The 144,179-nt window shown below is 40.6% G+C and overlaps 2 protein-coding genes across 7 annotated transcripts; one reads left to right on the forward strand and one right to left on the reverse strand.

Moving 5' to 3' along the window:
* Positions 1-15,104: 15,104 nt before the first annotated feature.
* Serbp1 (SERPINE1 mRNA binding protein 1) lies at positions 15,105-29,287 on the forward strand. Of its 5 annotated transcripts, none has more exons than XM_020182437.2 (8): positions 15,105-15,536; positions 18,893-19,043; positions 19,590-19,730; positions 19,830-19,919; positions 20,448-20,567; positions 25,650-25,827; positions 27,770-27,943; positions 28,875-29,287. In XM_020182437.2, the coding sequence occupies exons 1-8, from the start codon at positions 15,224-15,226 to the stop codon at positions 28,929-28,931; spliced, it is 1,224 nt and encodes a 407-aa protein (XP_020038026.1). In that variant the 5' UTR covers positions 15,105-15,223; the 3' UTR covers positions 28,932-29,287. The 5 variants fall into 5 exon arrangements, with proteins under 5 accessions (XP_020038026.1, XP_020038028.1, XP_020038027.1 ...); XM_020182439.2 differs by having other exon boundaries at positions 20,493-20,567; XM_020182438.2 differs by having other exon boundaries at positions 19,848-19,919.
* Positions 29,288-38,404: 9,117 nt separating this feature from the next.
* Il12rb2 (interleukin 12 receptor subunit beta 2) lies at positions 38,405-121,333 on the reverse strand. 2 transcript variants are annotated; one of them, XM_020182443.2, is made up of 16 exons: positions 120,669-121,333; positions 109,821-109,932; positions 107,840-108,127; positions 102,398-102,512; positions 101,320-101,504; positions 100,114-100,256; positions 98,300-98,450; positions 89,266-89,345; positions 77,701-77,920; positions 63,497-63,697; positions 58,449-58,547; positions 58,202-58,360; positions 53,116-53,253; positions 50,155-50,245; positions 47,352-47,451; positions 38,405-42,360 (listed from the first exon to the last, which is right to left on the reverse strand). In XM_020182443.2, exons 2-16 carry the CDS (start codon positions 109,894-109,896, stop codon positions 41,818-41,820), a joined length of 2,589 nt encoding a protein of 862 aa, XP_020038032.2. In that variant the 5' UTR covers positions 109,897-109,932; positions 120,669-121,333; the 3' UTR covers positions 38,405-41,817. The 2 variants fall into 2 exon arrangements, with proteins under 2 accessions (XP_020038032.2, XP_073935899.1); XM_074079798.1 differs by lacking the exons at positions 58,202-58,360; positions 58,449-58,547.
* Positions 121,334-144,179: the final 22,846 nt, after the last annotated feature.

The raw sequence follows: 144,179 nt of genomic DNA on the forward strand, positions 1-144,179 counted from the left end.
GGTTTTACACACCTGTAATCCCAGTACTCACAAGGCTGAGGCAGGAGAAATATGAGTTTGAAAACAGCTTTGTCTACATAGTGAGGAGGAGAAGGAAAAGGGGTAGAAGAAGAAAAGAAGGGGAAGAAGAAGAGGAAGAGGAAAAGGAAAAGGAAGAGGAAGAAGAAAGAAACAGAACAATTAAAGAAGAAAAAGAAATTCACAGAGCAAGCATTTCTTGAATATCTATTTCTTGAATATCTGTGTCTACTATGATTTAGTCCTGATGAATCACTGTGAGATCCCAGTGACCAATTCCTCCTCCTTCAGTAATTCACAAACTATTCCTTTAGGGTGCCATTCCAGAATCTAGACCCAATGTTCTGAAATAACTCAGTTGTGGTTTGTAGAATCCAACTTCTGTACCTGGGGTTTGAACTTGAGGCTTTGTGCTTACTAAGTAGGTGCTCTACCACTTGAACCACACCTCCAGCCCTTTGACGTCTGTAACTTTGAGAAAATAAGACTACAAATTGTATGCCTCTCCTGAACCTTTCTCCTTTTGCCCTTTTGTCTCCTTTTGAGACAACCCACGTGGCCCACTCATTCATTTTTACCTTTTTCTATTGCTCCAATAAATTAAGTGCAGAGTCTAACTTTGTTTATACTTTGTTTGATTTTATTTTGGTAACGTCTCTTCCTGCAGCTATGTCTGAGGACTGCCCTCTGCCTGCCTTCTTACAGAATCTGCCCATGTGAGAATGGAAGCCTCCTGGGAGCCTTACTTCCGATCCTGGCTTTGTGTGCTCCGTTGTGTACAATGAACCTCCTTGTGTACATGTGAGCAGAGGGTCCTTTTCACAGACTGGTTCAGACTGCAGCAAGTTTGTAGGAATGTTCCGGTTATCTATTGCTGCATAGCAAACCAACCCGAAACTAAGTGAAGTAAGCTAAGTTTCATGGTTCCGTAGGTTCACCGTGAAGGTCTTTCGTGTCTTTGTAGTCAGTCTACTCAAGCCAGGGCTGGCTTCATGCCATGTGGCTTATGTAGTCACACAGGGCTCACAAGAACTTCATACATGGCTCAGTGTTCTGTTGTTGCTGTCTTAAATCTCCTCAAGATTTTGACTGCAGAGCCCCCAGTTGTTGCTTTGTGAATTATGGTGCTAATCCTGGCTGAGGCTGCTTTCCTCTGAAGGCCCAATGAGGCTAGATGTCAGGACACCTCACTCACAAGGCTGGCAGTTGAGGCTAGCTGTTGACTGGGAGTTCCACAATGGTTGTCACCTTACTTCTCTAGGTGGCTTGGGTTTCTCAGAGAGAGAGTATCTCAAGAGTGACTGGTCCAAGAGAGCCAAGCAGAAGTAGACCCCACCTCAGAAGACCCAGAATGTTACTTGCAACATTCTGTTGATCACGCAAGTCATGAAGACCAAACCAGATTCAAGGATAAGAAAAGTAGACTCCACCTTCTTCTCTTAATTAACAAATAAAATTTGTAGCATTTGTTGGGTAAAATATGTTGTTTTGAAATAGATAAACATTGGGGTGTGGCTAAATTCAGCTAACTAACCTATGTATTACCTCACTTATTTATAGACTCCACCTCTTGATGAGGGACTTGCAAGATCACATTGCAGAAGAGCGTGTGGGATGAGCATTACTGTTTTCATCTTTGGAAAACGCTTTCTGTCACAGGGCTATTTGGAGTACATCCTTGCTTTGATTGGATGCTGTGGGCCTTACAGACCTCTGTACAAGCTCTGCCCAATCAGAAGGAATTCATTACCATATGCGGATAGATAAGACAGCTTTAAGGCATTAGCCTTGTCTATTGGCTTCTTTCTGGTATGATTAAAAATAAGTCTCACTCAGAATCTCTTCAAATCAAGTATGTGCCTATAAGAAATGTGCTTCAGAAGGACTCTGGTTTCCAGGTGGAGTTACAGGCCACTGAGAGAAATTACTTTTTGGGCTCTCTGCCACAGGTTCATGTTGAGAAAAAAAATTTCCAAGATTTTATCTCCAAAACTCCGAGAGAAGAAGGTTTGGAGTTTGATAATCCTAGGAATAAGTCCCACCTGCACTACTTCCTGAGTAGGTTAGGTTCTGAGAGCCACAGTCTCTTTATTGATAAAATAGGAATAATGCTAGTTCTTTAGAGGCTACGGTGATGATTAAGTGGGATAATGTATTAGGCACTCAGAAGATGATAGGCACTTTATTAATAGCACCATCTTCAATTTAGTTATTTGCTGTTAAGGAGTGACTTTTCCTTTCCCCTGAAAACCTACCCACATTCCCTGGGGTGGCTTACTGTTGTAGACATAATGGAAACAACCTCATCATAGTCCAGAAACTTTTGTACTAGAAACAATAGGAGGCTCAAGTGGTAGATCACCTGCTTAGCAAGGTGAGGCCCTGAGTTCAAAGCCCAGTACAGCCAAAAAGAGAGAGAGAGAGAGAGAGAGAAACTATAGGAGAAGTTGCTGGCTTTTGCCTAAAGATTTTGAGGGCCGACAACACTAGTAGTAGTGGAAACTAACATTTATTGAGCAGGGTACTCATCATGTTAGGAGCCTTTTTTTTTCTTTTCTGAACATCAAATCCAGAATGTTTGTGCATGACAGGCAAGTGCTCTATCACTGAGCTACACCCTAGCCAAGGAAATTTTAGTTGTCAACACAACCCTGTGTATGAGGTGGGGACTGTTTTAAAGTTCCCTTTTAAAGTAAAAAACTATGGGCTAGGGATGAGGCTCAGTGGTAGAACATTTGCCTGACTGCAAAATAAATAATTAAAGACAAGAAATAGTAGTTTGGTAGGGCTGGGGGTGTGGCTCAAGTGGCCTGCCTAGTAAGTGTGGGGCCCCAAGCTCAACCCCCACTATTGAAAGAAAGGAAGGAAGGAGGAAGGAAGGAAGGAAGGAAGGAAGGAAGGAAGGAAGGAAGGAAGGAAGGGAGGGAGGGAGGGAGGGAGGGAGGGAGGAAGGATGGAAGGAAGAAAGGAAGAAAGAAAGGAAGGAAAACAGTAGCTTGGTGAGTATAAGAAATGTGTGTAAAATCACCAAGGTGATAAGTAGACTAGAATCCAAACTGAGATCTGTCTGGCTCAAGGGCCTGTACTTAATATAGCCTCTCAGACAGATGAAAGCATTCATATTTCTGAGTCCTTTGCATGTGACCTGAGACTGTAGGCTCTTAAGTGGCTGATTTGAACCTTAAGGCCCTAATATTTGACAAAAAGTCTGCTTGAAGGACCTTGTTGGGGAGGATAAAGCCATCCTATTTTCAGGCGGTTGTGCCCGCAGGGTTGTGTTGTGGTGGCCAGTCCTTCCAGCATGTGGCTGGGTAGTTTTCAGTAAGGCCTCTGACATTTGGCATTTTTCCTGGCTGGCAGCCAAGAGGACTGAGTATTTCTCTGTTTTCTTTTACTTTCATTCTTAGCCATTTCCTCCCAAAATAAACAAAAAGGAACTCAGGGACTTTACTAGTGCATTTTAGAAAGTTGTTTGTGGGGGAAAGTTTATAGCTGGAGGGGAAAGAGAGAAAAAAGAAGGGAGCAACCAAGGCCCTTAAAATTATTCACAGAATTCAGAATGCCCTTGAGCTAGAAAGGTTCTAATTTTAAAAGCTATTTAAATTCTTCAAAAAAGAGGTATTCTAGAAGCAAAACTATATGGTCAGGAGCCTTTTAATGATCTGTGGAGAATTCCTAAGGCAGTTGGTTGTTTGTGTGGCGTTTCCAACATTTCCTTTTACTGTTTCCTAACTGAATTCCCAAGCTTGCTGAAAAATAGCAGGAGTGGCTTAAGCTTGCCTTCCATTATTCATTTGGAAAAGGTCCTGGCAGATATTTACAAACCACTGATATGATCTATTGGTTGTGGTACTCTCCACCCCCCCACCCCGGCCCCCGCCCCCGACCAAGAGAAAAACATTTTCCTTCTTTTTTTTTTTTGAACACTTAACTACATGCTCTGCACTATTATAAGTTATAAATGTGTTAACTTATTGAAAACTTATGGCCCTAATAATTACAGATAAGGAAACCAAGGCTTAGAGACATTCAGATCTATATCCCTGGTCACATGGTTCTGAAGTGATGGTTTGATTGGAAAGTCTTTACCCCTTAGCAGCTCAGGACAGCCAAGTTTGCACAGCCTCTGTATGCAGACCAGACTCTGCCACCTCCCAGAACAATCAGCTAACTCCATAATTCCTACACTGTAAAATCACCCAAGGTCTCATAATATCTTAACCATTTCCAAGGAAACCTATCACATCTTTCCTATGAGATATCAAGTACACTGCAGTTCCAAATGCATCTTCTGTCCTTCTTTAAATAGGCTCAGGGGTTCTACTCCTATAGAAATTGCACAGATTTCTATTTATTAATTCCCTCATTTGACAGGCACCACGGTATTGTGGTAGGAGTATTAAGAACCAGAATTTTGAATTGTGGCTTTGACACAGTCACTTGTTCAAGGTCATACAACTGATTACTTAACCTTTCTGTGTCTCAGGCTCCATATGTAAAATGGGTTAATATTAACACTCATATAGTTATTATGAGGTTTGTGGGTTTTTGAGGTTTTTTTGTGGGGAGCAGCATTGGGGTTTGAATTCGGAGCCTCACACTTGCAAGGCAGGTGCTCTTACCACTTGAGCCACTCTGCCAGCCCTTTTGTATGTGTGAAATGAGTTTTTTTCAAGATAGAGTTCAGAAACTATTTGCCTGGGGCTGATGTCAAACCTTGATCCTCCTGTTCTCTGCCTTTTGAGTAGCTAGGATTACAGGTGTGAGCCACAAGGACCCAGCTGTTATGAATTTTATATCCATATGAAATACTTAAAATAGTGCCTGGCATGGAGTAAATGCTGAGGTATCATCAAACAGATATTTAGGAAAAAGAACTATACCAGGCCCTGGAAGAAAAGGACTTTCATAGTCTAGTGAGAAATACAAGGCACCTTCATTTTTTCAACAGATATTTTCATGTGCTAAGGCACTGGGAGTATAACAGCTAAACAAAACACTCCCACTGCAAATATTTACAAACTTCTAGAAGAGATGGAGAGAAAAATAATGACAATGCAGTCTGGTAAGTATTACAGCTGGGAACACATCATAAAAGTGAACTCAAGGTGAGGCCTACTAGAGAAGGAATTTGCAAATGAATTTCTAGAACAGAAAATGTTGTAAGGTATGTAACAGGCCTGGGACCTGGGCATGGGTTACATGCAGAAGGAGGAAGGGGAAGAGTGGCTTGGATGACTTGAGGGACAGGGTATATGAGGCACAGGTAGAAAGAAAATGAGGAAGTTGGAAAGAAAATAGCACCAGTCATCACAGGCCTTCAGGTACTTGGCAAAAGATTTTGGAGTTTATCCTTCCTTATACGTAATAGGACCCATGCAAAGCTTTACCTCTAGGAATGATGTGATCACAGAAGCCCAGCCAGATGAGACCTGAAGGCAGGGTTCCAGTTACAGCAATACTCCTGGTGAGAAATGAAGGCCTGAGTTAGAGTGCAAAGATGGAGCACAGGAGATATTTGGGAGATAAGACAAAGAAGAATTATTGGAATGCAATTGAGGCAGGCTAGACCTAGGGAAAGTTCAGGGCTCTTAGAACATATGTGACTTAATATTGTATTTCAGGTTGAACATTCTTCTCTTTCTCTTAACCTGCTTTCCAATTGCAAATGTGTGTAGGTTATTCACACTCTGGCCTGGGGACAACTCAAACCACCTCCACCTGGCCCAGGGACCACCCATGCCCCTCTCTACTCATCGATTATTGCTGGTTAGGAATCACCAGTTTCTGCCCTTCCCATAGGTTAGCATAGTGTTTTTAAAAGCAGTTGGAAAGAAAAAGACCCTCTCTCTGCTTTTGGCTCCCACTTGGTTCACCATGGCCTTTTGTAACGCCTCTCCATTACCTTCCCTACTACACCTGCATGTCCTGCCTGGATGCTTCCCCATGGGACATAAAGAATTTGGAAATCCGTGGTTAGAGCAGGATGAAAGGACAATGATAACCTATATTGTTTTCAAAAGTTGTATCCTTCTAGCCATTAGGAATATTTTGATAGAACAATGTCAAAAGTATGACAATCCTCCCTGATCAAGGAACATACCTTCCAAGACCCTCAGTGGATAACTGAAACCTTAAACAGTACTAAACCCTACATACAGTCATTGCAGTACTGCAATAGTTGATCTGATAGCTAAGAGAACTGCTAAGCAACCAACAGACAGGTAGCATATACAGCATGGATACCCTGAATAAAGGGATGATTTATATCTTGAGTGGGACAAAGCAAGATGGCAGGAGATTTTATCATATTAGTCAAGACAGCATGTAATTTAAAACTTATGGGGGCTGGGAATGTAGCTCAGTGGCAGAGTGCTTGCCTACTATGAACAAAGTCCTGGGTTCAATTTCCAGCACTACAAAACAGAAAGAGAGAGAGAGAGAGAGAGAAATTTAAAAAAAAGAAAAAAATAAAATTTCTGGACTCTGTGTGTGTGTGTGTGTGTGTGTGTGTGTGTGAAGGCCTCAGATCTGGTAGGTAAACACTCTACCGCTCGAGTCATAGCCCCAATTATTTGTTTGTTCAGATAGGGCCTCACACTTTCGCCTGGGACAGCCTAGACCTTGATCCTCTGACTTTGGCCTCCTGAGTAGCTAGGATTACAGACCTGCCCATCATGCCTCACTTGCTTTCGTTTTGAGATGAGGTCATACTGACTTTTGCCTGGGCTGGCCTTGAACCTCAAATCTTCTACCTCTGCCTCCTAAGTGGCTGAGACTACATGTGTGAACACCATGCCCAATCTACTTCTGGAATGCTCCATTTAATATTTTCAGACTGAAACTGCAGAAGTGAAACCATAGAACCAAGGGCCCCCATAGCTAAACAGAGTGGATGGGCATTGGGGGGGGATCTGCCATATTAACAGTACAATTGAAAGAATGGAGTTATTGGGGCTCGGTGCAATTGACTTCAAATCCAGTCTCTATCATTTGTTGGTGTTATACTTAGTGTGGACAATAGTCCTCTTTCAGTTATGGTTAATTCTATATATATAGTACATAATGTAGAGCCTGACACATAGGAAGTATTAGGAGATTAGACAATAAGATATGATCAGAGATTCATGCCAGATAGCAGGTGGTTCTTAGTTTTTCTGAATGTATTAGGTGCTTTTGTTTAAAAAAATGTTTTTTATCAAGACAGAATTCACATGCCACACAACTCACACATTAGAGTTGCAATTCAATATTTTTATGCATTCAGAGTTGTGCAACTATCACCATGACCTAATTTTAGAACATTTTCATCACCTCTAAAAGAAACCAGATACCCATTAGCAGTCATTGGCCATGCTTCTCCACTGCCCCTCCCCAGCCCTAGACAAACACTAATCTACTTTTGTTGTTGCTCTTGTTTTGAGACAGGGTTCCCCTATTTAGCCCAGGCTGGCCTTAAACTCATGATCCTTCTCCCTCAGCCTCCAAGTGCTGGGATTATAGGCATGCATCATCACACCTGTCTTAACCTACTTTCTCTCCCTGTAGATTTGCTCTTAAGATTCTTCTGATGAGCTGGTAACAGTAATTGTCACCCTGGAAATGTGCACAAATTTGGCATGTAATTTCTATGAAAAAAGGGTTAAAATTTACAAAGGACTACCCTTAATAAACTTAAATCTGGTTTCTACAGAATTGGCTCCCAAGGGAGAGACTCCTAGTGTTGGTGGTGGGCAGTGAGCCCTTATAACCCTCACTTCTGTACCTCTACTCTGCCTGAGAGCTCTGCCCACACATGATTTGCTCCTATGCTTCCACAGTTAATCTCCAGTCTGAAAGATAGTCATGAAGTCTCTATCTCATTTACCCTTACCTTTTGTTTTCTCTGAAAGCAGAGAAATCTAAGAGATTCTAGCCAGCGATTGAGATAACAGCTACCATTTATAAGGTGCTTACTATGACTGTATTGTGCTTAAAATTGACTATTGCTCTCAATTTGTCAGTTCTAGGGACATCACCTGGACCTGCTCTCAATGGCATCAGCATTCAAATGGTTTCTGTGAGTTTTTGTTTAGTGTCATTGCTTCTAATTCACTTCACAGATGCCAAAAAAAGGGTATGGAGAGAGAACTCCCACCTTAGATAGTTAAAAACAAAACAATCTTTGAGCTCCCATTGGGTGAGGTAGGAATGACTTTGCCCTCCTATTACTTAAGATCTCAGATTAGAGCTTCAAGAACTTATCGATCTGGCCTTTTAAAATAATAAATGAATATTTGGATTACATTATAGTTTCCTGGTTTAAATTTAAAACTTTATTATGTTAGCTAAAGGATTCTTCTTTAAAAGTAAATCTAGAAGCAACGTGAAAGCACACACAGACTCAAGTACCTCCGTGTTCACCACAGGATCTGACTTCCGGCTCACCTCCCCTCCCCCCACTCCAGCCTCATCATGATCACCTGGATAGAGACATGAAGAGATTTCTGGTTTTTATCTTGGAACTTGTAAGCTTCATCCTATTTCATGCTCTCTTGCTTACTGCTTTTATTTTGTTTTGTTTCTTTGGGGTTTTTGGTGTTGTTTGGGTTTGTCTTTTTTTTTTCCCCTGCTTTTTCTTCAAATCTTTGCAAGGCTGGTTTCTTCTGCTTCAGGCCTGGCTGGTTTCTTCTGCTTCAGGCCTCAGCTCAGAGGGCTTTCTGGCCAAATTGTCTAAAACCTTTGCTCCTCACATTACAACTGCATAATACTTACCACTCTGGGAAAAAGATCTTACTGATGTATTTAGTTACTTATTTACACCTTGTTTCTTTCTGCCAGCATGTGAACTCCATGAAAGCAAGGGCCTTACTTGTTCACAAGCAGAATCTGCAGAGGTCAGAACAATGATCAGCACACAGTACATGTTCAATAAATAGCTGTTGAGTGAAACAACTATCAGAATGGGTAAACAGCAGTGTGACTATATTACCTATTTTCAAAGTGGTTTATATTTATACACTCAGAATGCCATTGAATATATTTAAAATAAAAAACTTGACATTTATTATAATGTCCATATTAAACTATTTTTAAAAGAACAAGATGAATAATATCTTTTTATTTCTCTCCTAAAGTCTTTCTTTTGGGTTTCACATACCTGAAATTAACTTAAAGAAGAATCACTGAACACAAAAATGAATTTAAAATAGATTATAGTCTTAACTATAACACCTACAACTATAAAAAAGCATGTAAATTTTTTGTTTTGTTTTGGGTTTTTGTTTTTTTTTTTTTTTTGCAGTGCTGGGAATCAAACTCAAGGCCTTCCACGTGTTAGGCAAGCACTCTACTACTGAACTACATCTCTACCCCTTGGCTTTTTGAGACAGGGTCTCATTCACTGTATAGCCCAAGCTGGACTGCATCTCAATCTTCTTGCATTCACCTCCTGAGTGCTGGGATTGCAGATACGCAACACCACCCTGTGACATAAAATTTTAGAGCAAAACATAGAAGTAAATCTTAGTAAACCTGGGCTAGTCCAAGGCTTTTAAGATATGATAGCAGAAGCACAAGTGAGGAAAGAGATAAATAATACTTCATCATAAAGATCACATCAAGTTAAAAATTTTATGCTGAAAGGATACCATTAAAAAATGAAAAGACAGCACATTTACTAAAAGAGGAATTAATGCAGAGTTTAGCATGGCCCCTGTACAAGGATGACACACAAATTCATGAAGTGTCCCGTAAGATGTAAGAATAGAATTCTAAATACTTAAAATATTCAGTTTTCATACAGAATGTAGTCTACAGATAAGGGATTTTATAAGTGATCTTATTTTTTGTGAATCATCTTTTCTTTTCTTTTTTTTTTTTTTTTTGGTGGGACTGGGGTTTGAACTCAGGACTTCATGCTTGCAAAGCAGGTACTCTACTACTTGAGGCACACCTCCAGTCCATTTTTCCCTGGTTATTTTGGAGATGGGGGGGGGGTCTCTTGAACTACTTCCCTGGCCTGGCCTTGAACTGTGATCTTCCTGATCTCAGTCTCCCACGTAGTTAGGATTACAGGTGTAAGCCACCAGAGCCCACCTGAGTGAATCATCTTTTGGTGGTATTGGAGTTTGAACTCAGAGCCTTGCACTTGCTAGACATGTGCTCTACGACTTGAGCCATGCCCCCAGCCCTTATCTTTTAATAAAAGAAAACTTTATGTAAAAGAAACAATAAGAGAAAAGTAAGTGAAAAGTCAACTCATAGAATGGGAGGAAATATTTGTAAATCATAAATCTGATAAGAGACATATATCTAGAATATATGAAGCACTCTTAAAACACAATAATAAAAAAAGAGAAAAATAGCAGTTTAAGAAGGCTAAGAATCTGAATAGACATTTCTTCAAAGAACATGTCAAAGGGGCAAATAGTACATGAAAAGATGCTCAATATAATTAGCCGTTAGGGAAATGAAAATCCAAACCACAATGAGGTACCACTTCACACCTATCTGGATGGCTGGAATGAAAAAGAAAGAGAAGCTGAGTGCCAGTGGCTCACACCTATAACCTAGCTACTCAGGAGGCAGAGATCAGGAGGATCACCATTCAAAGCCTCCCCAGGCAAATAGTTCGCAAGACCCTATCCCGAAAAACCCTTCACAAAAGTAGGGCTGGTGGAGTGGCTCAAGGTGAAGGCCCTGTGTTCAAGCCCCAATACCACAAAAAAAAAAAAAAAAAAGACAGAGACTAAGAAGTAATGGCAAGGATAGGAAAAAATAAGAACCTTTAAAATTGTTGGTGGGATTGTCAAATGGTGTGGCTTTTTTGGAAAATAGTTTGGCAGTTCCTCAAAATGTGAAACATAGAGTTAACATAGGACCCAGCAATTCCATTCCCAATATATATCAAAGAGAACTGAATACATATATTCACACAAAACCTGTAAACCTATATTCATCACAGCATTATTCATAACAGACAAAAAGGGTAAATACCCAAATTTCCATCAACTGATGAATGGATAAATAAAATGTAGTCTGTTCATGCAATGAAATAGCATTCAGTCATAAGAAGAAATAAAATACTGATTTATGCTATATTCATGAACCTTGAAAACATTATAACAGAAAGAAGTCAGCCACAACAGGCCACACATTGCATGATTCTATTTATATGAAACCTGCAGAATAGACAAATACATGAAAAAGTAAGTACATTAGTGGTTGCCTAAGGCTGGGGGTGGAGGGAATGAGGAATGACTGCTAATGGATATGGATTTTTGGGGGGATGATAAAAATGTTCTAAGATTAGATAGTTGTGACGGTTGTACAACTCTGTGAATATACTAAAAACTACTGAACAGTACACATTAGATGAATTTTACCTCAATAAAGCTGCTTTTCTATTTTTTTTGTTTTTGTCTTTGAAAAGGGCATGATGTTGGGGGTGGGGGGAAAGGAACAAGTTTAAAATCAAGCTTACCCTTCAAAGTAAATTTGAGGTAGTGCAATAGGGCATGAAATATTTCTATTTTTAGCACTGATGTTCTAACTTTAGCAAGAGCCCAGTCCTGCAATATTATACATAGCATTCCAACCTCAGGCAGAGAGGATTTGCCCTTTCCAAGAACCATTTTTATTGTTTTTATAAGTGCCTTATATGTTAAGAACACCTCCAAATATCAGAGTCTTTTTTATTTTTGTGTGATGCCTGCCTCTAATACCCCCAAAGTGTTTTAAAAGAATAACAGTTTTATTTTGCTATGTGAAATGGCATTTAGGATGAAAGGCTTTTTCTGTACTGTGTACAGTAGTTGGGTGCCCAGGCCGTAAGATCAGACTGCCCAAATTCTCATCCAATATGAATTTGTTTGTCAGTTTCTCTATCTGTAACATGCAGGTAACGGTGTTAGTGCTATTATTTTCATAATGCAGGTCTGAGAATTCAGGAAATAAGGCATGTGAGATCCTTAGCACAGTGTCCAGAACACAGCAAATGCTGAGACTGTAACTATTGTTAGTTATTACTTCTAGTAACATTTAACCAGGTATTGGAATTAAGAAATGGGTGAACAAGATTGTGCAATGTAACTGAGAACTGAGTATTACTGTCCTAATACTAAACTGAAAGGAGATATAATATTCTGCTTCTTAGTTTTGCTAACATTAATTATACTGGATACCTAGTCACGGTATTTGGGTAGTTTTGGCATTTATTGCTGGAATACTCTTTAGATAGGCTTGCTACAGATTAAGACGGAAGTTTTCATTAGTATTTTTCAAAGAACACATGTGATTCAAGTATTGCTACAGAGCTGATATTTTAGGCTTATAACAAACTTGTTGCTTTACAAATCATGTCTTGAATTTGAATAAGACTTCAGAACTTGAATGAGAGAAGTCTCCTCTTCTCCTCATGTGAGGATTAGTCCACCAATTATTTTCCTATTGGGAAAAGACTATATTTGGGCTGGGGGTGTGGCTCAAGTGGCAGAGCACTTACCTAGCAGGTGCAAGTCCTGAGTTCAAACCCCAATATAGTCCCCCCTCCAAAAAGAAGGGCATAATTGTGTGTGTAATGCTGTGCCTTGAACACACAACCTCTTGCATACTAAGCAAGTATTCTACCACTGAGCTACCTTCCCAGCCCCAGAGACTTTTAATTTCTTAAATAAATGTTAGTGAGAATAGTTACAAAATAGTAATACCTCAATCACTGAGTGAAAGATGTAAAAGGCTCACCATCTTGAACTTTTATTTGTATATTTTAAAAATAGGCTTTAAAACTTTTCTGGATTGGAGGGAGTAAATCCAACTAAGATATATTTTAAGCACATATATAAATATCACAATGTATCCCCCTGTATAACTATTATATGCTAACAAAATCATAAAAAATAAAGAAGAGTACAAATTAAAAGGAAAAAAAAAAACAAAAAATACTTCTGGATTAACCAGATTTCTAGACGTGAAGGAAAGGAGAGAAGGAATTTGAAAGTTCTTATAAGACTCTTCCCTTTTCCCAAATGTTTATTTCTAACATTTTAAAATTGTCTTAGCAGATAAATTCTCTGAAGATTATAAGTCAATTTCATAAATTCCTGGTCATTCAGTTCCTGAATATGTGGTTTATCTTCACAGTTTCTTACTGTAACAATCTGTGGTGGTTGTGATGTTTGGGAAAATAGTGATTGCACCAGAGGAGAAAAATGACTATGGAAAGGCTCTCTCCACTCCCCAGTGTGGTCTGGGCAAGTAAATTCCTCAATTTTCTTGTGCTTCAATTTCTCTACCTTAACACAGGAATATTTTTCTTACAAAGTTGATGTCAGGATTAAATGAGATCACACATATAAAGTGTACTAACCATGTAGTAAAGTATTAACTACTAATATTGTTATTGTGACAGTGATCAAAAAGAGGTAAAAATGTCTCAGAGCTGCAGATAGTAACAACCCTTGGTAAAGAGAAAGGCTTTGTTGAAAGTGTGACCTTCCAAAGTGTACCTGAGCTATTTCCAAAGTGTGGGGAGAGCATGGGAAAGAGGTCCTTGTCTCTTGTCTTGTTAGTAGCCACAAGAGCCAGGGCCCAGGGTAAGATGGAGGGGGCGTTGGTGGGACAATGTGGGGAGGATGGAGACAAGAGGGAAGTCAGTGACTTTGAGGAGTTGGGCAGGTCTGAAAAACAAGAAAATCAGGATGCTTGCTGCTACATTCCTACAATATAATTGCTTGCTATTTTCCTTACTAAGACAAAAAATATGCTCAGTACTTGATGTTACCTTCACCCACATTATACGCCCTAATGGACACGCAGCAATGTAAAATCTTACTGGCTATTGGAAATTAAATAGCTGTCCAACTTCTATCAGGGCAGACATTGGATTACAGAGATGATGTCCACAATCTCATAGTGGTGTTAGATTTAATTCCTGACACTAGCACTTAACAGAAGTGTGAACTTGGTAAGTCACCTCACCTTTGCAATGGTTCCATCACCTGCGAAAAGGGGAAACTATTTACCTAACAAAACGCTGAGATTAAAGTATTCCTAGCATCTGCCACTTGAGGGATGCACTTTCTATTGTATTTTGTGACGATGGAAAAACGGTTAAAAGATTGTACGTAAACAGCGTTATCAAATGTGCTTGAAGATGCGTTGACACTGTACAGACTTAATGGGATTTACAGTCTCAACGATGATGTTTTTATTAAATTAATTCCCGGTGCACTTTCCTCCCCTCACACATCAGCTCAAGAAACTTTAAAATACTATTTCTGGGGCACATCTTACCGACAGCACAGCCATCTGAGCTTTGGCTAGCCGGATACCGAAGGATAATTAATTGGATTGATTCTGGAAGGCGTTTCTAGGAACGCCGACTTTTGGAGGTTCGCCCGGCGTCTAGTGCCGCCGTCAGGAGTAAACAGCTCTTAACGGCGCGGGAAGCGATGCCCGGGAAAGCCCGTGACCCTCCATGTGACAGTTCCACTGGTCGTCCCCCTTACTTCTGCCACCAGGTTCACGTCCCCGCCACAGGGCGCCTCGTGTTCCGCCTCGCAGACAGAAGAGGCTGGGCACGTTATGGAGGGCCACCCCGTTCCCGCCCGAGCAGCTCAGGACTGGCAAGCCGGCGGCCGCAGCCCACGGGAGGCCGGTGCGGCACCTCACCCCCACCCCCCGGAAGTTTAAAGTCTCCACTAGCGAGGTCTGGGAGTCACCTTGACTCTCCCCGAGAGGGGGGAGAAAGTTAGCCCTGCGCCGGAGGCGGGGTGAGTGAAACCAAAGACACAGAGCACTTTCGTGAGCTAAAGATGCCGTCACGTTTTCCTGTTTTCAGGGTAGCGAAAGACCTAGCTAGCTTAAGGGTGACAAGAGCAGGTGGCAGGACTCCGCCCACCACCACGCTTCCCCTCCTTCAGCCTGCACGCTTCAAGCGATCCCTGAGATCCCGCCTCTCGGGCGCGCGCGAAGAGTTGTCGCGAGGTGCGTTGTGGAAATTGTAGTCCTACCGCGGAGAATCGCCTCCGGACGAACGGCTCTAGCCTACAGACCCCATGATGCTGTGCGGCGCCGGCCGCTCCCGGATGTGTGCTTGGCGCCGGAAGAGAAGACGGCCCCCCTCTCTCGGCCCGGCCATCTTGTGGGAAGAGCTGAAGCAGGCGCTCTTGGCTCGGCGCGGCCCGCTGCAATCCGTGGAGGAACGCGCCGCCGAGCCACCATCATGCCTGGGCACCTACAGGAAGGCTTCGGCTGCGTAGTCACCAACCGATTCGACCAGTTATTTGACGACGAATCGGACCCCTTTGAGGTGCTGAAGGCAGCGGAGAACAAGAAAAAAGAAGCCGGCGGGGGCGGCGTTGGGGGGCCTGGGGCCAAGAGCGCAGCTCAAGCCGCGGCCCAAACCAACTCCAGCGCGGCAGGCAAACAGCTGCGTAAAGAGTCCCAGAAAGACCGCAAGAACCCACTGCCCCCCAGTGTTGGCGTGGCTGACAAGAAAGAGGAGACACAGCCGCCCGTGGCGCTCAAGAAAGAAGGTAGAGCCGGGCTCGAAGGCGGGGAAGACCGGGGATGGCGGGAGGGGCGAGGGGAGTTCCGAGGGTCGGCGGGGAACTTTGCCCGATCTCCTCTCACGTTGTCCCCACGCGACAAAAGCCGGGTCCCGCGAAGGCGCGGGGTGCGCGGAGCCTGCCCTTCCCGCCGGACCCGCGGCGGCGCCGCCTTGTGCAGCTTCCCGGGGTGGCGGAGGGCCCCGGGCCCCCAGCTTCTTCCCGGCCGAGCTGTTGTCGCTGCGGGCTCGGGCTCTGCCATCTTGTCCCACGATGGCGCGGGGCGCCCTAGCGAGAAGCGGGGCTCGGAGTTTGCACTTGAGCTGCTTCTGAGTGCCGGGCGCCCCGGGGTGGAGAGAGCGTCTGCTCGGGACGCCACATGTGTCCTCATTGTCCCCGCGACCCCCGACTCGTGGGTGTTGGGGCAAACTCGCCGGCCCCAAGGGGCGGAGGATTCGGCTTGGGACGGACGCGGGAGTGGCGAGCCAGGGCCGGTGTGGCAGCTCACTCCGTGTCGCCGTCCCGTCCTGCCCTAGACCCTCGATGGCGTGTGGCCTCGTGGGTGCGCTGAGTGCGAGGCTGTCACCGCTCGCGTCCCCACCATGTGCGTGAAGCATGGCAGTTAGGAGTTCCTCCCCGGGCAGGCAGCTCGCACGGCTGCGTTCTGACTCTTCCCTAGTTTGCCGTGGGTGAAAAAAAAGCCAGAACAACTGGGAATGTGAACGCGCGCGTTGGTCAACAGTGAGGAATTGCGGGACCTCAAGCTTTAAGATTGCCATTGGAGGTTGAAAGTTGAAATTAGTTCTACAGCCACGTGCTCCAGAAAGGAGTTAGTTTGTGCTAGGTTTTGGTGTAAGGATTTTTTTTTTTGTTTCGTTTTTTAGATATCTTTTGTGAGAATTGGAATGAAAATCCCAGAACTAGGTGGTAAATAAAACACGAATTCTTGTGTTAACACATAGCTTCGGAGGGGAGAGCATAGCTGGAGTGTTAGAAAGCATGCATGCATCACGTAGGCCAAGTATCTATTCAGTCAGTTTAGCTTTATGGCAATCCGCCGCGATTGAATGCAAATACTCCTGTGTTAAGGAACACTGCCTGGTGCACTTATTTAAACTAGAGGACAGAAATTTACCTCCTTGATTGCACGAATTCCAAGAAAGCGGGTAAGCTGAGTCTAAAGAACAAATCTAAGATCTACGAGCTGGATGTGTTCACTCGTTTTAAATATTTAAAGCATGGGCCATGGTTTAAACACTTCAGTTGTTTTCATCATGAAGCCCATCAATGAAATACTCTAAACTGGAAGTTAGCACTGTTAAGTTATAAATACAGGGAGTTATTTCATAAATTTATAAGTAGGATTTAAATTTGTCATTTACTTAGTCGTTGATTGCTTGGGAAAACTGTCTCACCACTTTCTTTAGTATCATAGAACTTCTGGGGAATTGAACCCAGGTCCTTGCACATGCTAGGCAAACGCTCTACCTCTCAGCTATATCCCCAGTCCTTAAAATACAAGCTTATAAGTACAGGAGAAATGTTAAATGAAAAATACCCATTTTCAAATCCTACTACCTGTCAGTCACTGTTAAATGTTTTGGGAGGTAATACATTTATAAACAAAAGTCCCTACCCTTTATAGAGAGCAGGATTGTTACCCTAATGATGTGTTCTGTGCTTTTGATAACAGTTCCTGGCACAGTGCTAGACATGCTCTAGATGTTAAATACTGTCTTAAGAATTTTGTAGCTTGTCTCTGGCCATTTGAAGAACTTGAGAGTTGACTGAGTGTAAAACAGATTACACTCAGATAAAATCTAGAATCTGGCGTAATTAGCTTGCATATACAGGTAAGTACATCAAAAGAACCTTGCATTTTAAAAAATATCAATGGTTTTCATTAGACAAGTTTATATTTTGTGGTTCTGATGTGGAACCAAGCATCCTGCATGCTAGCCAAGTGCTCTACCACCCCAGCTCCATGATGAGTATAATAAGTTTTTACATTCTGTAGGCCTAATGTTAAATATTGAGTGGGGAAGCAAGCCATTGTTCATTGGGTGTGTTTGGCTTGGATGTCATAAAGACTGGTCACGTGGCTCCACCTCAATACACTACCTCTGATGAAGTTTATTTAAATGCCTTGATGTATTTGTGGTCTGTCCTGAGATTTTACAGGGAATAAAACCTTAAGGTTTCATTAAAGAGATTCATATTTACTGTTTTAGCTGCAATTAATAGGCATCTGAACAATTGGGTGTGTCTTGATGGTGTTCCATCTTTTTTAGAAACAGTGAAATATGTAAGATCTTATAAAACCAATTTCTCAGCTGCACATTGCTTTGTAAAGAAACTGGTTTGGGAATTCCAGTATACCTGAAATCTTATTCATGTGTTTAACTATCAATCTGTCCTTAAGGCTAATAGTAATTCATATTAATTCTCTTTTGGGATCTCTTCATTATCAGGAAAAAAGTAATAAAGGTGTGAAAATCAGTAAATACTTTACCTGTCACTTAGTGCCACTACTGTCTTCTCTGTGTTGGTGTTCAACCTAGGGCCTTGTGCCTGCTAACACGTAACTGACTCTGAGCTACACCTGTATCCTCCTTATTGCATGCTGCTAAAAGAGGGTCTTTTTGTGTCTGTGGTTTTTAAAAATTCTTTGAAAACAAGATACATGGTAAGGGCAAGACCCTCTTCATACTAATAACTGTTTTCTAATGACTATATAATGCTATTTTTTGAAAATTGTGGGAGTGCATATAGATGTGTACAATATGTAGTTTATTACATATAAGAGGAAGATAGTACTTCTACAGCTTTTCTTTTTCCTTTTTTTTTTGTAGAGACAATCTGTCTGGCCTCAAGTTCCTTCTAGTTAGTCTCCCAAGTGTGGGGATTATAGGCATGGGCTACCACACCCTGCTTAAGTAGCTATTTTAAACAGTGTGGTCTCTAATAGTCCTAAATTAAATACTTTTTTTTCCCTTTCAGATTGGTGATTTCATAGAATTAGGAGTCTCTTCAAGAAATTTTTTTCTTCAGATTTTGTACAGTAACATAGCATGACCCTCACCTGTCTAGAGGGTCCATAAAGACACTGTGACATCTTGAAATCTAACAGGAATAATGGCTGTCCAAATGTCCACACCTGGGGACACATGGGGATGGGTAACTTGGCAAAATAAGTAGAAGTTTCGAACAAATTTGCTGTTGAATAAGAATTTGCCTTTTTTTTTTAAATATATTAGAGATGACCAGTGTTTGCCTTTTAATTAGTCTAGGCCAAAACCTTGTATTATAAAAGTGATGTGTTATCCTGGCTTATTCATTCTTAGGAATAAGGCGTGTTGGAAGAAGACCTGATCAACAACTTCAGGGTGAAGGGAAAATAATTGATAGAAGACCAGAAAGGCGACCACCTCGTGAAAGAAGATTTGAAAAGCCACTTGAAGAAAAGGGTGAAGGAGGCGAATTTTCAGTTGATAAGTAAGTTCTAAAAAGGTTTCTTCATGTTTTGTCTTCATGTTTGCAGCTTTGTAGTTGCATCTTAACATGAAGCTGTAAGTTGGGTATAATTGCCAAGTGGCAATGTGGCTGAATACTAGAAACGGTGAGTGTGCATTGTTACATCTTTTGTAATGTACACTTCAGTTGAATTGATAGCCTATTTCTTTTCCTTGCTCTCCCCAGATGTTCAGTTAAAAGGACAATACTACTGGTTAATTGCTTGTAGCAAGCTACTCTCCGTGTAGGCTAGATGTGTTTATTTAAATTTTAAGTGTTTTGATAAACAGCAGTATTATTGGACAATAGTGATGAAAAAGTATATGCATTGGTGGTAATGTTGCAAAGAATGCCAAGATAATTTGTTTCGGAGAGGTGGGTTAATTCCTATAGACTTGAATTTTCTAAAACACGTATTTAGCCATAGGGTTATAAGCCAGAACATGTTCTATATTTTCAAGTCTTTGAATGGATTTCACCTATTTTTCTGTAAGCCTTGGAGGTAAAATTTTTAAATTTGTATTGTAGACCAATTATTGACCGACCTATTCGAGGCCGTGGTGGTCTTGGAAGGGGTCGAGGAGGCCGTGGACGTGGAATGGGCCGAGGAGATGGATTTGATTCTCGTGGCAAACGTGAATTTGACAGGCATAGTGGAAGTGATAGATCGTAAGTCTTAATATTGGTTATTTTACTTTTAGATTTTTATGTTTAATAAAATTTGAAAATCTAGAACTAAAGAGTATTATGTTAACTCAGTTTTGTTAGTTCTTTTTCACATTACAGCGGCCTGAAGCATGAAGACAAACGTGGAGGTAGCGGATCCCACAACTGGGGAACTGTCAAAGATGAATTAACGTTGGTATTCTGATTTTTTTTAAGTTAATTACTTTGGATAAAATTGCGTCTATAACTTATTTAGAGGCTTACCCGTTCTTAAGTTTTGTCCTGAGACAATAATAGATGCTCTCATTGCAGAGATATTTTATAAGATAGTATTTTATGGGATAGGTTTGGGTGATCATGTATCAAATGACCAGTTTTTCTATAGTTAAGGACATGTGTTATTTTTGTCATACGGATAAATACAGCTTTTCCTGAGACTCCACATTGAATTTATTTGGATATTCTGATTTGTGTCTTCAATAAACCTATTCTAGCTATTGCATTGTAGTCCCTATAAAATTTGGTAAGCCAATGAAATTTTGTTTTAAAAGTATATGAACTAACTTAAACCATAATTTATTTTGTTTTCTCTTAGAGATCTAGTGGGGAGTAAATTTAGTAGAAATGTTTAAAGAACATGAAATTTTTATTTTTATATGAGGAACACTTCAGCTACATGTAAATGGACCTAGATGCCTTTCTTTTTCTTTCTTTCCTTAGAGAGTCCCCAAAATACATTCAGAAACAAATATCTTATAATTGCAGTGACTTGGATCAATCAAATGTGACTGAGGAAACACCTGAAGGTGAAGAACATCCTGTGGCAGATACTGAAAATAAGTAAGTGGCATATATGAGGAGTATTGTTCCAACATTGAAATCAGTTTGGGTTTTTACCAATAAGATAATAGATTCAGTGCTGTTACTTAACGGCTCTTTGACAGGAGAGAGTTTTTTGTTTTGTTTGAGGCAGGCTTGCTGCGTAGCTGAGGCTGACCTCAGATACAAAGTCTTCTTGCCTCAGTCTCCTGAGTGCTGGGATTACAGGCATGTACCACCATCCCTGACATATTAGAAATACATATTAAGAAATACAGATACTTTAGTAAAACCTGTTAAGCCTAATTACAAAAGTGGCTTGCTGTAACCTCAGGATGGAGAATAGGAGTAAGGTGCCATAGATTTGACCTAACTAATTCAAGTTGATACAAAGGTTGTAGCGAGTAATTCCAGTAAGCTGTTCACAGTTGTGCAAGATTGCCCACACTTCTAATCCCAGCTCTCGAGGCTGAAGCAGGAGATTTGAGAGTTCCAGGCCACTGTGGGCTGAACAGTGAGTTCCTGTCTCAAAAAGCAACTAACCAAAAAAGGCTGTTAAGTCCTGAGATATTGAATAGGTGGAAACTAGAAGGTGAAGTTGGAGGTTCTAAAAATGAGACCAAATTGTTGGCATAAAAGATATTTGTTGTATTCAGAACTCATAGCCCAAAGTAGTTTTGTGTTTTACAATTATATTGATTAAAACTAGAGCCATGCCCCCAGCTCTAGGACACAACTTAAAATTAGTTCCATCTCTTAAGTTTTTATCCTTTAACGTATAACTTGGAATAGCGTTATTGTCTTGTTTTGAATGAGGAGAGCAAGATAATATTATTCAGTAGCTTTCTTAATGTTTATTTTGTCAGTCTAGGTCAAGGGCTTGGTTTTGAAGTTTTCAGTTTTTGAAAGGTGAGAGTTTTAACTTAAACTTAGGATGGTAGAAATAATTTAATGCATACTTGAAGTTTGTATGCACGAAAGCAAAAGTGTTAACGCCTGTCAGACCAGGTATGGTGGTTCAAACCTGTAATCCTAGCTACTTACAAAGTCGGGAGGATTATCATTGAAGACTAGCCTGAGCAAAAAGCTCAGTAGACCCCATCTCAATTAGTGGGGCATGGTGGCACACATGTTACCTGTTATATAGCTGCAGGGACAAGGCACAAATAGGATTTCGGTCCAGGCTAATTTGGTGTAAAACAAGACCCTATCAAAAATAGTCAGTGAAAAAAGGGTTGGCAGAGTGACTCAAGTGGTAAACACCTGCCTAGCAAGCAAAAGGTCCTGAATTCAACCCCCAGTACTACAAAAAATAAAGTATGTGTCAGTCAGTTTATAGTTAAGTTCTTGGATTAGATATTATTTAGGGCTGTGATCTTTTTTAATTGATAGATAATAATTGTACATATTTATGGGATGCTGTAGTATTTCTATATATGTATATAATGTAGTGATTAGATCAGGATAATATATCTATTACCTGAAACATTCACCATTTCTTTGTAGTGGGAAGATTCAAAATTCTCTGTACCAGCTATTTTGAAGTACATAATTAACTCTTGTCTTTCCTAGTTACCTTATTGTGCTATCAAACATTAAAAGTTATTCCTTCCATTCAATTACACCTGTAAGCCATCCCCTCTCCATCTCTCTGGATCCCCACACACTTTCAAGACTTTTTTCTTTATGCGGTGCTGGGGTTTGAACTCATGGCCTCATCCTTGCTAGCTAGGCAGGTGCTCTTAACCACTTGAGCTATTTTCCCAGCCCCTTTCTATACTTACAACCATTATTCTACTCTATGAGATCAACTTTTAACTTTTGCTTAGAGACATAAAAGTGAGAACCATGCGGTAATTTGTTTTTCTGAGCATGTTTTTTTGTTGTATGTGGGGGATTCATTTTGACAGTTCCAAATAGGCTTACATTGTACATTGGTTAGCTTGCCCCACCATCTTTCCCACCTCACTTAAAGCAATTGCGAGAGGTTTCTTTGATTTTTTTTGTATAAGTAAATGAACCCTATCAACCATATGGCCTCACCTTGATCTCTTTTATTCACTCTGCCCCTCCCACAAGTCCGTACCCCCCCCATCCCTGCGCCCACACACTATACCTATTTTATAGTCCTGTCTCTTGTTATTAATACCTGAGTTGATGTTCAAAGGGGTTTCTCAGTGTATCCCTGCTGTGAGTATACTTTACTTTGTCAGTTCAACCCCTTATCCCTTTATCTCCATCCCCCCATTTTTCAAATAGCTTTTAGTACATAGTCTTACATCCTCTATCTTCACAGATATAATGTTTTATGATTTCTGATTTGTTACATAATATCCTCCACTTCCATCAAATCCACTTCCATCAAAGTTGTTGCTGGAAAAAAAATCCCCAGAATTTCATTCTCTTTATGTCTGACTAATACTCCAGTGTGTGTGTATACTACATTTTCTTTATCCATCTGGTTGATGGACACATTGGTTGATTCTATATCTTGCGTTATTGTGACTAGTCCTGCAGTAAATATAGGGGTGCATGTATTCCATTAAAATACTGATTTAATTTCCTTTTGCTATATGCCTCAGTAGCGGGATTGCTGGATCCTGTCGTAGTTCTATTTCTAGGGTTTTTTGTTGTTTGCTTTTGAGGAACTTCCATACTCTTTTTCATTGTGGTGGTACTAATTTATTTACATTCTAATTTATTTACAGTAGTGTATGAGAGCTCTACCTTCTCTGCATCACCACCAGCATTTATTATTTTCTGTCTTTTTGATAGTAGCCATTCTGACTAGGGCGAGATGATAACCTCCTCGTTGTGGGTTTTTTGTGATACTGAACTTTTTTTTTTTTTTTTACACACTTTTTGGCTTGCATGTCTTTGAGAAATGTGTGTTTGGATCATTTACCTCTTTTAATCAGAGCATTTGGATTTTTTGCTGTTGAGCTGTTTATGAGTTCCTTATATTCTCTATTGTCAGATGAATGGTTTGCAAACATTTTCTCGTTTTGTAGGCTGTCTCTTGACTGTTGTTTTCCTTTGCTGTGCAGGAGCTTTTTAGTTGTAATCCCTTTATCAATTTTTGCTTCTGTGCCTTTGCTTTTGGGGTTATATCCCAAAAAGCTCTGTCTAGACCAATTCCCTAAAGCATTTTTTCCATTGGTTCTTTGATCCATAATGAGTTGATTTTTCTATGCAGTGAAAGATACGGATCTAGTTTTATTCTCTTGCATAGGAATATCCAGTATTCCCAGCACTATTGCAGAGACTACCCTTTACCCAATGTATGTTCTTGGTGTCTTTGTCAAATCAGTTAGCTGTGAAATACATGGATTTATTTCTGGGTTTTCTGTCCTATTCCATAAGTCCACGTGTCTTTTTATAAAGGACAGTGATTCTCAACTAGACCACCTATGAATTAATTGGAGAGGGGTATCCTCTTTCTAAACTTACCCTTTTCTCCAGGAAGAATTTTTCTTACAGTGAACTACTATTAATGATGAGAGAGCGTATCATATTCCCTGGGCTTGTTGGCATAAGGGAAGATGATTTGCTGTTGGAGGGAATAGATGAGAGTACATGGTGTTAGATGATGATTTGTATTTGGGATAATAGAAACATTTATATGAAACTGTGGAGTTAAAATTTTGTGTAGTAAACAATAAAAGTGTGATTGAATTAAATCAAGTTTAATTAAATGAAGTTTAACCCCCACAGTGCTCAGCACAACTGTTCCTTTATTAAAGGACCTGTGTTTGAATCTTTCAGAGTGATCTGCAAAAATTACAATTGTTTACCAAAAGGAAATGATACACTGACAGAATACTGGAGGCACATCCTCAACTCAGGACCAAGGAATAAAATTGGGGATAATGGGTAATGATATCATGTCAGAGCAGCCTCTACTCTTACTCTTTAGTAGAGGAGGCATAGTATTTTAGCTTGTATGTGGAAGTATAAATTTTAAGAAGCACAGCTTAGTTTCCAGAGCTTCAATATAGTTTCTTATTTAACCTTTAAAGCAGTCTTAAAAATGGGTGTCTTGGCTTCCTGATGTGATCAAAGGTATTAGTGCTAATCTTGGCTGTGTCATAATTGATAAGTCACTAGGGCTGTTTTTAGATCCTTAGTTTTCTTATCTGTAAGCTGACAAAGTTAGACTCAATACCCAGTGTAAACTTGCTCTTGGAAGTTTTAAGGTAGGATTGGAGATACTTGAACACTGAGGCTAACTAAATGGTTTGCTATCTTTGGAAAGAAGCAGTACTCCCAAAATAGCAAATGACATGTTTGGTGACAATTGGAAATTGAGATTAGACTAAAACAATGGATTCCTAGGCCTGTGGTTTATTTCTGTAAAAGGGGGGCAAGTGTAACTAAAGTAGTTACAATCTGAGAATTACATTTGGAAATACTGTTTTGGTTAGTGAAACAGTGTGTTAGTAGGGAAACTATGGCCCATACAGGTTGACCTGAAAGTTGGAGTATATAGATTTTAGGATTTGTGGAAATTTAGCTTGTTTAAATTTTTTTACTTTGTCTTAATATGCTAGTTGATGAAGTTCAAGGGTTGTTCTTTTATGTTGTACCCTATGAAACCTGGTGGCTCACCAGGCATCCTGTCTAGGCCATGGGCCTTCATATATGTTATGAGTTATATGCTATGAGAGAATTACAGAAAATAAAAGTGTATTTTAGGAGAAGATAGTCTGAGGATGTTAATCACATGAGAGTTTAGAGTCCCTGAGTTCAAACCCTAGTACCACCAGAAAAAGACAAAACAAACTAAAGTATCGTTTCAAAGAAATATATAAAGGATTAGTAAGGCCAGTTCAAAATCTTGTTAATGATGAGTGATTGTCTGAGAAGGTAAATTGTCTATTCCTAGGTTATCCTTTTTCTCACTGATGAATAGCACTGAACTCCTGAACTCTACCATATTGCATGTTAGCATTGGGTTATACAGAAAACTAGGATACTACTGTCTTTGGGTAATCTTTCTAAAAGATTACTGATCAGGCAGGATTAGTTTCCTTGTAAGTTTGAAATATTTTCATATAAATTAATGCTAGACATTTAGTATAAAATTTAAACATCTTTTCACAGGGAGAATGAAGTTGAAGAGGTTAAGGAAGAGGGTCCAAAAGAGATGACTTTGGATGAGTGGAAGGCTATTCAAAATAAAGACCGGGCAAAAGTGGAATTTAATATCAGAAAACCAAATGAAGGTGCTGATGGGCAGTGGAAGAAGGGATTTGTTCTTCATAAATCAAAGAGCGAAGAGGTAAAGTTAAGATACGTGGTATTTGAATGTGTTCAGATCTGACTTGAATCGTGCTTACGATTTTTGCTTAGATTTTATGGATAATACTCTATGAAACAAAACCTTTTTATTTGTGGCAACTAACTTGCTCTAAAAGGAAAACTAATTGCATTTTTCTTTTTTGAAGTTAAAGTTTTTTGAAATCTTACCTAACTGGGAATCATTAGAAGACTGCTGTATTAAGTTGAAATGTGGCATTTTCATATTTTAGCCTAAAAACAAGGAACTTTATATAGTAGTCACCTTTTAATACTGTCTGCCTACACCATATGTATTGGTAGGGACTTCACTAAGTGTTAGTATTCTTTACTGAAGAATATTGCCTTATAAAGACCAAATGACAAAACTTTCCTTTATTTGGGAAACCTGGAAATTAATGAAAATACCACAGAAAGGCACATTGGTGGCTTCTACTTAAGCCTTGTGGCATCTTCTTAAAGGAATGTCCCAATGTTGTATCCTGTTAAGGTTTGTGCAGTAGGAGAGCTTAGCCAAATCGAACTACATTATTTCCTGTGCTAAATTCTTTTCTACCACCTTCTTTTGACCTTCTGAGTATACATCTATTCATGTCATGAATAGGTCTGTGGCAGAAATTCAGGGTATAAATCCTACTATGCTAAGGTAAAGTTAAGTTAAATGTTAGGAAGGCATTCTGTAATAAATAGATTCAGTAAGATGTTACTTACTTTGGTGCTGAGATTGAAGTTGGTGTCAAGCATGCTAAGCATGTGTTCTGCCACTGAGTTCTACCTACATCCCAACCCTCAGTAAGAACACTGCATTTTAGTTTACTAAACATAAAAGTGCCTGAGACAAATGTGGGAGATGTTATAAAACAGAGGATGATTTTTCTACATTCAGAGAAGAAATGAGTTTGAGGGTGGGGGATAGAGTATTTGGGTTTGAACTCGGGGCCTCAGGCTTGCCAGGCAGGCACTCTACCACTTGTGCCACACCCTCAGCACAAGTTATTTTTCAAGTAGAGTTGTGAGTTTTTGCCTGGGGCTGGTTTCAGAAGGGGATCACCCTACCTATAGCTTCCTTCATAGCTGGAATTATGGGCATTACCACTACAACTGACTTATGGTTGAGATGGGGTCTTTCAAGTTTGTTGTGTGGGCTGTCCTCAAACTGCAGTCCTTCTGAGTAGCTGGAATTATAAGAGTTAGTCACTATGGCCCACCCCATAAGGGATGTTTTAACATGTACCTCATAAAAATAGTAAATGAGGACATTATCTTAAATGTGGTCTTGTAGAAAAAAATCATTTTGTTTCATTAGAATACTTAAGGTTTTTGTTTGTTAATGTGTCAACATCAATAGTAGAAACCTTGTGTGTCCTCTGTAAAAGTCTTTTTCAGGGGTTCATATTTGGAATCCTAATCTGAAGGGCATATTTAAGATGTACTCTACAGATTTCACTGCTAAAAATGGCCATTCACTAGGTCTAGAACAGGGACCAAGTTAGTTGGATTGATTATGTACCTTTGATCAAGAACTGCCAATATCACCTGCAGCTCAAAGAAATTAGAGATACAGGAAGGGAAGAGAGTTCCTACTTCAAGAGCAGTGTAGCTGAATCCAAAGCTAACATTACCTATAGTGATGGTGTATATATTCATTCACAAAAAGTATAGATTGGATAGTTGGGGTTTGTTTTACAACTTGAGCCACTCCACCAGCCCTTTTTTATGATGGGTTCCCCCCAGATGGGGAGTTGAGAACTGTTTGCACAGGGCTGGTTTCAAACTGTGATCTTCCTGATCTCCGCATCCAGAGTAGCTAGGATTACAGGTTGGGCCACTGGCACCTGCTTGTTTTGTTTTATTGAAAGTTCATTATTTAGAGACAGTATTGCTTTCCTATTAATTACCCAGTGACCTTCAATTAACATTTTTAGGCTCATGCTGAAGATTCTGTTATGGACCATCATTTCCGGAAGCCAGCTAATGATATAACATCTCAGCTGGAGATCAATTTTGGAGACCTAGGCCGCCCAGGACGTGGTGGCAGGGGAGGACGAGGTGGCCGTGGGCGTGGTGGACGTCCAAACCGTGGCAGTAGGACTGACAAGGTAATTTAAGACTTCTTTTTCCCCTTTTAAATAATGCAAGGACCTTTCTGATAAATCACTGACTGCCTGGGTGTTTTGGGGACATAAGAGTTGAAAAGGTAGATGTCCATTACACCATTCATTAAATGTGTCCATTAACCATTATATGACACATAGTTAAAGACAGTTTGTTTTTAATTTCCTACTAAACTCTTCTGGGAGAGCTGGTATCCATGGGGGCTTTGTTGGTGTTTGTTTCCTTGTCTGATTGTTTTAGATATGGACTCAATATGTAGCCCAGGTTGACCTCAAACCTGCAGTCCTCCTGGCTGCCTTAGCCTTCTAAATGCTGGGATTACAAGTGTGCACCACTACCCCTTACTAGTTAGACTCTTCTATCATTGATGAATATGCTACTAAAATAATTCATTGGTTTCTTAGCCTGCTTTCATCTTTATGATATTAATTAAGTGGGAAAACTATATGAATACTAAACAACTGAAGACTCCACATGTCCCATGTGAATCCACTTGTGTGTTTTTACAGGGGAAGAAGCCGGGCATGGTGGTGTACACATGTAATCTCCATACTTGGGGTGCAGAAACAGGAAGTAGGAGGATCCCAAGTTTGAGGCTGGCCTGGGCTACATAGCAAGACCTTGGCTCAAAATAAAAAACCAAGGGCTGGGGACAGAGCTCAGTGGTAGCTGTCTCTAGTACTGTGGGGAAAAGAAAAAGAAAAATAATACTTTCAGTTTCATAGGTCCTAACAGAAATTAAGGACGTTTCATTGCAAATACTTGTACTCTGATTCATAATTTTGCCTTTTAAGTAAAAGCTTTAATATATTTCAACTTGAAAGCTTTTTAGAGTTCTGTGTTTAAATGTAGACACTGGCAGTGTATTTTCAAGATTGGAGAGTTGTGGTTAATTCTGGTTTGTTTCTTTTCCAGTCAAGTGCTTCTGCTCCTGACGTGGATGACCCAGAGGCATTCCCAGCTCTGGCTTAACTGGATGCCATAAAACAACCCTGGTTCCTTTCTGGACCCTACTGTTCTAAGCTTTTTGCATGCTTAAGGATCCCAGATGACCAAGAAATTTAAAAAAAAAAAAAAAAAAAAAGACTGTCATTCATACCATTCACACCTAAAGACTGAATTTTATCTGTTTTGAAAATGAACTTCTCTCGCTACACAGAAGTAACCAATATGGTAGTCAGTTTTGTATTTAGAAATGTATTGGTAGCAGGGATGTTTTCATAATTTTCAGAGATTATGCATTCTTCATGAATACTTTTGTATTGCTGCTTGCAAATATGCATTTCCAAACTTGAAATATAGGTGTGAACAGTGTGTACCAGTTTAAAGCTTTCACTTCATTTGTGTTTTTTGATTAAGGATTTAGATGTTCCGTAACTACAGACCGGTTTTAAATATTGGGCATAATACTGGTTTTAATACCAGCTTTGCGTTTTCACACATGGTCAACAGGAACATGTAAACTTTGATATGTCAAATTTTATGCTGTGTGGAATACTAACTACTTTATGTATTTTAACTTAGTTTTAATTTCATTTTTGGGGAGAAATCTTTTTTTCACTTCTCATGGTAGCTGTTAATATGCTAAACCTTTATATACAGGAAATACCATTACTTGAACAAATTCAAAGCACATTGGTTTATTAACTCTTGCTTCTGCATGGTTCATTAGATTCAGATTATACCTCATTCACAATTCCAACTACATTTACTTTTTAAATGTATGACTTTCCCATTTTAAAAGCTAAACTAGACACTTATTAGTAGAAGTTGTTTAAGCTACTTATTATCTAGTGAAGTCATTTTATTGGGTATGGGTTTTTCCCTTCCTCCAATAGGGTGGTTGGAATAGGTTGACTTGGTAATGCATAATCTTTAAAGTTCTGTTAGGTAAGTTTCTGGCCACTTGATATAAGTGCTTTATGAAAGTTCCCAAAATCAAAATGATACATTTATTATCAACAACCTTTTAACCCTCCTGTGTTGAAACCAAAGGGCACTGGTTAGTGTGGCAAGATGGAAGAGTATGTTAATTTTTGGAATTTGGAAGGTAGACATCTTTATAAGGTTGGAACAGCAGCACCATCCATAAAATGCAAATGAAAAAAATCTCAGTGAATTTCCTATAATATTATTTGGTCTAAAGTTAGTAGATGAATGTTCCACAGAAAGTGGTAAGTAATTTTTCCCCTCTTCATTAGAAAATTAGGTAGTTTAATGGATTGCTTGAACAGGGGCATCACCACTTATTTAGAAAGAAAATACATGGATAGAATGGTCAATAAACAGGTTTGTAGGATTTTTAAAAAAATTCTGCACATTATTCATTAAATGGGGAAGGAATTTAAAAGTTTTAATGCTCATTTGTCAGTAATTTTCTACCTCTGACCCATTTTTAAAGTATTGAAGATCTTAAACATGTTTGTAATTTAATGGACTTGTTTTCACATACACTTCTAAAAAGAGATTGTACAGTACAAGACTTACTCATTTGGTTAGATTTATTAATCTAGTTACTTACTAGTCTTGACATATCTTAGGAAAAGGGTAATTTTTTTTTTTTTAGTGATAAACTTGTGCTGGTGCATTGGGTCTTAAGATGTTGAGCATGGTGTGCATTGGTGCTAATATATAGTTTCATATCTACAAACATGTCTACTCCCCAGAAGAAAGTATGAATTTAGTCCATATTATCTATTGAACCCTTTTGAGATTGCAACATATGTACTCTAAATCAGTGTTTTAGACTTTCTTTCGCTCGTTTCTGAATTTGTAACATGTTTATGAACCCCTTGATTTCCAGCAACACATTATACTAAGTACCTACCAAAGGTACTTCACAAGTTATACTCGCTGTCAGCCATTGTCACCAGAGAGCACACAGCAGTATTTGGTATGTTGCAAGCTTTGAAGACAGCCTAAACTTGAAAAAGTTGGTCCATTAGTTGTATCTGATGGGTGTGAGTTTGCCTCTTAGTTTCCTTTTGTGAAGAGCTAAAACTGTGAACCTAACCTTCTCATTGGTGGGTAATAACTGAAAATAAAGATTTATTTTCATGCTCACTTTTTAAAAGCCATAAAAGCAATCAAGTAGGAGCCTGTTTATCAAGTTTCTGATACTGACCTCTGCACCCTCAATGTAATGTTTAGATTTTATGTGAGATTTCTTCTAGGCTTGTCAATTCACATTTGGGAGGAATACTTAATGACAGTTTGGAGAGTTGAATTTAGGTAAAATGTGAGTTTCAGTGGCTGGCAACAATTGTTATTTTGTTTTTCTACTGGAAGTCATACTAAATGGCTGTTTTCTAGTGACAAACTGGGTATAATATTTAAGAGAAAGATCCCTTATTGGATATACATTCCTAAAATAATGATGGTTGATATTTCAGTGAATTTCTAGCTTAATGCTTATAAATGGAAATGATACCAGAACTGAAAATTTTTTTGTTTGTTTTTTTGTGCCTCAGAACTAAAATTTATAAGCCATTTCCAGCTGTACTAAAATGATTGGGGATATGGTTTAATAGCTGAATACTGTTTTGAGATCTGTGGAGTTAGCAAGATAATTCATCTCCAGAAATGTGAATATATTTGGGGCTTGTTTTGGGTATGGGTTTGGGAGGAGAATAAGTTTTCATTCTGATTATATATTTTTTCAAATTGCTAGAGATGATAGCTTAAATAGGAAAGTGTTAATAGGGAGTTGGGTGCAAAGTTTTTGTATATTGAATTTTTAAAATATGTTTTTAAGAGCACTAGCAAGTTGAAACTGACATATTTAACGGCTTTTTAAGAGGCAAGAAATGTGAAGCTGCTAGAATCTGATGTTAGTTTTGATTTTTTCTTTTTCTTTTGGTGGCACTGGGGTTTGAACTCTAGGCCTTATGCTTGCTAGCCAGGTGTTCTTACCACTTGAATCAGTTCGCCAGCACTGATGTTAGTTTTAAAGGTAAGATAATGCAGGTATATTAATAGATATCCAGTCCAACATTGAGCTAATGGAACAGAAACAACTCATTTTTTTTGGGTGTTGAGGATTGACCCAAGCCTTGCACGTGTTGGGCTATATCCTGAGCTACAACCCTGCTGTTGGAATTTTTTTTCTTTTTGTGGTACTGGATGGGGATTGATATCAGGGCTTTGCACTCTTGTCACTTGAGCCATGTCACTAGGCCTGTGCTTTTATTTAGTAAAATAAGTAAATGGTTACAAAATAGATTCTAACCAAAACCTTTGTAATTATACTGAGATTAATACATAAATCTTAAGTGAATCTGAATGTTTTAAGCCGTGATAAGGATAGAACCCAGAACCTTGTGCATGCTAGGCAAGGGCAAGTGCTGAATCCCCAGCTTGGATTGTTAGGTTTTATTGAGATAATTATCAGAAGTGGTAGCTTTCAAAAGTATGAGTTATTTTTTGCTTAGCTACACTCTTTTGGGGGTATGTTTTGACTTGAGATCTTGATTTTTAAATTCAATTTGGGGTTTATATGAGAAGTGGTTGAAATGAATCAGGCTGAGGAATTAAATCCAAAAATAAAAGGAAGGTTACAGCCCATAAATCTTAATTTCAGAAGGTGATGGGGATTAGATGTTAAAGCCAATCAAAATTTGGACCTCAAATGAAAGTACTACATTGGGTATAATTATTTAAAAGTAGGATATCTAATCCAAGTGTAAGGAAATGTTAGCCTGTGACCTGTATATTCCCAAGATGGATAAATGGGTTTTACCGTTTTAAAGGGTTAAAAGAAAGAAACTGCTAGAAATAAAGCCTACAAAGCCTGTGACCCCATATAAAGTGTGTGCAGTATCCTCCTCTGCTGTCACTTCCAGGTCAACATGTAAAAGCTCTTTTAAAACAAAAGTTTAGTTCTAGGTACAAGTTAAATCATCCTATTTAAGGAAGTTCTGAAGTAAGTAATTTTAATGCAATCTTAAGAGATGCTATCATAAAACTCATTTTAAAGCAGGATGGTGTAGTTTGCAACTTTAAATATATTCTGAAAACTGAGTGCTGTAAAGGTAAATGAAGTGCCATGATTATGTAATACTACACATTGAATGGCACCTCTCCTATCACTTAGTGCCAAGCTTTGTGTTGGGTGAATTGATTTTTCGATGGTAATTAGGTATATTTCATAGACAAGAAAACAAGTATGTTTTAATTTCATAGATTGAGCTGGGCCTGGAATTAATGGCCTCTAGAGTTAGGTATACCCATTTAATTTGGGCTCCCTCACTTGGGAGGCTGAGGCAAGAGGATCTTTGAGTTTAGGCTCCTTAACCTAATCCTTGTCTGAACTGCCACCAGGAAAAAAAAAACAAAAAAACATTTAGGCAGAATGTAGCTTTTGTGGTATTGACTACTAATGTATAAAACTAGGGAGTCTGTTTACTTCTAAATGAAAGGAAAAGGTGAGAAATGACCCACAAATTAGAAAATAATTTGCCCAATGTTGTGGTTGATTTGTAGGTATAAACTTGTTGCCATTGATGTTGTAGATTTGTCTCTTGTTAACATTTGGATGAGACAGTTGTGTGTGGATGGATATGCCTAAGGGTTTTGCATGAAAGACATACAGAAGATAACTGGCAATAGTGATTTGATTATGGACATTAACAAGTCTGTGTGGATAATTGTTTTATACCAGGTGATGAGAAAAACAGGTGAACTGACCCACTGGTGACTGTTTCTTAAATACTTGTATTCTTGGTGTGGAAAATGAGGGGCTGATGTTCAGCATTTTAATGTGTTTTTGAATGGAGAAAGTGGGAAGTAAATTTCTTTGGACAGTTACACTGGTTTGCACTTAGCACTTTGCAGTTGTAGCTGAGTCATTTCTAGAACTTAGGACCTAAAAGTATTTCTGATTTGAAGAAATACCATATATTTTCTTAGACCTAGAATGAAAATTATAAAGTGATCCAGATTAACTTGGTGTTTGGTATTAGATTGCCTAGAATTTTGTTATACTGGCTAGTAGAACACTTAGTTCTACTGGCTAGGATTACAGGCATATACTGTCACACATGGCAGTTTGTTAATGTATCTTTCTTGGAAATTCAGATTTTCTAACTTCAACTTGATTTCAATTTACTACTTTTAAGTGTACTACTTAGATGTTTGCAGAAGCTTTCCCTAGATGCTAAAGTCTAAATAAGGAGCTTTTAAAGAATGTATGGGACTCTTGGATTAGATAAAGTACTTTTTATGGTCATTAGTCATGAGAGGAAAAATAATATGCCTAGCAGGTCTTCTGTGTTTGTCTCACACTGCTGTATTTGGTTCATCACAGTACACCCTACCCTGAAGAGTAAGTGGCACTTGGTTACCGTATCAAAATCCAGAAGATTATTTTTATTAATCGTTGTAATGATCCTGTGCATCTTGAATCAAATGCTAGAAGTGTAAGTCATGCTGACTGAAGTAAAGAAGTGCTTTTGATGGTGTTTAGCTAAGTGAAAATACAACATCTGAGAGGAAAATGACTTTTTATTAAAAAGAAAATTGCCAATAAGCTTCAATGATGAACTTAACAAGCACTTATCAGTTATAGGAGAGCATGGATATATTTTTTTCAAGTTCATCAGTCTTGCTATTTAGAGTTTGAAAATAACAGATTTTTAGAGGGAAATTTAATTGTTTTGTAGATTGCCTACATAGCTGGAGAGACTACTTACTGACTTGATTACCCTTGCAAAAAGTATTAAAAGTTGTAAACAGGTCAAAAGTGGATATAATTCTTTAAGCTGTCTGCAGCTTGCCTGAAACCTATCCTGCCATCGACCAGAGGGAGTAAACATGGCAGTTGTCTGAGTTTACAGAAATTCTGAAGAATCTAGTCAAACTGAGTTATAGTATGAGAGGAGTAAAAACTAGGGAAGTTGGTGTTTTCTACAGTGATGTGAAAGTAAGGCAAATGGATTTTTTTATAAGATATGTGCTAAGTGAAATCTTGGGAAGACCTGGTTTCACCTTGAGAGATGTAGTGATCTGACTCCTGGGTTTGGGCCACACAAGAAAAGTTCTCCGGTTGAGAAGGCCACATTCACTGACTTGCTAAGATGGTGACTTTACTACGGATTTTAGCACGTAAACTGAGGTTTTGATTTTTTAAAACGTGTTTTGTTTTGTTGCTGATTTATATCCAATTTTGATAATTTTTGTTTTTAAGATAGTGCAGTTACCCCAAGGGTGGTGGGTGTTTCATGCTTTTTCTAGTGAAAATTCAGGGCCTATGAGATATTTCTTTGAGAATTTCATAATAACCTCCATAGTGTTAACTTGTGTTGCATTACCTACCAGTGGGTAAATGTCTGGAGTTGGAAAGGGAAGGTATTTTGAACCTCACCTGACAGGCAGTGTGGAAGAACTTTAGGTTATGGAATTTAAAATAACCTGAGTTGACCAAAAGGGACCCCATGACAGTATATAATAGGGTTCTGTTCTTCTTAGAGATGTAATTGAAGTCTAGGAGGGACCAGCTTCAGAACGTTTTTGGTATTTATATACTTTTTTAAAAAATTACATTAGCAGAGTATATAGCCTATGTCCATAAAATGAAGGAAAGGCATTTTGTGTTTCAACAGCTCATGCATGCTATAAAATTGAGTCAAATACAGCTTCCATTCCTTTGCTTAAGAAATAGCAGAAGTCAGTATGTGAGTGGGTGGAATTATAGTTATTTAAGAAGGGGACAGCATATTCTCAGGTTACTTTAATATTTAGAAGACAATGTGCCAGTTGTGGAAATGCATGACACTGAGGTAGGGTCATGAGTTTGAGGTCAGATGTGGCTATGTAGGGAGGTCCTGTCTTTGATTGAAAACTACCCCCCTCCCCCCACACACAAAGCATGATATGTTTATTCCTTTAAATACTCCATTTATCAGTTTCCTTAAAATTACACATACTTGGGTGTAGCATTTTACCTGTGGCCTACCTGTGCTTTGTAGGGTTTAGATTAGCTGGGTAAATTAGCTAATTTAGGAGTGTCAGATTAGTCTTTGGTGTGATTAAATTTAAGTGGTTTTTAGGTTGATTTCTCAAGAGTTAACTATAGGGTTGGTGGAGTGACTCAAGTGGTAAAAGTGCCTGCCTACCAAGCATGAGGCCCTGAGTTCAAACTCCAGTACCACCAATAAAAAGAATGAACTATAGATTTAGAAGCATGGGAACCCCAATTTTTGATTGTCCCATTTTTTCAGTGAGACTGGAGTTTGAATTCAGGGCTTTGAGCTTGCAAAGCTAGTACTCATTGCTTGAGCCACGCCTCCAGTCTTTTTCAAGTTTATTTCAAAGATTTTTAGAAGCTGGGCACTGGAGGTTTACACTATAATCTTATTTACTTGGGAGGCTGAGATCAGGTGAGTCACGGTTCAAGGCCAGACTGTGCAAATAGTTCAGGAGACCCCTGTCTCCAAAAAAAACTGGAGCAAGATGGACTAGACTTGGCTTCATGCTTGGTAGGCAGGCACTCTTAACACTTGAGTCACTCCACTAGCACCTCTCCCCTCAAAAAGGATTTTTTTGAATAGAATCATAACTGTAGTCAGAATATCAAATTGATGCAGATTTGTAAAACAGTCATACATAAAATGGAGTTACAGAGCAGTTAAAGGTTAAGCTCTGAAACCAAACTGCTATCATGTATTAGTTGAGACTGCTGGTAAGTTACTTAACCTTTGTATCTCAGTAATGGTGATAACACCTAGCTTAACCAGTGATAGGGAGAACTTAAAATTATAGCCCTTGAAATCTGTGTGCATCTTAGGTTCTGTTTTATAATACCTGAGACTGGGTAATTAATAAGGGAAGATTGGGTTGCCAGATCTGGTGAAGTATTTCTTGTTAATGGACTACAGAAATCCCAAGGCAGCACAGGGCGTCCAATGGCCAGAGATGCATACAAGAGGCAAAGCCACTCTGACATAACTCAATCCATTCACCCATGAATGGATTGATCCCTCTTGGCAGAACCTCTTGACCTAATTGCTTCTTTAAAAAAAACGCATCTCCCAACACATGCAATAGGGTTTAAATTTCAATGAGTTTTGGTGAGGACCTTCAAATCAATGCATAAGTTATTTGTTACAACTATTCTGGATGTGGTAGAAATTGCCTTGTTATATAAACTGGATTTCAAAGACCTCCATTATGGTGTTAAAACTGCAACCCTGTCTTCACCTGGTGTGTCATTTTTACCTTTTCTACTCGTAATGAGAACTAGAGGTCAATAAAAGCGTCAGACACAAGAACAGGCCACTGGCCAGGTGTGGTGGTACATGCCTGTAATGCCAGCACTTGACTGAAGTAGGAAGATGGGGAGTTTGAGCTATATAGACTATCAAAAAAAGAAAAATAAGCATGGACCACAAAGATAGTCAATAGTGTCTCTAGACCTACTATCCTAAGCCTTTGTAAAGAAATTCATAATGTTTTATGGGCTTTATCCAATTAGAAGAGTGATGAGTATTTGTAATTAAAAGAATGCAAAAATATAATTAAAAATCTGGGTAGAGATAACCACTATTAGCATTTTAGTGGAGGTTTCAGTTATTTTGCATTGATATATATGAATTCTATTAGCTTTTTTTAACTGACCATTTTCTTGTCATGTGTGGGTGTTTGTTTTTTTTTTTTTTTAATCTTTCTTTTTTTGTGGTGTTGTGGATTGAATTCTGCTTATAATCAATTTTAAGCCCCATCCCAATTACAGGCATTAAAATGTGAACCAAGGGCTAGGATGTAGCCCAGGGGTAGAATGCCTGCCATGCACAAGGCCCTGGGTTCCATCCCTAGTACCGCCACCACCACCAACAACAAAAAAAGCACCATAGAACTCAGTGGCATATTACAGTTTAATTAGCACTTTGTTTTGTTTAGAATTTAAAGTAATAGGATGTCTTACAACTGGTAGCTTCAGATTCCTCGAAGTTCAGTGTTTCATTGTACAAATCTCATTTCAGCAGGTTCCTACTCACGGGCATTTAAGGCACTCTGATTACCTAGCCTTTTAATCATTGTTGAGGAATCTTCCATTCAATCTGGGATATTCACATGATAGTAGAGTTGCTATTCAAATTTCATTGAGTATTGCCCACCTGCCTTTCAGGGGCCAACCAACAGCAGTTTCCCAGATTAATACTGGCTAAATTTTATTGTAATCTTTGCTAATCTGGTGAGAGATATTTAATAGTATTTAATTTGCATTTCTTTGATTTCAGATGACTTACTTCACAATGAATATTAATACATATTTAGTGAGAGTGTTTTTCTTTGAAATATTGGCTCTTCAATATTGATCTGTAAGAGTGGAGACAAGATTAAGGAGACAAGATTTTTAATCTGTTGAGATTTATTCTTGTGTATGCTATGATGTAAAAATACAGCTTGCTTCTTTCAATTAGCCGATTGATTGAATCCCTTCCCCACCCTTCCCCCACCCCTGGCTGCTGGAGATCCGAAACCAGGGGATCTTGTGCATGGTAGGCAAGCACTCTACCACTGAGCTACCCTTCATCCTGAATTGCATTTTTTTTTTTTTTAGAGGGTAAGTAAAGACTGTTCTGATCTCTTATTTGAGAGAGTGCTGAAGGTCCACCTATTAGCTTTTCATAAAGATGTGAACATCTGTGAGGCCTGTAGGCTAGGAAGAAGAGAGTAAGCTTCCTTTAGAGTGCTTGAACTTGATACTGGGACAGGAGACAACTGCATCAGGTGACAGAAAAGGACAGACCCTGATGAGAACAAACATGGGAGTTGACTAGCTTTGTATCTTTTACCTGGCTCCAGGAAGTGAGAAGTTGTAGCTGTAGGTTACTAATAGAAGCTGAAAAGTTGGGACAGGGTAGAGTGAAGAGAAGAAAGAAGCAAGTAGAAAAGACAGGAGAAGACACTAGTTTGACTTACCTATTCCTTGTAAGGTAGAGGGCTAGAAAAATAGAACCTCTGGCTTTTGGGAAAGAGCCTTTTCAGGAATAATTCATGGTGAGGATTTCTATGCAAGAATTGATGGAGGGCTGGAGATCTAGCTTAGGGGTAGTGTTTGCCTGACATGCACAAGGCCGTGGGTTCAATCTCCAGAACCTCAAAGGGGTGGAGTGGAGATATCCATGAATTCATTTAGAATGAGCTGAAGCCTTCTATGTAGTGTTTAGGCCTCAGAAGATTATGGAACTTGGAGTATTTCAATAAAGCGGGTATTTCTAGGTTGGCTTTGGAATGTATGTTGAAACTTAGAATCATTGCTAATTTTCCTGAGGAATGAAAGCCTCACTCTACCTCATACTGGTAAACCTAGCAACCTCATTTGGACTTTTGAAGGAAAAGAGAAGAGGGGCAGATTGTGAAAACTACTTGGTGGAATGGCTGAACAAGGCTACCCCTTCTTCAACATTAATGGAAAGAGGATACTTTATCTGGCAAAATGAGCTGTCAAAGGTATGCTTCAAGGTGTCTAAAGTAGCAAACACCCTACGTGTATCATCTCACAGCAGTGCTATTGACAAATGAAGTGAGTAGGTTGGGAATGAAGAGGAACAAATCCAAACAATTGTCCCAAGAAAGAGGTGGCAAACACAAATGAACTGGCTTCTGCAACAGAGGAATAGACAAAAGTGACAGGTGACACTTTACCTTTTACTTAGCCTACTATGGAGCAGACATGATCCTGGGGCTACCTTGCCACAGTTCCTACTTTGAAGCTGTTTGCAGTCTAGCAGAAGAGGTTGTGGCATTTGGAATCATGCTAGGGGAGCACAGAGGTGGTACTCAGCCTCCTTAGAGGAATCCTTCAATTTTTTTCTTTTATTTTTTCACTTTATAGCCCACCCAGCTGCCCTCAAACTTGTAATCCTCCTGCCTCAGCCTCCCAAGTGCTGGGATTGCAGGTGTGAACTACCACCCCTGTCCTAAAATTTTTTTTAACACAAATGAAGGCTATGGTGTCCCTGGAAAAGGAGAAGACTAAGATAACATATTTAGAAGGAAACCAAAGAGGGAAAAATAAGTACTGCAAGGAACAGTAGCCATAGCTCTATTGCCAAGAGGTAATAGGTTGGCCTGCTTCTTAGGATGTAGCCTTGTCCATTAGAATCCATGGCAATGAATCAAGGGCACTATATGCTATGTGCCCACAAGCCAAAGTTGATGCTGAGATGCAAGGAACCATGGCAACTGCTGCATCTTAAGTAGGATAGAATAGAAATGTAAAGGAAGTCTATGGCCATACCACCCTGAATGCACCTGATCTCTGATGTCAGAGGCTAAGCAGGGTTAGGTCTGGCTAGTACTTGGATAGGAGAAATGGAATGTGCTGAAGCTTTTCAAAGAAAGCCTGAAAGAACTGGACTGAAAGTCTGGACTAGCAGGAAACAAGGGTGTTCAATATGAACAGACAGCAACTGTTCATCCTTTTAATTTCTAGGTCGCTGAAGGAAGCTTGGTAAACCAAAGGATGAGAACACTTGTCTCAACTCAGTCTAATTTGGTAGGTTAGGGAAGGATGAAGTAAAAATTTGCAGTAGATACTTTGATAAATGAGAATCACAAAATATATTGGAGAAGCTGCCTCTCATTTCCAGTGTTAGCAGGAGTAGGGGTGAAGGCCCAGCTCTGGTAGGAACTTAAGAAAGGTTCTTGGACCTTTCATCTATTTAGGGAAGTGTATAATTATCAGTTTAGACCATGACTCCCCTAGTAGCTTAGGCAGAAGTGTCTTTACGCTTCTGAAGGGATAGAGGCAGCAATGAGCCAGGAGAGAGTGATGAGCCAGAGGCCATAGCTACAAAGGAGGAAAAAGCAGCAGGTTCCAAGTGTATGCTGTGGGAAAGAGAATTATCTTCCAGGGTCAACTTGAACTGTCTGAGTACCAGCTCTGAGTATTCTCATGAAAGATAACTTGGAAGCACAACCTTGAAGGTTGGGTCTTAGGACCTTGAGGTGACTCTGGTGCTGAAGGCAGCACCTGCTGCAGCAGAAAGAGGAAGCAAGGGGTCTGAGCCCTTCCAAGAGATCCAGAGCCAGGTTGAATGACAAGGGTCCATGGTGGGTTGAGTAGTTGTCCATCATCAAGCTGCTCTTGATTCACTGGAAGGAGGACAGAGGTAAAATGAAACAGTAAACTTCCAAAACTAGGAAAATTAGGGAAAGGGTAAATTCTATAATAGTCATGACCATTTTAGGGACCCTTTTGCATCAGTGTTCACCAGTGTCTTATGACACCATCCATTAAATAGATCAATTTAAAAAAATTTTTATTGGCATAAATTGTATATTGTAAGGGGTTTCATCATGACATTTCCATACATGCATGTAATGTGCTTTGGTCGTCCTCCCCTATTACTCTTGGTCAATTTTTGTTTTGAAGGCTCTCTGTAATTCTCACTAATGTGTCTGCCATCTAGAGTTGTGTTCTCCCATGCAGTAGCAACTAGCCACAGCTGTTAAAAAATGCCTATTGTATTGACAATGCAGACAGGACATTTCTATCATTTCAGTTCTGTTGGGTGGTAGGTGTTTTATATGTAGTTTCATGACTGATCCCCTGGACTCTGCCATTACTAGTGAGAGTTTGGTTTCTACTTTCTTCCCTTTTCCCCTTTCAGGTCAGTATGGCCAACAAAGTTGCTGGGAGCCTAGGTCTCTAGGTCCACATGGTGGAGGGTGTAATCTTAAGGCCCTGGAGAAAAAAGTCAACTCTCAATTCCCAAGACTGGCTCGCCTGTGCTCTAGCTGGAGGCAGACCTGGTGCTACCAATGATGGTGACCACTGGAGCAGTGGTTGGATCGGTGGGGCATTTGGTGCTGGGTGATGACACACTGACTTCCCAGATTCAAGCTTCCACACTCAGAGCATGAGGGAGCCACACCCCATCTTTAACCGGTCCAGAGTCAGCTTGTCACCACAGGAAAAGGTGAGTGGGTGAAGGGAACTTGATGTAAAAACAGAAAGAGAGATGTGCTGAAGCTCCAAGTCTTCTAAAGGGTCAGTGAGGGGAGCCTCGTGTGGAGGGAGCTCATCTGTGTTGGAGGGTAAGTAGCCCTCATGGCTGGAAAGGTAGTCCACAGGGAGGACCATTGAAGGACTGGCTGGGTTTCCTGGCTTTGAGTCAGGGCCCCTTCTCCCCAGCACCTTGTACAGATCTGCTAGTTGTCTTGGCTCAGCTGTGAGAGCTCTTGGAGGTGGTGGGCTGGAGGCAATGTACACTGTGTCTTCATTAGAGGTAATGTGACCTTGGACTCCTTGCCCCCTTTCTGGCCAGTTGGCACTATGGGGGTGTCTGAAGACTGGGGTCACTTGATGAAGAACTTCATTGATGACCAGGGGCTCAGGCTCTTCAGGAATGGGCCACGCCATCTGGAGCCTGTCCAAGGACAGCTGCATCTTCTCCTGGAAGAGGGAGGAGGAAGAAGCTCATATTGGGCTGGGATGTAGCTCAGTGGTACAGCGCTTGCCTAGCATGCGCAAGGCCCTGGGTTCGATCCCAGCACCAAAAAAGAAAAGACAAAAAAAAAAGCTCATATTACTTTGACAAACTGCTTCTCCAGGGTTCCCAAAGGCCTCACAACCTGCACTGCCTCAGCCTCATGCTGGACTCTGAGCAGTTATCACTGGACAGGGAACTCCTTCCTCATTCCTCCCTCAGCCCCCCGTCAGGGAGGGGCTGCTACCCCACTCAACCTTCAGCCAGAGTTTCTAATGTGAATCTACTTGCTTTTCCTCTAGGGCACAGGGTGCCGGTGTCCAGGTGCAAGGGAAAGCCTGCGCTTGCCTCTGGGGAGGAGGTGAATGAGGTGAGTCCTGAGGGACATGGAATATTTATCAGGTGGGAGGTGGTAGGCGGTAAGCAAGGAGAACTGGTACATTCTCCAACCTGCTGCTGCTGCTGCTTTCTTTTTGCAATGTTGAAGATGGAACCCAGGGTCCCACACATGCTAGGTAAGCACTCTACCATTTAGCTACCCTCCTAGCCCTGGCCTTTTATTTTATTACTTGAAAACTGAGGACTGGAGGAGTGGCTCAAGTGGTAGAGCACCTGCCTGACAAGTGCAAGGTCCTGAGTTCAAACCCCAGTACTGAAAAAAAAAAAAAAAAAAGAACCAAGGCTTTTGGAAATAGGAGAGGGTCACATCAGGAAAGGCCTCTTAAGGGACTCTTTAGGGGTTTGGGCTTGGAAATGCTAACGGATTTCAGGTAAGTAATATCCTTGTGAGACCTACTTTTAAGAAAGACTTGAATAGCTTCTCTGGAAGAAATTTTCATCCATTTCCCTCTTTTGCTAGTTTTATTTGTAACAAACAAAATTACCTTACAATTTAATTCATTCTCTTGCTTCCTTTCTTATCATCCATAGGTTACCAACTCTTTAACGTCATATCTTTTTCCTTTCCAGACTCTGCCAGTTCCCAAGTCCAAGTTCTTATCAGGCTTTAATTGGGCTTTCCTTACATCTTGGAAACTGGCCTACACAGAGTTCCAAAGCCTTTAATAACTCAGACTTATGACTAGATTCCCACCCTTAGCCCAACCAGGGTTCCCGCTCCTTCCAAAACCTCCCCTGCTTCTTTCGCACACGGCCCCTTCAGCCACCATCTTCACCATAGCCCTGTTTGCTCCACTATCCCCTGCTTAGCCCCTGCCCTTTCCAGTAGGGCCCTGCTGACCACTCCTCTCACCAGACTTCTCCAGCATCAGAGAAACCACATGTTAGGTTCTTGGCACATGATGCTACTTTTTTTTTTTTTTTTTGTGGTACTGCAGTTTGAACTCAGGATCTACACCTTGAGCCACTCCACCAACCCTTTTTTGTGATGGGTGTTTTTGAGACAGGGTCTCTTGAACCACTTGCCCGGGCTGGTTTTGAACCATGATCCTCCTGATCTCTCCTCCTGAGTAGCCAGGATCACAGGCATGAGCCACCCACGCCCTGCTATGATGCTACTTTTTAAAAACCTGTCTGCAAGTCGTTTACTCCCACAGACCATGTTTTGAGGGACAAAAAATAGCCTTCGGACTGGGAAAACCCTGAGGACTAGTCCCAACTCCAACACTCTTTGGCCTGGGAAAAGCTCAATCAACCTCTCTGGGACTTAGTTCTCTTGTCAAAAGACAAGTTGTGCAAGAAAGGTTTGGTCTGATCAGCCTCTGATATCCCTACCCTTGCCGTGGGCATGGCAAGTGTCAAGAAAGTAAGTGATGGTGTTGTCAGGCTTCCTGGAAGGGGAAGGGGGACGGGTGTTTCTCTTTTGGAAGTCTGCTCCTCTTTGATCACTATCCAAACTGGCCCTGGTATGTGGACCTGGCTTGGAACATAGCTGGCGGCTGTGAGAAGCTAAGCTGTCAAAACACTACTACCATCAATATGGGTGCAGTCACACAGTGTGCGGAAAGGGCGGGTGTTTTCACAAGGTGAGGTGTCTTCTGCCTCCATTAAAGCTTTGGCAACACTAAGAGATTGTTCCTCAGAATGCTCACTAGCAGGCCCTTGGGAAGCCCTGGGGGCAGGTCGCTTCCACCCTGTTGGCTCAGGAACCTCACTGACACTATTTTAAGCTTTTACAAGCTGGATAACAGCCCACTGATCCTGGTTTACAATTTGGCCTTTTCTTTCGGAGCGTTCAGGCACATGGTTCTTCAGCCACATCTTAGGAAATGATAGAGGGGTAAGGCCTGAGTGCTCAAAGCACATTTTGCTGGCAGTGAAGGGCTGTCTTGTACTTCTGCTGTCTGCCTCAGCCAAACACCAGGAAGGCAATTTGAGTCTTTAAAAACAGTGTCCAAGGGTTAAGCCACATGGGGTTGTGAGGCTGTTTCCAGGCCTTCATCCTGAGGCCACGTTTAAGCTACTTAAGTTTTTAAAATTTTCTAATTCATTGGTTATTTTTGCAAAATAAATATATATACATAATTTATAATTTTTTAAGTTCAAAATGAATATTTAATGAAAATCAAGTGGTTTTTATATCCCCAACCTTCTCTCCAGAGGCAACCACCAATAGTGGGATTTTCTATGCATCCTATGCAGGCATCTGGAAAAGTCCTGAGCACATGTGCACATGTATGGATGTGTATGAAATCTCTCTCCTCATGCAAATGAAAACCTACTTTCAACAATTGTTATAAACTTTGTTCCTTTTTGTTTGTTTTGTTTTTGAGATGAAATCTCATTATATAGCCTAGGCTGGCCTCCTACTCACCGTCCTCCTGCCCCAGTCTCGTGAGTGCTGGGGTTATAGGTACATTTGGCTTAAACTTTGCTTTTAAGTTGAAGATCTTTAGGCACATAGGGTTCTATCTCACTTCTTTTCGGTAGTTACAAAAATCCTGTTGTGTGGATGTATCTGAGTGGACTTTACATGATGGCTCCATGTTTTGCTTTGCTTATAATGCTGCAATGAATGTATATATGATTTAGGGCACGTGCCTGCAAATTTCCATCACATTCTTCCTGTCTTACTGTCTAACCTTTGGTGCTTCTTTCTAAGCATTTCTCCTAGGCTTGTGGCTCTGGCTGTCTCTGTACCTCCCAGGGAGAGGCAGGCAGAGCTCATGATGCCAAAGCATCATGAAGTAGTTTTAAGCCTGGTGTCCACACCTCTCCCAGAGCTGCTTCCCACTGCTCTATCAGTGGGATCTCAGCATTGGAAGAGACCTCCAGCTGGTTCAATTCCTGGTATTTAAATCCCCTCTAACACCAGTAATGGCATCTTCTAAGGCCTTGGGTTTGTGAAGTATTCCCTGAGGTCATCACAATATTGTTACCAAGTGAGGGCTAATGTATGAACACCTCTATGGTGAATCTGTTCTATTCAGAGGTGTAGACCACTAGAAATACTCCTCACCCTTTGCTTAAGGTCTGTTGGAATGTGTAGTGTGATGATGGGTAACACATCTGCTTGGTTGTGAATCCTGTCCACCATTCACACCTGACTGATGTTGAGCAAGTTTCTTGGCCCTCTGTACCTCAGTTTCCTCATCTGAAGTATAAGAATAATAATGCACAACCTCTTATGACTATTGCATGGATTAAATGTTAATATATGAAATGTTTTAAAAGTGCCTATCACATAGAAAGTAGCATATATACATATTATATACATATACATAGAAAATAATATATAATATTATGCATATACACATGCTGTAAGCTTAATAATGAATATAATACATTATATACTATAATTGTATACCATATTAACATAACATATAGCATAGATTATGCAGACTTCTGTCATTATCAGTATTCTAGCTGTTATAGCTTAACAGGGACAAAATCCCTCAGTACAGAGTAGTCTTGAAATATGGGTCTTCCTGGGAAGAAAGTGAATGGTCTTTGCCTTGTATGACCCACGTGCTTCACATGGCATCTTACACTTAATGCCTGTGGCAGTATCCAAAGGAGCTGTTGTTTGTTCCTGCCATATGGAGGACTCAGAGAGCAGGGCAAGTTGCGTAAGGGTCACACATAGAAGCGCAGAGGCATCGTTGGCCACAGGCCCAACTCCAAGGGCACACATCTGCAGGGACTGCAGTTCTAAAGCAGAGGCAACTAGGATGATCTTTACTAAGCAGAGGCAACTAGGATCATCTTTACTAAGCAGAGGCTAGGTCACTGGCTTCCAGCCAAAGAAGGATGCGGATGAATTACCCAGTAGAGGCACTGGGTAATGCAAGAGAGTAATCTTGGAAATGGGCAGTAAGGGCTGAGTAAGGGGATCTGGGGGCTGCCAAGGCCTGGGGCAATAGGAAGGAGACTTGGACCATAACTCAGAAAGCCTTCAGCTTCCAGACCCTGCCTGGGGATGGCCCATCCTGCCCACCATGAGCTGGTCTCACCCCTCCCTTGATCAGTGCAGCCCTGTTTGCTTCCCATCTCTCTCTGCTCTCCCCTCTGCCAGCTGAGTACCCTCTTCTTTAAAGCCTTTGCTTTGCACAGTGAAGTGACTTACTGGCTTCCTGCCAAATCCAAAATAGTGTTGCTTTTATTTATCTGTTCTACATTCACACAGGATTGGGAAAGTCAAAAGCTTCAATTATCTTGAATTTGGATGAGTTTAATGCTTAAGGCTAGTGTGCAGCAATTGGCAAAAATGCTTGCTTTCCTCTTTTGAAATGAGGTGTGGAGAGGAATGGGAGGACTATAGAGGAATGAAGCACTGTGAGTCTTTTAGTCTTTGATCATAAGCTTCAGAAGTTCCAGTACATGGATTGCTATGAGTCCAGGAAGAAAATGGAAAGCAATGACTCATGAGTCATTCAGCCTGATTGACATCAGCTTATTCATAGGTTTCAGCCCCAGGTTATCTTGTAACTGCAATAGGAACCTTAGATGTGCTCATCACTAGCACCCCACTGACTGCCACTGAGGCTCTGTACCTTACCTCCACCATGGGGTATTTCTTGGCCCAAGTGCTGTTTGCTGGGTCTGGAATTTCTCTGCTACACCACTGAGGTCTGAGGGCTGATAGAAGAACAAATGCCCTACAGATAAAAAACAATGACATTTGGTTAAATGTGCACATAGTGGCCTAGAAGCACAGGTTCTTCCAGCAGTGATTGCAGTGAGGGAGCTGCTTTTGTGTGTGAAGACCAAAATACAAACCCTGAAAAAGACGATGCTGGCTGGAGTCCTTTCCTGTGACATTTGGATTGATGATAATGAGTCATAATCTAGCCACTTCTGGTTTGCTAAATAAATCCTAGAATTTTTACTCAATGTAATTTTTAGCAATCTATCTCTTTCCAACCGTACATTCATACAACAAATATTGATTAAACCCCTAAATATGTGACCAGCACAGTGCCACATGCTGGGGATAGAACAGCAAACCAGAAGACATGGTTTGTACCCTTGGGGAGCTTACTACTGAGCTAATTAGCATGTTTACAAAGAGGTTGTAATGGCTGACAAATTATATGCTAAAAGTTACAAAAAAAAAAAAAAAAACAAGATACAAAATGGTATGAATAGTTTGAACATAACCATGCTTTAAACAAGGCCAAGAAGCCTAGCACTCATGATTCAGGCCTGTAATCCTATTTACTTGGGAAGCTGAGATTGGGAGAATCAAGGTTCCAGACCAGCAGGGGGAAATAGTTCCCAAGACCCCCATCTCCAAAATAACCAAAGCAAAATGGACCAGAAATGTGGCTCAAGTGGTAGAGCGCCTGCTTTGTAAGTACAGAGCCTTGAGTTCAAACCCTATCCCCACCAAAACAACAACAACAAAAAACCCCGCCAAGAGAAAAGTATTAAAGGGAAATATCTGAACTGTTAACAGTGCTCCTATTTGGTGATCAAAGGAAATATTTGTCTTTATGATGTGGGAAGAAAAATAATCCAAAATTTTTTCTTCTAAATGCCTATGATTGGCTGAGGGTGTGACTAGGGAGGGGTACGTAAAGTACATGCCTAGCAAGTGCAAGGCCCTGACTTCAAACCCCAGTCCCACCCCCCCAAAAAATACATATGACTAAATATTTTGCCTACTTAAAAGAGCAATATGAAACATTTTAGAAGACTTGGCTTTAGTAAGTTTTGATTATGAAAGGTAAGCTTCTGTAATTTGATTAACCTTTGGCAGTAGGAAATGTGTTACGTGATACAAAGAAATGTGTTTTTCTCCAAAGAAAGAGGACACAGGTATCTGTGGTTTGGTACAGATCATGCAGATGAGGACAATGGCCAAGGAATCACTGGCCAATAAGATGGAGGAAAATTAAGTCCCTAAATGACTGTGGAGCACAGCTGCCCCCCAACCTGGATACCTTACCTCAGTACTATTATGTGGAGGGAAAAATCTGTTTTGTTGAACCCACTATATTTTGGGTCCTTTTTTTTTTTTTTTCTCAACAGCAGGTTAGACCTCACCCTGACTCACCATTTCCATAGGGTGCTTGTGATCCTAGCTGACACCTGAGTTAAACTTTTCAAAGTCTACCCAAAGAGAGATCTGCTTTGAAGTTTGTATCACATATTGGATCTCCAATAAATACAAAACCTGTCAGACAAATTCAGTGGATGGTAGAATAACTTTGAGCTGCTTTTACTTTGACCTATCATTTTCTTGCATTTGAAGAAAGATTTGTATTGAAAAATGAAATAATTAAGTTTCTCCTTTGTGAAATAATGTGTTTTTTAAAGAAATGTTAGAAAAATATAAATAAGAAAAAAAACCCTAAAATCACTTATGACATATGTAACCACCATTAACATTGTGTTGTATACCTTTGGATCTTTGGGGCAGAGATTGTTAATTTCTGCCCAATATCTACTTTCCCTGTTTCCTAGGAAGAGGATCCTGATTTATTGGGATGATAGTGAACCCAACTAAAAGATCACAGTTTTAAAATCTCACTTGCCTCACCAAATTCTATTCAATGAGATGTTACCAAAAGTGTCTGATGTAACTTCTTCAAGGCTCTTAAAAGGGAAGTAGGGTCACCTCCCTTCTTTCCTCCTGTGGTTGTACAATGTCGATATGATGGCTGGAGTTCCTGCAGCCATGGAACCATGAGGTGAACTTAAGAATGGAAGACATGTCAGGATAGTGAATCAGAAAAATAGAAGGAGCCTATTCCCAGATGACTATGGAGCCACCACAGCAGCCCCTTTTATGACTTCTTTTTTCCCAGGTTAGAGACTATTAGATAGTTGAAGTTTTTTATTTTGGCTTTTATATTATAGATAACAAAATGATACATCTTGCATATGTATGTGTGTAAATGCTATTTCTAAGAAATGAAAATATGTATTGTAACCTTCTTAAAATGCTATATAGCAATTATTCATAGCATTTAATTTTCTTCTACATCATCTTTAATGGATGTATAATGTGTTATATTATGAGATATATGGTGATTTAGTTAACCAATCCCATTCACTGCACATTTAGGTTGTTTCAAATATTTTCTTTATGAGCAAAACTTCAGTAAGTATATTCCCCACTAAATATCTGAATATATCTATGATATACTTAGAATAATTTTCTAGTTAGGAATTGTTGCATCTAAGTTACACTTTTTAATAGTTTGACCTATACTGTCATGCAAAAAAGGCTGAATAAATTTATCCTTCCACCAGTGATGCATGAGTGTGTCTACTCACTTGATACACAGCAGCAATAGCTATTATGGTTTTTTTTATAAATATAATTACCAAATTTGCAGGTGTAACCAACTCACTTTTGCCGGAAGTAACGTACTGAGAAAATGCCCACCATGATGACAGCGAAACAAATGCTTGGTGTCACAAATGCTTTCCAATTGGCTTCACCTGAAAAGTGAGCAAATCCTGTTACTGAGTTATCGTTAGTGAACATTTCAAAATTCTGACTGCTTTGTGAATGCTCTTGGGCCTATCCACGATGCCTGGACTCAGGAAGAAGGCCAAACCATTTTTGTTCACACAGTTAGAAAGAAAAGGCTCTGTGGGGCAAATTCAGTGACTCCAAGAGGAGCTCCAGCCCTACAAGGAGTCCCCTTCTCACAGGCACAAATTATGAGCTCCGAGTTACAGTCACAGCTCTGTCCTTGATAGATATGGGATCTGCGGACCTTGATTTCTTTATCCGTAAAATGTGAATGATGACATGTGACTTGCAGGTTGCTATGAAGATTAGAGATGGTGTGCTTACACATGGCTGTGTATCTGAATAGAGGAGGCCTCCGAGAAATGGTAGCTATTAATCTTACCAAACCATGGGATGAATTGTCTGTCTAGGCAGAGCCTTTGAAATCATGCCTAGTCTTTCCTATGACAAAAACTAGAGCATTTCACTGCTTGTTGGACTTCTTCATTTATTGATCCAGTACTTCGTAAGTATTAACCATGGACCAGGCCCTGTTAGGTGCTGAGATACAAAGATGAACAGGACATGGGCTTTCCTCTTAAGTCATGAAAGGCAGTGCAGGAGACAGATGTGTTAACAGTAGGTGATAAGCCATGGCTACCCCATGGGCTACAGGTAAAAACAGGCATGTACAGTATTCATGGGCAGTATAGCACAAAACAGCTGGGCCACTGCCTCATGGGTAGCTAAAGAAGGTTTCAAAAAAGGCATGATGTCAAAAGTTCAGATTTGGAGAAGGAAGGACTGGGGATGGAGCTCAGTGGTGGAATGCTTGCCTAGTATATACAGTGCCCTGGGTTGCAGCCCCAGCACTGAGAAACAAAAAAATAAAGAGTTAAAGGATGAATAAGAGTCAGCTAAGTAGACAAATTAAGGAATAGCAGGCCAGATTAAGAACTGTGTATGCAAAGACTTGGAAGGAGGGAAGAGTGTAGCACTTTCAGGCAGTTGCAGGAAGCCAAATCTTGCTTTAGCACACAAATGATGAGGTACATGGGAAAGAATAAAGCTAGACAGATAAAAGCACTATGCAGAGTTTGGTAGCTAAGAATTCTGAATTCTAGCCTGAAGATTCCTGGAGCACTATGGAAGAGTTACATCAAGAGATGGAATGTAGCCAGATGTGGTGGTGCATGCCTGTAATCCAAGCATTCAGAAGACTGAGGCAGGAGGATTGCAAATTTGAGACCAGTCTGGGCTATATTACAATTCCCTGTCTCAAAAAAAAAAGGAAAAATGGAATGTCAGTGTGGTTAGTATGAGAGGTGAGTTTCTTACAGAAAGATTCTTCTGATTGAATGAAGGGCAGGTTGGGAGGGAGGAGGGGCAGAAGATAGAGGTAGAGACCTAGTAGGCCCCCATGATGGGGGTGCTAACAGGGCTGAGCAGGTGACTTAATGGAGGCAACCTTTTCTCCACCCCATGACATTGCTTCAGCATTTGCTTTCTGTCCTGGACAGATGGAACAAGTTTGGAGAAACCACAGATGGGATGATGCAGTGTCTTTAGTCCACATGAGTCCTGCCTGAGTTAGCTTTCAGGGGAGATTTGGGGAAATGAGAAGAGGGCTTGTGAACCTTCCCAGTGGAGTTTCCTGGCATAGAACAACAAAGCCCTAAATGATTAATTCTATACTACATGTCACAAAGCAAGAACAGCTTGTTTTATGCTTAGAGCAGATGCAAACAAGTGTTACCAAAGAGAGCATTGTAACATGGCTGATGGAGAGGAACCCCTGTCAGCTGCATCACTTACTCGTATGCTGAGATTGAACTTGAGTAGCTCAGATCTGCATTGGGTTGGTAGCTTTGCCACTGGTAAGTGGACCTTTAGAATGCTGGGTACTGTTTTTGTATTCTAGTTCTCTTACTAGGACAAAGGTATGCTAATCCCTCATTCTTTATTCATTTCATATTGAGTACAGTATAGGCCAGTATACTATATATGTATATGTATATACAGTATATGTCTGTGTGTGTATATATATATACACACACAGAGAGAGTATAGTATAGTATAGGCCAGGTAGATCCATATACTTTTGGAAAGGATAAATTAGCCAAAGTAGGGTTTATGGTTGAACTGTCTTCCGTCAAAATTCATATGCTGACGTCTTTGCCCCAAGTACTTAAGAATGTGACCTTACTTAAGAATAGGGTCATTGCAGATATAATCGGTTAAAATAGTCATACTGGAGTAGAATGGGCCCCTAATCTCAAATGACTTGTATCTTTATAACAAGGAGGAATGGTGGGCACAAGGACCATGCCACATGAAAGCAGGGAAAGCCAAGAAAGGTCCATGATTGTATGCTAACTTTGAGAAGCTAGGAGAGGCATGGAATAGATTCCCTCTATAGCCTCAGAAGGAACCAATACTGCAGACACCCTGATCTTATGGTTTACTACATTGTTCTTTGAATGGATATTTAGTGAGTGAGCACTATATACTGAGCAGCTTTCTAAGCCTTAAAGACAAGCAGATACTGGTCCCTGCCTAGTTGGCGCAGGGTTTTGAGTACAGATCAAACATGGTGTATTATGAAGAGAAGATAGAGGTGCATTTGGGAAGGCTTCTTGGAGGAGGAACCATTTCTGCTCAGTTTTGAAAAATAAGTTGACACTGTTTTCAAGAAGACAGTGAAGTGGGAGGGCTCTGCAGGTAGAAGGAACAGCAAGTACAAAGTTGTGGCAGCAAGAGAGTAGTTACTTAAGGACAATTTGATCACCTCCATGCCACATGTAGTGGGTGTGGAATCCAAGGTAGACTTGTTACCTTAAAAGTCACCTCTTACCTTGTAGACAGAATTCCCTTTCATTTCCTTGGGGACCTTCACCAGCTGCTGTCAAAGCTGTCATCCATAGGACATACGTCACTTTGGGATGAAGGCTGTTTATTGGGTATGAATTTTGGGAGAGTCTATAGGGAATTTCTGAAAGGAAGAAAGTATTAAAGGAAGTGGTTAAATGTAGGCTTTCATTCCTTCATATTTGTTGATGCTTCATTTAATTAGAAAGCGTAACAGGCACGTCACAATTTAGAACAGTCTTAATTCATCAGTATGTAGGCCCTCACTCTGTCATTTGCAGAGGTCCTCCTGCATATATTCACTGCAAGTATTTCTTCTGAAAGAATTTCGTGTCATTTTGCCTTTGAAATTATTTACCTGTGGCAATTCCTTTTGTTTTCTATGATTATAACATATTAAGTATATTTGAGAATTCTTGAGGAGGAAATTAAGTGTACAAATTGTTTTCAAGGTAGTGGATTCTTGAAAAAGCTAAATTTAGCAATTAATGAAATAGACATTTATTAAACATTTTAAAATTGTGGTTTTGCTCTTTTCTTTCTGTAGGCTCTGGGTCCTGAACTTATAGGCCTTAACGTTATGGTCTGCTTCAATTTGACATAAAGCCATTAAACCCAGAGTGATGATACTGAGATGAGATTTGTGTTGCAGCCTTAAGTCTAGATTTCCAGTACTTTAAGTTAACACCCTGTATTTTCTCTGCAGGGAAGACGTTTCTGAGCAATATACCAATGTTGTTTTTCTCCTCCAAGAAGCAGGAGTATTGGTAGTCTCATTGCGAACAGGCAGTCTTTGCTTCCAGTATTCTGGATGTAATGTTGGGATGACCTCTCAAAAGCTGTGGAGGAGGCAGGTGCCAGTGGCTTATGTCTATAATCTTTGCTATTTGGGAGGCTGAGATCAGAAGTATTGCAACTGGAGGCCAGCCTGGGCATAAAAGGTCATGGAGCTCCCATCTCAACCAGTAGTTGGGTGTAGTGGCATAGGTCTGTCATCCCAACTACAGTAGAAAATGGAAAATTGGAGAATTGTGCGCCAGCCTGGCCTGGGCAAATAGAGAGACTCTATCTCCAAAATAACCAGGACAAAAGGAACTGAAGGCATGGCTCAAGTTGTAGAGCTGCCTACCTTGAAAGTATGAAACCCTGAATTCAAACCCCAGCACTGCCAAAAAAATAAAGGGAGGTAAGCTGGGCATGGTGGTACCAGCCTGTAACCTTAAGAAGGCTGAGGCTAGAGACCAGCTGGACTACACAGTGAGACCCCCACATCTCAAAAAAACAAACTGGGGAAGACTAATTTGAGCAATAGCGAATGCTATCCCACTCAGATGGCCTGGGCCTATGCTGGTGACGAGATTAGAAACTAGAACTCAGCACTCTTTCTCAGCCTCAAAACTGGGTCACAGACCCCTGGGCAAGCCGACCTTATTTCTAGTAGTCACAGATACTTGCTGACTCCTGGTGCTGGACAGGCACTGGATGTACAAAGGCGCAGAGTCTTTCTCTAAGGGCTCCCCAAGTGTAACAGATCCCTCTTGCTATTTTGTCTCTGCTTATTATGGGTAGCTAGCAAGATGGAGCCCTGGGGGGGTGTTCCTTCTACTCCACCCACTCGAAAGGGCTGAGGCCTGAGCAGATCATTTCACAGCTGTGACTATCAGAGCAATTTTATATTTTTCATCCTGTTGAGAAAAAGAATCTTGTGGAAAATTCCCAAGTCTCCTCTAGCCTGGTGAAATTGCTTGCATAGACTTGAGCCATATGACTGAGCTCAAAAAAACCAAAACAAAACAGAAAAAACTTTCCCTATTCTAAAACAGGGGATTAAAAATTAATTTTAGAAAGAGCTGCTGCTCATCTTACTGCAGGAAAACATCAGTGGGCACCAGAGAGTCCAATGTCCAGCTGTGGGAGGGTGTCCTGAGCCCAGGACAGAAAGGAAGGGGTTTGAATGGGTTGCTGGGCATAGATTTGAAGACCAAAAATAGCAGTTCTGGTGGTGGTGGTGGTGGTGGTGGTGGTGGTGGTGGGTGGGGGGACATGGTGGAGTCAGCAAAACAGGCTGAGTTGTGTAATGGGAGAAAGAAGTCAAGCAGGAAAGACTGGTCCTGCTGCCTCCCAGCTATGATCCCAGCAGAGATAAAGGGAGCCATTCAGACCTAGGCAGGGTGAAATTTTAGATTCAGGTGGCTTCTGATAAAAGCAGCAGTTTAGGAAGACATGGAAGTTGCCCACCATCTGAAAGGTTGAGGGTAGGAAGGTCAAGTGGACTAGGCAGAATAGCTGCAGTGTTACTGCAGAGGCATTTCCACTGAGGATCTCCATTGGCTTGAACAGGAAGTAGGGCAGTGGTCACCCATTCGTCATTCAACAAATACCAGGTTTATTAAGTACTTACTGAATACCTGGCTGTATTCTAGATACCATGGTTTCTGCTGACTCTGTTGCCAAAGACAACTGGGTGGGAACAAAGCATAGCATGGCCTCCAGGAGGGAGTGTGGAACACTGGTGTTACAACTGTCATCCAGAGGAGAGGCTGGGCTCTGGAATCATCCATGGGACTGACTGGTCTTCACCTCACCTCTCCTGCCCAGACAGGGCTGGGGCCCTTTGCCTTTTGGTCCTAACACCTGCATGTGCCTTAGCACTGCTGCCTCTAAAGCCTACTGAGGCTACATTAAAGTAAGTTAAAAGAAGACAGGGGCATGAATTCAGAGTCCTAAGTCATACTAGTTTAGTCTACATTTTCTTGTAATTCAGTAAGTACTTATCGATGAATAAGCCCCATTCCCTATCTTCAGAGAGCTCAGTAGTAAAATAAAGTAGGGATTTTCTTCAACAGTTATAAGAACAGCTTTTAGAACCAACTGACTGCGTTTATCTTTCTTGTAGTAAACAGACATCTCACTTTAAAATTTTTGCCAAAATGAAAATTACCTGGTGGGGGGGGCAAATGTCAAATGAAGAATTCCAAATGGCCATGAAGAGGTCAAGTGATTCATCATCCCTTGGGGTGCATTTCAGAACTGACTTCTGTTGACAAGCCTAGTGGGCATAATTCTACTCAGTGTTCTGTTCTGGATTAGTTACACAAATGACTGTAAGACTTTATAATGGAATACTATGGAGCTGTTAAAAAGGAATGAGACAAATCCACATGAACTGATGTGAAAGATCTCTAGAGTATATTATTGAGTGGTAAAGCAAGTGTAGGTCAGAATATAGAAAAAGATTCTTTTTTTCTCTTTTGGCAGTACCAGGGTTTGAATTCAGGGCTTTGCACTTGCTAGGTATTCTACTACTTGTGCCATACCTCCAGCCTTTTTTGCTCTGGTTATTTTCAGATAGGGTCTTGCTTCTTGCCCAGGCTGGCCCAGAACACAATCCTCCTATTTATGCTTCCCATGTAGCTGGGATGACAGATATACACCACCAGGCCTGGCTTTTCCTGTTGAGATGGGGTCTCATGAACTATTTGCCCAGCCTGGCCTTGAACCATGATCTTCCTGATCTCCACCTCCTGAGTAGCTAGGATTACAGGTGTAGTCACTGGTGCCCAGCAAGATTCTGAATATATTCTTGTATATGCATTAATTTTTTTTCCTGGAAGAACACACAGAGAATTGCTGACAGCATAAGCATGAAGAAAGGGAGAATTTTCACTTTAAATCTTTTGGAACTTGAAATATGTTTTTACCAAATGCAAGTATTATTTATATAATAAAAATTAACTAACTTTGAAAGACATTACTTTTAGACAAACAAGTTAATGTCCTAAGTTTGAGAGAGAAGACAAACTATTAAAGTTTCTCAGGTAAAGCTGGAGTGGTGGCTTATGCCTCTAGTCCTAGCTACTCAGGAGGCAGAGATCAGAAGGACTGAGGTTCCAGGCCAGCCTGGGCAAAAAATCCAAGAGACCTCATCTCAACCAATAAAAAGTTGGGCATGTCAGTGAGTACCTGTCATCCCAGCTTTGGAGGCAAGCATAAATAGAGGATCTCATCCAGGCCAGACTGGGCATAAAGTTGAGAACCTACTGGAAAAATACCTAAAGCAAAAAGAGTTGGAAAGTTGCTAAAGTGGTAGAGCACCTACCTAGCAAGGGTAAGGCCCTGAGTTCACACCCTAGTACTACCAAAAACAAATAAAAAAGGTTTCCCAGATAAAAAGTACTTCTACAGGCAGCACTCTGGAGTCAGCATCTCGGGGTGGCTCTGTTACATTTTTCTTGGGTCTAGTAACTCTCATGAAAGAATAAAAATGTCCTTCATTATGATAAATGCTCCTGAAAGAAAGCCAATTGCTTATGAAATAAAGAGAAGGTCAAGCCAAGAAAAAGGCAGCTCTGATTAAATGAAAGATTGGAACCTTAGCTCTCACAAGTGATCTCCAGAGTTGTTACATGACTGAGTGATTCGTGAAATCACTGGAGCTAATGCTCCAGCCAGAATTTGCTTTAATTGTTTTGGGTTTAGAGTTATGAAATAGTTATAGGTCATAAAGAGGTTACTTAAACTGTATTGTATTTTGTCCATCTTAAGGAGAAAATAATACCATGACAATAAATGATAATGTAGAGATTTTATCGTTCTCTAAATGTGCGCCTTACAAACATAAAGGGTCTATAGAGTTGGCACTGAGTGTCTTCATTGATCTTTTTATTATTTTTATTTTTTTGAGGCAGGGCCTCACTATGTAGCTCAGGCCAGCCTCAAACTCAAGGTCTTTCTGCTTCAGCCTCCTGGGTGCTGGGATTACAGGTGTGCACCACCATGCCTAGGCCTTCATTGCTTTTTGGAACTCTGTCTCTTCCTCTGAGTAGGCCTAATCTATTTTAATTCATTTCTGTATCCTTAGCAATATGCTTGGCACATCACACATATTCGGTAACTCTGCATGTGTGTGTGGAGGGGTCTTTAATTTTTCTTCATTCAGGTCATCTCACAAATGTTTATGCAGTCCTTTGTTAGTGCTATGTGGGCAGCTGTGTGTGGACATGCACATGTACAGCCTCGGTTTTCCCGACATCCAACAAAGAGGCCCCAGGGTACTTCATTCTCACACGTACCACGGAGCCCAGGCTGGGAAGTGGAACCTCGTGCTTTCCAGAATATCCTGTAATGGAGGATGCAGCCCATTTGCTCCTGGACTGGGATGTGGTTCCAGGAAATGAAGACGCTCCCCTCTTCCTCTGTGATGGCAATGATGTGGGGGCCACTCAGTGGTGCTGGAAGGAAGGGCACAGGCAGGATCTGTTACGCTCTAAGTCTGAATCACCAGCAGAAGAGGAAATGTGGTGAAAGGTCCCAGCTCACCTTTGTGCTTGGAGCCACCTTGGATGGAGCTGCACCCTCCTTGGTCCCCTGACAGCGCATGCACACGGATTTTGTAACAGATGTAGGGTTTTATATTCTCTGCAAGGAAAAGGAGCTCTTGAACAGGTGTGCCTGTTGAGTCACTACCAGGAGCCATCTTATTGTTTATTTTTTATTATTATGTATTTTTTTAGTGGTACTAGGATACCATAGGCGGGTGGTCTATCACTTGAGCTATACCTCCAGCCCTTTTTGCTCTGGTTATTTTGGAGATAGGGTCTCGTTTTTTGCTCAGACCTGCCTAGGCTGCCATCTGCCCATTTTAGGTTTCCTGCTGTAGCTGGAATGACAGGTTTGTGCCACCACACCCTGTTATTGGTTGAGATGGGGTCTCAAGAAGGTTTTGCCTGGGCTGACCTCAAACCACAATCCTCCTGATCTCAGCCTCCCAAGTAGCTGGAATTATAGGCATGGGTCACTGGTACCCAGCCAGGGAGCTCTTTTAATATCTGCTCCCAAGGCATGTCTTGCCTTTTCTTATTTTGAGGATGATTCAAGAACAACCTGGACTGAGAATAAAGGGTGGCCCAAGTTACAAAGTCTCAGCATCCCATCAGCCATGATACCAACTTCTGGAAGTCACTGCCTCCAACTTTCACAGTGAGATGAGCTGACCAGTTCACGTGAGTTGGAGATAAAAGCCATTCAAGTACTAACAAGGATGTAAGCATATCCACCCAAACGCATGCACACACTGCTTTTTCGGGGGGAAAACTAGACAACAAACAACTAATCTTTAAGAAAAAAAATTCAACTTCTACAAATAAATCATGTGTTTATAAGGAATGACTCTGGAGTTCTGCAGCTCTGACAGGGCCACAAGGATGACACCTTGGATTGTAACTAACGGGGCACTCCCAGTACAATCCAACCCCTGGTTCCTGCCTCTCCTCTCTCTAGCTGGCTCCAGCTAGATCTTGGTTGCTTCACAGCCTGAAGGTTTGGATGATTCCCAGGAATGTTAATGCTCCTTCTGAGCTTTTAAAATGCCACACTTTGCAATTTTCTGTCAGTCATGAAGCTTATTGGCAAGTTCCCCTTCCCTGCCCAAACTCCTCATTTCCATGAATCTCACATTTCTACTGCCTACGAAGAAAAGGCTCTTCTCGTATCTACTGCTCATGACGCATCTTGAAATTCCAAATGCAGTCTTAAAGGAACGAGAGAGAGAACTATGCTAGGTAACTAGCATCAGATGATTAAGTATTACTAATGTCCTGCCAGTAGGTCACTAGGGTTCCCTACTCTGACAATCAACGAGGGTTTAGTATCTTCCTTTGAGGGGAAGAGGAATTTTATAGCACAGAAAAATTTACTGAATTATGTGTGTGCTGAATGAAAATCCACTGTCTCTTAAATATGCCAGCAAGTGGGCAGTGTATAAAGTTCAGTCGTGCAACCAATCCTGTCAGAAGAGACCATGACAAGATCATCAAATGCACACCATGGGAGAGGTCCAATTCAAGTTCATGAACCAAATGAAAAGGAGAAAAGAACACCTGTCAGCTTAGTCCTGTGATCCACAGATTCCTCGTGGATGGCATCAGGTCATAAAGTTCAAAGGTTAACACAATATGGATTCAGATTTCATTTGTGAAGGTCTGGTAAGTGGTTTTCTGCTCCCAGTGCCTGACTGTCCCTAGTCTTGGGAGGAGCCAACCCCACTGTGCCATGTGGCAGCCTGGGAGTTCCAGATGACCTTAAATAGGCAGGTGGTTCCATTGCATTCTGCGCTGCAAAATGTGAGTTCAGGGCACAGGTGTTGAGACTGCTGCATCAGAAACAGTGGATCTCTTCCTGTGGATGGCCCACCCTTTGTAGGGGATGGAAGCTATGTGGTTTTGTAACTCAGCTGACATTTCTTCTTCCCAAGAAGAGAGCCTTCCTAGCAGACTCGTTCTCTGGTTCTGACCTTAAGGGCTCCAATTGTTCTGGATCGTTCTGTATGAACATTCCTTAATTGTGTCTGCTTGCCACCTTAAGAACCTTAAGTGGAAGAAGTTCACACTCCTAAGACTTTCATTTCCTTTCTACAGTGTGACCCCAATTTCCAGGCTCATTTCCCACCATTCCCGTGCCTACATATATCCCCGCACCCTTGGGCAAAGGCCCTGTCTCCATGTTCCTAAACGAACTTTTAGGCAGGAAGCTAATTTCATTCTCAAGTGTGGGAGAAGGCAAATATCCCATAATGAGTAACAAGAAGTAATCCTAGAGGTACTGAGGACAGTATGCAGGAGAGTCTGAAGTAGTCCAGGCATCAAGAAAGCTTTTCTAGACACAGTGATATGATCTATTTGTAGAAGGAATGGCTCTGTATGGTCAGAAGTGTCTTCATCCAGGCACGGTTGGACTGGTAGTCTTTAGCTCAAGCCCACTGATCTACAGTCTACAAATTGGGGTGTGCTCTGGCCCAACCAGAGACTGGGAGCAGACTGGCGAGGATCTAATGGCAACGATGGATCTTGCTGACCAGACAGTGCCATTTTGAATTCATAGTAAGGATGAACTACCTAATTTTTCAAGTTTTTATCTCCAGAATGCAACGTGAACATAAACTGATAGCTAACCAAGTGTTTCCAAGCAGAAAAGCAACCTTAATAAAGTTAGTTTAAGTCATTAGTATATTGATTTTATTCAAATGCGTAATTAGAAAGTGCTTTAATGCATTTTATTCTATTAAGTGTGGAAAACATTCTCTCTTGTCATCTGTCCTGTGGTGTTTGTATGGAATTATAGGATTTCCAAAAGGAAGGAACTATAGGAACTATATTATCGTATAGGCTAAGTCCTGATACAGTTTATAAGTGTTTATAATTTCACAGCTAGTAAATGCTTTTTCTATCCACTGTTCCATCTGATTTGATGGGTGTAACGCCTTGAAGGAAAATTAGCTCTACTGCAAAAGCTATGAGGATGTTGCTTGGGAAAGCAATCGATTGTTCTTTTAGAGACCATCAAAGTTGCTTCTCAAAATTGACACCTGCCTTCTTATAATTTCTGTTTGGGGTCTTAGTCTTCCTCTCCTGGCAGCAAAGGAACTATATTCTTTTGCATATGCATGTCAAAACCAGCAACACCAAGCAGTGTCTCCTCCCCTCTCCCCCATCTAAATTTCTCTTCTACAGGCTAAATGGTTTCCAGATGAAAAAGTTCTAGACTCCCAATGACTTGGTCACCTTCCTCCAGATGCTTGCTGGTTATCTAGGCAGCATTCACTTTAAGGGTGGTGATTAAAATTTAACCTGCTAGAAGTCTGGGCAGCTAGGCTATGGAGGAAGCACACAGTTAAGGACCAGCTTATGTATCAACACACCATATGCTCCGTTTATCTTATTGTGTAAATCTTATCTCCTTAAGCAGGATGTATACATCCTCCTAGACAGGTGTAAAGATTGTCATGGTGTAATGAAAATATTATGGGATTTAGAACTTGCAAATCTATTGACTTCTTAGCTCTGACACATTTAATAATAGTGATATCATAGCTAAATTATTGAGCACTTAAAATATGTCAGGCACTGTTCAAAATGTTTTCCATATTAATTCAGTTAGTCCCCTCAATAACCCGATGACGTAGGTCATGCGAGCCTCAATTCTAAGATGAGGAAACTGAGACACAGAAGTAATTTGCCCTGTATGGAACAGCTATTAGTGACAGAGTTAGGATGCAGACTTGGGTAGGCTGGTTGCAGACCTTTAAGCTGCTATGCTGAGTTTATGCTTAAAATTATATTAACTAAGTTCTGTCCAATCATTTTAACATTTTCAGATGCCATCTCTCACTTGATTCTAACCACTGACATGTTACAAACCTGAAGATCAGTGACACCAATTATCATACAGATAACTCTTAATTTATTATCACACAAATGTCAGTAGTTCAGGAATGAATGATTTCTGGTTTTCCTTAGCTGTGTCATGAGTTTAAAATAATTTTTTTTGGTGGTACTGGCATTTGAACTTATGGCTTTACACTTGCTAGACAGGTTCTCTACCACTTGAAATATATCTCCAGTTCCTTTTGTTCTGGTTGTTTTGAAGATAGGGTCTCTCATTTTGTCCAGGCTGGCTTGGACCATGATCCTCCTATTTTAAGCCTCCTTGCCATCACTGGGATGATAGGCATGTGCCACCACACCCAGCATTTTTCCATTAAGATGAGGTCTCACAAACTTTTTTGCCTGGAGGTTGTCCTGTAACCATGATCCTTCTAATCTCAACCTCTTGTGTAGCTTGGGATGACAGGCATATAACATTGTGCCCAGCTATTGGTTGAGATGGAGACTCCAGAACTTTTTGGCTGTGCTGGCCCTGAACTACAATCCTCCTGATTTCAGCCTCCCAAGTAGCGAGGATATAGGCTTGAGCCACAGCTCCTGGCTAAAATAGTGACTCTTAATGTACATGGTTGTTTTGAGTTAAATGAGTTTCCAAAGGTAAAGTCACCTATTGCACTGATAGGCTAACTTAGCCTCAGCCCTACTTGTTTGGCTCTATTACTCTTTCATCTTGCTGGGCACTGTGCTCAGGACATGGTTTTTCCATAGGTACTAGATTTTTTTGGTGAGACCGGAGTTTGAACCTAGGGCTTTGCGCTTGCAACGCAGGCACTCTACTGCTTGAGACACGCCTCCAGTCCATTTTGCTCTGGTTATTTTGGAGATGGAATGTGGAGTGCTGTTTGTCTGGGCTGACCTTGAAGCATGATCCTGCCAATCTCAGCCTCCCAAATAGCTCAGATTTCAGGCATGAGCCACCAGTGCCTGACAGTACTAGGTTTTTTAGTCAACCAGTTGTCTTCCGTGACTGCAGTATTATTCTGCAGCGCTGTCTTGAGGGGCTGTATGTCAAGCACAGTCCCATCATGACCCTAGACTATAATGCAGCCCCTACAATTGAAGGCAAGGCTTTAGGGTTCTGCCTGCACTGTCCCAAGCAAATGTGAACTTGATGGCCCTCTAGAAGTGTGATGAACAATTACATACCTGAAATCAGAGATGACACATTGTTGGCGGGGAGCCGCAGCCAGTTTAGCAGCGGCTGTGTGCTGCCTTCTGGGTGGAGTGCCCACCATTCCACTATGTACTCCTGAACAGCAAGGTCAGCTTTCCTGGGATGCTGCCAGGTCACCACAATGTGGTCTGTGCCCTCTGAGTTTGCGGAAACCTGGTGAGGGTTCAACGACTCTTTATGGGGGAAAAGAGGAGGGACAAAAATCAGAGTGGATCAAGACAGAAAGCTACAGCAGCTCATTCCAGCCAAGTTTCAGGAAGGACCAATCCTTTTTTCAGGAATTCAGGTCACAGGTTTAAGTTGATCCCACTTCTCAGGTCTTGAGAACCAGCATCAGCAACTCGTGCAGAGACCCTTTGTACCAGCATTTGTGTAATTATTTTCCCCTTCATGTTCCATCCCTGCATCCTCAGAAGTGCCTACTCTACTGAATGTAACATGCTTCCTTCTAATCCATCTTCCATATGTCTGCTTAGATATGTACGTATCCTTGAAAATTAGTGCAGTTCTGTGTTTCTGTGTTGTATTTTCATGAAACATACTGAGAGGTAAATCTAATGCTTTTTCTGACTTTTTCCCTCTAGACTTTACATTTCTAGGATATATCCATCCTGCTACTATATGGAAATCCAGCTAAGTCCTTTGGATTGCTGCCTAACCTTTCCTTGTCCATTTCCAAGTGACCAGCAGAAGGTTCCTTCCAACTAGGCCAACATAGGTTCATGTGCAGTGAACATTCTCTCATAAGTCCTCTTGTGCACCATGCAAGACCATTAATGGATATGTGTGCACAGAACTGTTTGGTAGTAGAGTAAACTCACTTAGTACTGATGGATTGAGCTCTTAAAGTAACTGGTTGAGTTGTGGGTGTAGGTCAATGGTAGAGCATTTGCCTAACGTGCATGAGGTCCTGGTTTTGATCCAGAGTGGAGGGAAGGGAAGGGAAGAGAAGGGAGGAGAGGCGAGAGAAGGGGAGGGGAGGAAAATGAATAGCTAGTTAACACTCTAACAATAATAACAAGAGTAGCATGTGCTTTCTCATTCTTCTACCAACACTTGAGATTTCTGAGTTTCTAATTTTTGCTAATTTGGTATGTGTAAAAAGTGGTATTTATTGCGGTTTTATTTTCATTTTTTCTGATTTTTTATGAGGCTGAGTTTCTCTTCTCACTGGTTTTCTCCTTCTGTGATTGGTGGAAATAGCTTTTACATCTTAGGTATTAATTGCTTATTATTTTTAACACTATTTGCTCTATTCTTTCAATCCTTTAATAGCTTTATGTGCATTTTTTTTCACATATGCAACTACTTTGAAATCAGTGAATTTATCTGTGGTGTCTGCATTTTGAGACTTACTTATAAAATCCTCCATTCTGGGATCATGAACATATTCAGCTACATTTTCTCCTACTGGATTTAATTTTTTTCCTTTAACATTTAAGTTTTTAGTCCAAGTCCAGCTGAAAGGGTTATTTTTAAGGGACTATATTAATGTTATTATTATCACTATTATTATCATTGTTTTCTGCAGTGCTGGGGACTGACCCAGAGCCTTGCTTGTGCTAGGTTGGCACTCTACCACTGAGCTACATTTCCAGCTCTATTGTATTATTTCTTTCCCACACAGCGAGTTAATTTTTCCAGATGTCATCACATCTGGCATCCCATCTCTATCAGACACTAAGTTCCATATATTTATGGGTCTGTGTCTGGACTAGCCTCTTCAAAGAAAACACTGTGCACATAACTTGGCTTAGTGATGTCCGACTATTTGGTCCATTAAGTCCCCTTCTCTTTTTGTTCCTCTTTTTTTTCAAAATGTTCTTAAATATTTATGAAATTTTATTCTTTTGGCTTTTAAGATCATTTAGTCAGACCCCCAAATTCCAGCTGCTATTTTTATTGTAATTAAATGAAAGTTATAGTTTAACATAGGGGGAAGTGAGCTTGTTATATTGTTAAGTTGTCCCATTCATAAATATGCTATTTTGAGGAAGCAGGAAGAGTGGTAATACAGGGGGGTTAAATTGATCAAGGTCCATTTTATGCATGTTTTAAATATCACAATGAAACCCCTTTTTTTTCTTTTATTAATTTTATTTTTATTTAATTTACACTAATAATTTTTTTAAATCCATATGCTATTTTATTTATTTTATTTTATTATTATTTTATTTAACACCATTTAATAAAGAAAAAAGTAGTATAAACAGGAAAGTAACACCAAACAATGGTGTGCTGTGGAAGGCTGGTGCGTGCTGCTGTGAAGCTGGAGCCTGAGGAGGCTGTGCATTTAGGGATGAGTATTCTTTAAAGGCAGGGAGAGAGTGGCCTGGGGGTGGGCGGTGGGGTCAGAGAATCAGGGCAGCCACTCATTGCAGGCCTGCAAAACACAGGGGTCTTTGGAATAGGTGTCACACACCAAACACTAGCATAAGGGGTCCAGCTGCTGCTCCCAAAACCATCTGTCGAACAGGGTGACTCTGGGACAAATACATGCAGGTGTATGCTCACATGTGTGGCAAGCACCCAAAGACTTACCATTCCCCACACTTCCCTGGGGTCTGTATGCAGACTGGCATCCCTAGGCAGTGAGTCTGGAGTGCCTTTCCAAAGATCTCCCTAGTTACCTTTTTCTTTCCTTTTTTGTTTGAGACACTTTCTTGCTGTGTTACCTGTGTTGCCCTGCTAGCCTCAAACTCAAGATTCTTCTTCCTCTGCCTCCTGAGTAGCTGGGAGCAAGGGTGCACACCATCTTTCTCAGCCTTCCTGTGGTGTTTTTTAATGGAGTTTTAAAAATTTTTTCTTAAAGTTTTTATATGCTCTTTGCTGGGTTAATTTCTGGACAGCTCTTATCCTTAGATGGCTATTTAAATAGCATTTTCTTTTTCATTTCTTTTTCTATCAATCTCTGTGTTCTAATTTCTTGCAAACTTGCTACACTCTCTAGTTAGCGTTAATAACTGGTCTACTGGCCTTGCTGAATGTTCCATGTAAATAATCTCATTAGGTGCACACTTGAAATATCTCCTTCTTGCAGTCTTTGAATTAAATCTTTTTTTTTTTTTTTTTTTTTTGTGGTACTGGAGTTTGAATTCAGGTCCTCATACTTGCTAGATAGGTGCTCTATCATTGAGCCACATCTCAAGCCCTAAATACTTTCTAACCAACTTTTGTCTGCCTTTGGTAAGAGTGTGTCCTTTTTTTCAGTATTAATGTGACAAATTATACTGATACACTTTTCTGTTATTGACCTATCCTGTATTCTTGGGATCAACCCTATTTGATCAATCTGCACTTTCTTTTCTTTTCTTTCTTTCTTTTTTGGGATTTGGACTCAGGGCCTTGTGCTTGCTAGGCAGGTGCTCTACCACTTGAGCTACACTTGAGTTGCTCTGCTAGCCCCTCTTTTCTTTTCTTCTCTTTCCTTTCCTTCTCTTTCTCTCCCCTTCCTTTCTTGACTGGAGCTTCTTAAGAAGTAGGTTTCATTTTTGAGAAAAAGTTTTACCTTTACAAGGAAATTGAGCAGAAGATACAGAGGTTTCCCATATACTCCCTCCCAGTCCACATACACAGCCTCCTCTACTATCAAACTCATGTACCTGAGTGGTACACTTGTTGCAAATGATGAACCAACATTGATACATCATTATTACCCAAAGTCCTTGGTTCATATGAGGTTTGTTCTTGGTGTTCTGCATTCTATGGGTTTTGACATATGTATGACATGGATCCACCATCACAGCATCATACAGAATTATTTTCCTGCCCCCCAAATCCTCTGTGCTCTACCTATTCATCCTGCTTTCCCCCAGCCCTTGACAACCACTGAAGCTTTTGCTGTCTCCATAGTTTTGCTTTCTCCAGAATGTCATACAGTGTGTAGCGTTTTCAGACTTGCTTCTTTCACTTACATTATTCTTTATATGTGGTTTACCCTCAAAGGTTCATGTATTGGAAGCTTGGTCCCCAGTGTAGAGGTATTGAGAGATGATGGACCTTTAAGAGGTGGGGTCTAGGAGGTGATTAAGCCATTGGGGACCCTTCCTTTGGAAGAGGTCAATAGGTTTTCAGAAGAGAGTTCCCTTGAGAGTGAGTTGTTACAAACGTGAGGCTGACCCCTGAATCACCATCTGGCTTCATGACTCACCATATGATCTCCCCTCCTCCCTCCCACCTGCATTCCCTACATGACATATAGTGATGTGATACAGCCAAGGGCACCCTCACCAGAGCTGAGCACATATCAGCATCATGCTGCTGAACTTCCAAAACTGTGCTAAATAAACCTCTTTTCTTTGTACATTACCTAGCCTGGGATTTTGTAGCCTTGGGTATTTTGTTACAACAATGGAAGACAGACTTATACAATTTAGTAACTTGTATTTAGGGTCCTCTCATATCTTTTCATGACTCAAAAGCTCCTCCTTTAAATTATTGAATAATATTTCTCTAGAAGTACCAACATTTATTTATCCTCTCATGTATTAAATGTATTTTGGTTTCTTCCACATTTTGGTAATGATGAATAAAGCTGCTGTGAACATCTGTGTGTAGGTTTTTGTATGCACATAACTGTTGAACTCATTTGGTCAAATACTAAAGAGTGTGATTGCTGGATCATATGGTAAGAATATGTTTAGTTTTATAAACAGCTGTCACACTGTTCTCCAAAGGGGCTATACCATCTTACATTCACACCAGCAATGAGTGAGTCTTGTCACTCACTTGGCCATCATTTCACGCTATCAGTGTTTTGAATTTTGGCCATTGTGCAGTGGTGATTCATTGTTGCTTTGATTCACAATTTCTAATGATAGATGCTGTTGAGCATCTTTCATATGCCTACTTGACACCTTCAGTGAGGTGTCTATCAAATCTTTTACCCTTTTATTAATCAGCTGTTCATATACTTATTGTTAAGTTCTAAGAACTATTTGTACATTTTTATACTTTGTATAAATTTGTCTTTGCAAAATATTTCCTCTAATTTGTAGCTTGTCTTCTTGTTCTTTTGACTGTCATTGACAAAGCAGATTTAAAAATTTTTTTTGGATGGTATTGGGGTTTGAACTCAGGCCTTGTTACTGGCAAAGTAGGTGCTCTACCACCTGAGTCACACCTCTGGTCCACTTTACTCTGGTTATTTTTGGAGGTGGGGTCTTGGGAACTATTTGCCCAATTGGCCTAGAATTGTGATCCTCCTGATCTCAGTCTCCCAAGTAGCTAGGATTACAGATATAAGCCACTGGTGCCCAGCTAGGATTTTTTAATTTTAATGAAATTCCACTTATTAATACTCTTTCACAGATTGTGCCTTCGGTGTTGTATCTAAAAAGTCATCACCATAAGTAAAGTGGTGACCTCAGTTACATTTTCTTCTGTTATCCTCTAATAATATAATAATAACTTAATTTTGGTGAAGAGTTAAGGTCTACATCCATAGAAATCACTTATGTCCCTGGGATCAATAATGTTAGCACCTTTTTATTTTTGATATTGGTAACTTTCTTTTTACTTTAATCTGACTGAAGATCCATCAATTTTATTGATCATTTGAAAAAAATCAGCTTTCAAGTTTTGTTGATTTTTATCTTTTGATTCTTGTTATAAATTTCATTGATTTTTTACTTTCGTTTTATTATTTCATTCTTTCTGCTTACTTTAGATTTAATTTTCTAATTTCTCTTTTTCTAGTTTCTTTTTTTTATGGTACTAGGGTTTCTAGTTGTAGCAGGAACTTACATTATTAATTTTGGATTTTTTTCTTTTCTAAAGTATGCATTTAATGCCATAAATTTCCTCTATGCACTGCTTTTATTGCATTCCATAAATTTTAATAAGTTGTATTTTCATTTTCATTCTAATTTAGCTCAAAATTTTTGTTTCTCTTGTTCTTTGACATGTATTTTATTTAGAAGTATGTTGTTATGATTGAGTATAAAATGATTGAATATATTAATGCTCATGGGTTGATAGCTTGGTGTCCCCCACTGGTGGCAGTATTTTGGGAGGCAGTGGAAACTTTAGGAGGTGGGGATTAGTGGGAGCAACTACAGTGGTGGTTGGGGCTTGTCTTTGAAGGTGATACCTGGTTCTGTTCCCCTTCTCTCTCTTCTCACTCTTTTTTCCTTTCCATCATGAGGTGAGTGGCCTCTGCCATGTGCTCCTGTCACCATGAGATTCTGCCTCACCATGTGCCCAGAATCAATGGAGTCAAGGACTATGGCCTGAAACCTCTGGCACTGTGAGGTAAAATAAATCATTCTTCCCTTAAGTTGTTTATGTTGAGCATTTTATCACAGCAATGGGAAGTCTAACATTGTTTAATCTCCAATATTTGGGGATTTTTTCCAGCTGCTTTTCTATTATTAACTTCCAGCTTAATTTCATTATTGTGTGAAAGCAGATACTATACTGATTTCTATTCTTCTAAATTTGTTAACATATATCATATGGCCCAGAATTTTTTCTATCTTGGTGAATTTTTTCTATCTTGGTGAGAAGAATGTACATTCTGCTATCGTTAGATGAAGTAGCCTAGCATGTTAATGATATTTAGCTGGGTAGTGGTACTGCGGTTTTGACTGGCTTTAATGACTTTCTTTGGGCAGGATCTATCCATTTCTGATGACCAGGTGCTGAAGTCTGCAACTGAAATAGTGGATTCATCATGCAGTTCTATCAGTTTTTCCTTCAGGTATTTAATACTCTGTTCTTAGGCCCATACGCATTAAGGATTGTTGTATCTTCTTGGAAAATTGATACCTTTATCATTATGGAATGCCTGCCTTTATCACTGATAACTTTTCCTGCACTGAAGTCTGCTATGTTTTGAATTAATATAGCTACTCCTGCTTTCTTTTCATTAGTGTTAACCTGGGATATCTTTCTCTGTCCATTTACCTTTAAGCTACAAGTGCCTATTTAGTTTAAGTGGGTTTTTTGTAGACAACATAAAGTTGTGTCTTGTTTTTTGATCCTCTGTGACAATCTCTGTCTTAATTGATTTCTTAGATCATTGATGTTCAAGGTGATTGTTGATATAGTTAGATTAATACTGTGACCTATTTATTACTCCTTGTTTTTTGTTCCTGTTTGTTTTCCATTCTTGTTCTGCCTTTTGTGTTTTAATCATTTTATGTTATTTTCTCCCTTTTAAAGCATACCTATTATACTTTTTTGAATATTTTTTAGTGCTTGCCCTATTATTTGCAATATAAATTTATAATTAATTCTTAATTCAAGTACAATTTCCCTCCCTCCCTCCCTTCCTTCCTTCCATCCTTTCTTTTTCTTTGCAGTAGTGGGGTTTGAACTCAGGGCCTCACACTTATGAGGTAAGTGCTCTACTCCTTGAGCCATGCTTTCAGCTCTGTTTGCTTTAGTTGTTTTTCAGATAGTCTCAAGCTTTGTGCATAGGACTGGCCTTGGACTGTGATCCTCTCATCTACTCCTCTCTCATAACTGGAGACATTGCCACTGTACCCAGCTTGTTTGATGAGATGGGGTCTTGTTAACATTTTTCCCTCATGCTGGCCTCAAACCATGACCCTCCCAATCTCTGCCTTCCAAGTAACTGGGATTATAGGAATGAGCCACCATGCTTGACTCAAGTACACTTTCAAATAAACTATACTGCTTCATGGATAGTCAAAGTACTTGTAATAAAAAAATCCTAATTCCTCCCCCATCCCTTGTAACATTGCTTTCATTGGTTACACATATAAGCACATACATATGTACATATCACATGTTGTTGCTGTTGGTACTTTGAATAAATTTTATCTGTTAGGTCAATTAAAAATAAGAATGATTAAAGTTTGTTTTTTACCTTCACTTAAGTTTCAGACCTGTATAATTTTTTGCAAGGCAGGTATACTGGCAACAATTTCCTTCAGTTTTTGTTTTTGTTTTTGTGAAGGAAATGAGAGTAATTTTTTCCTCTGGACATTTTACAGGGCACAGATTTCTAGTTTGGTGAATTTTTTTCCTCTTAATACTTTAAATATTTCACTCTACTCTTGTTTGAATGACTTCTGAGAAGAAGCTGGATGTAATTCTTACCTTTACTTCACTTCAGGCAAGGTTTTTTTCCCCTCTGGCTTCTTCCAAGAATTTTTTCTTTATTTTTGATTTTCTGCAGTTTAAATGATATGCCTACATGTAGGATTGTGGGTCTTTCTTTTTCTTTCTTTCTTTTTTAAGCTTTTATTATGCTTAGTGTTCTCTGAGCTTTCTGGATCTATTGTTTGGTTTCTGATGTTCACTTGGAAAGTCCTCAATCGTTCATCATGACATTATGGTTTCAAATATTTCTTTTGTTCCTTTCTCTTTTTCTTTTCCTCCTGGCATTTCTACCATGTGCAAGTTATACCTTTTATAGTTTTTCCATGGTGTTGTATACTGTGGTGGGTTTTTATTTATTTATTTATTTGATCTCATTACTTTATAGATTTAGAAGTGTCTACTGTCATATCCTGAAGTTCAGAGACTTCTTCCTCAACATGTCCAGTCTACTAGTAAGCCTGTTAAAAGACATTCATCATTTCTATTATGGTGGTTTTTTGATCTCTAACACTTCTCTTTGATTCTTTCTTAGAATTTCCATCTCTACTGCACCTACATATTCTTGCATGTTTCTCCTTTGTCCGTTAGAGCCTCTAGCATATTAATCACAGTTCTGTTAAATTCTGGGCCTGACAATTCCAGCATTCCTGCCATACCTGAGCCTGAGTCTGATGCTTGCTCTGTCTCAACAAAGCTGTGGGTTATTTTTCCTTTTAGCATGCCTTGTCATTTTTTTGTTGAGGCAGGTACAATGTACAGAGGAAGTGGAACTGCAGTAAATGAGCCTTTAGTAATGTGGTTGGTGGCAAAATGACTTTATAGTCCTGTGATCAGGTCTTAGTCACATAATGAGCCTGTGCCCCTGGACTGCAAACTGCATAAATGTTTCAGTTTCCTCTCTCTCGCTGGAGTGTTTGTCTCTCTTTTTCAATTCTGGGGGCAGTGGATTTCCCTGTAGCCTTATTTCTCTGATAGACTAAAGAAGAGTTGTTAGCCCGGTATGGTGGTACCCACCTATATAATCCCAGTATTGAGGAGGTTACAGCAGGAGAACTGCAAATTTGAGGATACCCTGGGATGCATACCAAGACCCTATCTCAAAAAGAAAAATTATTGATTTTTCAGTTTGTTTAGCTTTTACTTGATTTAGGACAGAGTGATGACTTCTACATGCTTCACGTGCTCAACTGGAAACTGGGTTGAAAACTGATTTTAAACTGAATTTAAACAACTATGATTTTGTGGAGGTTTTTTTGTTTGTTTTTGAGACAGGGTCATACTGTGTAGCCCAGGCTGGCCTCAAACTTATGATTATTCCTCCTCCACCTCTGAACCACCACTTCCAGCTTGGTACTAATTTTTAATACATGTATTGGATTCAAGTTGCTAGTAATTCATTTAGATTATACATCAATGTTCACAAGTGACGTAGCCAATAATTTTTCTTGTACTGTCTTTATCTTGTTTACTAACAAAGTTAAATTATCCCCATAAAACAATTTGGACAACTTTCCTTATTTTTCTATTTTCTTTTTCAGTGCTAGGGATTGCATCCAGGGCCTCATACATGCCAGGCAAGTGCTCTACCACTGAGCTACATCTCTAACCCTATCAACCATTTTTATTGGGCTTTAAAATATTGTTATAACCTTTTTTTTTTCTTTTGAGAACATGCTTACTGTTCTGGATTATCAGCAGCCTTGGCTTTATTTTTCTATGGGAAAAGAAGTGAAACCTTAGTTTAGTTTGGTTCCTTGTTCCCTTGGGTAAGTCCAGGGAGGGAGGACGAGCTTTTCAGGGTGGAAAGTTCCAAGCTGGACACCCTGTGGTGATGCAAGCTGTGCTCCACCTGTCCTGACCTGGTTAGTCATACCTGGCTTTCCAAAACCTGCCAATGCTTCTGCCTCAGGAATTGCTTTTCATGAGGGAGTAACTCTCTTTTGTAACTGCCAGGGTCATGGGATGGGTGCAGGAGAAAATGCCAGGGACCGCCAGCTCACTGGCACTTTTTGCTACTATCTCTCCCCATCAGTTAGGGTCCAATACTTCCTTGAAATTACTCTGTCCTGCTCCCTGGGCTTTCCTGCCCCATCATAGAGATGCTTGGATAATGATCATACCAGGCAAGAAAGAAAGAGCATAACTGGAAAAAGCTCTTTGGTCCTTCCCCCTTCTTCACTGTTCCCCACTAGTAGCTCAGCTACTCATGCCCTACCTCTTCCACAGCATCTACAGGTTTGGTAATAGGAGCCGTGGATTATTACTGGCCATCTTTGTTAGAAACTGGAATTCCCCAGAGGTGGTTTATTCCTTTGTCTTTACTTGATTAGGCTTGATGTTTATATCATGAAATTTGTTTTTTTTTTTTTTTTTTTGAGAATGAAATTTATTCATTCAGTAAATATTTATTGAGCACCTCAGTTTATAAGACTCTTTGTCAGGAGTTGGGATAAAATATCCAAAGTGCCTTTCTCATCATTGCCTTCGCTGGTATTAACTAAGCAAATCAACTTGGCATGGCACAGGTCCTTCAGCCTCTGAGTCACTATACTTGCCAGGAACCAGCCTGGAATTTCCTCTCCTAGGATGTTTGCCAAGACACGTTCTTTCCTTCAAGACTCGCTAACAACTCACTTCTCCCTGTCAACTTTAAAAATTACTCCTTTAGCCTCAGTCACAGAACTTCCCATCTCCATGTTTATTGAAAACTTCTGTATGGAGTTCTAAGGTTCACAGGATATTTGAAAAAGTGCCCACCTAACAGACAGGCAACCTGGCTTTTCCATTCTTCTCTGCCACTATTTGCCACTAGATATGTGATCTTGACTAAACTACTTTACCTCCCAGGGCCTCAGTCTCTGATATCTGTGTGGGCCACTGTTTGTGACTACATTGGCTTCTCATTCTTCTAGAGTTGCAAGAGTTCTTGAGCACAGTCACCAGGTCTGTATTTTACATATGGAATGGTAGGTTTAGCACACATTTAATTTTCTTGATTTGCAAGGCTAGGGCAGGTGCCTTTTAACAATAATTTTGTTCTGAGTCTCTTAAAATCAGCATAATGCCACATAAATAATGTTGGACATTATGTTTCCCTTTCAAGAAGGAACACACATGTGAACAATGTATCCTGAAGGAGAGGAAGGCATAAAATGATGTCACTCTATTCCTATAGATCGTTCAGAATGTATGTGAGACAAAAGCCCTCGAGGAACAAGACCATATAATTGGCCAATTTGTCCTCCAGGTCATTCTGGGATGAGCACGACTTGTATTGGAAGCTTCAGATGTGGTCTTAGATTAGGTAATAGGCATATTGCACATGTAATTTTGAGATTCCAATGTTTCCAGGACACTCCTAGCTACAGCTTGGCTCTGAATTGCCTCATGTCTTGCTTTACCTCAATACATGTTCTTTTCATTGACTCCATCCTTACCATTCAATGGACCAGTTTTCATCTGTTCATTCTCAAGGGATGAAGTGTTCCTCTTCCCTCTTTTGTCACTGGGTACCATCACCTCCCATTTCCACATTGACTTTATTCCACTATCCTCTTTCTCTCCTTTGTCTTCAAATTCTTCCTCACCCCCTAGTTCTTCTTTGTGCCTGCTCAGCTCTGACTTTATAACAAACTCTCATACCCACACTCCCTTCCTGGCTAACACCAATTAGTCTCTCCATACTTAGTACAAATGTCACCTCCTCTCCAAGCCCATGTATCAGCTTTTCTCTGTTCCTACAGCTCCTTATGCATGCTCCAACCTCACACGTATTATACTGTACCCTACTATAGTTACTGGTTTTTACACCATTCCTCCCACTTGGATAAAGGTAACTGGAGAACTTGACCTCAGTTGTTTTTAAATCTAAGACTGGATTCAATTTGCCTTAAATATTCAATAACTGACCTGAATGAATAAAGTAAAAGTGAACTCTAAAATGATGAATGTGTCACTTTGAGATATTGTTACCAAATCTCAATAAGGGACCTGGAATGGGACCATAAAATTAACAAGATGTATTGTGACCCATTTGCAGTGAGGTTAGAAAAGGAAGGTATTCTTACATATTACTTTTTTGAGACAAGGTCTCACACTGTAGCCTGGGCTGGCCTTAAATTCACGATCTTCCTGCTTTCACTTCCTGAGTGCTGGGATCATAGGTGTGTACTACCAATTTGATACATTACATTTAAAAACCAGCAGAGTACTACTACAGAATTCACTTTAAAAAGTGCATGTGTAATGCTTATCCATTGAAGAAAAAAAGATTCATTTATCACTTTTTTGGGCAGTGCTAGGGTTTGAACTCAGGGCCTCACACTAGCTAGGCAGGTGCTCTACCACTTGAGCCACTCCACCAGTCCTTCTTTGTGATGGGTATTTTCAAGATGAGGTCTTGTGAACTATATTCCCAGGGCTGACTTCAAACTGTGAATCTCCTGATATCTGCCTCCTGGGTAGCTAGGATTATAGGCATGAGCCACTTGTGCCCAGCTTCCAGTCCTTTCTTGACTTAGTCATTTTTCAGGTAGGGTCTCGCATCTTTGCCTGGGGCTGGCTTCAGAACAAGATCCTATGTCCTCACGAGTAGATTGGACTACAGGTGCAAGTCACCACACATGGATTATTGATTGAGATGGGATCTTATTAACTTTTTGCCCAGGCTAGCCTTGATGCTTCTGAGTAGCTGAGATTACAGGCATGAGGCCTGTAACTTTATGATGTATAAAGTTGCAGGGCTTCTGCTTATTTTTTCCTTCATGTTTCTGCCTCGGGTTCCTCCCCCAAAGGAGGGAGAGATTACCAACTACTTACCAAACACCTTTACCTCATCTTCCTAAGCAAGGGAATATCACTGCCTAAAATATCTTTGCAGCTGGGTTTGGCCAGGTGACCAGCGAAGGCCAAGAAGTGCAAGTGTTACTGTGTGAGAGGGCATAGCTCCTGGAATGAGGCTGAGTCCCTCCTTCCTTCTCTGCTGCTGTCTAGAAGGAAACAGTTAGCACTCCGGCAGCCATCCTGGACCAATTCCATCCTGGGGAAGAAAGCCAGGCTTGGCAGCAGGAAAGAAAGAGGAGCCTGGAGTCCTGATGTCACAAAGCTGTCACACCACCCTGGGCAATCTATCTGTGAACTCTTTCATGCGAGAGGATGGTAAGAACATTTCTAACTCCTAGTAGCAATTCCTAGCTCAGATGACAACTCAAGGTTATACCCATGTTTACTTGTGTTTTCTCCTCGTCATCTCATCTACTATTTTATTCAGTGTGTTTTCAGAAATATGACTGAAAAGATATATAACCAAGATTTAACCATGTATATCAGATAATACTGTTTTGGTAGAAATTTCCTCAAAATGATGCTTTCTAGACCCATTTGTATATAAAATTATCACACTGAATTGTAAAACAGGATCTAATTGCAGAGTTTTATTCTATTTAGGCATTTTTTTGAATGATCTTGACATCAAATCCTTTTAGAATATAAGTCTTAAGAAGCAGCATCACCATCCATTTTCTTGGCTAATCACAGGTTTTTATTCTGGAAGTTAATTTTCAGAGGCTATGACTATAGATGTGAGACTTTACACATCTTCTTGATGAAGATAATGGGATACATATTTAAATTTGTGTAACAAACAGCTATGGTAGAGCAGAATTTTACCATTATTCTATGACAGTCAGAATTTCATTTAAATATTACTGGTCTTAAAATATGTCTTAAATGTAAGTCTAAGATGTTTTATCTAGAATTTAGCAATAAATATTCTTGCTTTTACAAAATTAATCTAATTAAAACTATTAGTGCTCAATTTGATGTAACTCATATTTCCTTCACTCATGTTTAAGTGCCTGCTATGTATTTCATCTCATGGTGAACTGCAAGACAAGCACATAGTTCCTGCTTCAGGGAGGAGGAAATTGAAGTGCAGAGGTGTTAATTCACTGTCCAAAGCCACTACAGGCTGACTGGAAAAGAGCTGTTGACTCCAAAGTCTAAACTCCTGGCTACTTGTGCCAGGCCTTAGACTGGGCCTATAGGAGATGGGAGATGGTCAGACACAGTTTCCTACAGGCGATGGTGAAGGAAAGTTGGTACCTACCTGTGCTACACAGGTCTGTTACATTAATGCAAGTGGGCAGAGAGCTGCCTTTCGAGTTGACTGCAGACACAGCCACAGTCCAAGTCCCAGTTCTGGGAACCACCCAGGTCCAGGAGGTGTGTCCTGTGATGTTCTGTAGTGTGGTTTTCCTCCTTGTCACCTCCTGCAAGGTCACCCGGTAGTGGAGGATTTTTCCTCTTGCCTCTGATACACTCAGATTCTGCAACAAAACACATCCACTATTTGATTTGCTCTCCACCTGGACCTCTTGGCTCCTACTGCAGGAGGCTATATCTGAGTGAATTTGTGTATGTGTGTATATGTAACTGGGGTTTGAACTCAGGGCCTTGACCTTTCTAGGCATGTACTCTACCACTTGAGCCATACTGCTAGCTTTTTGCTTTTTGTTATTTTTCTAATAGGGTTTCCCTTTTGCTTAGGTCAGCCTCAAACTTCGATCCTCCTACATAGCCAGGGCCAAAGGTGCACACTACTGTGCCCAGCTTATTGGTTGACATGGGATCTTGCTAGCTTTTTGCTCAGAGTGGCCTTGAACCATGGTCCTTCCAATCTCTACTTCTTGAGTAGCTGGGATTATAAGTATGAGCCACTGCCCCTGGCCCTGAGTGATCTTTTTATTTATCTCTTCTTATCCCTACTACACACTTTTATGCAATGACCCACAATTGCCATTTAGAAAAAAAAATCAGCCAACATTTTAAAAAGATAATGCTTCCAAACATTGATTTTCCTTTCTTATTTCAAAATGAAACTTATTAAGAGTAAACAACTCAACACATCTAATGGAATAAGCAAGGAATCTGAACACAGAAGAGCTAGACTTAAGTTCAAGCTCCGTCAATCACACAGACCCAGGGAAAGACACTTAGTCCTTTTGGATCTCTGTTGCTAAATTTGTTAGGTTTTTGTTTTTGTTTTTTGTGGTACTGGGGTTTGAACTCAGGGCCTTGCGATTGCTAGGCAGGTGCCCTACCACTAAGCCACACCCCCAGCCTTCCATTTCTAAATTTGTGGAACACACACATATGTCTAACTTTTTATATAGAAAGTGCAATGCTGCTCAAAACATCAGACACAAGACTTTCTAGAACTAAACTAGTAAAATCTATACTTAGTGAATCAAATTAGCCATCTGTGCTAAGAAACTGTTCATAAATGTGTGACTAACAAGTTTTGGAGCTGCAAAAATTCCAACTGAGATCATTTGGGAGTAATCCCAGAAAGCAAGCAGAAAACGAGTTATTAGTATTGCAGCAATTTTTGCATAAGGACCATGGGAGACAGAAGCACAGGAAGGGAGGTTGTCAAGTTTAACACTAGCAGTGCCCATCTTGGCCTGGTGCAGGGAGAGAAATGTGGTCCATAGATTTCAGCAGCCCAGTTTTTTCTTTTGTCAGGGCTTCCCCTTCCCTTCCAAGGGTGAGGTGGCCTGAGGCAGGCTTTGCTGAAAGACACACCTTGGGAACAGCAAATGCCCCTTGCTCTGGCCCTTGGTCAGCAAGAAACCTAAGAACTTAGTTTCCTGGGTCGTTCTTCTGTTAGAAGAGGCTGGGCTAACTTAACGTCTAGTTTACTTAAAATTTGTATTTTTCACTTTCAGTGAATAAATTGGATTTCTGATTATAATTTCACTTCTGAAACAATTAGCACACTGGGAGAGAATGTTTCAGTTTGCTGACTCAAGCCTTCTGGTTGGCCCCACAGCTGCATCCTTGCTATAAATTGGTTTACAAAAAAGCATCTCTTTTTTTTATATTGCTATTTCTAGGAGCTTGAGCAATGCAAGTCTCCTCTGGGGACGGTTTTGGGACCACAAGGCCCAAGACTGGATGTTAAACCTTGATCAGTGCACCAGGTGAATGCCATGTTGCTGGGGGACCCTGGCAAACATTCGGTCTCTCCCTAAAGTTAGCACTTCCTAGGCCTGTTATGTAAATTAAAATAAGCAAGTGGTTTTTAAAGCATGATGTTCTAAGCTGTTCTCCATAAATGTGCCCATTGTCAGAGAAGAAAAACAATATAAAGAAAAGCAAGTGCTTGTTAGAGAAGACCATTTCCTTGGTTGTCCCTCACTCCATTCTTGGCGGCCTACACTGGAGGTAGGCCTTTCCCCAAGAGTTAACCAAGTTCACAAAGTTCCCATTCCTGCCAACTAAGTCACCCTCTAACAACTAAGGAAAGAGACCACTAACAAAAACACATGCACACATAGCCCTTATCACCTCCCTCTGACTGACCTTCACAGACAACCCACTATCTCGGGGGAAGGTTATCTTAGGTCAATGAACTTGCATAATGAGAGCTATGAAAATCCAGCTGGTCACAGCCACTTAGTAAATGCAGGTGTGGATCAGAAGGGTTGTGAAGGCCCCCAGACGGTAGTAAAGGGCCTGGGCTCAGACCCTTGCATTTCCCCCTCCCTATCCCATATTTTAGAGTTGAAAAGATCAGTGAAAAAGTGAGGGTGGGATTAAGTGGTTAGATAAGTAAATTTGGTTTCTGTGGCGTATACTTTTATGAAATGTCAACTCAGATAAGAATTGTCTTCTCTCAGCAGTTGGTCTCTTTTAACCAAATTGGAAAACAGACCCAATTGGTCCAATGGGATCCATGGGGCAAAAACCTGAATAAGCCAATAGGAAAACATAAAGTTCACATGCAGTGTATGTAATCCATCCTTCTTGGATTCTATCTGGCCTTGATGAAATGTCTTTTTTTTCTTCTTCTTCTTTTTTGGTGCTGGGATCGAACCCAGGGCCTCACGCATGCTAGGCAAGCGCTGTACCACCAAGCTGCATCCCAGCCTGCCTTGATAGAATATAATATCAGCATGCAACCACCAAACAGGGAGGTGTTCTACAGATTAACTATTAATCTGATATTCCATTTTTTAAATGTGGAAACACAGGTCTAGTTACATAAGACCTTGCTCAAGGTCACTCAAGAGATAGAGAAGGTAGGAAGCGAATCCAGAGCTCTGGACTTCTAGACCAGCACTCTCTCTACTGTGACGTGCTGTTCCTCGAGTCTGAGACAATGACCTCTGGTAGGTTTCAGGTCACTATGTTTGAGAGTTGGAAACACCACCCCCGTCACCTTCCAGCCTAAAGTTGCAAAGCAACTTCTCTAATTGTGCCTTTGTGGCACATTTGGACATGCAGCATCAACAGAGGGCATAAGTTCAGTGCTTTGGGGAGGTTGGGAACACAGAATTCTTTTTTGTCAGAGCCAGCAAGCTCTGAATCACAGGGGACAAGCTGTGAACTCAGAGGATTGCTGTCCTGAGGAGCCAGCCAACACTCCAGATAAACATACTTATTTTCTAGTGCTGCTTACTTGAGTGGGCAACAAAGGAACACTTAACATTTATTACTTAACCACAAGCCAGGAGCTTTACATCCGTTATTATATTTAGCCCTGTAACTCCCCATTCTGATGGTGGTGCTGAGTTAGAGAAGGAGCTCAGTCCTTCCTAACAGAGAAAGTACGTGAGGCTTGAGGGAGCCCTCTGGTGGATGTGAGTTACCTGGAATGTGGAGCCTGTGTCCCTGGAAGGGTCTCCAACATGCAGAATCCCTTCCCTGGCAGTGCTGAGTGTGGCTCTCCGGCTAGGGTCCCTACTGTTATGTCTCTCTCTCCCATTGGTCAGAGTATGATGCTAAAGGGAAAGGCTGTCCTATTAATTCCCTAACTGGGTTTCTTTCTGCTCCATTCCTCCTGTGAGAAATGAAACCCTTTCTGCCTTAGGGTTACATGAGAAGTGGAGAGTGAATGACTCCCTCAATAATCCTATTGTCCTAGTTCTGTTGCCTCAAAAGGCTTTCAGCATCAAAACCACCTTGCTGGTTGTCACCCACGGCAAGACAAAAATCTCACACAGTTCGGAAAGCTATATGCCTGAGTATGATTTTTAATTAAAAATCTATTGAAGAAAGGTTGTCTCTGTGGATCGATAAATCATTTCTTCTTAAGACTTAAGACTGCAGTTGTTATAAAGTAATGCTTTACTTCTGGAATCTCTTGGTGCAAATAATGAAAACAAAAACAAAACCAGTTAGACCTTAGGCTATACCAAAGGAGAGCAGCTATAGTCAATACTCCTTAGAAAGTTGGAGGAATTTGAACATAGTAGTTATAGCTCTTATTTCTTTGATTTTGGCCTTGGAACACAGTTTCCCCCACCCCCAGTATGCTGGGGATTTGATCCAGGGCCTCAAGCATGGCTAGGCAAGTGCTGTACCACTGAGCTACATCTCCAGCCTCAATTCTTATGAAGGAAACCCTTGGCACTCTTGCTCTACCACATAGCAGCTGTGTAACCTTGGGCAAATTATTTTACCTCTCCGAACCTCAATATCCTTATTTGTAAAATGAGGATAAGTTCAAGTACAGTGTCAGCCTGTAGAAGCATCCAGTGAGCTAAGGGAAGTAAACTATTTCAAAGAGTACTTGGCCCTTGACAGATACTAAGACTGTTGGTGACCTCCCTTCTCTCAGTTACTCTAAAGTCATGCAAAAATCTCCATGACGGGTACCTTTCCTATTGTACTTAGGACTCTTCAACCAATCTATGGACAGCAGATCATCATGACCCTCAACTATTCTTCAGCTCTGTATGGATGTCTCACCAATGTCATACAGTTGATTACAAAGTACACATAATTTATGAATTTAAACCTAGGTGCCTTGGTTTCAGACTGCCTTCACCAACCCCAGTCCAAAGTGAAGAGGTAACTCAATCTACCTACCTACCTTCCTTCCTTCCTTCCTTTGATGGGGTCTTCCTGTGTTGCCAAGGCTGGCCTTGAACACCTAAGCTCAAGTGATTGTCCTGCCTCAGCCTCCCAAGTAGCTGGGAGAACAGTTGCATAAACTTTTGATCTGAAGATTAAAAAAATCACCTCATTGAAGCTTTCCATGTGTGGATCTAGTCTGTCAACTCATCTTCACATCCATAGGGTCCTGCACAATGTTTGCCTCATAATAATAACTTAGTCACACTTTTCACAATGACCTTATTAATCTGCGCAACCTCCAGGGGCATATACTATTATGACGTGCACTTTATTCATGAGGAAATTATGGCATAGAGAGGTTGAACACCTTTCTTAAGAACACACAGCCAGCAGGTAGGGAAGTTGGAACTTGAACACAGGTAGCACAGCTCTATTTAGAGAATGCATCTTGCCAGCTGGACTAAGCACTTTGTGAACGAACACTCCCAGGCATTCTGCTACACTGAACGCATTGAACTGAGAGGCAAAGCTTGTGGTAATTACCCTGGCGTAATGATTTCTATTTTGTTTTGTAGCTAGAAAAGCAGGAAAATGAGGGACCTTTTGTGAGAGCAACACCTTAACTACCTTTCCACATCTGCCTCTTGTTTCTGTCACAGGCCACATTCTGCTCTCCAACTAGAATCCCTCACTCAGCTGGCATAACACGTGTGACTAGCAAGCAAAGAAAAGCAACCTTCTCTTCCCCCAAATCTCTTTGGAAATGCCGAGCTGGTCTGTGATGGGTAAGGACTGGGAAACGAAGGAGACAGAGTGGAATACTGCAAAGAAAGCATCACAATTTTACCATCTGCTGCTTTTGTGTTTCAATACTGATTCTGATTCTGGATACCTCCTGTCATTATAAAAGGGTTTTAGACACCTGACTGGCAATCCTCCCTAGAGAGTATTTATTTATTTGTTTTGAGACAAGGTCTTGTTACGTAGCCCAGACTGGCTATATACAAACTCTCCCAAGTGTTTGGGATTACAGACATATGCTGCCATGCCTGGCCTTCCTAGGAAATTTAAATGGACCTTTGTTCTACATTGTTACAGATCATAATTTCCAAGTCTCCATCATTGGAGGAGACCAAAGCATTTATTCCTTCAGTCATTGTGATGTAGGTTAGAGAAATACAGGAACAAAGAGACAAAGCAAATGTCCCAAATAAGCTGTTGCTAAGTCACCACAGTCTCTCTGAGGTTGTGCTACAAATTAGTAACTGGGGCTTGCTATGCTTTCTTTTCACCTTCTGTGGTTTGAGAACAGATGTTTATCAAAATGAGTGACTTCATTGAACAAATGAATGAAAAACACCAAATCTGTCCCCCACTTTTGGACAAGAGCTTTCTTCACTCTCTCTTTTGCTTGTCACAGCACTGGAGCTGTATTGTCCAACCAGGAAAGCAGCTATGGCTGCGGGAGGCCACAGAGCCTTTAAAATGAGCTGCTGTCTGGAGGGTGAGCCCTAACCATTGTTCTGTGTGGCACTTACTAGACATATCAGCTTTATTTTTTAAATTATTGTTGCCAAGCTTAAGCACGTCTTTAGTACTGGATACTTGGTGCATAGCAAGGATATGGAGGTGACCAAAACCAATCAGGGCTCATGTCCTAGCTGGAGAACAGGCATAGGAATAAGATGGCGAGAATACTCTGCATGGCTAAGAGGAGTTTAAGGGTCAGCTGGACGGATGACGATTGGCTTGTGGATGAGGAGTGGAGGGATGCTGCAGGAGGTAATGCCAGAGCTGAGCCCAGAAGCACACGTTCACCATGACAAGGGTGGGGGAACATTTGGGAGGTTCCCTGGGGACTATGGCTTCCTTATGGAGAGGTAGAGCACTGCGTCAGTGAAGCACTGTCCCAAAGAAATGAAAAGCAAGTCACAAATGTGAGCCACATGCATACTTTGAAATAGTCTTGTTGCCAGTTTAAAAAGTAAAAAGAAACAGGCCCAAATTAATTTTTAATAATATACTTTAGTCCACTCTATCCAGAATATTCTCATTTCAATATTTAACCAATATTTAAAATCACTGAGATATTTTATAGTCTTTTTCTTCCTACAAAGTCTTCAAGAACTGGTGTGTAGGGCTGGTGGAGTGGCTTAAGTAGTAGAGCGCCCGCTCAGTAAGTGTGAGACCCTGAGTTCAAGCCCCAGTAACACACAAAGTAATTTTTTGGGGGGTTTATTGGGGCTTGAACTCAAGGCCTATACCTTGAGGTATGGCTTGTTTGCTGTAATCCCAGCTATGTGAAAGGCAGAAGTAGGAGGATTGTAGTTCAAGGTAAGCTCTGGAAAAAAATCGCAAGACTGTATTCTGAAAAATAAAGCAAAAAGGTCTTCAGGGGTAACTCAAGTAGGAGAAAGCCTGCCTTGCAAGGAAGAGCAAGGCTCTGGGTTCAATCCCCAGTACTGCCAAACTAACTAAGATGAGCTTTAACACATTTGTTGAATGAATGAATGAGTGTGTGAATTCACCTGCATTTGTGACAGATATTTCTCTTCCACACCCATGGCCTCAACCATTTCAGAAAGTGTATGGCTTGCTCTGATCAAGACTGAAGAAGTTGAGAGGAAAGTGTAAAGGTTAATGTGGCTTAACTGTTGTATCCTTTTCAGTCACTATCCAAACATATCTATTGAAGGTGACTTTCTTTGAGAGGCTATACCCTATATTAATTGGAAGGAAAGTGTCTTGTCATCATGAATTGAAATGCTTATCAAAACCCAGGCAATAGTTGGGTGTCAGTGATTCACGCTTGTAATCCTAGCTACTCAGGAGGCAGAGATCAGGAGGACTGCGGTTTGAAATCAGCCAAGCAAATAGTTCGTGAGACCCTATATCGAAAAAAATCCATCACAAAAAAGGAGGGAAGGGGTGAGTCTGGTGAGGTAGCTCAAGGTGAAGGCCCTGAATTCAAACCCTAGTATGGCAAAAAAAAACAAAACTAGGCAACAATCTGAAACTTCAGGCAGAAGGACATGATGGAGGGATGGGAGGGGGAGGCTTGCTAGAGGCCCCTGTTAGTGTCTCATGCAACTCTGTAGCTGTTTGTGACCGATTTTCTCCTTGTTACTGTATTCACTGTTTTAACAATGCACAGGTTATTTTGTTTCATTTTGTGGATTAGGCTGAACTTTTTGGCTTCAAGACAGAGAATCCTTTTTTCTCTCAAAAATAGCTATGATTTCTTTAAAAAGTACAGGATATTTTTAAGGAAATGGAGCTTCCAGGAAAAACTGAGGTGTGAGAAAATGAGTTGTGGAAACCAGAACATCAAAACTGAAGTCTGCTCACCTTCAAGCCCACCCACTCACACAAGCTCACATTCCCACAGGCTCACACCCACACTCTGCCCATGTACACACACTGCCCACACAGTCATATCCTCACACTCACACACAACTCTCAGCCCCTTACGCACACCCATACCACACATTCCTACACTCATACACACTCCCATCCCTCAATACACACCAAACGCACACACGTTCACACACACGCATTGCTTACATACACGTACACTCACACACTCCCCCCACGAGGAAGGGGGACATCTCAACACCGAGATGTGCTCTAAGATAAACTTCCTACAAAAGTGAAAGGTCATCTCCCATTTCCCATAATGCAAGAGCACTGTGCTCCAGCTTTGGTCACAGGCTAGTGAGGTTTTACTTATGGCTTCCTGTGGTGCCCTCCTCTGCTGTTGTGGGGAGCCCCTTGCATTTGGCTTTCCAGTGTTGCTCAAAGGAAAAACCTCAACCACATGCATGCATGTCTTTGCTCTCTCATCCCAGTAGACCTGGGCTTCACCACAAAGCAGCGGGTCTTGCTGCCTTTTCTGTCTAGGCTGACATTTGACTTTGTCCTATGTGCCTCAGCACTACCCCCTGGAGGTCCCAAGCCTGCCTGAGCTTGGCATGAGGAATCCCCAGTTGGAGAAAGGGGCAGGAGGAGTCAAAATAGAAGAGGGAGTGGTTCTGCCAGGGAAGGCCCCAGCAGCAGTGTCATGGTTCCTGAAACTCATCATTGGAAATCATCTCTGGAAACCTCAGTTTCCATGTTTATAAAATATGGGATGGAATGGCATGCTAGTTAAATTCCCTGTGGCTCTAGAGGCCTGTGGTTCCATGGTTTAAGGCAGGGCTGCTCATCTCAGTAACTCTGGTCTGTGATTTAATCCTTTCCCTCGGGGGAGTAGCCTGTTTGGAGCCACTGAACAAGCCCCGGATTTGACAGAAAAGGACTTGCTCCTCAATGGCTCTGCAAAACTAAGGACTGGATCCAGTTTTCCCCAAGGAGCCTTCTGGATGGAGAATCACCAAAGGATCTGAAGTATCCCTGATATAACCACCATTTGGCACTAAGTCACAGAAACTTCTAGTATATACCTTTTTGGTTTCTTTTCTTTCTTTCTTTCTTTCTTTTTTTTTTTTTTTGCAGTATTGGGGTTTGAACTCAGGACCTACACCTTGTGCCAGTCCATCAGCCCTTTTTTGTGATGGGCTTTTTCAAGATAGGGTCTTGCCAACTATTTACCTGGGGCTGGCTTTGAACCGCGATCCTCCTGATCTCTGCCTCCTGAGTAGCTAGGCTTACAGGTGCCTGTAAGGGTGCCTGGCCCCCTTTTTGGTTTCTTATGTAAGTTAGTTCTAGTCTAAAGCATCCTTCTTGGGCCCACAATTTTGGATACCCAAAAGGAAGGATTTTCTGATAAGAGATGTTCAGGACTGGCCGAGTGGTTCAAGCAGTAAGAGTACCTACCTAGTAAACATGAGACCCTGAGTTCAAACTCCAGTGCCACCAGATGTGTGAGAGAGAGAGAGAGAGAGAGATGTCTGATTACAGCATGGGCTGCCTACAAAAGTGTGTGTGTGTGTGTGTGTGTGTGTGTGTGTGTGTGTGTGTGGTGGAGAGGTGGTTCCAGCAGGGACTTCCATCTGTCCTGGCAGGAGTAGGATGGATGTTTATAAGAGAAAGGGTAGACAACCAGGGCACTGAGTCCCTTCAAATCCTAAGGCATCATTTAGTACCACCTTTGTGAAGATAGGTGTAAGAGCAAAATGAGTAGGAGAGAATGATTTGCATATGCATATTTGCTAACTATTACCTGTGGTAAAGGAACATTTGACTTTCTTCTGACATTGCTTTCAGAGTACCATGGTGATGCATGTACAAAGTCTCTTTGCCACAGTGAGAGATACCACATGGCACTGTCATAATACAGTCTACCTTTGCCTTGGTGGCCCCTGTGATTTTTAATGTTTGGATCCCCTCATTTATTGATCCCCACAATGGTCCTGCTGGCTTGGTAGACACCCTCTTTCTGCTGGGGGAAACCCTTGAGTAGAGAGGAATGAAGTAGTTAATGCAGCCTATCTTGTAGATCTCTGTAGAGCACACTTTCAGAAGAGGAATCTTTCAGGGGGTCAGGGGGATGATTTTGATTTTAGTCAATTGCTTTCTTAGGAAAAATGAAAACTGACAGCCAAGAACTGAGCTGGGTTCTTCTATAATATTCACAAGTTATGACTGTTCTGCATGTCCTGCTCTGAGAATTGTCTTGTTATTAAAAACAGTTTTATTTTAAAGTAAATTTTGAGCTGCAGTGTTAGGTTCCAAGTGAAGAGTTTGACCATGATTCACCAAGCTATTTTTAGCCATCCCTCTTGTTCCAGACATTTTATGTGTGTGTCTGTGTGACAGAAAGAGACAGAGAGAGGAAAAGAGGAAGAAAGAGCTCATCTCTTCAATTCAAGAAGATTGCAATTATCAAAATCAATCAGAGGATTTCATATTCATGATTGTGACTCTTCAGGCTTCCTGCTCTTTGGGTTCATAATTCTAAAACTGTTTATTTACCCTTCACTGGATGAGGTGTAGGGGAAGGGGTGAGTATTGAGATGAAGAGCACAGCTCACCAGGAAATCTCTTCTATGAGCAGGCCAATCAGTAGCTCAATTCAGACAGTATTTTCTTCAACAAAGATGACTCATGAAGGAGCAGAAGTTCAAGACAGGGCTTCAGTCCCCATTCTGCACTTGGTAGCTGAGTGACTTTGGGTAGGAACTTCCTCTCTCTGATACTTGGTGTTTTTTTTTCATGTTAAGTGGGGATACAGTTGAGTACCTATCTCATAGGATTTTTCTGAGGATTAAATGAAGTGGAACTGTGGCTTTCACACTGTACAATGTAATGTTTGGCTCACTGTGTTCTGGAAACTGGTTCAATTTATTCCCGTTTTACTACCATTCCCAAGGAAGGGCCACTTTGATATTTATATTGTGTTCTACTACTACTATTCTTGAGGTAGGGCAGCTTTCTTTATACTTTCTCTCTTTCAATTACTATAGAAAATATATTCCTAAATATCCACACCTATGGCTCTCTCATCTTTAATTTCCCAAAGTGTGAGTAAGTAAGGTGATGTCATGGTTGGCATATTTATGGACGTGGGGATGGCTGGAGAGGGATACAAGAGTCAGAAGAGGTCATGTAATTGGGGTTCAGAGAGTTGAAATGCCAGGGACACAGAGGGACCTTTGTCTGAAAAGGAAGGGGGATGTAAAAGGATATGACTGTGTAGAGGAAGGAACTCAGGCCAAGCTCTTGTTCTTATCTCGTAAAAGTAATGAATATCACAACAGGTATCATGGGTCTATCTGAGGAAATGAGCCTCATGTCAAAGCCACAAGGAAATAGAAAGTCCTTTTCTGTCTTGAAAATATGTAATAATTTGAATACGTAATTTCCTTACCTTCCAGAAAAGAGAAATTTGTTGTCTGTTGTAGTCAATGTGCTGTTTCGTGTACCAGACATCTAACGTCCCAGTAGGCTCTGATTTGAAAAGGAAAAAAAACCCAACATATTTTCACATAAAATAGAAAACCTTTAAAAGTCAATTGGTCATTCAATAAATGATTCTAGAAATAGGAATACAGGATAATTGCAATTTTCTTTGTAAGCCAGTATTTTCCTTAAAATTTTTTTAACAATGAATTTGTATATCTTTGACCTGAAAGTCAGACAAAACAAGGTTACTTTAAAAAGAAATTTAAAAAAAGATAAGAAGGAAATTGATTTCCTAACTTCCTTTTAAAATATATTAATGCATGTTTCACTTGTACACAGGTAATCAATTTAAAAAAAACTCTTAAGTATGTGTGGCTATTTCTTTTTTTAGTGGAATAAGAAAGAACTCTCAACAAAAAAGTAAAGGCATAAGGAAAACTTGGTTAGGTGTTGTATAAACATGGATCACAAATATAAATGACAAACCTTGTATTTAGCGCCATCCTTATGCTATTGTGGAGTTATTTGGTTTTGGTCACTATACAATGATCTACTTGAAGGAAAGACTTATCTCTTGATAAGTCTTAATATTCCTAATACTAAGTACAGTATTTAGGATGCAATAATCTCCCAATAGTTCTTAAATGATGAATGAACAAATAAGCAAATCAGATGATACTATCATCTACTTGAAGCCAAAACACAGGTTGAACTGATAGAAGAAATAAAGACCAATCCATAAGACAATGGTCAAACATGGTCTAATTTAATTTGAATAGGTCAAACATTTTTGAAAAGAGACTGAATAGTCAACTTGTATGAGCATACGAGTGCATGTGTGCGTGTGTGTATACATGTGTGAGAGAGAGGGTTGAATTTTTCCTACCATCAAGTCACTTACATTTGCTTTGATTTGTAGCCAGGGGTAGACTCAATAGAAACACACCCTGAAAATAAGACTTCAGTTGCACCAACCTGATTTCCTTAACAGTGAAACTCAGAGTGTATCTGAAATGAAGCTGCATTGAGTTTCCTTCTGGAGTAGAAAGCTCCACTTAACCATATGGAAATTTCTAGAAAATTAAGTTCAAGCACTGGGATAACAGAAGCCAAACAGCCAGGGAAAAGGAGGAGTGAACAGGAAAAAGAAGAGCCTATGTGGCAGCACTTGCAGGGCGGGTCTGTGTGGACCATTCACAGTTTCATCTCACACCTCCTCACACCCCATGAGGTGACACAGCTTTAGTGTGAGCTGCAAAGCCAGGCCATCTACAAGTAAAACCAGGCTATGTGATTTTAAACAAACACTAATCATGTCCGCCAGTCAGTTTCCCCATCTATCAAACGAGAATGATAATTCTGTACCTCACATGGGACAGTCTTGAGAATTTAAACAAAGAGTACTGGACTATGGTAAGCTCTCAGCAAACTTAGCTGTTGCTACTTTCTGCCTTTGAAAACTGAACTGCTGAGAGGTTAATGAACCTGCTGGATAACCCAGAACTAATAATCAGAGAAGCCAGGCTTTGAACACAGGACTGTTTGATCCCAGAGTCCAGGCATGGTTTTGGCTCTGCACCACACAGTTGCCTGGCTCTCAGAAAGCTTACAATTTCTCTATAATCCTCCCATTCTCCTCAGGTGGGCCTCTTTTGTGGCTGTTCTCTTCCTTTATCATCACTTCCTTTTCTGCCTCTCTTGCCCTCTTCTCATTTTGTTTTTTCTGTTCTTCCCTAAAGCTTCTCTTCCCCTCTCTTCTCACCTGTGGTACTATTTACCCTTTCTTCGAGGGCTGAGAGACAAGGAACGCATCCAGTAAGACACTCTGAAAATGCTCTCAAGACTTCAGGATCTTTAACAGTGTGACTCAGGAATCAAGCTTGGGAATTCTATGCACTAACTAGCCCAGATGCAAAAAAGGGAAATAACAGAGGCATTTACTAAATACCTCCTAAGTGCCGATAATGTTTGGGCACTTTATACATGTATCTCATTAAATCCTCACACAGCCCAGGGGTGCAAATGATCACACCTGCTATATAGCTGAGGACAAGGAGGCTGGCAAAAGTTAGGTGATTTACAAAACACTAAGAGAAATGGCAAAGGTGAGAGCTGAGCCCACTCTCACGGTCTCCAAAGACCTGGCTTTTCCCATTACAGGTGACGATATTGAGCAAAGATCTAAACACTCCAAAAACTACGTAGTCCAGACATTGACTATGTCACCAGGATGGGGTATGCTCTGTGTCCAAACCAGTTAAACTTGCTCATAGCAGCAAAGGCCTTCAGTTAATTACATATTGGTAACAAGTTTAAAGGCCAGGCTCATTGTCTCACTAAAATCCACAACCTAACAGATTATTACAGACTCAAGAATCAAATTCTAGAACCATTCTCTCACAGGATAAATTGCAAGTGAAACTTAAGTTTTAATGATGCCCACCTGCAGTGTGTGCTTGCTGGGAGAGAAATCATTAGTTAAATATGTATGAGCTTCAGAGTATAAAATCTGATGTCTAGGAGCTGGCAGAGTGGCTCAAGTGGTAGAGTGCCTGCCTAGTAAGTGTGAGATCCTGAGTTCAAACCGCAGTATCACACACAAAAAATTTGTGTCCAAGGTGTCAAATCATTGCTTTAAGCAACATAAGGGCTAACAGGGAAGACAATGTTTGAAATTAAAGTGTCACAAAATCACTTGAAGTTCTAACTCCAGTGTTAAATAACAAAAGACATATAAAACTATTACAAACAAGTAAAAAAAAGAAATTCTAAGGCCAAGGTGATCAAATGAATTCAACGCAAATGAATACAAATGACTAAAAATATAAATATGAGAAATAGAAGTCAGCCCTCCTGAGACAAAGATGACTTCTATGTAAAGGAAAAGAACAAACTGAAGGGTTAAGGAGGAGAGAGCTGCCAACATGAAAAGATTGGGGGTTGGGGATGTAGCTTAGTGGTAGAGGATTTGCCTAGCATGGGCCCTAGGTTCAATTCCTACCAAAAAAAAAGATGGGTTTAAATGGTCTAAATGACCTTGAGAGTTCTTCCTACAATGCTGAGATTCTAGTTTTCTATGAAATAGCATGAATTATAAACAAACAAGAGCCAGAACTGTGTTGCTTTTCAGATTAGCACTCACATCTAAAAGTTAAGGCAAGTTCAGCCTTGTCGTGAGTGACTGAGTCACAAGGGCAGAAAGCAGTGGCTCAAGGGGAAAGGAGCAGCAAGGATGAAAGAGAGTAATAGAGGGGGTGAATGTAGTGAAAGTACATTATATCCATGTTTGGAAATGCCAAGACAATACCCCTTACTATGTATAGCTCAATATATACCAATAATTAAAAAAAGACAGAAGCAATGTCTCTCAAGGGATTTTTTTAGCAGGCAGTGAGGAGAAGTGGAGAGCACTCCAAGAACAAGGAGAATGGAGACCTGAACAAAAACACGGGAAAGGCCTATCTTCAGAGATTTCAGGGAGTGAACCAAATGAAACACACAAGTTTTTGTTTTTTATTTTTTTGTCTCATCCTGGTCCAAGTTATTCTCAGAGCAGTACAAGCTAGAGTAAGCCAGCCACCCCCTGGGTTCACTGATACCCACCTTTGGGGCTGTGACACATTTATCTAAAATCTAGCTTTAAATGGCTCCATTTAAACAGATCTCATGCCAGGTGCCAGTGGCTCATGCCTGTAATCCTAGCTGCTCAGGAGGCAGAGATCAGGAGGATCATGTTTCGAAGCCAGCCTGGGCAAGTAGTTCTCGAGACCCTATCTCAAAAAACCCTATCACAAAAAAATTGGGCTGGTGGAGTGGCTCAAGGTGGATGCCCTGAGTTCAAACCCCAGTACCAAATAAATATCTCACAAACAGCTATGTGAGCCAACAAGTTCTTAGAGGTTGGTCCCTGCCTCAGACACTGTCACCTGTTGTGCCTCCCTATATAGTCCTCAGACACTGTCAGCTGCTGTGCCTCCCTGTACAGTCCTCAGACACTGTCACCTGCTGAGCCTCCCCTATACAGTCCTTACAGACTTCCCCAGCTCTTCACCCTTTGACTGATGACTTTTAGCACTTGGTTCACTTTCTTTCTTTCCACCTCTTTCTTTCCCTGTCATCGTCTTGGTGGTTCACCCTCAATGTGATGCTGTTCCCCGTAGCTGGTACTGTCAGTCTCCCTACCTATTCATTTTCAATCATTTGTTTCTCTCAAATGCCACTGCCTCTCACTTCATTGAGAGAGGGAAATCATCAGACAGGAGTGCCCCCATCTTCCACCATGACAACTTTTACTCTTCTCTTCCCCATCAGTTGTCACCAGCACCCCCACTGCTGTTACAGTGCACACAGCTTCCATCACTTCCATCACCATCTAAGCCTTAACTAGAGTTCAGATCTCACCCCTCTAGCTTCTTCAAGGGCCTCTCAAACCATTCCCCACCTTCCTCTATCATTAACGTCCTCTTCTCTGCTGGGCCCTTGTCATTCCCTTGCAAGCAGCCTGATTGCATTTTCTCTGTTCTCCAAAAGAAAAACATAGAATTTCGCAATACCACATTCTGCCCAGCTATTGCCCACATCTCTGTTCCCATTCCCAGAACTTTTTGAAATGAGCTACGAATTGTCTCTGTCTTCAGTACCCCACCTCACATTCTCTTCCCCCACACTACCTGAGATTCCCACCTGCGAACACAGCTCCTAACTGTCTGCCTTTTCAAATCTCCAAATCTTTTTTTGTATGTGTTTGGTAAACTGGGGTTTGGCTGTCACACTTGCAAAACAGGCACTCTACTGCTTGAGCCATCTGTTTTTCTCTGGTTATTTTGGAGATGGGGGTCTTGTGAACTATTTGCCAGGACTGTCCTCAAACCACAGTCCTCTCAATCTCAGCCTCCAAAGTACCTAGGATTATAGGCATAAGCCTCTGGTGCCCATGTGTTACCAAATGTAAAGGTTACTTCTCTGTTTTTATTTCATCAGACTATCAGCAGTATGTGACATAGTTGAGTATCGCAAGTCAAGAGGTTCTTTTCTCTTTCCTTCCTTCCTTCCTTCTTTCCTTCCTTCCTTCCTTCTTCCAACACTCCCTCCTTTCCTTCTTTCCTTTTTTCCTTTTGTTCTTTTTGACTGATTATACAAGAATTTAATTTGGAGACATGATTGTGAGAAAATGGTGAGACGCCAAGTGTCCACTTGTGCTGATTTATCCATACTACAATCAATGAAGGCATGTGTTAGAGTAATGATGGGGAAAAAAGAGAGCTGCAGATAGTATATAATTTTAATAAAGCTAAGAAACAAGCAAAACAAAACATTGCTTAGAGATGCATACATTTGCAAAAACTATGGAAAAAAATTGTGGGGATAATAAACACACCATCTGCCATAGTGGTTACCTCAGAGAAGACAGGACAGGTTAAGAACATTTCATATTTAAATCTAGTAGTTGGTCTATATGAATTCATTTTGTTATGTTTTTAGTGAGAAAGTAGCTTAAACTAGCACTGAAAATGGAAGTGGAGAAACGCAAGCAGATTTTGAATATGTTTAGGAGAGAGTCAGTTGATCATACGGAGGGTAGAAGAGGAGAATTGAGGGACAATTTCTAGATTATTTGACTTAAGTATCTAGAAAGGTGATGGTACCATTCACTGAAATGGGAAAGACTGAAACAGAAACCCTTTGGAAACATTTTGCTTTGGAGGAAAACTGAAAGTCTTCATTTAGGCTATTTGTGGTTTGGGCTATCTATTGATGTGTAAGTGAAGATTTCAAATAGGTGACTGGAACAAAAATCTGAAGTTCTGAAGAGAGCCCAGGACTGAAACAACAATTATCTTTTTATCTTTCTTTCTTTCTTTCTTTCTCTCTTTCTCTCATGAACACACACACACACATTTTAGAGACTTGAAACTGAATGAGGTCACCTTGGAAACAAGGGGACCCAGTGTAAAGCTCTGTGAATTGAAATTGAGAAAAGAAAGATGACCAGCAAAAGAGACCAAGAAGAATTGGCTAACAAGATGGAATAAAAACCAGGAATAAGAGATTTCAGAGAATTCAAGAGAATCAAGTATTTCAAGGAGGAAATAGTTTCCTTTCCCTACTGCAATGATATGGAAGGCTGTATGTTCCAGATGGAGTACCTTAGTCAGTTTGGGTTGCTATAACAAAAATACTATAGACTGGATTGCTTAAATAGCAAATACCTATTTCTCACAGTGCTGGAGGCTGGGAAGTACAAGATCAATGTGCTATCAGATCTGGAATGTAAGTGTGAGATTGAGGTGCTAGCAGATATGGTGTCTGATGAGTGCCCTTTCCTGCTTTGTATGATTGTCATCCTATTGTATCCTCATGGCAGAGAGAGAGAGAAGAGAAGAAAACCACTCTGGTCTCCTCTTTTTATAAAGGCACTAATCCTATTTATTATCCTTCCTTATGACCTAATTACCTCCAACTGGCCTCACCTCCTAATACCATCACATTGGGGATAAGGGCTTCAAAATATGAAATTTCTGGGGACACAAACATTCAGCCCATAGAAAAGTCAGCAGGTTCCTTTTGGATTTTGTGTTTCATCTGGGTGTCACCAACCCCAGGAACCTTTCCCTAATTCCAAGATAAGCTATAACTGCAAGAGTCTCAGGTTCTGACTTGTTATCATTATGTCCCAGTGTTGATATAGTCAACAATCCACAGACCATGCAGAGAACTGGGTTTCCCCCATTGGTGCTTATTTAGAGAGATTCACAAAGAAATGCTTCCTTATGGGGCGATCACTGTCTTGTCAGATGATTGAGCACTGGCATTCTCTACTACTTCCAGACCAAAGGGGCAAGGGGCTGTTACTGGATCTCAAACACATTTTCCCACTAATGGAAATGTTTGTATGTGAGTCTTGTTAGAAGGGTAGAGAAGCATTAATTCTCACTTCCTTCAGACTCAGGAAAGGAGACAGAAGTATGATGCCTTTGAGCTCAGCTAGTTTAGGGTTGGCAACTATGGCCCATGGGTGAAATCCAGCCTGTCACCTGCTTTTATATGGCTTGTGAACTAATAATGGCTTTTATGTTTTTAACTTGTTGAAAAAAATCAAAAGAAGAATTATTTTAGTGACATGAAAATTACATAAATTTCAAATGTCAGTATCCATAAGTAAAGTTTTTTTTGGAATCCATCTGTGTCTCTTTATTGATGTATTGTCAATGGTTGTTTGCGTACTTGTGACAGAGATCACGATGTCTACAAAGCTGATGTTTACTACCTGGACCTGCATCTAGAGAAAATGTTTGCTCATCCTCCAGCTGGAAATGCTTCTTACTGAAGATGATAAACAATTATTCATATCTACCCTAGCTTGGTGATAAATGAACTTCCTGGCTTCTTCAAAGGAGGAGGGATGACTGGAGCTGGTATCCACATTTTCTCCCTTTTTTGGTATCTCTCCTCCCTTGCCTGTGCTGTCACCAGGATGTAAGAAAGCCCCTTTATCACTCTGGCCTAAATATGAAAATGCATATGAACGATACCCACACATATAAGTAAGTCTTCTAGAAAGGCTGAATGAACAGACAGAAACACCTATTGATAAGCTAGCTCTCAGGAACAACTTTTATCACTGATGGGTGTCTTGAGTGGTAAGGGATCACCTTCCCCAACACCTGAACATATTCAAGAAGACCAAATTCAAGACAGTTCTCCCTCAACATGGAAAATAGTTGCTCACTTCCCAGTATCAGGTTTTCCTTTTATGTATAGATTGTCCTCTTAAACACAGGAAAGTTGGGGACTGTCCTATCCCTTCCTTGGTGGTCATTTCTCTTGGAGGACCATGACAGGAACTGAACTTAATTCCAAAGGGAAGGGGCCCACATGGAGAAGAACACCTTTACCTCAACCACCAGGAGTCAGTGTGCTCCCCTCAGTTTGAAGAGGCCAAGGCTGCAGAGAAAGAGCTCAATCATAAATCATTCACAGCTTTCAAGAGTACTAAAAATAAGCTTACGAGTCATTTTTTAAATGCCAAGTTACATATGAGTACACACTTAAAGGGTTAAAAGGAAGAAGTGTTAAAAAAAATTCACACCTTTTAGGTTTACATCAGTTGGTGTTTCATAAAGAAACTGATGACAGAAACAGTGGTAAGGGGTGAAAACCACACAGCTTAGAGTAAGAGCAAAGAGACCCTACAACAACCCACAGAAAGATCAAACACAAAAAAAGGGAGATTTAGACATTGAAAGGAAACCAGCAGAGTGTGGTAAGTGCAGTGTGCCTCAGAGCCTGCATTATCCTGTACGCCAGCCTCCTGGGTCCTCTCACAGCCATCTGCTAGTTCATGACCATTGTGAGTCTCAACACTCATTGTTATTATGGTGGTTTATTTCATAGGGTCTTAGTTACTACCCTACCTTGAAGGAGTTTTAATTGAACAAACACCTACAAAAAAAAATCTTTCACACATGCAAGTCATTACCCAAAATGAGTAAGAATGACAAGAATTCACAAGTCTCAGGTTTATAGTGATATAACTTAGGATATTATGTCTTCAGAATCTACTTTCAAGTTTGGGTATGCCTTACAGAGCCATTTTAATTTTCATAGAACCAAAAAGATAAAATGCATCAAGGTTTAACTACAAAGGAATGCGATAAATTACTGGGTACAATTATGTGGAGTAACAGAGTTACAGAGAGACAGCAAGAGAAATAGGAATGAGTTTAACCAAACATTACTGACACATAAGCTTGTGGCCAATGTGACTATTGGTAAACAGTAAGAGGACTTACCTAATGTTAAAAATTCCCTAGTAATGTAAACGCATCTCCCTGGGAAGTTTCAGCACTTAAGATAATGTCAAAAGTCAATTAAGGCAACCATATTTTTTGATTCAGTACCAGTACAAGAGTTTCTATACCAAGGAGATCACTGGGTTTCTCTCTCTCTCTTTTTATTCCTCTCCTTCCTTCCCGCCCCCCCCCCCCCCGCACACTTACCTTCCTCTGGTGTTTGTGCTCTCAATGACTCGCTCCAATCACTCCAGCTTCCTTTAGAAATATGTAGCTTAGAGGAAAGCTGAAATTCATATTCTGTAAATGGTTTCAGATCCAGCAAATCATGTCTTCCATTGGCATTTGTGACATTAACCTTGAATCAGACAAGATTTAAAAAATTGAGGCATAATATTTGTACATCTTTATGGGGTACATTATGCCAATCCAATATATTTGTACAGCGTATAAATATATATATCAAGACAGGGTAATAAAAATTTCCAACTCTTCCAACATTAATCATTTTTATGCATTAGGAATTTCGCACTTGTTCAGTCACTGTGAAATATCGCACACTGTGTTAACCTGCAGTTACTCTGTTGTGCTAAAGAAGGACCGGAAGTGAGTCTGAGTCTTCTACTCTGTGTTTTGGTACTCTAATTGAACTTCTTCCCCCTCCACCCCCGCCATTTCAGTGTCTAGTGGCAAATACCACATGTTCTTACTTATTGTACGAGCCAAAAATCAATCTTATAGAAGAACAGGATGGCATAGTGGATCAGACAAGACTTTTTAAAGTTGTCTATGAATACTGGATTAACATAAGGAATTTTCATAAAAGGGAGAAATCAGACAGATGACCTTTTTATTTTTCAATAGAGCATTCAATGAGAAGAAATACCAGTAACAGCGTTACTGAATACATCTGATGTTAATCTAAAATAACAGTTTTGCATTAACAAACAAGAATGAAATCAAACTCTCTGGGACTAAGAACCCATCTATTCGTTTTCCCAAAGAGATCATGAAACCAGCAGAGAATTGAGTAAAGGTCAAAAATTATTAGTTTTCAAAATCTTTGGAGAAGTTTCTACATCAGATGTTATTTTTATGTTGCTACAATTAGCATGTGGTGACTGTTTTGACACAAATGTACCCCTGGTTTCAAAAGAAGCTTTAATTAGTTATACATCCCTTGAGGATCAGCTATATGTGGAAGTGGTCCTTGTTAATATCATCAGTCACTGCATTTTATAAAACTTCTGGAAGGACTCATAATCCTATGCTTTTTATTGTGAAAAATGTAATGCCTAAATCATAACAAGTTGTAGGCCTTTATTCTTTGGAATATTTCCTTCCACATAAGTTTCTTAATATTCCCTAATATTTTTCTTTCTAATTTTTTTTAAATGTTAAAAAGCAATAATGGGGCAGGGGATAGAAGAACAAGAAAAATAAATTCCTTACAAAATTAAATTGTAGAAAATTAATATTAGTTCATGAGAAAGCTTGTGGCTTAAAAAATTCAGAATTTGTGAGCACAATACTTTTTTTTTTTTTGGTGGTACTGGGATTTGAACCCTATCAGGGCCTCACGCTTACTAAGCAGGTGTCACTCCACCAACGCTTTTTTTGTGTTGTGTGTTTTTGAGATAGGGTCTCTCAAACTATTTGCCTGGACTGGCTTCAAACAGATTCTCCTGATCTCTGCCTCCCGAGAAACTAGGATTACAGGCGTGAGCCACTAGTACCCGGCAGCATGATACTTCTTAATAAATAGAAATGTACATAACTATCTGGTAGATCTCCAGTATGTACTTTCAGGCTAAATATTCATTTTATTTTTTTGGTTGTTGTTACTTTGTTCTGTTTCTTTGAGCCAGGGTCTCACTATGTAACCCAGGCTGACCTCAAACTTACTATGTAGACAGGCTAACTATTCTTAAACTCTGTATTTTGCTCATATGACAAGACTGGTCTGTGCAACAATACTAAGAATCTCTTAATGATTTCCCCTTCCCCTCAAAGACCGTTACCATATTCCAGGATCTGCTGTTATGGGGCCGATATCTGAGTCGATTAAGCAGCACCTGTCCCTCATCTTCCCACTGAAGTGTGCACCTGCTCCCAGAGGCATTTGGGAAGTTGATGCTGATGTCCCACGGAGGAAGAGGCCTCACTAGCAACCAGGACAAACAAAGTGTGATTCAGGCTCTAGGATCAGAGTCTGCCCATATACTGACATGAGCTGTAAAAAGAGGTGGCTTCACCTAACTTCCCTTAATACAATTTCCTTTTACCAAACAATGAAATGGGTTAAGTTGGCTCCACTTTACCCAATGATTTAAAGAAAACCCATGTGCCAAACCCAAGAGTTCCAAAGGCTGAGACAGCAGAGGTGGCAAGTAGTGATGGTCTCAGGAGGAGAAATGTTGGCAGAAAAATTCATAGAAAAGAGAAAAGAACAGAATAGGAGGAGGAGGGTGAGTTAGAGTCTGTGTAAAGAGATGGAAGGCAGGCCGGGGAGAAGAGGGCAGGACAGAGCATAGCAAACGTCTATGCTCACACTCACAGCTAGCAGTATGTGTGCAAAGAGGTGCTGCAGGAAGGTTGGAGAGAGGCACAAGGTGTGAGATGGGAACTTCAGGCAGGCCCAAAACCCAGGCCTACCTGGATGATCAGAATTTGGGATGCCTGAGAAAGGCCTCTGGTTCAACAGGGCAATTGTAGTTTGAGACAGGAGCTGGGACAAACTTATTCCAGCAATCAAGCTGAGGAGAAGGGTAGAGGTAAGTATTTTCAGTGCAAGATGCTTTTATACCTTGATATATTGGATTTGTAGTTTGCATCTGGCTTCTCTAGACCAACAGGTTCATGTACAGCTAATCATTGAGCTGTTGGCATAGCCAGTGGGATAAGAAGACTCCTCCTCTCCACTGGGCTTCTTGAATGACCTCCCAGGGCCCTCTTTGCAGTGAATAGTGCCATTGGTGGCTGGTGCTTTCATGAAATTTGAAGCCAGGGGCTCTTATTTCTCCAGTAAGATTCATTTTGTATAGCTATTTCTACCTGGCTCTAGGGTTGTATGCCTTTTCACTTTCATCTTTTCCCTATGATTGTTGCCACAACCATCTGTCCCTCTCAAAACCTCTGTCCCTCTCAAAAACAACTGCACACAGATTTTAAAAATAATTTTCATGTGCTAGTGAATGACACCTACAAAAAAATGAAATAAAATGTACCTATGTCCAAGAATGTGAAAGTAAATGGAAATGAAGAAGAACTTCCAAGACTGTTGGTGGCAGTAACCGTGGCTGTAAGCATGGACTCAGGTAATTCAGGGGTTAGGCTGATTCCAAGGTCCAAACGATCACAAGAATGAACACTGCATTGTTTCTGCCAAGTTAAATTTTTTGGTCCATTTAACCTGCAAACAAAACACAATGGTATTTAGCAAGAAATGCAATTTGTATTTCTCCTTTTAGTACAAAAGAATAAAATGTTCAAACATTAAAAAAAGTAGACAATTTTAAAAGTTCAGTCTTATTACTAGGGGATACATCATAGGGACATTTGTATTCTATTCTCATAAGTAGGGCCACATTCCCCCCTCCATTTGGGTTGGTATAACTGAGATTTTGGAGGAGGGTGTTCATGTAGATGAGTAACTGCCTGCATTGCCTGAATTCCCACACTCTGGCGTCACCTTGGCTCCTCGGGACAGTTGGAACCTTTATCCAAAGGATCTGTGGCCACCTTGACATTCATGGCACAAAAGTCAATTCCCAATACAACAGTGGCCAGACCAGAGTCTTTTCCCCATCTCCTGCTTACTCTTGGCACAATGCTGGATTGGAATGGGATTATGGAATCTACTCCAAGGAACGGGATCTTCCTAGACCCTCTCTTCTTGTGGACCCTGTCAGCCAACTGTTTGGTTTTTTTGTTTAATTTCTCCAAGCAGGAAATCTACCTCAAGAAATAGTTTACTTAATACATCATGACCCCAAGAGCCAACTGCAGAGGGGCAGGGATATCACACAGCCAGTTTAACCTTACTAGAGGAGGGAAAAGCATTCCCAACTTGGCCTTGGACAATCTAAAGAAAACTCTGAGAATTCAGGGCCAAGAGACTGGGTCTCACAGTGTGGATGATCAGACCAGTTTTCATTGATGAACACTACAATTTTTTTCAGTATCAAATCATCTCACAGTATCTGTTGCTGCCTCCCCCTGGTAAAAATAAATCTGTTAGATATTGCTAAATGTCATCAAAGAGAATACATTCGATACAACAGAAAACAAAACAGTCTCACTCACCGTAAAGTGTACTCAGTGTATAGGTGAGTATCTCGTCCTCGGTCCCAGGTGCAGACCACAGTCCCATGTTCTCCCTTCTGCATACAAGATAAGTTTTGAGGCTGCTCGGGAACAACTTTAGGAAGAAAGAGCATGAAAGGTGATATGGCAGTCACATTGTTACTATTGACAGGTTGACAATAGCCCCCACAATATTCCAGATAAAGCCAGATTCTATCAAGTTAATTTTTGCCCCAAAGTCATGCATTTCTCCTAACACCAGTAATAGTGATGAGTCTCGATCAAACACTTACTATATACCAAGCCCTTGCTAAGGGTTTTTTGTGCATTTCTTCTCAATTAGACATCACACACCCTGTGAGACAGATAACATTATTATCATAATTTTATCAAAGTGGAAACTAAGACTCAGGTGAACTACCTGGCCCAAAACTACAAAATTATGAAGTGGTAGAATGAGGGCTCCAGCCCAGGTGTGGCTGACAAGTCCTTTAGTCCATATCCTACCATTTTCTCTGACTAGTGAACATCCAGTGATAGCACCACTATGCTGGCGATGATATGGTTAACATCATTTGAGTGATGCTAATTCAATGTTAGAAAGCTTTAAGCCAGTTGTGATAATGCACACCCAGAAATAGGGAGGCTGAGACAGGAGGATTGCAAGTTTGAGGCCTGCCTATGCTATATAGTAGACTCTGTCTCAAAAAACCAAAAGAAAGAAAGAAGGAAGGAAGGAAGAAAGAAAGAAAAAAAGAACCCTTAATAATTAGGGACTCTGACTCCCTTCACATGGAACGCACTACTAAGATCTCTCTACTCTGGTCCCGTCCTCCTGGACTACACCACCTATACCTAATTTCTGCAGTGCATTTTGGGGCCCTGGATGAACACATAATTTAATGCTTTCTTCGTGTAGACATTAATAGCTTCCATGGGCCAGGCATAGTACTAGCTGTGGATATACAAAGGTATACAAGGCAAGCCTGGTTCCTTCTATTGCAAGGTTCAAAATGTCTTTATTCTACCTTACACTTGACTGACTCTTTGGCTTACCAGAGAATTCTAAGTTGAAAGGAACTGTCACTCCAGATTCTGAAAAAGAGCTTTGTTGTCTTCTGCATTCCAGGTTGATGGTGTTCTGATCAGAGCCATTCTGATTTTTTTTTTGGGGGGGGATCAGTATTGGGGCTCAGGGCCTTGCACTTGGTAGACAAGCATTCTGCCACTTGAGCCACACCAACAATCCTTTTGCTTTCATTTTGTTTTCCACATAGGTTCTCAGGATTTTGCCCAGGCTGGCCTCTAACCACAATTGTCCTATGTCCTCTTCCTCCTGAGTAACTGGGATTACAGGCATGTGCCACCACACATTTAGGGTCTATTTCATTTAGCCTTATGGATTTTCAAAGTGTTCATATATTCTGGGAACTTTTATCTTTCAGTTTGGAAAGCTCTCTGCAGTGATTCTTTCCCCTCTGCTTTTTCTTTCTAAAGCTCCCCATTTTTCATAGATTGAATGTTCTAATTTTGACTCCTGTGTTTTAAACTCTTGGTATTTTTGCTCTGCTATCCAGAGAAAAATATCCTCAGAGTTTTTCATTTCTATTTTTTTTTTAATTTTAGGGGCATGCTTTCTGAATATTTCCTTCTTATATATAACATTATTTCTCAGTTTGCTAAGGGTGTTCAGGATAGTTAGCAATTCTCCCTTCTTTACTGCCTCTGCTTTAGTTCTGTGCTTTGTTCTCTATGCTCCTTTTGGTTTCTGTTGGTTTCCCTCAAGGTGATCTGCCTAGGTTTGGGGGCAGAACCTCTGTTGTCAGTGTTTTTAGACATTTTCTCTTGGCCTCGTCAGATTCCCTAAGAAGTGATTTTTCAGTCTTCCTGAAGGAGGGTGGGTTCAAGCTTGAAGAAAACTGTGTAACTACTCCTTTAATTGTTCAGTTTTTCAGTATGGGACTGCAAGCCTCAGCTGAGCTCTTTGTCCAGTGACCCTGTCACCAAGCCTCCAGTCTTATATGGTGCTGCAGTGGTGGCTGTCTAGGAGGGATCTGAGACTTGAATTGCTTTTCAAGTGATATTTCATTTAAGGTTCTCATTTTTTAGCTCTAGCTTCCCCATCCCTTCCAGAAGCTCATAGTGCCATCAATTTCTGAGTCTTTCTGAGGAAAATGCTTCTATTTTAGATTAGATTTCAACTTAACTTTTCTCACTGCCAGCTGGAGAGTAAGCCAGTGATCAGTGGTCTACCTCCTTTCCTGCTTCCAAACTTCAGTTGATGTCTCTCCCATTTTTTTTTTTTTTAATCCATGGAGGTTCATTCTATTTGAAAACTTCATTGCATCTTGGCTTTATTTCAGGAGGAAAGAAAGGAAAGGGCTTCCATCTTTGCTCTGAAGGCTTTATATGGTCTTTTGAAGAACAAATCAGGTATAAAGTACCTCATTTTTGCATTATGTAATAGTTCAATTCCTGTCTTTACTCCTTAAGGTCTGCAGAAACTCATTTTCAAAACCACAACTTTCACCCACAAATTAACTCTATGGTCTCAATGTAAGTTCATTGGACCATGAAATCAACATGTCCCTAGGACATGCTTTTCGCAAAGACTATCTGTCCTAGGGGAAACCAGACATAATTCTTTTCAGTGCAAAGTACAATAGCTGACTCCCAGGGAAAGCACACGTATCAAAGCCTCTGACAATTAAATTAACTCACAATATAAGACATTGCTATGCATGTTACAGTTGCTATTGTTTTTTTGAAACCCTACTTATTATGGGAAAGAAAGTCTAGAAAAACAGCTTTCAGAAATCTCTATAGCCAAAGTTTATGCTGAATTGAAAACAGGCAAGCAAGAATTCATTGTCTTTCATTGATTGCCTTGGTTTTCTAACCTGCTTGGGGACCAATCCTCTGAAGTTAAACTAGCCCACTGCTTGCTTACTGTCTACACAATGTGTCTCAGCTGTGAGCAGTACAGTAGCATGAGAAGGGGCCTGGAAACAAAAGGCTTAAAGACTGGTTGCCTCATTCCAGTTCTGAAAGCCAGCCAAGCTGCTGGCAACCCTCTGAGGATAAGCAATGCACAATGGACTACAACTTATCACAAAAAAGAAAATGGGCCACTTACTCCTTCACTAGGCAGCACTGAGCTTACTACCTTGGGTGAAACCAAAATTCATTGTGTCTTTTCTTAGAATGACAAGCCTTACTGAGAATAAGATATCCGTTCCAGTCAATCCGTCTTCTCAAAGTTGCTAAACTTGCTCAAAGAGTAGCTATTTGTGTGGTTACCACTTGAATATTGCACAAGCAACATTCTGGCAGTACTCCCCAAATGAGTTGAACCATGATAGACACTCAGCATCACCTCTCTAGGTCTTCTGATGTTGCAGACCATCACAAGTGCACCCACGTATACTGGATAGAAAAGTAAAAACTGGAAAGGGGTTGCAGAACTCTAATATATGAGAGCACAGGTATGAATTACTAAGTACATCTGAAGGGGACTGACTGCCAAGGCTGTTGTTGGCCTGCTAGAAAGAAGAAAATGCCAGTAGCACTTGGACACTTGGAACTGATACCACAGGGCTGGAAATGTCTGATACAAATATATATTGGTCTGGTAAGGTGGGGCATTGCCTAGGCAAAATAGTCAGGTGTTTTGAGGGCAAGGAAGTTAAGGATCAATGGTGTTTTTGTGTCCAATGCATATCTACCTAGCTTGTACTAGAAAAAAAGTACAACTGAAACCCTTGCCACAAGGTGACTGATGCTGGATTAAGCAAGCACTCTACATAGAGGGTGTCGTATAGTCACTGCCAGGATCTTACAAGACATTACCATTTTCATAACCCAGAGACAGAAACCAAGACTAGAGGTTCCTGGCTCTTAGCAGGGTTGGGACTCAAAGCTCCAAGTTCCTTCTACTTCAGGATAGGCTGTTGAAGCTGCGAGCACATGACCCATACATGGTTTGCACAGGAGATGCTGAGCTGGTAAGCATTGAACCTAGTTTATGCCTCCATTCCACCAATGATTTGCCTGGCAATTTGTGTGATCTTCTGCTCAATGCTTCTAGTGGTGTTCCAGGATAATTATCGGACAGTTATTATATCCTTAAGAGGATTCCATTTTTCCTGGAAAGATCTTCATTGAGCTCTGTATCACTGCCTTTTCGGCAAAGGATATGTCTTTGCTGTTTGGTTAGTCAGCCTACTCCAGCAGTTCCTTCTCATCTCAAGCCTGTCACCTGCCATTCCAGAGCTTCCCCAGAATCCCAGAGGCACAAGACACCACAGAGTCATTTGGGACCCAGGCATGCTCACGGGTTTGCTTTGTTGGACCTGAGAGTCTGTGGGCCAGTAGCTGACAACTGCAGGCAGAAGTCTGTCTGCTGGCTCCCCCTGTGCACTGGAGTCCATGCAGCAGAGGCCAGCTCCGACACCTGTGTTCTTTCCTCCCAGCAGCTGCCTGGAGGGATCAGCCATGCAAGTCAGCAGCATAAACTTTGACCACTTGGCGGCAGTTGAATACTTTCTTTCCCTCGTTCTTGTTATTTCCAAATGCTATTTCTGGGGGTGTCTCTAAGTGACCAAACAACCAGTTATATTTTCTGTTGAAGCTACTGCCGGCTTGTAACATCACCACATAAGCACGTTTTGGTCAACAAGAGACCACGTATGTGATTTGTCCCACAAGATTATATTTCTAATGACAATTGTCTCAGTTGTGTAAGTAACTCTAGGATGTTTGCATAAAGACAAATTCAACCGATGACACATTTCTCAGAACCATCCCATTTCTAAGTGACACATTAACTGCATTTGCTGTCTCTTTTCTAGGCTCTCCTCCTCACTCTTGCCTTCCTGGGACTGCACCGGTCCTTCCCCCCTTGAAGCGTGAGCGTGCCAGTTTTGCTTCTAGAGAATCTGAGAAATGGCCATGAGAACAATCACAGTTTTCTTTCAACTTCTGCTAAGTGTGATTACCAGGGCTCAGGGATGGGTGTGTATGGAAGAACTATTTTTTGAGTATTAAGTGAGGGTGGGGACAAGGTGCTCAACCATGTGTTGTCAGTCTGAGCTGCATAAGCTTCTGAGGAGGTTGTGGCTTTGAACTAATTTTTTTTTAAGTCAAGAAGGAATGGTGACCCAGCTGTAGATATCTTGTTTTTTTTTTCTACCACTGGAGTCCAAGGACAATAGGTAAATAAATGGTCTTAGTGGATTGAGAGAGACTTACCAAATAAAAGCCTAATTGTTTTGATTTCTGGACTTCTCATACATTGAATTTCTCATACTGCTATCAAGATAAAAATGCTTCAGGTTGGTGGCAGAAAAAAAGAAATCTGTCTTATGTTTGAGTTTCTGCTTAACCTATGACAACACCAAAAGATCAACACTTCTTTTTAGAAGTTCAGAAAAGAACGCTCACCACCAACTGAGATCTCTGCCCCACATATTGGAGTTTCACTCCTTTTGGTACAGGCCAGCTTGCAGACAAACAAAGTTGTACCAAGGGGAAGATCTGTGACTTGAGAACTGAAGGAGTGACCATGGTGAGAACTGATTTCTCGGTTGAACTTGTAGAGGATTAATTTGTTAGAACTGAAATGGTGAGGACAGTCTTGTTTGGGCTTCAGAGAGCATGAAATATTGACAGCTGATCCAAGTGCAATCACACGAGAAGGCTTCACGGTCACATCGCCTTTCTTACACACATCTGCAGTGAGATAAAAATGCAGTACTCAATTGGAGGGAGTTACCTATCTCAAAACGAAGGGTTTTTTTCAATCCCCAATTAAGGTAAAAGTAAACCCATCAGATCATGGAATTATAAACAATCCACATTGCTCAGGCAGTACTGGTATAGCACAGTGAGAACAGAAGGCAGCTATAAAGTCTAACTGTATTTGAATTAAAACATCCACTCTTCTCAAAACAGTGATACTATAACCAGAATTATAAATAGGAAAATGGGGAGAAAGTAGAGTTGGAAGAACATTCAGGAACACAGTTCTAGGAGAAACCACCCTCTCTTATATGCAAATTATTTGCCAAACTACTAATGAGGGCTTCTCAGAATAAATCACATTTGTTTCCATCACCGTTTGTGATTTATAGCACTTCCTTTAATACTCATCCCAAGAAAAAAAAAGTTTTAAAAGACTACTGCAAATTTCTGGGGCATATTTAAGAATTATTCCTTCTCTTGCTATATAAGCAGTATAAAATGCATGCAGTCTACAACATCATTATTATTATTATTTTGCAGTGCTGGGGTTTGAACTCAGGGCCTCACACTTGCTAGACAGGGAGTCTTACCACTTGAGCCACTCCACCAGCCCAAACAACATTATTGTATAACAAAGGTAAAGTGCTTGAAGGCTGTGTTGTGTTTGTAGTTGGTATCTAGGATGGAAATTGGAGAGTTGGATGTGATGGTGCACACTGGAATCCCAGCATGCAGGAGGCTGAGGCAAGGAGGATTAGATATTCCAGAATAGCCTGGGATACATAGTGAGACTCTGTGTCAAAAATGAGAGAGAAGGAAAGAAAGAGAGAAAGAGAGAAAAGAAGGAGGAAGAGGAGGAGGAACAGAAGGAGGAGGAAGACGAGGAGGAGGAAGAGGAGACAGAGGAGCAGAAAAGAAGAAGAATGAGAAGGAGAAAGGAGAGGAGAGAACAGGAAGGAAAGAAAGAAGGAAGGAAGGAGGAAAGGAAGGGAGGAAATTGGTTCTTATAATCCATATTTTGATATCTTCAAGACCTAAGACCCTGCAGTGAGCAGGCCATTACCCTGCAGCTGATACAGATTGCCTGATGTGTTCCTCTTCTCCATATTGTTTACTATATTCCAGATGCCAATGGAACCTTATTTAAAACAAGTCCTTTGCTTCCCCCACAGAAGCTTTTAATTGACAAAGTTCATTGAGAGAACCTCAGAAACATAGACTCTTCCTCAATTTTCAGATGTGGCATAAAGACTCTGCTGAAAGACTTTTTTGGGAGGGGGGTGGGGAGATGACTGTAAGAATGCTTGGATCAACTACCATCAACAGGAATTGGTGAAGAACTTATTTAAGTCAAGCAAAGAAAACAGTGAAAAATTCTTTTTTTTTAAATAAAAAAAAATTTTTTAAATTTAAATGGAATCTCTCTCTCTTTCTCTTATCTTACTTGTGTGATGCCTGGTTGGGTTACCTGTCCACTTTCTTAAGAGTAATTGATGTAATTGGACTATTACACTAATCACTGAAATAAATTAAATAAATGCCTATTAGTTGCAGACATAGAACTAAACTCATCCATTTAAATGACAAATACCACTTGGAACATTTATCATAAATGCAGTTTGTCTGTAAATGAGCTTCAGTCACAAATCCTTCTACAGACTAGCTTACAGAAATATCTTACCTATTTCTGCTTTAATCAACAGCCGCAGGGTTATACAAATAAGTGCCAATGAGCATCCTCTAGCAGTATGTGCCATGAACAGTCAACTCTGGAATACAATTCTGTGTTTTTCCTTGCAAAAGAAGACAAATTCATTCGTGTTAAATACATTTTAAAAAATGCCAGAACCCAAATCATTCAGAACAGCTTAAAGCACCACTCTTTCTCTCCACATTGTTAAGATTTTGTTTATTATTATTATTATTATTATTCTTTTGTGGTGCTAGAGTTTGAACTTAGGGCCTACACCTTGAGCCACTCCACCAGCCCTTTTTTGTGATGTGTTTTTTTCTTTTTTTTTCGAAATAGGATCTCAAGAACTATTTCCCCGGGCTGGTTTTGAACTATGATCTTCATGATCTCTGCCTCCTGAGTAGCTAGGATTATAGGCGTGATCCACTGGCACCTGACTGCTTGTTATTTTTTAAAATGAAAAGTATTTTAAAACTAGTAATCTTAAAATCTTAGCCTCTTCCCAATCCTCTCTTAGTGACACTTCTTGGGGTCAGTGAAGTTTGGCATCTTAGTGTGTTCAGGCAGAATACTGTAGACTGGGTGACTTATGAGTAACAGAAATTTATATCTCACTATCCTGGAGTCTGGAAAGTTCAAGATCGAGGTTCTTAGAAGCTTCAATGTCTGTTGAGCATCCCCTTTTAGTTCTGTGTGCTTTCCACACAGAGATAGTGTGTTCTCACATGGTAGAAGGGGCAAAGCACCTCTGGACTAACCCCAGTCATGTGGGTTCTGTCCTGTGATCATCACCTCTCAGAGGCTCCATCTCCTAATATCATCACATCGGGAGCTAACATTTCAGCGTAAGAATTTTGAGGAGACCTGAACATTAAGACCATAGCGATGGCCTTTGGAGTCCCTTAGAAATGGATTTAGGACAGGAGATGTATGTCAGTGGTACAGCGCTTGCCTAGCATTTGCGAGGCCCTGGGTTCCATCCCCAGCACACAAGAGAACTGGGGTTAAATACTTTGAGACTTGTGCAAATTTATTTGTCTGAGCCTCTAACCCATATAAAACTTTTTTCTCTTCTAAATAGGACTACATCATCATAGTCAAACAGTATAGTTTGACTAGAGAGAATTTGTAATCTTGTTATGTAATTTGGGAAAACAATGACTCATGAGCTGGGTGTGGTGGTGCACAACTGTAATTCCAGCATTCTGTGGGCTGAGGCAGAAGGATGATGAGTTTGGGGCCAGCCTGGGCTACATAATGAGTTCAAGGCCAGCATGGGCTACTTAGTAAGACCCTGTCTCAAAAAAATTGCTCATAACTCTTCAGGAACTTAATAAAATATTGATCTCTTTGGCAGTAAGAAAGGAATTTCAAAGGTTGTATGGGATTTTCTACAGAAGCTCAGCTTTGCTGGTTTGTCTGTTCATGCTGATTTATTTTACTCTGTTCCCAATTCCAAATCTAAGGGATAGTTGTTCTAGTCATCAGTAAATTCCTTAACTCCTTGTGAAAGTGGGCTCAAAATTCATAAGGTAAGGTGGCTATTCTGTGATGCCAGACTACTGGGAAGAGGTCAATGCAAATCCTCACTTTCTTTCCCCATGCCTAGAAATGTTCCAGAATATATTGGAGAGCTTCAGAAAATTTCACTATCTCATTTAAATATTGATGGCTACTTTTCATGCATCAAATATAGTGTTAAGCAGTAGACACAGCATCCCTGCCTTATGGTGGCTCCTCCACCTATAGCTTGGTCACCACCCAGGGAAGACCCAAGTAACATGAACATCTTAGTAGTTTCTGCCAGCTGCTCTTCCTCCTCCTCTTGACTTTCAACTTCTGGAGGAACTTAGCACACTGAATATGTTATTTTGCCTCATTTCTATTTTCTCCCTAGGGGATCTCATCTGGTTCTAGATATCATCTGTAAACTAATGACGCTCAGATGTAGAGCTGCAACTCACCTGTCTCACTGAGCTCTGGTCTTATGTCTGTTTTCTTCACAGCACCTGTTGCACAGCTAACAGATGTCTCAGTATTAACAAATTCAAGTCAAACTCTTGGTCCCCTTCTCCAACTAGTTCTTCCCTCAGCCTTTCTATCGCAGTGAATGACATTCTTATCTCTAAGTCACTAAAACCCTAGAAGTCATCCTCATTCCATTCTTTCTCACCCCTACATCTAAATCATCACTAGTCTTGTCCATTTTTCCTCCAAAATATGCCAAAATAAGTAGTAGATTAATCTACTTCTCTCCACTTCTGCTGTCCTCACCTTAGTCCAAACCACTGACCTCTCTCCCTGGATTACAGGAACCTCTGACATGTCCCTCTAATTCATCCCTGCTCTTTCTAAGTCATTTTCACATAACAACTACCTCTTAGAAACATAAATCATATCATGCATATCTACTTCACAACACCACCATGGAAAACCACAAATATGTCCCCATTGCTGATAGAATGAAATCTTTATCACACAGAATCTCTCAGCGATTGCATGACCTCTTTGTCCTCCTACCATCATTTACTCTGCATTTTTTGCCTGACTCACTCTGCTCCCTTCACACTGACCTTCAGACTGTTCCTCAAACTGTGTAGGCTGTTTGCTGCCTGGGGGACTTTGCACTTCCATGTCCTTTGCTAGAATCCTCTTCCCCTGCTCACTGACTTACATCCTTCAGATCAGATCATGACAGAGAGCCTCTCCCCACTCCCATTCCTATCCCTCCCAGGTTCTCCCTGACCAAAGTGGTCTTCACCAGTTATTTTCTACTCATCACTTACTACTGTCTTCATGGTACAATATGTAACTTGTTTCTTTGCTTAAGTACTTGTTTGTCTTCTGTCTTCTGCATTAGAATATAGGCCATGATGAAAGCAGGAATACTATCTTGCTCATTGTTGTATACCAGTCCTTAACACTAGGTAAGAGTTACTATCAACAAGTAGCTACTGAAGGAAAGGAGGGAGGAGAAGGAATACAAGCCATAGAAATCTCCCTATAAACAGCATGTGGCAGGCAGAATGATCCACTGAAGAGTTTGTGCTCTAATCCCCAGGACCTGTGAATTCGTGACCTTACCTGGCAGTTTACTATTCTTTAACCCAGTATATAAGTGACTGACTAACTGCTTCCTGGGGGCTTTATTTCTTTATGAGGGCTCCTGTGGCACATAAAATTTGTTAAATAAATTTGTACCCTTTTCTCCTGTTCATCTCTTTTGTGCTAATTTAACTCTTATATATATATATTTTGCTTTGTTTTGTTTTAAAATTAGGATATATTTGTTGTACAGAGGGGACTCATCATGACAATTCCAAATAGGCTTACACCGTACATTGGTTAGATCGTCCTCACCGTATCTCCCCTTGACCTCTTCCCTCCCCACTTAAAATAGTTGCAAGAGGTTTCATTGTTCTATTTCATATATGTATATGAAGCCCATCAACCATATTTCAACTTCATCTCCTTCATTCACCCTCCCCCTCCCACAAGTACTCCCCCACACACACATTATACCTATTTCACAGCCTTGTCTTTCATTATTAATTCCTAAGTCAATGCTCAAAGAGATTTCTCTATGTCTCCCCACTGTGAGTACACTTTACTTTAGTCAGTTCGATCCTTTCCAGTACTCTTCTTTACCCTTTACCTCCCAGCCCCCATTATTCAGCAGCTTTCTGTGCACTTTACTATATCCTCTACCTTCACAGATGTAATGCATCTCGATATTGTTAACTCTGTCATTCTCTTTTCCTTTCCCTCCTCCCCATAGAGTAGTTCCATTGTTATAGTCATGTTTTACATACAAGTTTGTGAATGATCATGTTTGGTTTTGTGTATATGTTTGTGTTTTGGATCTATTTTCCAAATATAAGAAAAAACATGTAGACTTTGTCTTTCTGAACCTGGCTTACGTCACTTAACATGATGTCCTCCAGTTGCATCATTCACTTATCTTCAAACCACAGGGTGTCATTCTTATTATAAAACTCTCTTATAAAACTCTCTCTCTCTCTCTCTCTATATATATATATATCTTACATTTTCTTGATCTGTTCATCAGTTGTAGGGTATCTGGGTTGCTTCCATAGCTTGGTATTATGAACTGTGTTGTGATAAATATGGGTGTGCAAGTGTCTCTACTGTAACCTGACTTACGTTCCTTAAGATATATGCCAAGGAGCGGTATCACTGGATCATGTGGCAGTTCTATCTTTAGCTTTTTAAGGTAATTCTTGAACCCAGCCAGGACCCTAAGAGGAAGGAGGGGACTACCTTAGTTGTTGTGTTGAAATTTGGAATATTCTGAGGGAGTGAATTCAACTATGATTTATAAGACTTTTGTAGATTTCATTTTCTTTCTTTCTTTCCTTTTTTTGGTGGTACTGGGGTTTGAACTCAAGGCTTCAGGCTTGCAAAGTAGGCTCTGTGCCACTTGAGCCACACCTCCAGTCCTTTAAGCATTTTCATAAATATTACAATGTACCCTCAGTACTACAATAATATGATAATAAAAATGATTTTAAAAAGAAATTTGGAGTATTCTGGCATAGAGGAAGGACTGAATGGACAGGTGCAGAGAAATTAAAGACTCTGCTGCCCTACTGCAAAGGGTATCAATAGTACATTTTTGTTTGTTTTTTGAGACAAGGTCTTACTGTGTAGCTCAGGCTGGCCTTGAACTTATAATCCTCCTACCTCAGTCTCCTGAGTGCTGGCATTTCAGATGTGTACCACTATGCCCAGCTCAATAGCACTCTTAAAGAGGTTTTCAATATGCACTGCAATTTATGAAGCTGTAATATTTCCCAAAGAGAAAATATTTAAATGGTCAGTCTAAGCATTAAAAAATGTATATATATATATATACACACATACCTATATATGTATATGAACTATGTATTTATATATTTATATAGCCTATATGAGTTAAAACAAATAGTCTATAACATGTAACATATTACATATAGTATTAATATAAACATGTCTGAAATAGGTAATAGATAATTTGGATTTTATGTAGTAAATTGATCCAAACATAAACTTACTAATTTTCCCTGAATACCAAGTAAAAGCAGCAACACTTATGAGAAGTTCAGAAGTCCCAAAGACCTTCAAGTAAATGAGGTATCTTCCAATAAAATGAAACCTCCTATCACTGTAAACATCCTTCATACAGCTGCGTATAGAGTCCATATTAAAAGTACAACTCTATCATGAATCAGAAAATCAAAGAGCATGTATGTCATTGACTCATCACTGGCATTGTGACAGTTTCCAGACAGTGAAAACAGTCTCGGGGAGGGGGAGGGGTCAGACAGAAACATACCAGCTGGTAGCAAGGCAGGGCGACAACTACTCTTCAGCGATTGCCCCAGAGAGAACCCAAAATGGGAAGCTACTTTGCTCCCGCCTTATCCTAGGGTAGGGGAAAAAAAACTTGTTTTCTTCTGCAGGTGATAGTTTCACGTAGGCAGGAACACTTTGCACTTCAGAGTTAGTTTTCTTCTGTAACACCATCTGAAGTTCAAGAGTGGTATTGTGAACAGGAAAAAGACTTGTGAGTTCCATGCGTGCTGCTCCCTGCTCCCCACAGCAGGCGTAGTAACACCTACCTTGACAGTTATTAGGCAGATTAACGAGCATGACCCTGCCATGGCCCCGTGCAAACACTTGCCACAAAGTCAGCTCTCCACTGAGGCTAATTCTCATTTCCCTGAGCCATGCTTTGCGTTTCTTTTCTCAATCATTTATGAGCTCATTGTACTGGAATGGTATGTTTTGTAAGACAAGGTAAAAACTGTATATTGCTAATGCAGAAAGGAAGGAACCTCAAAGGTTAGCTGGTAACTACTAAGCCCCTGTCGTTCCTTTTCCCTCCGGATAGCTGACATTTTGGTCTGGGTTGCCATAGAACCATCAAACAATGGTTCATGTGCAGCAATGGTGGTTGTCTTATAAATACTTGCTGTATTACCAGTAGAGGCAGGGCAGGGCATACACATTTCCTCTTCTGTTCCCAAAGTGTGGTGCAGATATGTTTTACTGGTGCTAGGTCAGTATAAAGACAACACTATGGAGGTCATCTAGTCTGCCTCCCTATTTTACAGATGGATAACTGAGACCTTGACTAAGGTCACACTAAAACCAGAATTCAGACCAGAACCTAGGTCTCTCGATTCTCATCCAGCACTGCCTCTAGTACATGAGACTTCTGATCAGTACAAATAGCTGCGAAATACTAAAAGTAATGCTAACCCTAATACTGCCACAAAAACTAAGGCTATAGCCTGCTGCTCCCTTACATTTTATGTCTGTTGCAGTGCTGCCATATTTCATAAATCTTTATGAAATACAACTAGTAAAGCACTTCTTAGGCCCAGTGCTAGTTCATTATTTCTGATAATGATTTCCCTCAAAAGAGGAAGAAACAACAGAACTCAGTGCACATGCTATGTGTAACCATCTCCAATTATCTGTTCCACTATAGGGATGGAAAAACCCAAATCTACCAAGGAGCAAGCTTGCAGCTTAGTCATTGGAGCCAACCCTCTCCTGCATGGTTCTTCATGAACTATGTCATGAAAGAGATCAGACGCCAGGCTGAAGGAAATATCCTTTTTGTTTTTGAGTCTACATTGTGGACAAAAGCTGGCTTGTCAGATCCTATCATCAAATCAGCCCCTTTGTATTGTCCTGTTGAATGTCTTGAAGGGAAAGAAAAGTGCATGGCGACCTCTGGTTCTTTTTTCTTTCTGCTCACTAGCTGAAACACCGTTGATGTGAGCCAAATTTGGTGCCACCTGTTTTCCTTTTTGTGTAGCTACTCAGGCTCCCTTGGGTTTCCTCTCATCTCACTGGTAAGTAGTTGTAGCCCTCTTTTGTTTGGTTGGCTTTGTTTTGTTTTCTTTGTGCTGGAATTTATGCCCAGGGATTTGCTCATGCTAGGTGAGTGTTCTATGGCTGAGCTACAAAAATAGGAGTTTTCCCTTCTTGCTCGATTTCACAGGACTCTGTAACTTTTTAATTTAAATTTCAGCATGCTTTTTCCTTCTTTTTTTAAAGATCTTTTTATCATTTTCCTAAGAAAAGTCCTTCCATTACTCTTTTGTCCCTTCTTTTCTGTTTTTCTAGATTGTTCTTCCTGTCAGTTCTATTTGTCTTTATTTCCATTTCAGATAAATCCCTTTCAACATAATAGAAAGGCTCCTGAAATGATATGTATAAGCAAATCATATTTGAATGAATTTGTAAATCTTCTGCTGGCCTAATCCCTGACTCATTTGTACTGTGAACTAGTTTTTAAATTGAACGCACATTCTCCAACGAAATAACAAGAAGGAAAAGAAATAAAAGAGAACCAAGACGTAGATGGAGTCCTGAAGAAACAAGGCACTTTCAAATCAACCAATATTATTTGCAACCTGGCCTCTTTTCTTTCTCTGATTAATTTCTACAAGCCTACAATTCTCGCGGTATGTGTTCAAAAAAGTTGGAAAAACCCAGCCTTCTCTAGCTTCTCTCTTTACATGCTCCTACAACTAGAGATAAACTGAGCTGTTTTCCACTGGGCATGGTGTCTAGAGCTAGGAGACCTGGGTGCCATCCCTATTCCTCCACTTCTCCTGGTCACTATGGCAACTAACTGCACATTTCAAAGCCAATTTTCCTTGCTTTAACAATGGCAAGCAAGCTGGTGTGGTGGCACACTCCTGTAGCCCAGCACTCTAGAGGCTGGGGTGGGAAGATCACTTGACCTTCAGAGTTCAAATAAGCCTGGGCAACAGAGTGAGGCCTCCCTTTCAAAAATGAATGAAAGAAAGAAAGTGAGGGAGGGAGGGAGGAAGAAAAGGGAAAGAGGGAGGAAGGAAAGAAGGAAGGGTAGAAAAAAGAAAGGAAGAAAACATCCCCACAAAACAAAGACTTTTAAAATATTAAACTTAATCACCTTTTCTGGTGTTGACTAGCAATCTACCATACCAGTTGTGAGTATTCAGTCTGCTGTGTAATATAACTATTAGTCTCTGTTCTACAGGTGAAGAAATTTGCAAAGTGACCAAGATAACATAGAAAGCCAGGGTAGAACCTGAATTAGATTAGAAATGTATTCCGTGCTTTCCTTCTCATTCCATGATCACCTGAGAAATAAAACCCCACTCTTTTTTTTTTCTTGGTGGTCCAGGGCCTAAGTGCTTGCTGGGCAAATGATCTGCCATTTGAGCCACATTCCCAGTCTTTTTTTTGCATTAGTTATTTTTCAGAAAAGGTCTTGCACTTTTGCCCAGGGCTGGCCTCAGACTATGATCCTCCTATATACATGTCCATGTAGCTGAGATTATAGGCATGCACCACCACAAACAGCCTGTTTTTTTTTGAGATGGGAATCTCCCTAACTTTTTGCCTGGGCTGACCACTAACCTCAATCCTCCTGATCTTCCCCTCTGGAGTAGCTGGGATTAGAGGTGTGAACCACCATGTCTAGCCAAAAATCTACTCTTGACATTTGCTAATCTTACCAGCTTTTCATCTTCCTCCAGCTATTTAAATTCTGTGGGAACTGGCTTGCGTGCCTCACTCCCTCTCAACAAGTCTCGGTGCTCCAGTGTTGGTCACAAAGTGACCAATTCAAAGATGGCTTGAACCATGTTTGTTCTCATCACTTCAGTCCAAGCTTCCAGAACAGCCTCCTGAGCAACTGGGGTAGGAATGAAATAGGCGGAGGACAGGTCAGGACCCTGAAGTCTCAGCTCTGACACTGCTAGCTGTGTGGCCAGTGACAATGATTACTTGCTTTCAAGGACATTGTGTGAATGAAGACAGCCTTGCTTTGACCAGAGTTTTTGCCCATTCATCTAGCTTACCACTGAAAGATAACTTTGATTAAAACTAAGTGCCTCATCTACTGATTTCATGCCATTGGTCATTTATAACATAATACATTCTGGTAATTCTCATTTTCCCAATTAATGTTAACTTCTAAAGATAGGAACTGGGTCTTAGGTTTACTGTAGCATCCAGCAAATGCATCCAGAATAATAGATGTTGGATACATATTTGCACTTGAAAAAAACAGCAATAATAAATGTTGTTACCTCACACACACAAAAAAAAGGACTAGAAATTTCCAAGAGCAAAGGAAATTGTTCAAGATTTCTTTTGGTTTTACCAAAAGGAAGTAAGCTTGCAAATTTATATGCAGATATTGAGAGCAGTACTGTGAATCCAATTATAAAAATGACAAATAAGCCAAGCATGGTGGATCACACTTGCAATCCTAGCTACTCGGGAGGCAGAGATGAGGGGGATTGCAGTTCAAAGTCAGCATGGGCAAATAGTTCAAAAGATCCTATCTGGAAAAAACCCATCACAAATAAAGGGCTGGTGGAGTGGCTCAAGGTTTAGGCCCTGAGTTCAAACCCTAGTACTGCAAACACACACATACACACACAAACACACATACACACAAGTAATTTGCTAGAGAGCAAAGCAGGTGCAATAATACAAAAGAAGTCCAGTATTAAGAAATGATTTGCAACACTTACTGTACTAAGGGGATTCTTCTTCCTTAAATCACACTGACTCTTTAGAATTTTTTCACACTGAAATCCATTCTAAGAATGAATACTGAGGTTCAGAGTTTGCCCACATTTGGAAATTTACCATCCTGTCTAACCATGATGTCACACAAGACCCATGACACATGATCAAGAATACGTTGCAAACTCTTCTAGGGCCTGCCCTGCCTAAAAAAAGAAATAGCAATGAACTGAGAGGATTTCACATGGAAATGGGGGTGGGGGAGACTATCAGGTCTTAGCTGCTAAGGTCCTCTGGGTAGTATGCAGCACAGGGAATAGGGCAGGTGCTGTACTATTCCTGTTGATGGCGAATGGCAGTCTAATGTTTATTTGTCCCTGTGGAGATGAATAGAATATTGTAAGCCAGTGATGCAAGCCAAAGGAACACAGAGTTTGGAACCAGAAATCCTAACTTTCAACTTACTATTTGTGTGTACAAGTTTCCTAATCTATAACATGGGAATACCAAACAAAATTTGTTCATTCGTTTGTTTTGACAGTACTGGGATTTGAACTCAGGGCCTCTTCCTTGCTAAGCAAGATGTCTACCTCTTGAGCCATGCTCCCAGGCTTTCCACTGGGTTTTTAAATTGTATAAGACAACAATAAAAACCCAAGGGCCAGGCGTGTAGTAAGTGCTCAAGGATTTTCATCTCCATAGCGAACACACAGCGGCTTATACCCTTTATCCAGTTCAAAAAAGACTAATTTTGCCCCGTTTTGTAGACTTGCTTGGGAAAATCTTGTGTGCTTTTGGGGCTACTATTTGTAACATCTAGATCTAATTGTGTGGATACACAAGCCATTACAATGTAGGGGCCCCCAACAAGACGAGAAGGACCTCACATTTCACAGATGAGAAAGACGTTTCATAGATGAGAAAACTGGGTCTGTGCAAGGGGTTTGCCCCAGTGCGTCCTGCTAGAGACTGGCCAGGCAGGAACTCTGGGCTCTGTCCACCGAGGCCCTAAGAAAGTGCTGTCGGACCCCTCAATATCTTACGCAGAAAGCATCCATTTTCAAGTAGTCACACCTGTGACTGGACCAACCCGGACTTGAGGGACCCCTTTGCTCTTTTCAAGACGCCCTTTCCTTCCTTCCATCAGCACCCACAGCTCTGTCTGCCCTTCTTGTCTGAGCGCCCCTTCTGTCCATCCATCCAAACCCTAGAGAACATCGTCAGGACCGTGGCGAGAAGACGCCACCCAAGCCCTAAGAGAAGGAAGCGAGGCCTGAGCCAGTGATTACTCACCGCGTGTCGGTGGCCTGTGTCCCCGAGGACCGGACCAGGTGGTCCCGGGCCGCACGTGCGTCGCTCCGGATCGCCAGCGCCCGCTCTCCGCCCGGCGCGCTCGCTGCCAAGCCAGGGGCGCGCGCGGACCCGCTGCCAAGCCCGGGTCGGGACCTGGCGGTGGCCTTGACCTTGACCTCCCGGCAGAAAGAAACCTTAAGAGAACTGCGTCCGGACTCAGCCTGATCAGAGCCGGTGGTTTCCCCGCAGCGGTCCAAGCTCGCCCGCGTTGGGAAATGTGCCAGTGTCACTGTGAGCAAGGTAATCTGTCTCCACTCCGCCGGTACTAAATAAAGCCGATGTCATGAACTGAGCGCGGACTGACTCACCAAGAGTCGTTGGGCATCAAGATCTGAGCAAGGCAAAGTCATGTTCTCGGCTTCCACCGCCACAGAGAAGTGGCATTTGTGCTGTGGCTCGTGGAGAACGGTCCCCAGATGTGCTTCCTCTGCTTTGGACCGCCCAGTTCTCACCACTCCATAGCGCCGCGCTCTCCAAAGCCCGCGGGGTGCGCTGTCCCCCGCTGAAGTGTGGCAAGCCCCATTGGCTCTTTCATTTGCATTTGCTATCTAAAAAAGAAGAACGAAATTCACCTTTATTGGTGGTGTGACACCAGCACGAAATGGTTCAATGTTGTAAGTGCGGTTCTGAGAGAGGACAGACGTCCCACAATGCCACATAAAAAGTACTCTCACATAAACTATGACACGATGCTTACTCATTATTTAGAATCTTAACATTTTATTCACTGAAATGTACTTTTTAGATTTATATAGACATGTTTATCATCTATCATTCTTGTGCATTCAAAACAGAGCAAGAGATTTAAGCAAAATAAACAGGTTAAAATATTTTAGATAAGCTCACATTTAGAGTCCAATACGCCCGAACACTTTTGTGTCTCACTCAATATCATCCCCAGTGACATGGTGTTAATAAAGCAGCATTTCTCAAAAGAGTGTCTCCTACCCCTATTGTGTCTGGGGTGTTTTCCAGGCCATTGAGCTACGTGAGCATGCGCAGGGACCTGCCCCGCCAGTACCATACCACCCCTTAGTTTAAGATTTCTCCCAATTTCGGAGATTTTAAATATGACAAACGCAAATCTTAGAATCACTGACATAATAGAATGCGTTATAGGACTTAACATATTACAGTTTACATGTTTTAGTAATTTATTGTTATGAATGATTGTATACAAACAAATCTTTTAAAATTATCGAGTCTTATCTGTACTTCAAAACAAGATGGTACCTGATTGTGAAAATCATTTGTAACAAAGTTAAGAAAGTTGTCTTAGTTAAAAGGGAGTTATTAAAAAAAGTTCTTTTACAGAAACAAATATTCAAAATTTGCTGATCTTTTCTGTAAGCATATGTAGTTCTCAATAATGTCACCCATTAGTTTTTTTTTTAAAAAAAAATTTAAAAACCCCAAACCCACAGATTTTTGTCCCTTTAAAGTAATGTTAGTGACAGCATGCTGTGAAGAGAAGAGTTGAAAACAAATATTTCAAAATGTTGCCAGCATTGTGTGTTTTTCATGGTAAAAATAACCTACATATGCTTTTATAAACTTGGAAACAATTTGCTATCCTGTTTCGATCTCCTTTTGCCAAATTCTATTATATTTAGTAGAAATAAAACTACATGTTATTAAATAATCAAAACCTCATTTGTATTTTATTAAATACAAAAACTGTACATCTTATTCATTGAAAGAAGACATGGACATTAACTCAATTATAATTGTATGATAGCAGTTGTGTTGTCTAGAGTTAAGTGAAGTAGAATTCATTGTAAAAAATGGTCTGAAACAATAAATATTGTGTATATAGTACTTAAAGTGCTCAGTTTTTAATGTAACAAATGAGCTTGCTTCTTTTAATTTACTGAATGAAGTTTAGATGAGCAGCAATGCTACTCCTAAGGCTGATATCACTAACTTGCTTTGATTTGTTTTAAAAATCTCACAGTAGAAAGACAAGTTCCACGGACTTCAAATCCAGTCTTTTGGGTTGGAGGAGTGGCTCAAGTGGTAGAGCACCTGCCTAGCAACCTGAGGCCCTGAGTTCAAACTCCAGTATCACAAAAAGAAAAAAAAAATGCAATCCTTTAATTGAGCACTTCAGTAGATTTTGAACCCATTTGTTAAAAAAATATGAATATGCAGCAGCTTCTGATTAGTTTGAAAGGACCACTGATTGATAGCAGGGATTTTAAGATTATGGTAGCCAGATGTTAATAAGCAAGCTTGCATAATTTATGGATTAGAATAGTTTTCAATACTTTTAGTGAGAAGAAAGGCTTTTGTTTTGTTCATTAATTACTTAGTCACATATAATAAAAAAACATTGAACATATATTGGAGATCTAGTCCTAAAAATCCTTTTTTTCTGAAGGAGTATACAGTTGAAAGTGATTCTATCAACCACTAATCTCAGCATTTTAGAACACTGTCAAGTCACAAACTTAGGGTTCATGGCCCATGAAAACTTAGGCTAACAGCGGTTTTCTCTTCCCGCACACTTGGAGCTATAAACTCCATGAGCGTGTGATCCATCCATCTTGCTGGCTCCCTTAGCTCCAGCATCTGCCACAGTGAGTGGCACAGGCAGGTCGTTTAATAATCTATTTATTGAGCTGAGTTGACTTTTTTTGGGGGAGATCTCATTTCTTTTGGTCAACCAAAGTTATAGATGTTTCTGAATCTTCAAAACTTCAACAGACTTAAAAAGTAGTTGGAAAAGTATATTTAGTGTTTCTTAGCAAGTTAGTGGTCCTTCATCTGCGGAGTTCTTCATATGTCCTCCTTCTGTTCACCTCCTTTTCTTCTCCTTTGTATATTTGGCAAATTTTAGTAATAGAGGCCTGTGGTTGTCTGTGTAGTTAGAGAGAGAAAAAAATCTTGCTTCTGCATTCTCTGAAGAGCAAGTCCTAGACATGGAGAAGCCTGATGGAGCAAGGGCCTAAACGTGAACCAAAATGTCAAGCTGTTATTGTTAGTACGATAACCTTTATATCAATATGTGTGATACAGCCTCCTGCATAGACCAATGCACTTGCAAATCAAGAGCTCAATTAAGTGAATAACCACAGTGACAGTGACAAAGTCTTTTCTAGGAAATAACTAGTTCAGTTTCCATTTCTGATACATTTCCATTCTTTTAGATGTGTGTTTTGGTTCATTGTTGATACTAACCATCTTGAAAGTACTTAATCACACTCTTCTATGAATAATTGAGATGTCACTTAGGATAAATATTAAGAGGTGGATGTCAAAATAGAGATATCAGGCATTAGATGAATGCTGCTACAAATTAAGCTTGATAAAATTTTTTTAGCATAATTTTAACCTTTTACTTACAATGGGGAGTCTCAGGTCTAAGAAGAACTATTATCCTGTTGCCTTCACTTTGAAAATGTTTTGTTTTTAACAGTTTCTGCTGACTTATTAATTTCATTCATCATTTCAAAGTGTTAAACTTGAGCTGGGTGTGGTAACCTGTGATCCCAGCACTCCTGCCAAGGCAGAAGGATCATGAGTTCCAGATCATCCTGAAGTGAGACCCTGCTCAAAACAAAACAAAGTGTTAAACTTATAGAATATCAGAATAATTCCTAAATATATTCATAGTGCCATGTACTGAAAAGGGTTATGTGTAAGAATGTAATGCAGGATTCTTAGATTCTGGTAAACCCCAAAGATTCTTAAAATGCAAAGTTTTATGTTCTCCACTACTGACATTGAAGAAGCACAGACATTGCTTATAGGTGATCAAACCAAAATGCCATGTCTTAGAGAGGAGTAACGTATTTTCGAGAGGTTTTTAGGTTGCTAGAGGCCTTGCTAAATGAAGATAAAAGTTAGAGAGTGAACTGAGAGTGAAATAACTTTAAAATGCTGATGGATCCAGGGTTCTGCAAAACATAAACTTGATTACCAAGCTGGCTCTGCTATTTTCAGTGGTTAAGTCTAGACATGAGTTACAGGATTCACAGATCCCATCATATAATGGCTGGTTACCTGGTTCTTAGGGCCAAAACTTCTGGGTGTACAAAACTTTGGTTGTACAAAACTTCTGGTTGTACAAAACTTTGGTAGGTTCTTAAAAACTTCTGGTTGTAGAAAACTTTGGTAGGTTCTTAAAAAGAGAGCAACTCACTTAAAAGGCAAATTTCTCACAAATTTGTAAGACTACATATATGTTCCTCTTGTACGGGTTTTGTTTGTTTCCTTGTGCTGGGGATCCATACAATCAAGGGCCTTGCTCATGCTGGGCAAGTCCTGTACATCTCCTTTGGGGGCTTTTCCCTCCCCTCCCTTCCCCTCCTTTTGCCTCCCTTCCCCTCCCTTCCCCTCTGTTCCCCTCTCTTCCCCTCCTTTCCCCTCCTTTCCCCTCCTTTCTCCTCCCTTCCCCCCTTCCCCTCCTTTCCTCTCCCCTCTCTTCCCCTTCCCTCCCCTTCTTTCCTTCCTTCCTTCCCTCCTTCCCCTCCCTCTCTCCTTCCTTCCTTCTCTCTTTCTCCTCCTTCCTTCTTTCCTTCCTCCCTCCCTTTCTATCTCCTTCCTTTTTTCCTTCCTTCCTTTCTTTAAAAAATTTTTTTAGTCTCTCAACACAAGACTAATGAACACTCTGGAATGTGGTAGTTTGGGGAGCATACCATTCTTTACTACACTCCACTCTTTTAGACTTCAAATATCCCTTTGTCTGTGCTTCTCATACAAGGAAAATTCCCTCTAATTTCCCAAGTGAGACAACCCAAAGTCTTGTCCAGTTTTTGAATCCATCTCAGAGCCCAGCTTTCTGAGCAAAAAACAGTGGTTATGGCTTAGTTGGATATGGCTGTTCTGGGTCTATGAGCTAAATCCTCCACCCAGCATATAAAATAGTGGAACAGGGCAATGGATGCTCTGCTTTGAAAAGGAAAAAAATGTGAGTACCACCATCTGCAGGGGTATGTTCTAGAATGAGGCTTTGGTTGTTTTAGTGAAGCTGGGACCTAGTCTAGCTCCTCACAGATACCAAGTCCATGCTCTGACATTGAGCTCCACCCCCAGCTTGGAGTAGAGTTTGATTTTGGTCTGTAAGACTTCTGCTAAAACTGAAACAGGAAGAATCTCAATTAAGTTCCTTTTTTTTTTTAACAAGCCAAACACTACAGAGCAGCTCCAACTTTTAATAATTTCCCCTCTCTGCCTCTCTTCCCCAAATAATAGTTTTATGAGATTTTCTCCATATATATATATATATTTTTTGCCTTATAAGTATATAAAGCATGGTAGGTTTTTTAAAAATATAGGCCAGGCATGGTGGTTCAAGCCTACAATCCTTACTTCTTGGGAGGTGGATATCAGGAGGATAACAATAAAAAGTGCCTCATCTCAACCAGTGTCTGGGTGGGGTGGCACATGCCTGTCATCCCAATGGGAAGCACAAATAGGAGGATGATGGTCCAGGTTGGTCTGAGCAGAAAGCGAGACCCTATCTCCAAAATGACCACCTCAAAAAGGGATGGCAGAGTGGCTCAAGTGGTAGAGCACCTGCCTACAAGCATGAAGCCCTAAGTTCAAATCCCAGTACTACCAAATAAATAAATAAAATAAATATTATATATGTTTTGAAAAAAAAACATTCTCTCCATCTGTTTTTTTCCTTTACCATGTAACATACACTTAATTGCATAATAATCATAAACAGATCAACTATTTTTCCAATATCTTTGTTTTCTAGCTCACATTGATTCTGATGAGTAATCAGTGTTAACTTTATTCTGCTGTCTTACATGTTTTTTTCTTCCTTTGATGCTTTTAAGAGCTTTGATTTTCATTATTTTTCAACTATTATATTATCGTGTACCTCAATATGAGTTCTTTATTTATTCTGATTGGTGTTTGTTGAGTTTCTTGGACCTGTAGTTTTGTAGTTTTTGCAAAATTAAGAAAAAATAATTCAGACATTTCTTCAACTGTTTCTTATGCTACCCCTTCTAGATTCCAACTATACAGTTTAGAGCATTTGTTATCATTTCACAGGTCACTAATGCTCTGTTCATTTTTTTCAGTCTTTTGTCTCTCTGCTTCACTTTGGAAATTTTCCATTGCTATATTTTCAAAATCATCGTTTTTTCTTCTGCAGTGTCAAATCTGTTAAACCCACCCAGTTTTGTTTTATGATAATAGGGTTTGAACTCAGGGCCTCACGCTTGCTAGGCAAGTGCTCTACCTAGCACTTCACCAGCCCTTTTTTGTGTGCCTATTTTTTGAGATAGGGTCTCAATTTTTGCTCAGGTTGCGCTTGAACTGTAATCCTGCTGATCATGCCTCCCAAGTAGCTAGGATTACAGGGCATGAGTCGGCCATCCGGTTAGTTTTTCATATGTTATCAAAATATTATCCATCTGCAGAAGTTCCAGTTGGTTTTATTTTATAGTTTATATTTCTTCTTAAATTCTTTAAATCCTTGAGCAATTTATAATGCTGCTATAAACTGTTGTCTGTTATTTCTATCGTCGCTGTGATTTCTGGGTCTATTTTTATTGCCTAAGTTTTCAACACATAATTTGTGCTTCTTTGTTCAACTAGTAAGTTTTTTATCGAACCCTAGAGATTGAAAATATTATATGACCTGCAAAGCCTAAAATATTTCCTATCTGGCCCTTTGCAGGAAAAGTTTACTGATGTACAGAATTGTGTTGAGTAAAATTGTCAGTACATAGAGTAATGTAATTACAGCACGTAATTGTCTTTCAAAGTCCTTAGCCCCTGTGATTTTCTTGTTTTATCTTATTTTCCTTTTTCCTTACTTATCCTCCATCTCCAGTCCTAGTCTCTTTCTCACACCATCCAGACTCATTTCTATAATCTGTCTTTCCAATCCACATTTCATGTGTTTGTGTACATATCAGTGTTACATGTTTTATAATTTTAAATAAATGGTATCTTATAGATTTAACTGTTTCTAATTTTTCTCTTTCACTGTGCAGTTGTGTTCTATCCACATTAATGCTCTTTTATTCTGCATAGCATACTGTGATAGCTAATCTTAATGATCACATTGACTGGATGAGAAATGCCTAGGAGATTAGTAAAGCACACCTCTAGCTGTGTCTGTCACAGTGTTTCCAGAGATGATTAGATGATGAGGGCTCTGATCTAATGAGTGGTTTAATCCATCAAGGGATTAAAAAATTGGATCGGCTATTGGGAGGTGATGGAATGGTGGAAGGTGGGGCTGGCTGGAGGAAGTAGGTCACTGGGGGCTATCCCTTACCCTGACCTTTTCTTGTTACTGCTGTGCCCTGTTTCCTGGCTGCCGTGATATGAACTTTTCTGTTACATCCTGCCCTTCTTGCCTGTTTTGCTCTGAAACCATGAGCAAAATAACTTCTTTCTCCTTTAAGTTGTTTCTACTAGGTATTTTCTGTGAGCTAACTTACACACATAACACCACAAGCATAACCCACATTTGTATATGCAAACTCGTATTTTTTGGTTGTGGTACTGTGGATAAACTCAGAGTCTGACACATGCTAGCCAGGCACTCTACCACTGAGTCATAACTCCAGTTCCTTTATATTGTATTCCATCGTATTGATGGAATTCTAGGTTGCTTTTAACTCCAGCTACCACAGATATAAATTGTTAGCAACTGATACTACAAATAACACCTTGATGGATGAACAACCCAAAATACCCAGAAATAGAAGCACTGGATCATAAATGATACACTCAATCACACGAATACTACCATGTTACAGCTCTCCCAAGCTGCCTGCACTCATGAGTAGCGTGTGAGTGTACCTGTTCTCTTCCCACCCCTTCCAAAATTTTGCATTATCCAAATACATTAGTTTCCTATTGCCCTGCAGCAAGTTGCTTCAAATTTAGTGGCTTAAAAATAACACAAAATTTTACCATTCTAGAAATCAAAAGTCTAAAATGGGTTTTATGTAGCTTTGGTGTTGTTAGTGTGATATTAGGGTTACATTGTTTTCTGGAAATTCTGGTAATCTACTTTCTTGTCCTTTCCTTCTTCTATAGCTACTTGCATGCTTTGGCTCAGGGCTCCCTTCCATCTTCAAAGACAGCAATGGCAGGTCAAATCCTTCCCTAACAATTCCTCTTCTGCCTCCTTCTTCCACAGTACAAGGACTTTGGAGATTACAGCCTGGAAAATCTGTCTATCTCAGAGTCAACTAACAACCTTAATTCCACCTTCAACCTTTATTCTCTTTTTCATCTCACCTAACATACGTGTAGGTTCTAGGGATTAGAAAGTAGGTATCTTTAGGGAATATTTTTGTAGTTATCACATCAACTTTCTACTTTTTACCAATCTGTAAAGCATCTTAATGTAGCTAAAATGTACAAAGAAGTCCTGAGAGTTGGTAAGAAAAAACATGAGTAGAAAATAAGTAATTGATATAAATAGACATCTCACAGAAAGAGAATCCTAAAAGGCTAATAAGATATGGGAAGATGTCCTACTTCACTGTTAATAATAGGAATGAGTGCAAATGAAAGCTATATTGAGATTATTTGTCAGATTTATTGAGATATAATCTATATGCCATATAATTTACCTATTCAACGTATTTTAATGTATTCACACTACAATCACCACTACAAATTTAGAATGCTTCATCACCCCCAAAAGAAGTACTGTAACCGTTTTCCATCACCCCAACCCTTCCCAGTCCTAGGCAAAATCTTCTGTATTTATAGATTCTCTTACTACAGATATTTAATATAAGTGGAATCATATGATATATGGTCTTTTGTGACTGTTTTCTTTCATTTAGAATGTTCTCCGTTGGCAGTGTAGCTCAAATGGTGGAGCGCTAGCCTAGCAAGCACGAGGCCCTGAATTCAAACATCTGTGCTGCAAAAAAAAAAAAAAAAAAAAGAGTCTAGAATGCTCTCAATGTTCCTCAGTTTTGTAGCATGTATCAATACTTCATGCCTTTTCATGGTCAAATAATATTTCATTGTATTGATACACCCACATTTTGTTTATCGTAGCATGTATCAATACTTCATGCCTTTTCATGGTCAAATAATATTTCATTGTATTGATACACCCACATTTTGTTTATCTAGTCATCAGTTGGTAAGCATTTCTACATTTTTGGTGCTATGAACATCTACTTACAAATCTTTGTATGGGCATGGTTTCATTTCTCTTGAGTATATTCCTAGGAGTGAAATTTCTGGGCCAAATACTATATTTACATTTTCAAGAAGCTGCCAGATTGTCTTCTAAAGTTATTGCACCATTTAGAATTTCTGTTACCAGTAGTATAAGAGGGGAGCCAGGCATGGAGCTTCACATCTGTAATCCCAGATACTGGGGATACAGAGACTGGGAGGATTGCAGTTCAGGGTCAGCCAGGGTAAAATATTTTGTTGGACCTCCCCCCCCATCTCAACGAACAAACTGGATATGGTGGTCTGTAATCCCAGCTAGGCAGAGGTAGGAGAATTGCAGTCTAAGGCCAGTTCTAGGCAAAAACATAAGACTATACTTGAAAATAAAGCAAAAAGGACTGGAGGTGTGGCTTAAGTGGTAGAGTGCTCATCTACAAACTCAAGGCTCTGAGTTCAAACCCCAGGACCACCAAAGAAAAAAATAGCTTATGCGGGTTCTGATTTTTCCATAGCTACATCAAAACTTTTTATTATCTCTCTTTTCGTATTATAGCCATCCTTGTCAATGTGACGTAGTGTCTCCTTGGAAGTTGTAGTTTTATGAAACCATTTTTACCTATAGTATTGAAGATCAAAATTTGACAAAACACTGAGATGAGAGGAAATCGGAAGTTAATCTGTATTGCTTATGGGAATGTAAACTAGTGTGATCTCTATGTCGAGCTATTTGTGTTATATATCAATATTTTCAATGCACTGTACCCAAACAGTTCCTCCTCTAGCATTTGAACTTGAGATATCCTTGCTGAAAAATGAATTATGTACAGAGATTTTCACGAAAGCTTTGTTCTCACAGGTTTCCATTTATATGAGATTGGTTATACAGCAAGGTTCTACTGTGCCATAATTTTATAAAAAAAAAAAAAGCAACTGTGCATGATGTCTGAGATAGCCCTGAAAGAATTCATAAGAAGCTAGGGTGGAATGACTCAAGTGGTAGAGTGCCTGTGCCTGAAGCCCTGAGTTCAAACCCCAGTACCACTGGAAAAAAAAAAAAAAGCTAAAATTCATAAGGCTGCTAGTAGAGAAGAGAATTGAGTGGGTGGGAAAAGGCAGGAGGAAAATGTAAAATAATATTTACCTATGTATTTTTGAACATGCATTTACTAGAGCTATTTTATAAATAACATTTTCTTAAAATTTTCTACATAAAGATTTGATATTTATTATGCAAACTTTGTTGTTTGTCTCTATTATAAATGAAATCACTTCATTATGTTTCCTAATTAGGTATCATTGGAACCAAGAGACACCAAGGCTTTTTATTCACTAGTGTTCTGATAAACTATTGTAACTGATTGCTATTGGCTATCATAGCTTGTCTTGTGTGTTTTGAATGCAAATGACCACAACACCTAAAAATAATGGAAGTTTTACTTCTTCACTTCAACCCAAATAACAGAGAGAGGCCCTTCAAAGAAAGTAGGTTTAATTGGGAACAGCAGGGATTTGCAAATTTGAGGTATGTGTGCTATGATGCATCGTAGGAGTATGGGGGAAAGGTTGAGGGAAGGTGAGATGTAGTGGCAAAAATGAAGAGAATTGCGCAAGCTCTTCTGAGACAGTAATCTTGGCTATGCGATAACAAGGATGGTGTTGGCTGGGGCCTCAACGGGCAGTTGCTGAAGTGTTCTTTGTGCAAAGTCGAGTCTCTGCTGATCGTTTTTATTAGCAAATATGCAAATATTCATGAAGGCACTCCCTCCATAGTCTCCTGATGTTATTCATTTATTTATTTTTAGGATTGACATAAGTGACTCCATTTTGGTTTTGACAACTTTGGCACTTGTAATTCTTATACCTCTTATTTCTTCTTATTGACTTACTGCGTTTGTTCTGTGGAGTTTTCTTTGCTCTGTTTTCACTAACAGGACAGCCCTGTTGGTTTACAGGGTTATTTAAGATTTATATCTAGCACAGATGTGAGTCTGATCACTTATTCTCCTTAGAGGGATTAAAACTTGACTCCCAGAGCAGAGGCACATGGATAGGCACACACACACACACACACACACACACACACACACACACACACACACGAGAGCTGCTCTGTCTTCTTGATACTCGTACTTGACACCTCTTGTCATTTTTTGGCACAAGGGATTGTTCTGTTTTGCTTTGGGATTGGCTATTTAAACTTTTTTTTAATCTAGGGGATTTCTGTGTGTTTGGAGTCAGAGTTTCCTCTATTAGCCTTCTCTGCCAAATTATTTTCTGGACATATCTACTTGATCACCCTCCCTTTAATTTCTATGATTATTCTGTTTCTTTTCCTAGTCACTCAAATATCAGAAAATGTTTTGATTCTCTGCTTCTCTCCAGATCTACCAGCAGTATTCTACCACTGCACAACTTGCCACAAAATGTAGCAGTTTGAAAGAGTATGCGATTATTACTTCACAGCATCAGTTGGTCAGGTGGCTAGGTGCAACTTAGTAGGAGTCTCTGATTAGGGTCCTGCCAGGCTATCATCAAAGAGCCGACCAGGGCTGAGATACCTTCTGAGACCTGGGGGCTTCTTCCAAGTTCCTGGTTTTGCTGGTTGAATTCATTTCTGTACAGCTGTAGCTCTCATGATGGCTGTGTTTTCAATGGCAACAGGAGAATCTCTATGAACTCAAGGGAGGACTTTGCTTCCTTTTCTAATGGGTTTATCTATCTGGTTTGATCAGAATTATCCAAGATAATCTCCCTTTTGAATACTCCAAAGTTAACTAATTAGAGATGTTAATTACACCTACAAAATTACTTACCTGTGCACTACCTATACGGTCATACGGTTATAAGAATGATATCATTTTTGAATTCTGTTGGTTAGAAACAGGTCTCAGTTTCTACCTGTGTTCAAGGGGAGGGTCTTACACAAAAGTGTGATGACAGGGTGGGAATCATGGAGTTATCTTCGAATTCTGCCTTTCACATATGGTAAGATCATACTTTGATACTTCACATGTACTCCTTGGTAGGAATGACTCTCAAATCTTCATCTTAATTTCAGTTTCTTTCCCAACAACCATTTCAACCATCCCTACCTCCAAATTCAATGCAGTAAACCTTGATAGTCAAGATAAATGAACATATCTGTACAAGGATATATTCTCACATATGGAAATGCTTGTTTGGGTTTGTAATTTATATTTACCCTTTAGAGTTATGAGTTTCCTTTGCTTATACCCACTTCACAAGCTTACTTTGGTAGGCACAGTACATAACGAAGCTGAGAGTTATTTCCTAGGCACTCAGCTGGGCTAACTACTAAATGACTTGCTGAGGTATAGCACTGCATCCAGATTCAAACACACCTCATTACAAAATACTACATGTCATGCACCCAAGGGCTCTCCAGAGCAGTCAAGTCCTTAAGCAGTATAGGGTCTTCCATACTCTCAAAACCCAGTTTTCCAAACCAGCTCTTTTTCCAGATGTTCATGGGTTAGTTAATGGTATCCCCAACCTCCAAGCCATCCAATCACACAACTGTTAAATACTGGCCTGCAAACTTGAGTGGGGATGTTTAAGAAAGAAATTTCCTGGATGGGTGTTAGTGGCTAGACCTGTAATCCAGAGAATCTTGGTTCCAGGCCATCCCAGGCAAATAGGTCTCAAGACTACATCTCTAAAATAACCTGGGCAAAGTAGACTGGAGTTGTGGCTCAAGTGGTAGAGTGTCTGTTTTGCAAGTGGGAAGCCCTGAGTTCAAACCCCAGCCCCACGAAAAGAAAAAGAAAAATTCAGTGTGCAGAAAAGGTTTTGTGGATGAGTAAAGTGCAATTTCAGGTTGTAAATATCCTTGTTTTCTTTCAATCTTCAAATGGGTGTATAATGGAATAAAACCAATTTAGAGATAATTTTGTTCTCAGTCTCTCCTTAACTTCTAAGCTGTCAAATCCTTTCGACCTTGCTGCCTTGTTAATCTCAGTGTCTCTATTGTCACTGCTAGTACTCTGCTTCGGGCCTTCATTGTGTCTGTATTATTATTTGAAGTACTCTCTAGCCAACTTAATCCTCCTAAATTCCACATGGGAGCACTGGATTATCCATTCAACAATTCATTTGGCTTACAGTGCCAATGGCAAAGAATACCAATATGAGTCAACATTTCATGTTTAGACAAAGCATGACATATGGAAGACTAAGTAACATGGTGTACAAGCTGCTGTAGAAATAACCAGAAGGGAATCTAACTTGGCGTTAGGGAATGAAAAAGAGTGACACAGCTGTAATACTAGAGGTGGGTTTGGGAGGATGAACAGGAAGTCTTCAGGCTCAGAGGACTGCAGAAAGACCATGTGTGGCATAGAATTGTGTGGTGAGAAGTAAGAAGGAGTCAGAGTGTGGGGTGAGTTTGGGGATGTTTGAGTAATTTCTGTGACATGAAGATTCATGGGGTATAGGAGGTGGGCCTTCACTTTATGTCACTTTGGCATAAAGATTTTATTGAGTTAAAACAGGAAGTCCTTAGACATTCTTACTGCCACCTGTGTTTTGCTTGGGGAAGACTCTTGCTTTTGAACTAATAGATCAGGAAAAGTTCAAACTAACATTCATATATCAACCCACTAAGCCTCTCAACTTTGAGAATGAGCCACCCAATGGCTCACATGGGAAAACAGCTGGGCATAATTATCTTAGTTTCTCCTCTTCTTGGGACTTCTAGTATCTATTTTATAACTTTTCACCATTGGTCCTTCTGTTATTAATTTTAACCAGATTTGTTTCTTCTTGCCTCGAGGCCTAAAGTTACAAATGATGCTACAAGGTGTGTTCCATTCCCTACCACCTGACCCTCCAGTGCCTCTTGGCCCCTGGACAGGCTTCCATACAATTTTATTCTGGTATTCAATTAGATCTTACCATGTCCCCATGGACTCATCCATAATCTTCTGCCAGAACAACAAACACATAGGCAAAGACATCTCTATGACTCTACTCAACTCGAAGCAGTTCCAAGAAGAGAACTTTGCACAGTAAAACCAGGATTGGTTTTGTTGTTCTGTCAGGGGTGAATATGAAGGAGACTCCCATTTTAAGGAAACATGGCAGACAAAGAAATACCAAGGGACATATGGAATGTGGGGGGTGGATCCAGACCCTTGGGATGCCCAGATGGAACAGAGATATTCCCATGTGTGAGAAATTCATACCACAATCCCAGGAAGAGACAACCATTTCACAAAAGTGCAGACAGCCAAGCAAACGTGGCATCACCTGAGATATAAAACTTACTCTGAATACTGTCTCCAGTGGCTTTGCCATTCTCTCTCTCCTTTCAATGGCATCCTGATACATCTTTGTCTTCTACTACTTTGCATCTTTATAAATTCTTTTACCAACAGGTGGCTTCAGATCCATGGCAATCCACTGAATTGCTTTTGCATTTTTGTCAAAAATCAGTTGAATATGCCGGGCACCAGTGGCTCATGCCTGTAATCCTAGCTACTCAGCAGGCAGAAATCAGGAGGATCGAGGTTTGAAGCCAGTCTGGGCATGTAGTTCGCAAAACCCTGTCTTGAAAAAATCCATCATAAAAAAGCGCTGGTGGAGTGGCTCAAGGTGTAGGCCCTAGTTCAAACCCTAGTACTGCAAAAAAAAAATCAGTTGGATATTTGTATGGGTTGTTTTTGTGTGTGTGTGTGTGTTCTCTCTTCTGTTCATTGAACCATGTGTCCATTTTTCCACAAATTTCACACTCTCTTGATTATTGTACCAATAACGTAAGGCCTTAATATTGAGAAAAAAAAAGATTTTATTGGGTTACAAACACTTTAAAAGAAAACCTACCAGAAGCAAGGAAGATGCTCAGACTCTCCCTTTTTCTTCCCAAAAGGAGTCAAAACCCAGTATGGAAGGTAACCTCCTATAACAGAAGGAAAAGAAATCCTTATCCTTAAGGATGGGATGTTGAAAATTCTACAAAACCCAACTGTTGAAATAATTCATCTCTTCCTTACTCCTCCCCATAGACTTTAGCCACTTTTCTACAGCTGTGGCTTTTTGTTCAACCTAGTACAAAAGCATTTGGGTTCTGCCACTTCTTTTAGTCTTCATTTCCTTACGAAGGATTTCATGTCACATAAAATTTGTATTAAATAAGTTTGTTTGGTTTTCTTTATTCAGTTCTTAGGTTTAGTGGAGAAAAACCTTATGAGGTAAAATTTTTCTTCCCTACTAGTAGAATGCTGAGAAATGAGTTGAACGTGGGGTGGGTCAGATTGGGAAAGAACCAATCTTGTGTCGGTTATGAGGCACCCTGAAGGGTCCAGCCACCCATTCTATCAATGACAACTGGTATTATGATATGCCCCACAGGAAAGAGATAAATAAGACACATAAAAAACAGTCACAAATAGAGTTTGGTAAATTCTGTTAAAGCAACCAGGTTGTGAAATGAGAAGCAGATCTGGGAAACTTTTCAAAGATCCCCAGAAAGGACACATCAATAGTAACTGCATGACTACTGGGATAAGAGAGTGCTAGACTGAGAAGTGGGAGAGTGTACTGGTCAGCTTTCTGTTAATATAACAAATACTGAAGTAATCAACTTATAAAGAGAAAAGGGTTAGGTCCAGGTCTGGTCCCAGCTTCATGTGAGGTAGGAAGCTCACAGTCTGAGGTCAGCCTGGGCAATAGCACGAGACTCTATCTGAAAAAATAAACACACAAACACACACTGAAATGCAAAAGGACTGGGGCCAAATTTATTTTTATCCCCTGTTTTAGAGATTTTTAGTCCATGATCTCTTGACCCCATTGCCTTTGCTGAGCCAGTACATCATGGCAGAAGTACATGGTAAAGCAAAATTCACCCACCCCATAGCCAGGAAGAACAAGAGAGAAAGGGTTAGGGTTCAACAATCTCCCTGAAGGGCAATGGCCTGAAGCCTTCCCAGCAGGCCACCTCCTAAAGACTGCACCGCCTTCCAAAGCACCTTCCTGAAGATTTGGAATGCTGAAGATCCTAGTTAGAGCAGAGGGTGTTCCAGGTAGAGGACAAGGCAGAGACATGCCATATTTGGGGAGAATAATTATCTTGGCATATGTACAGAACTGATGAGGGACAAACACTAACAAAATCCTCTTTACAAGCCAACTTTGAACGTGAGAGTAGAATGGTTTGGAGGAAGGAGAGAATGGGTGTTCAGTTAGTAGAGCAGAGAGAGGTAGAGAAGAGCATAAAATTAAAGACAGGTGGCAGACTCCAAAGTAAGAGTACTTGGAAGGTATGAACCATCACTGAGGAGAATGACTGGACAATGAGAATCCGGAGTGAGATTCATGTCTTTATACAAGCTGAGTTGGCAGCAGTTGGGGCTCTGAGGTAGGCATGGCTAGTAGGGAAGAGCTGGGGGGGGGGGGGGGAGAGGAGAGGGAGAGAGGAGAAAAAGAAGAAGGAGGAGGAAGAGGGGAGGTCATGAGGTAGAAGAAAAGCCTGAAGGGGTCAGAGGGGAATTTTTTTGGAGGTGACTCAGATGTAGCTTGTGAGGTATAGTAAGAGACAATTGTGAAATGCAAGGTATTCTTCCAAGAAATGTGGCTCTGAAAAGAAAGAATCTCACTTTCTTTTTTTCTTTTCTCTACAACTTCTGCTGCTGGTGATTTCTCCCTCTATATCTGTATTAGTCATGTTTTATTTTCCAAATTTTATGAGGCTTTGACATTTTTGGGCCATGCAGCAGACCTTGGTAGAAACTCTCCCTCTAAGGCTAGGTAATTCTAGAAATGGTAAATGACTTGTCTGTCAACATGCCTTTCATATACAGACAAACAAATCCACAGCCAGTACCCGAACCACCTCCTTTATTCAACTCTCAGACCAAGCCAATATTTCCCCTGCCTTAAAGCATCCCTGGTACTGGAATTTAGAGGCCATCTCAGTATCCCTGAGCCCACTAAAATTATTCAAAGTATCCAACCCTGAACTTGACAGCCTGCTTACCATGCCTCATCCATTTATTCTCATGGATCCACAGAAAAGCTCTAGGCCACATGCCTCCCTCACTCCTTTGCCTCTCAACCAACCCTGGCACTTCCAGTGTGGACATGTGTGGCATGGCATGCCCTTCTCTTGGGAAACATGAGGAACAGAGTTTCTTTCAATGGTGTTGTCCTCTCCACTTGCTCACTCGGTCACCTCTAAAAGTAAATCTTCAATAAATTCACAACAATGTCTCAGAGCTAATACATAAAGGGGAGAATATTTGGATTTTTTTTTTGGACAGAGTCTTACTATGTTGCTCAGGCTGACCTTGAACTTACTATCCTCCTGCTTCAACCTCCCAAGTGCTAGGATTACAGGTGTGTACCATCATGGCCAGCAAGGAGAGAAGTTTTGATTGTATCTGTTAGTTACTGTGATAGCTCCTATAGCAGCCATAAAAAATCACCACAAACTGCGTGGCTTAAAACAACAGTATTCTCTCCCAGTTCTGTACAGTAGAAGTTTAAAGTCAGGTTGATCATGCTCCCTCTGAAGGCTTTAGGGAAGAACCCTTCCTTCCTCCTACTAGTTTCTGACAGGTCTTGGCAGTCCTTGGCCTTGCTTGACTTGTAGTGGTATTTAACACCACCATGTCCTCAGTTGGCCTTCATATGAGGACACCACATGTTAGACTGTAGTCCCCTCTTAGCCTGGGATGACCCCATCTTATCTAAGTACATCTGCAAAGACCCTTTTCCCAAACAAGGTCATACTCTGAGGTTTCAGGTGGACATAAATTTATATATCAGAGGGCACACTATTAAACTCAATGCACAAAACTGCCACCCAGGCAGCTGCCATGAGTACTCATGCTGCTTTGGCTGAGGAGCTGTGGAAAATAAACGTGTTCAAAGCAATCACTTTTTAAGGCTGGGTTAGCCAGCTTCCTGTCACTAAAACAAAATAACTGAGATCATTAACTCAGAAAAAGAGAAAAGATTTCTTTCAGCTCACCATTTCAGAGGCCTCAGTCCACAGCTGGTGGGCTCATTGTTTAGCCCTAATATGAGGAAATATACCATACTGAAGGGTTCTGTGGAGCAACACATCACAATCCAGGGTGCAAAAAAGAGAGAGTAAGAAAGAGACCATGGTCCTAGGGTCCTTTTCCAGAGTATGTTCCAAAGGTGTAAAGACTTCCCACTAGACCTCAGTTCTTCATGGTTCCACAACCTTCCAGTAGTACCACCTAGGGGACACTTAAGATCAAACTATAGTAAGGCATACTAGTCCCCAGGTGTGTGTGTATCCCTGCCTGTTGGAGAAAGCTAAGATTGGTGATGAAGCTCCAAGTCCAAGAGGCATCCAAGAGCCTCAGCCCCATTCAGAAGACCAGCCAGTGTCCTCACAGTGGAACCTTCCAAGAAAGTCAGTGTCTCAGAAGTGAATTCTTCTTGCTTGTTTTTCCCATCTAAATCTAGCTGACAAATGACCAAGCAAGGTAGTAAGATTTTTTTTTTCTTGAGATAGTGTCTATGTAGTTCAGGCTGTCCTCAAACTTGCAATCCTCCTGCCTCAGCCTTCTGAGTGCTGGGATTACAGGTATGCACCACCACTCCTGGTGACAGTGAGAATTTAAAGGATCAAGACTTGGAAAAGAAAAAAGACTGGATGTGACCTGGGGCTGAGAAGCTTCAGGAGGAGTTCCACAAGCTGCAGGGCACAAAGCTATGGAGGAACAAAAGGGTGAAACTTGTAAAGGTTTCCTGGAAAGCACTTTCGGCATCCAATTGGGATGACAGGCTTCACCCTGGAGTGGGAGGGCAAGGAAATGGACTTCATAGGAACCAAGACCCATCTTTGAATTGTCTTAAACCTGGATTACATCATTGACCCATCTCTAAACTTCCTGCCAGAAACACCGCAATCTTCTCTAGGGAAGAAAACACTATGCAGAGCCTGACATTGCTCTTATAGTTATTTTTGGTGGTACCAAGATCTGAACTCAGGGCCTTGTCCTTCTAGGCAGGTGCTCTATCACTTGAGCCATACCTCCAGCCCTTTTTGCTTTAGTTATTTTTCATATAGGGTCTCCTGATTTTGCTGGCTAATTTCAGGACAAGACCTAACACCTATGGCCTCCATGTAGCTGGAGTGACAGATGAGTACCACCATGGCCAGCTTATTGGTTGAGATGGAGTCTCAGTAGCTTCCCATCACTCCCCCTCAACCCTGGTCCCCAGGCTGGCCTCAAACCACAATCCTCCAGAGTAGCTGGGATTATGACATAAGTCCCTGCCCCTGCCTTTGTATGTTTCCATATGCAATACAACCAGGGGTAATATAATTATTGGAATCTTTAGACACAGATTTTAAAATACCTATGAGGCTTGGTATGGTGGTATATACTGTAATCCCAGCACTTGGTAGGCTGAGGCAGGAGAATCACAAATTTGAGGCTAGCCAGGGCCACATAGAGAGATACTGTCTCAAAAAACATAAATAAATAAATAACGACAAGAATTTTAGCTTTCAAAAAACTAAAGAAATCAATGTTTAAGAATTTAAGTAGCAAGATAGAAATTGGGTGTCAGTGGTTCATGCTTATAATCTTAGCAATTTAGGAGGTTGAAATCCGTAGGACTGTGGCCAGCCTGGGCAAAAACAGTTTGTGAGACCACATCTCAACAGAAAAAATGTGAGCATGTTAGCACATGCCTGTCATCCCAGTGATGGGGGGAAGTATAAAACAGGAAGACTGTGGTTCAGACCAACCTGAGCAAAAAACAAAACCCAGTCTCCAAACTAACCAGCGGGAAAAGGGCTAGAGATATGTCTCAAGCAGTAGGTAGAGCACCTGCCTAGAAAGCATGAAGGCCTGAGTTCAAACCCCAGTACTGCAAAAAAAAAAAAGCAAGATGGGAATTTGGCCAAAAACTGAAAACTACAAAAATGAATCAAATGTAAATTCTAGAATTGAAAAACACAATTGCAAAGCAAGAACTGGATGGATTGATTTAATAGGAGATTAGATATAACCTGAGATATATAGATCAGAATAAGATATCCAGACTGAAGCAGGGAGAGAGCAAAAAAATAAGGAATGTGTGTGACACAATAAAAAAGTCATAACTGGAGTTATGAAACTGGAGTCCACAAAACAAGAAAAGGGAGAGTAGAAAAGAAGTAATTTTAAAGACATAACTTCTGGGCTAGAGGTGTGGCTTTGCAAGTGCAAAGACCTGAGTTCAAATCCCAGTCCCATCAAAAAAGTATAAAATTTGAGATAACTTCTGAGTTTCCCAAAATTACAAAAGATATGAAGACATAGATTCAAGGAAGATAAGTACAAAAAAGTCCTAAGCAGAATTAGTGAGAGTAATACCATATATTTAATGACTCACTATTTTAAAATATCAGTTTTCCCCACAATGATTTATAGACCAAATGTAAGAACAAAGAGGAAAGTATGGCTTTTTCAATCAATGATGCCAAACACTTAAATATAGTCATGGAAAAATACATATAACCTCTTCCTCACATCAAAAATAAAAAGAAATCTCAGATTGACTGTCTAAATATGAAATACAAAGCAACACTTTTCAAAGATATCATAAAGGAGGGCCAGGTGGAGTGGTGCATGCTTACTATCCCAGCTACTCAGGATGCAGAGGCAGGAGGATGGCAAATTGGAATTATAGCCTGTGCAGCTTAGCAAGATCCTATCTCAAAATAAAGTAAAAAGGGCTTGGATGTAGCTTAGTGGTAGAGTTCTTGTGTAGCATGCATGTGGCCTTTGGGTTTAATCCACAATACTGGGGAAAAGAAAAAGATAAGAAAGTGTCTCATGACCTGGGAGGAATGAAGATTTTCTAAACGGAAACAAAAACCTTAATCATGAAGGGAAATATTGGCAAATTGGATTAAAGTTAAGGACTTCTGTTCATTACATGATACCATTAGGAAGTTAAGCATGGTGGTGCCTGTCTATAATCATAGCACTTGGGGAGGCTGAGGCAGGAGGATTGCCTGTTCAAGTCCAGCCTGGCATACATAGTGAGATCTCCACTCAACAATACAAAACAAACAAACAAACAAACAAAGATACCATTAGGAGAGTGCGGAAGATATTTGTAACTAAGAACAAAGGGAATGAATTGAAGATATACAAATAACTCCTATATAAGCAAGAGACTTGAACAGACATTTCCACAGAAGAAGGTGGTAAGGGCTGAATTGCCCCCTTCTTATACGGTGAAGTTCCATCCCCCAGTATCTCAGAACATGACTGTGTTTGGAGATAGGGTCTTTAAAACAATTAAGTTAAAATGGGCTCATTACCCATTTTACATTGGATTAGGCCCTAATCCAATGTAAGGATTGGATTGGATATATTGGACACCATATTAGAAGAGGAGATCAAGACCCAGACATGCACAAAGGACCATGTGATGACACAAAGGTCCTTCTGTGGCAAGCATAGAAGTCTGGGAGGAACCAACCCTCTGACATCTTGATCTTGACCTTAGACTTCCAGACTCCTAAACTGTGAGAAATAAATTTCTGCTGCTTAAGCCACTCAGTTTGTGGTAGTTCTTTGTTACGGCAACACACGAACATACAGGCTTTTCAAAGGCTACCAAATACATGAAAAGGTGCTCTACCTCATTAGTCATCAGAGAAATGCAAATTAAAACCACAATGAGGTACCACTCCTCACCCATCAGAATGACTATAATTAAAACGTCTGACACGGCTAAAAGGGTTAGCTAGCACTGTAATTATTGGCTCAGTAAATAGGCATTTATAAACCATCCTCCCAGGCACTGGACTAGAGAAAGGGGTCACAGAGGTAAACAAGACACATGTTGCCTCTCCCTTCCTGGAGCTGATGGACCAAGAACAGACAACAAAACGAGTTAACAGAAATAAAATGTGCCTAGTAAGTGCTATGATTGTCAAAGTGGCTTTGGGGACACACAACAAATACATCTTATTCTAATATGGGAACAAAATCATTGGCTATTAAGGAGAAGGGGAAAGTGTTTCTGACCTCTTCTAATGAGAAGTGGAGAGACACAACGTGACTCCACAAACAGCTTAATAACTGGTACTACTGCAGATGGGTGGTTTTCAAATAACTGTCCAGCATTTCTTCAAAGATGAGGCTGGACCTGTTTGGAAGGGAAGGACTGGCAGGGTTTGCTTCTCTCCTACTGCTCAGAGCAATCCTTCAGCAAAGCAGAAGACTGCAATCATTGGCTTCATGGACAGGTGGCCTGTGGAGTTGCACAGCCTCTAGGCTTAGAAAGAGCCCCAGGCTTGGTTTCATGCTCTGCTGTCACCTTCCTGAAATTTTTCCGAATTCTTGCACAGGAAACCCCCACATTCTCACTTTGCACTGGGCCTCACATGGTAGGCGGTAGGTCCAGCCTGCAACTGACGATACTCACAACCCTCAGCAGTTTAATATGCATCTGGGGTCTCACCTGACTTCCCTACAGGTAGTTCAGTGTCCTGAGTAAAGAATTCTTACAACACGAGCTGGCAAAGATTGTTGTAAATGAAGCCTCTCTGGGTCCAGACTGGCCCTCCTGAGTGAGAATCCTAAGAAAGTTCCCTTTGGTAATCTGGATCCATACTGAAGTTTGGGAAATATTGAAACTAGAATTTGAGGCCCTTGATACAAGTGCCTGGGATTTCACATGTCAGGTCTGCTTCCTTGCCCCAAAATAAGAGACAAATAAAGAGACATATTTCTCTGCCTTTCACTGGCAGCTGTGGGAGACAGACAACACTTCAGCTCATCTCCAGCCATCTCTGAGGAGCAGAGATGAACTTTAACTTTAAGTAGACAAAGGATTAGGAAGAGGGTGAAAGATGTGCATAGTCCCAGTCCCAGTTGTGTTCCAGTGGATGCTCCTTGTCTCAGGACAGATCGGGTGGGGCCTGGTTGACCATTATCCCCATCCTTGTCATTTCAGGGCTATCGTCATTTGAGGGGAGCAATCTGGTTCTTCCATGGTAAAATCACTCCTGCTCTAATGTGCTGGCAGTTACAGGTCCAGGCGAGTTTCAGGGGCAGGCTGTTCTGCAAGGTTCACTGTTGCTTGGGTGTAGTTTCAGTTCCTTATCATATATATGTTATCGATCAGTCCTGTCCTTCCTGGAGTGAAAAGTGACTGTAAAGTGGCTGTAGGAAAGAATTGCTTAGAGCAAAGGACACAGATGCATAATGGAGGCTGAGATGCCTAGCTTGCCTTCTGTTAATTTGTGGACCCATGTAGGGAGTCTATGCTTTTCAACAACAACAGTTGAGTACCTGTTACAGTACCGATTGAGAACAC

The sequence above is a fragment of the Castor canadensis genome, chromosome 7 (assembly GCF_047511655.1).
Source record: "Castor canadensis chromosome 7, mCasCan1.hap1v2, whole genome shotgun sequence".
In the NCBI taxonomy this organism is placed as follows: domain Eukaryota; kingdom Metazoa; phylum Chordata; class Mammalia; order Rodentia; family Castoridae; genus Castor; species Castor canadensis.

Bases quoted from the DNA above. Each gene is read 5' to 3' on its own strand.
- Il12rb2 (XM_020182443.2), bottom strand. From the start codon at position 109,896: ATGGCACATACTGCTAGAGGATGCTCATTGGCACTTATTTGTATAACC. The intron at 98,451-100,113 runs GTAACGGTCTTT...GTCTGATTCAAG, and splicing joins ACAGCAGATCCTGGAATATG to GTTAATGTCACAAATGCCAA. The intron at 58,548-63,496 runs GTATGTAATTGT...TTTTCCTTGCAG, and splicing joins TGTGTCATCTCTGATTTCAG to AGAATATAAAACCCTACATC.
- Serbp1 (XM_020182437.2), top strand. From the start codon at position 15,224: ATGCCTGGGCACCTACAGGAAGGCTTCGGCTGCGTAGTCACCAACCGA. The intron at 15,537-18,892 runs GTAGAGCCGGGC...ATTCATTCTTAG, and splicing joins CGTGGCGCTCAAGAAAGAAG to GAATAAGGCGTGTTGGAAGA. The intron at 19,920-20,447 runs GTTGGTATTCTG...TTCTTTCCTTAG, and splicing joins ACTGTCAAAGATGAATTAAC to AGAGTCCCCAAAATACATTC.